The 101,975-nt window shown below is 45.1% G+C and overlaps 3 protein-coding genes across 3 annotated transcripts; 2 read left to right on the plus strand and 1 right to left on the minus strand.

Annotated features, from left to right (window-relative positions):
- Window positions 1–13,162: 13,162 nt before the first annotated feature.
- On the minus strand, window positions 13,163–56,127 carry LOC115395455 (replication protein A 70 kDa DNA-binding subunit-like). The gene is made up of 17 exons (XM_030101017.1): window positions 55,946–56,127; window positions 55,514–55,561; window positions 53,652–53,730; window positions 53,398–53,506; window positions 53,213–53,304; window positions 53,060–53,143; window positions 45,078–45,405; window positions 42,586–42,688; window positions 42,432–42,500; window positions 38,077–38,269; window positions 34,660–34,796; window positions 33,301–33,449; window positions 31,424–31,553; window positions 22,561–22,737; window positions 22,352–22,459; window positions 22,165–22,251; window positions 13,163–13,883 (listed from the first exon to the last, which is right to left on the minus strand). Exons 1-17 carry the CDS (start codon window positions 55,976–55,978, stop codon window positions 13,782–13,784), a joined length of 2,028 nt encoding a protein of 675 aa, XP_029956877.1. The 5' UTR covers window positions 55,979–56,127; the 3' UTR covers window positions 13,163–13,781.
- A 1,600-nt stretch (window positions 56,128–57,727) lies between these two features.
- smyd4 (SET and MYND domain containing 4) lies at window positions 57,728–65,268 on the plus strand. Its single transcript, XM_030101016.1, is given in 11 exon segments — window positions 57,728–57,941; window positions 58,135–58,279; window positions 59,381–59,470; window positions 61,526–62,302; window positions 62,304–62,412; window positions 62,501–62,767; window positions 62,957–63,135; window positions 63,641–63,788; window positions 63,879–63,995; window positions 64,520–64,643; window positions 64,884–65,268. Coding segments are annotated over 11 exon segments (2,214 nt in total). The 5' UTR covers window positions 57,728–57,807; the 3' UTR covers window positions 65,008–65,268.
- An 18,713-nt stretch (window positions 65,269–83,981) lies between these two features.
- tpbgl (trophoblast glycoprotein like) lies at window positions 83,982–85,078 on the plus strand. Its single transcript, XM_030101106.1, has one exon. The coding sequence runs from the start codon at window positions 83,982–83,984 to the stop codon at window positions 85,044–85,046; it is 1,065 nt and encodes a 354-aa protein (XP_029956966.1). The 3' UTR covers window positions 85,047–85,078.
- The last annotated feature ends 16,897 nt before the right edge of the window (window positions 85,079–101,975 follow it).

Raw genomic sequence — 101,975 nt, forward strand, 5'->3', positions numbered from 1 at the left:
GCAACCCCTCCTAAATAAATCAGAGACAGTAGTTACTCAAAAATGAGAAATGATGGTATGTTGTATGTTACACAGTTCTGATTCAAATGTTTTTAGGCTTTGCTGTGTTCGTATTTCAGTCTAAAGTCAACTTTTTCTTCTTTTTTTATCCCGGAAGCTGAAGACGACATTATTCCCACATGAGAATTCACCGTTCCTCAAATCAGCTGCTCTATGGACTGTTTATTTCAGTCCGAACTCAGCTTATCCCTCAGCATCTTTTTTTCTCTTTTTCTGAAACTCTCCTGAAACAAAAATTCAAAAACGATGTGTTTTGACGGGCCAGGTTGTCGTGTAAACAGAGTCTTACTATGGATTTTTTGAGACCAAACACTGTCCAATAAAGTTTTTACGTTGTGTTGACATGAAGTGGGACGCCTTCCTGTTCAGTCAGGGATTCATATTTGCCACATCCGGGTGTAGGAAGTTATGCGAAATGTCCTCCGCTCTCTGCTTCTCTGCACCTGGCATTGGAAAAGCAGAATCCGCAGCGCGACCACAGTGGGTGGATCTAATCCTGCAGATAAGCAAAACAAACAAGAGGGATCAGCGTCGTATCTCTGCCATCAGATCTGAGGTTATGGAGATAGAGGCTGACGACACGGATCTACTGCCTCGTCCTGAAACACGACAGGAGCACACAGACGGTATCAATCAGGCTGACTGAACAACACTGAGCTCCTGGGTGGGTACAGCTTGACAAATTAATACAAAAAATGATTACTTTATAATTTTTATTTTTCTTTATTGGGACAGAAATGTAAAAATCCAAAGTGAAAGTGACAGAAAACAGGTAGGAGGCCAAAAAACAGACAGGACAGCCCGGGCAATGACAAAAGCCAGCGGCCAGAATGTGAGACAGATATGTAGTGTTTCTACACAGAGAGCTAATTATGAGAGGAGGAGGCAGGAGGAGGCAGGAGGAGGGCACACAGGGTGACGAACAGAGCGGAGACAGATGGCAGAGGTGAGAACAGACGGAGGGAGAGTGGTGGACAGGTAAGGAATGACACCGGGACCTGACTAAGACTTCCACAATGTTTACTTTCACCTCAGTACGCCTCAGGTAGTTTTGTAGTCCACAGTACGTATTTGTTCTTTACAGAATGAGAAATGACACTCTTGACAGCGTCTTTCTGCTGTAACCTCACGATAGTTGGAAGAATGAGTCACTAACTGATGATTACTAATGTCCTTCTCTGTGTCAGAGATTATTTTTTGTTAAATGTATTGTTTTTACGTCTTTATTTCAGAAAGGTTTTGCATTCAGACAGCAACGTTACACAGAAACAGCAGATTTGATGAATATGGTGTAGTTTGCTTTGTTTTTTTTAAAGGGAATACTGTTTTAGTAGTTAAATTAACTGGGGCTTTGTACAGAATATGGTGATGATAATATTATTTAACTTTGTGTGTAATGGATGACATTGATTCTTTGCTTCTAAACCAAACACAAAATAATGAAAAAATTCCCCGTGTACCATTCCAGTGTGTGGAAAAACGGACCATGTGTCTCAGTGTTTATTAAAGTCTACTTAATTAGACGGTGAAAGTTTAGACAAAGAGTCCTTATTTTGTTGTTGCATTTGATTTTCTCCACATAAAAGGCTTTATTTCTTTTCAGGGATTTTTTTTATTATCTCCGATTGTAGAACAGAAATCTTTTCAGGCAGAATAAAGTGTGTTGAACCTCTGAGAATGACTTAGGGTTTTTGGTTATAGAGAGATATTATTTTGTGAAAATGTTCTTTTCGCACAGAGGAATGACTGGAACCATCTTTGAGGAAATTCCAAACATTTAAATCTCTCAAGGCCTCTCTTTTGAAAGTCCAAATATGTTCACCTGAGCTTTAGCCTTCTCCAAAGCTGTTGATTTTATAGTTACTATTTTACTAAAGTAGCTTTTTTATATTGAAGGAGGAACAAACTTCATTCATCCTGATGACAGCATGAAAGACGTTTGACTGGGCGTGCTGTGGGCGCTGGCCTGTGTCTGTGGCCGTGCAATGCCTGCATCCTGTGGTGGTTTAGTAAAAACGTCTGTTTCAAGAGGACCTTTGTGGTTTCATTGCTTTTACTGCTTCTTTTCAATTTTGCAACTAAACTCATCAAGTGAATCAGTCATTCGTCCTTTACAAAGACTTGCAGATTTGGTTTTTCATGATATTTTCTCCATTAGACACCAGCGTGTTTCTATTGTATTTGCATGTCAGCGTATTGACATCTGCCTTTCGCTCAAAGCAACAATGTGCCCAAAAAGACACGCAGCAGCCCAGAGTCTCAAACATTTATCTTCACATTTAGTGAAGATAAATGTCTCTATGCAGTCTCTGTAGAGAGTAATACCTCAGATTTAGTCATTTTTATCAAACTAATGAAGGCTTTCGTCTTCATTGTTGTGATTTTGATTAATATTACTCGAGAAAAATTGATCAAGTGACAAAAAAAAGATTAATTTCAAGCCATTGACTTCTTTCTGATCCACTGATATCGAATGATTACCATTAAATTTATAGCTATGGCTTCATTTGACAAAAGGATTAGAATTTTTTTCTATCTTTGAAATTTAAGTAAACTTCTCGTGTTCTCTGAATGTTTTTTTTTTTAAGTCCATTCTTCTTGTAAATATATGTTGGAGTTAAGATCTTTTCACTTATTTCGTGTCAGTCAAGTGACTTTCTTCTCTCAGCTGTTCCCAGGTTGTTTTTTCCCACCCACTGGTGTTTCTGATGAATTACTTTGAACTTAATGTAGCTTAAGCGGGGAGAGGTGGATGAATAGCTGTGGCAGCAGCAATCATTTGGCTGCGCAATTTGGAAGCCTTGTGTTGTGGGTTTTAGTACTTATGCCACCCACATGTCAGTCTAAGGTAGCCCGTGTTGTGAACACAGCGTGCAGTTGTGTGTGTGTGTGTGTGTCTGTGTGTGAGATCGTTTTTCAGGGTGGATTTCTGATTTTTACCAAGTAATATATACAGCGGGATAACAAATTAAAGGAGCATTTTAAGGGGAGAACGGAACACAACCGCGGCGACGTGCTGCAGGTCTTTCAAGTCCCCAGAGAGATGTTTTCTCTGCGGAGGCAGGAGCAAAGATCTGCGATTTAATTGCAGCAATTACAGAGAAGGTGATGTAAAAGGCAAAGGGAAATTTAAGAATAATGACCGAGACTCTGACCTGACAGTGTGAGTCTGCTGCTAAACAGAAACTCAGCAACGATTTCAATCCAAAGTGGCTCAGAGTAGAATAACGGTTTGTTACATTGCCTCTCAGCAGGAAGGGTCCTGCTTTAAAACGGTTGGCTGAGGGGATTTTCACGTCATGAGCCTGCCAGAGGTCTCTGTGTCGGCACTGTGGATTAAAAAGTTGTAAAGTGATGATCGTCCCGTGACCCTAAACTCAATGAAGAGTACAAAGAAAATGGACAGAAGTCCCTTTAAAGAAACGTAAAGAAATGAATGCAACCCACAAAAATGAGGGATAAATGGCTGCTTTGGTGAAGTCCTTAGAATGAAAAATTAGGGGTATTGAAGTAGAAGCATGCGATGGTGATTTCCTCGTCCCACAGTTTATTGGAATAATGTGACGTGACTCTTGATGGTCTTCGGCGTGGGGTGTGGACAAAGGACAAATTCCACTTTCTGCATCTCTGCTCCGTCTGTGAACATCCAGTCTGAAGCTCGACTGGCGAGACGCTGTTAAGCAACAGTCTCGGTCTCATGAGGTCGAAATGTGACCGACATGGCGGGGAGGATGGTTTAAATACCACTTCTAATTGAACCAGGACGTTTCTTGTTCCATTCATCGATCAAACACCTGTTGTGAATTTTGCCATTAAGCTCCTTGTTAGAGAACAGCGAGTTGTGCCAAAAGTACTGAAACATTGAACGGTCGGACATTTAAAAGTTTCGAGAAGGTCACGTTCAGTTCAACTGGAAAGGCTTTGGTGCGTTTTAGAGGTTCCTCCTGAAAGTTGAGTACCTCTAACTTTCTGTCAGTCCTTCTCAGTATGGGTGCTCCATGCTGCTCTCCTCCCGTCCATGTGCCCGGGTGTCCTTGAGCAAGACGCTGAGCCCCATGTTGTTCCCCGTGGTGAACAGTCACCTCGTAGGACCTTGCAACACCGCTGGTGTGTGGGTGGGTGTGTGAACGTGTGAGTGTGACTGCCTGTGTAAAGTGCTTTGAGACTCCTGAGGCACTTAGGAAACATGTTTAAGAGGAAAAGCTTATTTAGCTCCAAGAAGTGAAGTCAGGCAAGTAGTTTTGGCGTTTTATTCTCATCGAATTAATCAATAACTGTGTCACGGCGCCGATCGATACCTGATCCATACCGTCAAAGTGACTAACGGGTCTGAAGGTGGTCATTTAATCAGGCAGATAGAATTTCACACTGGTAATCAGGTTTTTCCCAGGCGACACAGCAGCAGTCAGCGACAGATGTCCGATCTATTAGCAGAATGAAGGAGAGACGGATGAAGAGCCACTCTCTCTGATGAGCGTCTATCCAGCAAACAAACGATCTCTTTTCAAATGGAGGAGCCGACGAAATTAAAACAAAGACGATCCGGGAACCTGTGAAGCGACGGTGCTAACCACTGCAGTACTGCGCCGCAGTGGCTCATCTATACTGGACACAGTTTGGCACATGAAGACTGCTTTTCTGTAAATAAACATATGAAATAGTTTAAGAAGGAAAAAAGTATTTAAAAGTAGAACTGATAAAAAGTGAATGTGTCCTTTAGTTAAATGATCCTTTTGTCATGTATTTGAAGGTGCATTCAGTCAGAACATAGCTGGTTAAACGGCCAGTTTTCCCACGATTCTGTTTGCTGAGATATCATCAGCTGGTTTTACATGTTGAATAACAACTTTCCCAGATTAGAACATGTAAATATTATCTAAGGTAATTCAATTTGAGAAGCGACAGATCCACTCACAGCGGTTCTGCAGCCTCCTACACAGGCCCATCAGTTTCCTCTGGAGAGAAGCTTTTTCGCAGTAAATCCACTCTTGGCTGTTCTCTGTATCACAGAGCGAGCTCAGCCGAGCGCAAACCGACCCACTCCAAACAAAAGAAAACAAATTTGATTGATGATGACTGACGCCGGCCCCTTTCTACATCCTCATGGTATTTTTCTTATAATCTCTCCAGTTTCAGCTGCACTTCAGTGGCGTCACAAGCCTCCAGCGATGAAACATCCAAAATGCAGCCGGCTGCCGTGGCGCGAGCGCGGCACTCTGCGCCACTGATTCTTTAAGACGCAGCCCAGAGACACCAATTTGTCCACCGACGGAAGTCACCACGGACCAAAATATGAGGCGGGGTTTTGAGTAATGCATGCCAGTCACACAGCCTTCCCGTGGTATTGCACGCACATTTCTAATGCTCATTCAACAAGTTCTCTTTCTGTCACTGACAAGTTAGGAAATCTGTGTATTTTCTTGCATATTTTGCATATTTTCTTGTTATAATCACATGAGGACATGCAAATAAATTCAGTACAATTCAATTTTATTTCTGTAGTCCCAAACACTTTTCAAGACACTTTTACAGAGGAGAAAACACCCAACAGTTCCACACGAGCACGACGGAAAGCAATGAATAAATTAACACCAAATAGAGACAAATAGATTCAAGCGTCCGTCCATCCAGCCCTCTCTTTAACCAGGTTAAGGCTGCGTGGGGCTTGAACCAATCACAGGTCAGGAGCAGGACACACAGGATGATGAGCGTTTGAGCCTCCGGGCTTTTCTGCAGGATGCACGTTGGCTGTGAGCAGGTGGAACAGTAGACCATCCCACAATATCGGAATCAGATTTCATTTAAACATGTGACGTTATCTGTATTTACATCCGTTCCCATGCCTCTTCCACTTTCGGCATTCTAGATTTCAGAGTCCGCCTCATTTCCCGACGCACGCCACGCAAACGTGCCGGCGTCATTTCAGTCTGTCGATGGCTAATAATAGACACGCGAAATTCTATTTCAATACTGCAGCTTCTTATTCAAGTTACAATCCATCATGTGCCTGAATTCATGGCAATCACAGATGTAGGAAATGGGCCGCACTGGCAATTTCACATTTCCCCATCTCTAAGAAGTTATCGTGCATAAGTATGGCCGCCTAGCAACGGCGGAGCATGCTGGCCTTGGTGTTGGCATGGCCTCTGGCTCCTCGCGAGGAGCAGAAAAAAAAACCAAAAATGCCTCCAGGCGAGATCTGATGGAGAGAGAGAGAGACAGAGAGAGAGAGAGAGAGAGAGAGAGGGCAATAGGGAAGGTTTACTTAACTTGTGGGTAGGAGAGAAACAAAGACAGGAGTAGATGAGAGGCAGTGCAGGGTGGAAACAGAAATCGATGAGGAGCTCAGAGAGAAATGATGATGATTCTGTGGAGAGAGAGAGAGAGAGAGAGAGAGAGAGAGAGAGAGAGGGTAAAACAGTTGATCCTGTAGGTGGTCAGGAAGGCAGAGGAAAAGACAAAGGAGGAGAAGAAGGGAATGAGTGAGGCGTTGTGGAGGGAGAATGGGTAATTTATGTAAAGAGCTGGAGGAGGCACGAAGGGAGGGCTGAACAGGAGCGATGGCCTCCAACAACAGTGGAAAGTTAGTGGAGCTTCCTGCAGAGAACGGTGAACATGAAAGACAAGAGAGGACCGGAGCTGCTCCCGCTGCCTCTGGAACTCTCCAGTTTTTTTTTTTTTTTCTGACTTGGATAACAGAGATCATGCATACATTCATGCACAGGGAGAAAACAGAGCCTATAAATACCCTCGTGAGCATCAAGTGTCCTTGATAACTCTGCGAAATCCTCAAACAGAAACATTCAGTCAAACGGTCTATTAAAATGTTCCCTGCGATCTGCAGAGACCGAGCTGGCAAAACATTTCCTCTTCCTGCCAGCGGACGCATGTCGTGGATTAGATCTATTTGCTTATCCATTTTTATTTGTGCCCATCAAAACGCAACATGCAGCTGGTGGATGGGATGCTGTGCACTGGCTGGTTTCAACCTTTCTTTCTCAGCAGAGTGGAATGTGACCCCCTGCAGCACTTTCATGTTCACATATTTGTTCCTTTCAGACATAAAAACACAAAACAAAGAGATGAAGAGCGAGTGAGATCTGATGTTTGCACCCTGTACTTGTGGTTCAGACAAAGGAACAATCCCCCAAGCTCAACTTCAGACTTTGCTTGTGTAGCGCTGTACTTTCCCACCGCTTCTTTCTGCCCAGTCGATGAGCGGTTAAACATACTTATTGTCGACTCGGGAGTGTCTTTTTTTGTTTGTTTGAGGACGGGGAGGTTTTGCATCACTAAAGCGGTGCACGTTTTGCACCAGATGACAGTGATTAGCAGGCGAATCTGCAGCTCTGCCGGCAGCTATTTGTTCTAAAACATCATAAACGTTGGCGCGTCTGAAAACGCGCGGCCACGAGTCAATCTCCCCAGATGCTGAAAAGGTGCGAATGCATTTGTCTCTCCAAGTAGCGCACTTCTTCCCTAACACCTGTAAAATTGCTCACTGCGTCAGTAAATGGTCTGTAGAAACAGCCGGCTCCTCTGGCTGCAGCAGCTCCCGTTACGTTCAAAGGTTACACATTTTACTCCCCTATAAATCGTCCGTAGAGCTACTTCTGGGTGCGGCCGCCAAAAACACTGTATATTCTGATGGGATCGTTGATACTCAGCTGTGCCTCTCGTCCAGAAAATGCACGTTTTGTTTCAACGGTAAGAGATTGATTAACAAGCACCGTTCATCTTCAACAAAACACACATTTCCCTTTTCTTTTGTTTAGTTTACATGCAGAATGATATATAGATGAATTTCTTGAATTGTATATGACTATCCAAATGTTTTATATGTACATTGATACTAATATGAAGTTGACATGGTCTCTATAAATGCTGTTTATTAGAATTATAGTATTCATCACCAACACATGATATTGCATATAGAATAATAATATCCTGTGTAAATTATACATATCTGAACGCCCATGCTGTTAACATGTACATTACTATTAATTTAAACTGGATTTAATGCATATAGCAACAATGAGACAGTTATCTCAGAGCATTCACCATTCAGATGAATACAAAGGAGAGGAAAATAACACTCCCACACAAGCAGGGCACATTGAATGGCGGATAGGAAAAACTCCCTTTCAACACGATAAAGCCTGCAAGAGTCTCCCTCAGCCGATAATAAGTGAGCAGTGAATAGCAAAATAATCAATGTACAGCAAAATAATTGGATCAGGAGGCAGAGATGAGGGGGTTTCAGCTCCGAGAACAGAGAAACATGACAGGAGAGAGGCACACAAATGTAATCACGTGTAATAGTCAGATATTAACGTATGGAGACGGCTCGGCGCGCTGAATGAAGCCTCCTTCATCTAAGAAATGACAAACTGCAGCCCGCAAACGTGCACCGGTGCCTTTAGTGGTGAAAACACAAAGAAAAATGCTTAGTTTTGACATTAACCTTCAACTTAAGCAGCTGTTTTCTGTCAGTCGGTCTCAGTGTAGACTGTTGGAGAGATTTCTTCTTCTTCCTGGCTTCACAGAGGGCCGAGCACCAAGTAAGGAGACACCATTGTTGTTTAGTGTTTCTCACTGGCTGCGGTCTTGATGCACATTGACTCGATCGTCGTCTCGTTGTGCAGGGAGGAGCGTGCAGGCGGCACGCGGCGCTTTTGTGGTGCGCGGGCATTATCCGTTCACACGCCTGTGTGGGTTTATGGATGTGCTTCAGTCAGATAACCGTCGCTCTCTGCAGGTCTCTCTGCACGTTTCCCATCTCCAGCTGCAGGCCAGCCGCCCTGCTGAGCACTTAACGCTGCTCCGACTGTCGCTAATGTACCTGTAAGTATTCTGATTATTTTTCATTACAATAACAACCACTCCGGCAGCCGTTGTACGTCTACATTTTAATGACTATTGCGTTTTATCTGCTGTTTCTTGCCTCACCCCAAACTTTTCCTGGTTTTTGTTACTCCCACTAAAACAGGGTTTATCCTCTCCACCGTTACAGCCGTGCACAGAGGGACACTTGCTCAGCTCCTTGCTTCACACCGGACGGTCTCGATCTAACTAAAATCCATTAAGATTATATATGTGGTGCTTTATAAATACGACGCTGCAGAATAAGCTGCAGCACTGGTGGTTTGTTTTCTATTTTCGGCAGGGATGAAACAGTCTCAGGAACATCAGAAACACGCATGAAAGGAGGAGTGTGAATGAGACCAGGGAGAGCCAGAGTAAACGTGGAACCGCAAATAAAAACTGACATTACAGTACCTCTCCCTGCAACTCTTAAAATCAGCTGAAATAGACCTGCCACTGAAAGCAAATACAATCTGAGTGTCACATGTACACAGCAAGCCTTTATTGTTTTTTTTAATATATACCCCAAGTATCTGTAATCCATCAAAAACACACACCTCTAACTGAGGAGCTCAGGGTGGAAATGAGAGCTGATTGGTGGAAAGAAGCCTGCAGTAGGGTGAACTCTTCGTCTTGGTTCATGTTCGGTCTGGACCAAAGCTTAAAACATATTTCACCTCTCTCTCTGTTTTTTCCAGGATATTGTCAGCATTGCTGGATAAAGGAACTTTTTTGTTTATTAGTCTTGGAGATGATAAAGTTGACACTTAAAGGACGTAAAGGGGTATTCTATGAAAATGTGCAGCTTTCAGTGAGTATATATGTGTGTCTGTGTGTGGATTGCTGACCTGACTGGTGGTTTGGATCAATGTGATTAAATCGGATCAAAGGTCTTTAGTCGAGGGGCCGCATACAGATGTTGGACTATATCGCGGTGAATATATATCTCCTATGTCTCGATATCGTAGATGCTGCACAGGAAAACATGGTTAATCTTCTAGATTAACGAACATCAAAGCAACTTTTCACCTCTGATCCACTGAAGATCAACTTTTTACAGTCGAACTTACTGTTGAATCGTCACACTGTTCTGTGTCACAGGGAGCTGGAGCCAATATGGGGGGAAAAAAGATAATAAAAATACCGATCTTTAACCTTGATTACTTTTTTTTATTGCAGTGGGTAATAAAAACCCTCATTCCACCAATGAATCACCCTGTTTGTTGCTGCTGTAACGGGCCTACATGTAGCCGTTGCATGCTGTGGTTTTACTGAACTCCGCTTCCTTGCTCAGTATCTGTCTCCCTCCACACTCCGGCTCGCAGACGGGCCGGCTGGACCGAAGCACCGCGCCGCTTTAACGCAGGCCTGGGGACAGATAGACTGTGATCGGGACTGCGACCTCTGTGATAAACCGCAGCTCATTTCCATCCGCTGTCCTTGTAGCCTTCGCGCACGTTTCTTGCAGATAGAGACAAACTGCTTATTCACCAAGACCGACTCTCCCACGTTCCCAGAGAGGAGATACGGCAGCCTCACCCGCAGTTCACTCCACTACTGCTTCACACGTCACGCTCAGATAAAAGTTCTCGAAGGATAGTAATAATAAAATTTTCGAGAAAGAGAATTTCTGCTAATCTCCGCCCCGTGTCCTCCTCTGTCCCCGGGCGCCTCGGGCCTCGCTGCAGCTGCACGGTGACGTGTCTCCATCTTAAGTCTCAATCACCAGCAAAGGCTTTACGTTGGAAATAGCTTTCTGATCTCGTGGACTCAATGTAGATTTACTGAGCAGAAGAGAGAATAACGCTGCCTGCACCGGCTTGTTTCAAAGAAAAGAGTCAAACGGCGTTTCGAAGAAAAATCAACCTATTGGCTTGATCATCATAAAACACATCAAATTAACGCCAAATCTGATCTCCTGAAGCCTCCTGGGCAGAGACCGCTGCCTCGGAGTGCGGAACAAACACAAGAACAGACAGGTGGAGATAAGAGGGACGGGTGGAGGAAAAGGTGACGCCGGGATAAAATATCAGTGTGTGCATGTTTAATCTCCCGAGCCGCAGAGCACAGCGGCGCAGGCAGCGGGCAGGAGACGGTACTGCTGGGGCCCAGAGTCGGAGGGGCAGCCAGCTCACTGCCAGCATAAATCAGTGTCGTGCCCTTGAGCCACACCTCGGCGGAGACATGCCACCGAGGCGTTTTCCCTGGTTTTTTTTTTTTTTTTTTTTTTGGTGTTCGTGTGCAAACTTACAGGAAACAAAGCGCCGTCTGCCTTATTGAGAGAGACGTTTAATTTCGGAGGTTCGTGTTGAGCACAGTGGAACGTGCCTCTGAAATCAGATTTCTGCAGGACACAAAAAGATGATGTTTTTTTCTTTTTACAAAAGATGAATTACTTGTTTATAATAAGCTGTTATGGGAAAATCTAATCCGATTGCAGTTAATATAATGTAGTCATAGTACTTTTAAAGGCACGATTTACAAAAGAAGAGATGGATGATGACTACAGCAGACAGTGGGAGTGGATGGTGCCGTCACAGACCCTGGTTTGAATGCCAGTCGGGGTCTGACTGCAGTTTGCATCGTCTCTGTCAGCTTTGAGGGCTCAAACACATTTTACTTCAGGGGCTACGTACAGCCCAGTTTCATCTTGAGCGGGTAAAATAGTAACACAGAACCTTTACATTTAAACTTTCAAGTCATTCTTTGTTGTGGTGCAAAGTATGTATGATGGAATTTTCACAAAAACAAAAAATTACTTCAGAAAATGACGACGTTGTCAACATGAAGCCAGTTCTAATGAAACCTTCTGGTGTGTAATACAGTGAAATGTCCAGGAATCTCCCCCTATAGCTGCGGCTTTCTGCATGTTTTTACAAACTCGCCCTGACAGCACGGCTTCCAGCTGCTTCGACAGCAGTGAAGTAAGTCATCTTGCACAGCAGCGTCCCTGATATCTCAGCTCGGGTCTCAGTGTCCTGTTGTGTCCTCTCATCTAAAGAAATTTTTGTTTTGTTTTGTTTTTAATTATTACCGTTTGCTTGTTGGCTTATTGGACTTCACTGGAAACTTGCAGGCTGGTATTGGCCCATGGGTCTCATGTTTGACATGAACAATGTATAAAAGATGCAAGCTACTCAAAAATATTCACAAACGTACCAAAAAAACAAACAAACAACACACTTACAGTAGAGCACTTTTGCAGGTGTGTATTAGTGTGTTTGATGGGAGAGGTGCCAGCTCGCTGCAGGCCCGGTCTGAAAACAGCAGGGAGGAATGAACGAGTGACTGAATGAAAGGATGGATGGACGCCACAACCGGGCAAGCTTTAATACGTTTAAATATGGAAGAAGACAGTAGTCTGATGAGGTTGGATGATCAAACAACACGTTTCCAGAGTGAAAATGAAAAATGATGCAGTCATGTATTCCTGTCGCCCGTCGTCGCCCTGGTCTGCAGCGGAACTGGCAACGCTCGAGCGCACAGTGCCAGAGGTCCTTGAAAAGCCCAGCGTGAGCCAGTTGTCTGCTCCTCTTCCGCCTGTTCAGACATCTGTTGGGTTTGGTTGTTGCTTCGTTCGTCTCGCGGAACCACAGCAGCCGGACACTTTCTCATGCGTGCGACTCGTCTGACGACAAACTGCACGACTGATTAAAGTTTCATCAGGTATTTGTTGACTTAATTATGAGTCATGTGTTAATTTACCTGAAGTGTTTCTCTTGTCGTGGACGTACAGCTCTATTTGTTTAGTCTTTGTCAAGTTAAGTCCTGTAAGTCACAGCTGAACAAAGCCACCTCCTGACGGCGGTAGGACTTACTTCCAGTTCATTTGAACGTAACTTAAAGGTCTAAAGGAGAACTGCTGCATGTGCGCTCGAGCAGCCAAGCCTTGAACTGAGTCCAAGAGAAATGGAAAAGAAAAAAAACCTGTGTTCAGATTAGTCACTGACGTCGTAGGTTTTAGTGTTGAAACTCTGAGTAACAAAAGAAAAGTATCATTTCTCTTTAAATGAATAATGTGCAGTGAAAAGCTGATGTGTCTCCAAGAAAGTTTCCAAACACTGCTGGTAGGCGTACGTGTGAAATGTCTCCCAACAGTCTACAATTAGACAACTCAAATGTGTTTAATGTCTCCTAAGGTCTCCTTTTACACCGCTTCCTTTCCAAAGTCTCTCCCCTGGTCCTCCAGGTATCTGTTAAAGCAACAATAAAGACAAACACTTTGCTTTTGTCTCCACGTCCTTTTAATCACCGTTTTCTTCTTTGACATTTTGTAGGAAAGGAGAACGGAAACCAAACACTGGAATTTGTACTCACACAATGTAAATCTTGTAAAAGCAGACGTCGTGAATACAGTTTAAACATGATTATCTCCCACACACGACCGCCACACCTTCACGTTTGAAAGGAGACAAAGGAATTTAAACAAATGTGACTCATGCGTGTCTCACTGAAACAAAGAACATCCCCAACAGAGAAAAGATGAATCACTTAAAGGAAAACAACAAAGAAAATGCTCTAATCTTAGTCTGACGCTTTATATAAGCATGAAAATGCAAAGCTCTAAAACAAAGCTGTGTCAATAAAAATCTAAACATCGTTCAAACTTTAAAAACATCAAAAGGTTGTTAAATTGAAGCTAAAAGAGACTTCAGTCGTCTTCAAAGGCGAGTCTGCGAACAACTAAATATCAGCCTTTTGTTTTGCTGCCATTTATCCAAATGAGTCACAGGCGACCCCTCTGCTGCCTTGCTCAGATACGCCGTTATCTCGCCGGCGGAGGAAAGTGGGACACCAGTCAGACACCAGCTGAAGGCGCGTTGAATCACCGGGCGGGCGGGCGGCCGGGACGGAGTTCAGCTCGCCAGAGCGCGGATGTTACGGAGGAGCCGCCTGCTGTAGTCCCTGTGGTCGACGGGAAGGACCTCCAGGACCGTCACCTTCAGCCGGGTCTCATCCTGAGGAGGGAGGAGAGCAAAGAGCGGAGCGCAGACATGTACGTTATGTTCCGTCCAGTTCCATCTCACAGTCGACTCCAGGTGCTTCTACAGAGAAACACGAACGACGGTGGAAAGAAAAAGTGTGACATCCTGCTTCGGGTGGGGATGTAGGAACACACGTCGTCTGCATACATCAGAATAACAGATTAGCATGGTGCTCCGTGAAAACCGCTTCTGACCCGTTATCTGACGCCGCATGACGAGTCAGCGCTCCTGACATCTTTTAACATTTAACGATCCTTCATAAATCCAAACAAACCCTTGTTTTTGTTTGATTCTGCGCTTGCACTAATCAAAGAAAGAAGAAAACATGTATTCAAACAGCTGTGAGTTTATTTGATTTCGCCGTTTCTTTGGTGAGTGTGAGGCTTTTCATTCGTTAGCGTTTTAGCATAATTAGGTAATTAACATGTTGATTTTGAATTGTGTTGCTTAGAATTCCTGTTTTTTTCTTTCTGCCTGGTGACATAAATTTGGTTAATGAAAGCAATGGCGGTTGTTTTGTGATGAAGAAATCTTGGAACAGATTTAGCTTTTTTTTTTTTTTTTATCAAGGCACAGTTTTGAATACAACTGTAACATGATGAAATAATTCAAACAGTCCAAGAAAATCCACTGGAGGACCGTCGCATTAATCACACTTGCGCACTGATGGGAGTAAATGTTTGAACCACTGTTATGAAAATGCACCTGTGATTCCTCCACCAAACTGGACTGATGAGGCCGTGACCCCTCTCAGGTCAAAGGTGGCCATCAACTCGTTGACTGTGAAGGCCTCTGTGACAGGTACTGTTTGTGGGGAGAACAGAGCGTGAAAGGAGAAGGTGACATTTTGAATCTCTAAATGTGAGCAAAGCCATGATGACAACTGCTGAAAAAACTGAACTCTGATAATAATGTGCTGGGAAGTGACTTTCTCTGCATTTTTCTTGGAAATTAGGAGAATAATTGAAGTTTCAGCATTGCGTTTGTTTTACTTCACTACTCTGCAAAGTCTGAACATGGCCAATGGGCCTCGAGGCAGGACAGTACCGTTGTGTACATAATGTGGTACAACTGGAATTTTTGCTTTGTGAACAATAATTTATTGTTGGTAGATTCTGTTCATCTTACTTTTTTTCTACAGTCCTTTTTGTACCCTCTCCCCATCACATTTGACTTTGCTGCTTCCCATATTTAATCATTTCCACAACCATTTGTGGGTCGTAACAGTACATGTTCGCAGAATGAACGGCCGCACATGCCATTGTCCCTCATTCTCGCCAATTTGTAGCAACGCTCGCCATCGGCGACATTTTTCACATTATATACCATCAAATAATGAAGTGGTTTCTCATGAAGACACAAAGCCAGGAAGCCATTTCCATTATAATCGCTGTCACAAGTATTAATCCAGACACAATTCATTAATCAATTAGGAATTCAGCCTGCATAACCGCCACCACTGGTTCCACACTCGCCCATTATCATACGCGATTCCACAGCTCTATTCTTATTTTCAATTTGCATCTACCTGAGGATTGGAGGCAAATTGAAGAATACGGGGAGCCGTTATGACACGAGCTTCCACTTGACAAAAGGTGACAACTTATTTAAAAATAATGGTCTTCGCGATGGTGCGGTACTGTGAGAGATGGCTTTTTAATTTAATGTGAGGTGACTAATATTCCACTCACATCTGAGAAAAACAATTACTCCGGGGCCTAACAGCCATCTATTATTCTCTGCATCTGTGCGGCGATGAAAGAAATAACACGACTTTCTAAGAAGAAACATGCAGGAACACGAGTGCAATAAAGGACGTTATACCAATGTTGAACTCTAAACAGTAAGATTCCACAAATAAAGTCAGTAAAAGTCATTTTAATTACATCAAAAAGACCTGAAGTCCAGACATGAGTCTCCTCAAGCCCAGACGAAAGGACGAAAGTTCTCTTTTTTGTAATTCTGGTTGTCAGTGGTCATTCAGATTATTACCGGAACATGATACTAACTTGTTCTGGACCAATGTAAACCAAGACTCAGTGCGGAGGATAGTGAAGCTATAAATAGTACTCCAGAGCCGGGGGGCGAGCTGTTGTTTGACTTGCCAAAAAACGTTGGATGTAAGTGACAGTGATGTTCACCAGATGATGAATACTTCTGACTCGTGGTATGGCGGCACACATCAAGTTTTATATTATCCTACAAAACGCGGTCAAAACGGGAGAAAATGCATTTCTCACTTCAAACGGGGTGACACGGTGGGGCAGTGGTTAGTACCTCTGCCTGATTCCAGTCCATTCTGGGGCCTTGTGTGCAGAATATGCGTGTTTTTAATGCTTTTTATGCAATACTACTCTCCTTATGAGAGGCCGAACTTGCTTCTGGGTCTCAATATTGGCAGATTGCTGTTTTGACAAGTATTTGTTCATTTGTTAACCTACTTACACCCTCACAAGTTCAAAATGTCATAGGTACATTAAAGAAATGAACAAGAGGGATATTTCCAGAAGTGTTACAAAAATATTCAGATTCTCTAAATTACAATATTTGTCAGCCTTTCCAGCTGTATAGAAGAAACAGGAAGATCAGTCCTGATTCAAGTAATTTTTATTTTTCCCCACACATTGCTGACCTGTGAATAGACTTGAGCAGAATGTTAACAGGGCCTACTGAGGGCGCAGTTAGCTGATGATGGAAAGTGACTCTGTTAAGTATTTTCTTGGCTCTCGATGGCCTGTCTGTTGATACGAGGCATTAAAAAGCCGGTCCCTTTGGACGCTGACGCATTCACCGAGACAAAATCAATTAATTCACTTCAATCATGCACTTGCACACGAGTGCACACGTTCGCGCTACTTTTACAGATGACATATGCACACGAACATGAGTCTATACATTTGTGATCCAGGCAAAAACATGCACGCACACAAACTTCTCTACTTTGGTGCATTTTTCTGCAACCGTCTGCCAAATATTTGTATGATTTCATATGTGCCATTGGTATAACTGCCATATGGTTTGTAGCACACTTGCCTGTCAAATTTGGTTGATCTCCTGTAACTTTGTGGGAGTTATTATTACAGAACTGTCAGATGCTATCAGTTTGTACCGCTTCATACACGACACCAGCAAAACAGCAGGGATTTAAGGTTTCCTCAACGAGCATTCACACTGGTGCAGCAGGACGCCGGTGCATGTTCTGCAGCCCTTCAGCATCACAGCAAACAGTAAAACCACATCTGATCTTACAGGATTCTGTCACTAACTCATGCAAGCTTTAGCTTAGCGAGTTTTTTTTTTGGTCACTTCATGTTTATTAATGATTTGCATAATAACACAAAATTGCTAGTTTTAGTAGTACTAATATAGTACGCTCCAGCTCACATCATGTAAACAGGGCCATAGACCTACAGGATGATTGGAAACAGCACCACATGCATGTTTTTAAACTGAGGGGGAAACCAACGTAGACACAGGGAGAACATGCAAACTCTGCATAGAGTCTCCTTTCACCCATCAGACAGGCGCCAGCTGTGCTTGCTCCATGACTGCGTGGCAATAAAATCAAATCAGCTCAATAAAAACATTCATCCAGTCTGTTGTAAACATCCGCAGATCTAGAAGGAAGCAAAAAAAGACAACTAAAGTCAGGCCGTCGCAGAGCCACGGCCCTGTGCTGTACTAAGAGCTGATGAAAGAACAAACTTTTAGCAATTTGCATGCGCTGCACTTGTTAAGTCTTGAAACTGGTAATTTGTCATCCCCGCTCTGCCCCAAAATGAGTCAAACTTTTAGTTTATATGCAAAAAAAAAACAACTTTAAAATATGATACAAGTATGGCTGTTCTCCCTCGGCGTGTCCCTGTTATGAAATATGACAAAGCACAAATTTTGCAACTTCATTAATCTGGCTAAGCTTTGACGTTTCATTACATCGTTCTATTTTTATGAAAACGCGGCGCTCCCGGTCTGATCTTTTCGTCTTGTGTCACGCTCAGATGTCTCCGGGAAGGAAGTGAGGCTGAGGTGGAAACATGAACCGAACAAGCGACTCACAGACTCTCTCTGTTCTCTGCTTGTCGTTTTGAATTGCAGGCTTTGAGAGAAATAACACAAAAGAAAAAAGACTTTGACAAACGCCCACTGAATATAAGGACTGAATGCAGGAACACGTCTGCTCTGAGTTCATTATCTCTATTTTGTTGAAAGCTGAAATGATCAATTTCACAATGTTCGTCTGGCTTTATGAAGCAACTCGGGCCTTTCGCTGCACAACAACAAACGTGATGATGAATCATTTATTTAAAACCTACAGTCGGTGCTTTGGTAGCCTTGGGTATGCTTGTGGTCTTGATATCAATGCCATAAAGTAACATCTGTGCCGGTTCTGCGGCTCTGTACACTGGAATATCATCAGCTTCCACGTGTCGATACCAGGTGAGAGTTTTCTTTATGTGGCATTACTGAACGGAAATAGACTCAACACGCTTTGATTTCGTCTGACAAGTGTAAGAGTAACTTCAGAGAACCTACAGAAGGTTTCCTTTTGGTTTTTCTTACAATTTCATCTAAACAGCAACACAATGGCATAATTAAGACCTCATTTAACAGATGACAGATGATGATGATGTGATAAAAGCTGCTGCATGTTCGGCTCTGATCAGACAGGACTGGTTCGAGCACTCTGGGACTCCAAGCTAGACGAAATAGTAGAGAAGATGAATAAATGGAAACATTTCAGCCTATATGCAAATTTCAAATATATAGAAGGTGTTCAAATTGAGGCCGAGGTTACATGATGTTTCAAGTGAAAATGCACAGTTTCACATTCACACGGCGACGTTTTGAAAATGAAAAGTGCAGAAAATGAAGTAGTTTGTGTGTTGCTATCTGATAGCCTGGAAAAACTTAATATTTCCGCTATATAGCAAATGAAAAGCAATAAATCCAGTGCACAGGATGAAAATATCAGGCAAGAAGACTTATTTTGTTGATTCCTGCAATAAATTATTATTTTCTCCTCTTCTTCTCTGCAGCACGGCACGGAGGTGATCACACTGTGGACCTGCTGAGCTGTTCGAACGCCTGGGTTTGCTTTGGCCGCAGTCTTTCTCTGGCGACTCTCATCTTCCTCTTGACGACAGCCCACGGATCGTCTGAAGGAGTCGGGTCAGGCCAGCTGGCCCGCCAGTCGAACGGAGTAATACCACGGTCAGTAAAGCAGTTCTGAGAAGTTTTGGCACGGTGGGCAGGTGGAGGAGAAAATCCTGCATCACCATAAAGCCTGTTAGGAGGCGGGAGCATGAAGTGCTTTCAAATCTCCTGGTGGCTGCTCCGTGGACTTTGGAGGGAAGAGGGTGGACCAACAGCAGAAGACGCCACGGCGCCCGGGAATCGGCCCACAGACAGCTTGGACTCTGATCCTCTCCACTCTTCCTTCACACTCTGGGACCTCAATTTCTAAAATTAAATGCAAAAGCTGACTTTCACTTGAAAAGAGCAGTGGTCCAGCTCTCCTCCTCCCCAGCTCAGGTAGAATGCTGGTGGCGGCTCTGGTTCAGGAGGGGACTGACACCGGGAGCTGGTTCCCGGGACACGCCGCTGTATGCGGTGGCTCTCCATGCTCCGGCTTCTTGTGAAGCTCTGCCAAACTCTGGACCGGCACCGCTTTCCTCCGGGCTGTGCTCGTCCCTGACGCCGGTGCACTTTGTCCTTTCAGTCAACTCTCCATGAGTCTGCTTTGATCCAGCGCTGGGAAGTGCCAGCCCGCGCCGCTGTTCTCCACCGTGGCTTCCTCTTGTTTGTGGCGACCGACATGACTGACTTCTTGACCCATTGCAGGACGAATATTAATTGTTTATATCAAATGAATGGTTATTTAATGAGACATACGCATTTCAACTTGAAAGTATGCAAACAAGAAATGTAAATTATTCCAACTACAATACACACAGTTTGAACGGCTCGTAACTCTACTATATCCCTTTTTTTCTTCCAAACTCGGCACAGCTTCTGGACAGAGATAGCTGATGGATGAGAGCTTCATTGTGCCCAGATTACCATGAAATGTAGACATTCTGAATCCTCTGATGATTATTTATAGGCACTTATGCTCCCGAGGTGATGACGTATTTGTCTTTAATGGCCATGACTCTTCCCATGGTGCAGCCCTGAGGCCGTCATTCTGATCTGCACCACTGATAAGCCGGTAATTAAAACAAAACCACCATAATGCTGTTTGCTCTGTCGTACATTCCTGTACTGTGGAACGTGATGGAAACGGCAGCCTCTGGCATCTGCTGGCGTCAATTCTGCTTGCTTTATTTTAGGTGTGGACGGCTCCACGCTCATTCGGGAGCGGTGAGAAACACCCCTCAGACGAGACTGCAGCTACAGGGAACGTGCACACCTGTGCGCCAAGGAGGAATGGCAGCAGAGAGACTTTGTGTAATTCCTCAGCGGGAAGGTCTCGCTTTAATTTCAAGAGTGTGAAGTGCGGTTTAAAAAAAGAAATCTGTACAGTTTCCCCGGTGGGTTTACTTGGGGTCAGGACACGACTGTTGAGCGCTCTTCCTACATCTCCATCATTCTCCTCAGACTCTTGGTATGTGGCCCTTGTAGCAAATTAGCCTCTGAATAATTAAGCTAATTAGGTTTAGACAGACAATAGCTAAATGCTAATTAGTGGCTAATTAAGAGAAATGAATCCACGGCTGTATTTGTTTGCTGTTATCGAAAGTACACTGGCTATATAACAATTCCCCCGCCACTGCGATACTAATTGAAATGATTCTGGATTCATGTTGTGTGACTGACAGCGTGTCGTGATCGGACTGGATTGGCTCGTCTTGTTTTGTGGCTTCGCACGCTCGGGGCCGCACTTCGGCGGGAGATGATAAGTGACAATGGCGTTACATATTCATAGCTGGCGTGCAACAACGCACGCCATTGTACCACGCCTTCACACCGGGGGGATGCTCGACTTCACACACACAGCCATGAAAGTCACGTTGTTGTCGCACTAAATTTGATTCCGTGTTTTCTTCTCTAATCAGTCGATCATTTTGCGCAATATGTCACTGACAACTTTGAAAAATATCCCTCCACCTGTAACAAACTCGTCCCAGAGATCTGCTCCGTTCGTACCGGATCTGCCTAACCTTCTCCGTGCTCTCCTGGTGTAGCCGCCATACTTTATGCATCGCTGCGAAACAGCGGTGAGCGAGTGCTGCATTAATGAAACATGGCTGTGAGGACGGCCAAGAGTAAACGCTGCAGCTTCGTTGTCTGTTTTTCAGGTGTGGAGGAGCGATGACAGCCTTTCTACAGATTTGAATCTGTAACCACCTGAACTGACCATTTTCCATGCACTTCAGAGAAACTTTGGCGAGCAGTTTCAGAACAATAACATTTGTGTTTTCTCCCGTTCAGACGGAGAAGGGGCATTTCCAAAACGTTGTGTTTTCAGTCGCCCCGGGGAAAACTCACTGGCCCATCTTAGAGTCTGTCTAGAACGCATGTCAGTGTGTTTTATGGAAGCTGTATATGATGCTTGGTTGAATAAATATCTCAGTATTTTCTGGGAGTCCGACTTGCAGGTTGTCCCAGTCGGTAAGTGAGCAACATTTTTTCCCCCTAAAGGCCGTGAATAAACGCGTCTTTCCCTTTATTTCCTCCTCCGCCTCCTCCGGTGGAAACTTCAGGAGTTTGTTGGATAATTAGTTGTTTCCTTTTTAACTGTTATGAATGAACAGTGGGGGGGAGGAAATACTTTCCAGTTCCAATTTCATAACTGAAATGTGGTCAGTGGTAAAGGAAAGAACTTCCCCTCGCATGCCCACACAGACACACACAATTGAGAAATATGTATTGTCGCAGGCTCTCATTTTTCGGTTTGATGGTGAAATTGACCCTAAATGAGACCATTTACTGTTTTTACAACGACGCCTCTTGTTTGCACCCCTGGTTATATTGAAAGCTTATTTTTCCAGAGCTATTACTGGCGTATGGGAGGAATAAAACGCCTGCTGGTGTATTTGTTCAGAACGGCGATAAGACAGCTGCTGGTGACAGACATGCAGCAGCCAAAGAGGGCTGAATACCCCCGCAAGATCAGAGGGAAAAGAAACGCTTGCAGGGCAATGATGAGCACCATTGTGTATCATTATAGTCTGCTCCTGGTTTTTTTTTTCCCTGACTAAGTAAATTGCATTGCATTGTATTGGATTCCTGTTTGCTCCCAATTATAACTTACGTTGTACGTCTCCAGCTTGACTCTGTTTTTAAAGACGTGAGTTTTGAAGCTGGCTTCCTGGAAGACTTCATCAAACGCCTCTTCGTCCTTCAGGAGACACGACGACAAGAGGAGGTCAACGCCAAGTCGAGGGGAAGCAGTTCACAGAAAGCACGGACAGTTCAAATGCGCCGTGAGCGGGTCTCACCCTGTCTCTGAGCTCCCCCAAGTCCTCCGCACTGCGGCCCAGCAGGGTTTCAGCCGTCTCCTGGAAGCACGTCACCCACTGGTTGTCCCCGAAGTCGGCCAAGTTGGCCTGAGAATCAGACAAAACTCAAATGAGAAGCATTTCACGCATCATTTATGGGCGTGTATCTTACAGCGGGTATGGATGCATGAATGCTGCGTGGCACTCACTGAGAGAATGAGTCTGTACTTGAAGTTGGGAAACTCCCTGTTGCATTTCTCGCAGCGGTACCGCCCGTTGTGTTGGTCTATGACCTTCTTGTTGCACTCTGCCGTCGGGCAGGCCTGGTACAGACAGTTCTCCTTCCGAATGTAGACGACAGTCGCCACGCAGCTGAAACAGTCCGCCTGAAACGGAGGAGGAGACGTCATTATGGGAACACAGCTTCATTAACAGAACTTCACAATCACGTCGGGCTGCTGCGATGTGGACGTAGCAGAGGCTGCAGTCAAGTCACAGTGCTGTGCTGATCCAACCTGCAAATGAAGTAACACACACACACACACACACACACATACACACACACACACACACACACACAGAATCATTCAAATCAAACCACTGGCATTATTTCATTATGAGGACGCACTCACACTGGATATTTCTCGCCTTGTCGCTGCTGCGTAGGGAATTTTTAAGTGGCAATTTGTCCCAGTGTCACATCACTTTGACTAAATCCTGACTGAACGTGTTTTAGGAGCGTCACATTAAAGCTTGGAATTTGGCAAAAGGTAAGTGCAGGAGAAAAAAAAACTGCTCCCGCTGGGGCTGGGAGTGAAGACAATGCAGCATTGATCCAGAGGCTAATTACCACTGGCCCGAAAAAGCTTAAATCCGGCCACTAAGAACACGGTCTATTGACAGAATTAGAGACAATTTCAGCAGGAGGGAAGGAAGAGAAGTAATCACAGCGCCACTATTATGGATCATGTAGTTTCCCTGTTTATCTGGCCGCGCTCGGCGTCGGAGGCGTCGGTGGCTTCTTGTCGCGCTGGCAGACGATAACACACGGAGATAATTGAAGCTGCCCTTGTGACTGCCTTATAGTTGCCTTGTTTCATTAAAATTTCACAGCATCATCTGATTCAGCGTTTCAGAGTCCTAATGAATGAAAGTGTGTTGCCAAGATAGTTCTAGCTGCATCCGAAGAGTGGAGAAAGTAAGTGGCATGGAAAATGCAAGCTTGCACCATTTTGGGCGAAGAACAGCTGATTTTAGTTTAAAGCTTGACGTGAAGTAATCAAATAAAATCAGGTAATCCATTACAAGAAGAAAGAAAGCAACCAATGACTATGGTATAATGGTGAAAGGTATAATCTGCACATTGTAAATCAATCAATGCTCATTTGAAACATTCATCAAAATATCAAAAAGTTGAGACAACTTCAGTCGTATGACAACTTTTTGACAAGTTGAGCCAAATTGAAAGAGGTGAGGGGAGCGCTGCAGGTTTTAACCCCGCCAGAGAAAAATGGTGCCCAAGCAAGCAGGAATGCAGCTCCGGATGATCAGCTGTAAGCAGCGGACTGAGGACGAGAGAATGAAGCAGACGGACGTCGACGTGAAACAAAGCAAAACACAGTCAAGCAGAGAGCCTGCAGGAAGGTTTCACACTCATTTCCATTTACATGTAAGGTTCATTAAACGTAAATTTCCCTGTGGGATGTCTGATATGAAGAATTCAACACTTTATGATCACTGTAAAGCAGTGGCGTCAAAGTCATTTTATTAGAACTCTTAATCTAAAATAAAATAACACAACAAATCTGAAATCTGAATAAAAGAACTGCAGTTTCAACAACGTCTAAACAGTTCAGAAATATATTAAACTCAGGTGTGTTGAATGTTGACAAGCAACACTCAACCCATTCTCAAATTAAATGCTGTCAACCAAAACTATGGTAGTGAGGGGTTTATTTCCCTTAAACAGTTTAATGATGCTACAGCAGCTTCTCAATTCTTTCCTAATGCCTGTCTGCTGCAGGGGATCAATTTATTCTGAAACTCATCCAAATATGTAATTTGCCCCATAACATGCTCAAACCAGCCGCTAATAGAGGAGGAGTGTGTAAACTCCACTCCAACTAAAAAGAAAAAACTGGAACTTCTCATTACACTTATGAAACTAATGCTCCTTCTCTGTTTCCGTTACAACCCTTTGGCATTTTTTTATTGACATCAAATGAAAACCAGGCACTTGAAAAAGTCTTTTCGGATTTAAAATCAACATGGAGTAAATGCCATCTTTGTTTGATATTGAGCCTGCCACCTCATCCAAAAACCGGATGAGCTCCTTTCATCAGTAAATGTCATCACAAGAACGGGATATAAACAAGCGAGATCTTAAAGACTTTAAAAAAAAAAAAAAAAGGCGGGTTTATGTGTTCCGCGAGAAGTCGGAGCTTTACAAACACCGATGGAAAAACTTTTCATGAGCTGCCATCCTGGAAGGTGTACGCACACTGGATCAGAACGAGATCTCTCATCAAAGCGTTTGTTATGTAGGAGGCGACATCTTGGGAGATGAAAAAGGGAGCCAGGTGGCAGGACGAAGGAGCACTGTGAGCAATCCCTCGTGCACAATACCAGAGTGGAAGACTGCAACAACAGGGCCACGACGCAATAACCGCCTTCAAAGGAGTCCATTCTTCAAACTCTCTCCTGTTGGTTCACAGCAGAAGGTGAACACGAAACTTGGGAGGACGTGAGGCTCAACGCAGGATTCTCTAAAACTGTAGCGGAAGGCGCTCACTGAGATGATCAGCAGGGCCTGGCTGGACTGGCTCTGGGAATATAAGGCCACGTTTTCACATTTAAAGTGAAAAACGCATCGTTTTAGAAAAGTTTTTCTTTTATGCAATGATATTTAAAAAAAAAATACATTGAAAAGCAGATAACCATGTAGTTTTCGCGTTGGGCCGCTAGTGGCTGCTGTTATTTGCTTTTATCGTGAAACCACACACACGTGTACAGAGAACAATACATTAGAACCACGTTAGGACAGGGGTATTTGTATGGACAGACAACCACACTGGATTGTTTTTAACGGTGACTGTTGACTCTAAAACCGTGGACTTGGAGACCAGACACGGGGCCGAAAGCTAACAGCAGTTCTGAAACGTCCTCATGCTACCAGCAGCTCATTTCGTTTTCTAATACAGATTTACTTACGCTTTCTATTAGTACTGCTGAATTCAGTTCAGGTCGAAAACCATAAGAGCAGACTTTGGCTTTTCAACAGTCTTCTAAAGATAAACTGCTGCTAATTTGAAGCTACAACTGAAACAGTCGCTGTCTGCAGAGGACAGCAGGCAGACACCAGAGGAGTCACAATGAAGGATCCACAAACCTCCTTCTTTGGCCTCCAGTGGCCTCCAAACACAGGAGTAAAATTTTGTGGGTGAGCAGAGACATGATGATGCGACTGTTATTCTTATTAAAAACCAGCTAAGAACCGAATCCACGACGGATCACAGATCCATCGCTGCTCATTAGCAGAGCCTTTTCCGGACTGCTTTTGAACTACTTCTCACCCCGTGGTTCGGCATCGTGACGCGACACTCTGAACAAGATAAAAACAGACCTGCAGGTCACCAAGTGTGCGTGAGTGGTTCTTGACGTCGCTGTGATTTCCGTTCCAAAAAAAAAAAAAAAACACAAACACAAAAAAAGGCTCTGATGTGAGGAGACACTCATCAGCGGCTGGCCTGAATAATTTCCTGTGAATGCTTTGTTGTCCTCCAAATGGTATGAGTATCTATCTGGCATTTACTGTAATGTCATTATTGGTATTTTTAAGTCGTAACTCAAATGCCATGACGCTGAAACAGCAAGTGAGAGAAACTAAAGTCAAATGAAGAGGAACAAAAGTGGTGCTTGGAGTCGCTGCAGTGTTGGAGATAAGCTGCTTAGGGCGAAAAGAGGAATATTAAATAAAATGAAAATAAAATCTGATCAAGCTTGGCATGATCTGTAAACAAAGCGTTGCCAACAAGTCAGTCCAGCTGGTGGATGCACTGTTTACACATCTCTATTTGACTTCCAAACAATCTTGGAACAGTTTGAAAAGAGAGCAGAGGGACTTTGAGAATTCTTTGCATAATAAATGCAAGACGAGACCAATTTCTCTCTCTCGCCTTCTCTTACACATAAATTGTGCTAACGCACGAAACACACAAACACACGTGTGTCAGACACACACACAGACACACACCAGACTAGAATGCAAGGTTATATGCAAAGATCTGAACTTGCACAGATACAATGAGTTAAACTTATTTCTGCCATGAATTTAAATTAAAGTGTACACAGTCAAGCAGCATCAAATTAAAATGCAGCGATGTTGCTGTAATTTAAACAGATATTAGCACCTTAGGCGGCAGAACTCACACTGGTAAAATCAACAGCTGAAAAGGAAAGAAATGCTAATTCTGGGGGGAAAAGGCTATTCTCTCATCCTGTGGAAAAGCACGGCATTCAATTTCCATAAATATAAATAAAAAGAACGTACACAGCAGATGAACTGTGTCTCACTGGGAAGGGGAACACACGTGGACGCGCTCGCATGCCAGCCGCTCCACGTTTAGCTACAATGTGATATATATGCATATGTTAAAAAAAAAAAACCTTTTCCCTGCGATTCACCAGAGGGTATTTCTTCCACCAGGAGAACAGGCCTAAAACAAGATGTTGGAATTACGGCCAGAATTCAAAATGAAATGCTTTAAAATGCATTCTAAACAACAACTACAAGCCAGAGCCGGGCCAGACTCATTACTAATGTTGGCCTAAATGAGTCTATCAAAGACTCTTTCTAGGACGCTGGCCAAATTCACACACACACACACACACACACACACACACACACTCTGAGTGAGCAGCGCTGTTCCTTCATTATACGGCCCACTCCTTCTGTAAAGCGTTTAGTAGGAGCGGTGGATGTGAAAAGGCCGTTGTGTTCTCGGGGAGGGCGCTGCTGCCCTGCGCCCCCCCCCCCCCCGACCTCCACCGATACTGTCAGTCAGACTTACCCCGACACCGTCCACCCCGCCAGCGACCCCCTGACTCACAGCCTCATAATCTGTCCACCCATCCATCTACCCAGTCACCACGCCACACGGCAAGGACCCTTCTGAAACACTTAGTAAGAGGGGAAGGGTTTTTTTTCTTTTTTTTAATTAGGAGAAATTTTCCCCGAAGCAACGGCGCTCTCCCCCCCTCAATGCTTCACTCCCATGTTTCCGTCTGCATGCCTGCCTCATCACATTTTGCAGACTTGGGCAGATTGGAGAGCTGGAAGGCTGTCGAGGTGGGAAGGCGAGGGGTGGGGAAGGTGGTGGGAGGCTGGACGACATGGCAGAGAGGAAAGAACAGGATGCTATTTTTTTTCTCTCTCTTTTTTTTTTGAAGCGGGGGCTTGTTGAGGGCTCTTGATGTTGGCAGACAATGTGAAAATAAAGGTCGACAGTATCTGAACCACAGCAATCCCATCAAACCTAGACCACTCTAAATAAAACCCACCTCATTCTCCATCATCTCTCCTTATATCACTCTGTGTGTTTTCTTTTGTTCTTCCTCGCTGGAAGAGAAACTTGGAGCACAATCTTAACCTTCATCACACTGAGGTGAACCAAGAAGAGCTGCACGACTAAGACTGCCCACAAAAACAGTCACTCGTTACCTAAAAACACATGAATAAATACATACACGCCATCCAGTAAACAGTCTTCATTCTCATCACGCCAAACCCCTGCGTCACCTTCTGGCTCCTGAACGCAATTAAAACGTGTCTGTGGAAGGGCGGCCAAGTGAAAATCTACTTCACAGAATTGACGTGGCGGCACGTGTCGACTTCACTGCTCGTCCCGAAACACCAACACACACATTAATCAGAAAATGGCTGATACACTTAACAGTCAGAGGCAAACGGGTACAAAAAAAAAAAACAGGTGTCAAATTAGATTCCTTCAAAATATGAATGAAAAGATCATATTCTGTCATTAGAACATGTGGCAGACTTCACTTCTGGAAAGTTTTGGCGATACACTGGGAAGAAAAGAAGAGCAAACGATGAGAAAGAAATGAAATTCTAAAGATTTGACATCTTTTGTCTGTAATTCACAGTCAGCTGTCCTGTCTATCATTTGTTCAACATCCGTCGCCACATCTCATCTCACCCTGTGCTGCTTGTTTCCTGGTCTGGCTCCCTCTGATTGCTTGACGCAGGTTTTGTTAAGTGGTACGGAGATTAAGCGGCTCTGTCGAGCTTTTCTATTTGTCTCTCACTCTCTAACACTGGCGGTTCTTCCCTTCTGGTGATGCTGTGCCCTATAAGCTTCCTCCACCTCCAACACATACAGTAATTAGAAATTTTTATTAGAAACGACATTGATCTTGAAGCTACCCGTAAGTGGCTTCCAATTAAACGAATGGAGGTCTGGAGACTAGCCTGAGATGAATCTAATTAATGAGATGAGAGTGGCACGTACCACTTCCATGCTCTGCTTTTGGTCACAACGACCTCGGTCGCTTTGCGCAACGGCACATCTTAAAACAGCACGGGGCTCCTGAAAGAAGCGTGCGGTGGCGCTGCTAATACGAGAGTCTCACTATCTCCCACCCACAGCTAAAACAAGAGAAGCATGACTCTAATCCATGAAGTCGTAGCAAGCCGCAGCCCAGAGCGGCTCTGTTTACAATGAATGGAAGACTGACTGTGGATTTGTGTTTGTCTAAATGCTTAAATTCAAATGAGACTGAGCAGCAGTCAGGTTAGAAAGAAAGAAAAAAAAAAATCACTAAATCCATGTCTGTTCACAGAAAATCTTCTTTGATAGTCTCTTATAAGAGGCTTTCCATCTTTGTGTGGCAAACACACTATGACCCCATGAGGGTTCGAGGCAGGTTGTTACCAGAGTACAGTTAAAATTTTAAAGACGGAATATTCAAAATGACAGATTCAGATAATGCAACTAAAAAGTTGTATGCCTTTGCACACAGAATTACAAAACAGTCACATAAATAGATGAGATTAATACTACCAATACTACACTGTGGGAGGAGTAAACTGCAGACGGCCCTACAGAGACTATTTCGAATTTTTGTTTAAACTCTTAAAAATTAGCGAGCAAATCAAAACAACAATACTTTTCACCCATTTATAGACCTTTTAAGACATGTGACATGTGCACTTTTACTCATCTTTTTAACTAAATATTGTTTCTTTAACACTTTAGACTGACTGGAATTTCCTATAATAAGGTAAAATTGTCCAATGTCAATTCCAAATAAGGTTCATATACATCTTAAAAACAAAGTCGTCATAACTATTCCTTTAGTTTCTCTTCATAAGTGAGAAACAATACAGAAAAGATATTAAGCCTATCTCCCGGTTTTTAAAAAAAAGGACATTTCTGTATTGCCAGCAGAATAAGTGCAATTATTTTGAAGAGCCTATTGTCACAAAGGAGGAGGACGAGACGCTGATAAAGAGCTTTGTGGCGAGAGGCAAAATCAAAGCCATCTTGAAAAACCCCCCTCACTTCGTGTCCAATCAACAGCATTAGATTGGCAGCTCGTTACACAGAGAGCAATGAAGTCGAAGACCAAAGCCACTCGGCAGAGCCCTCCTCGCTCTCTTGACGAGTTGCTTCAGATGGACAGCTCATTCAGCCACTACTTCATCCCTGAGTAAACCGCGGCGATAGCGCCAAATTTACAGAGTTCCCTTGACCCGTTTTGAATTAATAAGAGTGAGACAGATGGACGAAAACCGTGGGAACATAAATCATCCGGGCTCGTGGTGGTCACATGGAAATACTTTCTAGCTCGGATTAACTGAGCTCCCCTGAAACTCTTAGGTTGGATAAAGATGGATAATTGTCTCAAATGTTTATAGTATCATTTGACGAATATAGGATTGCATTGTCTGCGTAGCTGAAGAACCAACAACCAAGAGCAACAAGGCTGTGAGTGAAGAGGAAGCCGTAAAAATGCAAGAGTTGCACCCTTTGTGTCACAGTGATCACAAACACTGGTGCGTAACAGTCAAGCTTCAGCTCCCTGGTTTGGTGGGACTGACACCAAAGCCCCATGTTTACATCTTGTGTCTTACAACACCGAAATCATCTTATCAAGCCCTGTACTGTAGCGATGCTGATGTTACATCATCTGCGCGGGGTTTCTTTCATTCCTCTTCAAACAGTAGCCAGCTGCCCGAGCGAGAGGAGGATTTTCTGACTCACATATCAATCTGCTTCCCACCAAACTTTTCATTAAGAGCGGGCTCACAGACCCAAACTAAAACTGCACCGCAAATCAAAGATTTACTTTTTGTTGTTACACAATTCGTGCTTTCATTTCCATCTGATCTGCACTCGGAGATCCTGTTGTGATACTCAAAGGCAAGTAAACAAAACAGTCTTAAGACTCTAAGCCTAAGTTCTAATGTCTTTTCCTTTTTTTTCAGTTTTTAACGGAAATATGTGGTTCACGAAGTGCCTCCTGTGTCTCGTCTTAAAGCAAAGGTATGACTCAATGCAATGCAGTCCTCTCTCAATCAATCTTGGTATGTTCTCATGTGACTTGAAGGTCTTAATCAGTGAGTAAATAAAACAATAAGAGGAGAAGGCTCTGCAGACATGTGAATCTATTCAATACGCGTGTGAGGACGCACACGAGGACACACGGACGCACGCTCACACAAACTCAGTGAGAGAGCCAAGAAATGTAGCCGTACTCTTCAAGGCTCAATTAATATGAAGTGCAAATAACATTTTCTCATTCTGCTTCAATGGTGTCTAGACATGGACATCATTGAAATTCAGACACAGGCAACTGAGGCCTTGAGGGCTCCATGTGACACCCACAACCTCCGAGTGGCTCTGTGGCAACCACCCAGCGAAGCAGGAGCATCGTTTTACCCAAACTTCGGTTGAAAAACGAACGGATGCGTTCCTAATTTGGACGCAGTTAGCTAGGTTTTGACTTTTTGGAGCACAATATGAAATGTGCACGAACGTGTGTTAAAAGTACCTTTTCTCCATGTCCGAGCTGCTCGTTCTTGATGTCGCTCAGTGTTTTCCAGTTCATCGAGAGTCTGCTGCCTGCTGATCTGCTTTCCGTCAGCGATTGTCCGTCGAGTGCGTAACCTCCCTGGTCGTACCTGGAATGTGGAAATTAGGACACAACACAGACGTGTACACAAAGGTATATGCAAAACCTGCGAGCGCACAAGAAAACAAACATGCATTATTTAGAATGTGCGTGAGGAAGGAACTAATGAACCCGCGGCTCCTGAGGTGATTGGAGTTCAGAGGATGCACCATCAACATCAATCATCCCTCCAAGTCCGGACGAGCATCCCGAGGTGTGTTCGTGTGTGTGCGTGTCTTCATGTGTGAGGAAACGTTACATGATCAGACTTTGATTTTGTTTTCCTGAGAAGGAAACACTGTGATGCTCTGTATCAATTATTATCTAAGAGATCATCTTCCACCATGACGGAATTACTCCCCCGATCCCTTAACTGATTTGCAACCACTGCAAATCAGTTATCCTGCAGCCTCTTTGATCCGACGCACGGCCGTCCATCACAGACACACGCAGTCCGGGATCAATCAGTCGCCACTGTTTACATGCACCGATCGTTAAAAATCTCATGTTCCCCGGCTGAGGTCAGAACTGAAGTTACCGCTTTTATTGTCTATTCATCTCCCTATTTTAATATTCTGTCTAAAATCTTAATCTATCAGCATGAGTCCTGCTCTGTATTCTCGCCGAGCACAGCAATCTAATCAAGGCATCATCCAAATTCATCAGTTTTTTTTGTTTTTTTAAATTATCCGAGCAACTCCAGGTCTAAACAATCCCACGAAGCACAACATCGCCACAGGAACTGGAGTCAGACAGATACTCTTTGTCTTTAGTGAAGTATGAAGCTGTTTATTTTATTTTTTTTTTAAGGAGGGGAAAACGCTCTGCTCCTTCATTGTCATTCGCGCATCGCTGTCAGAATGTAAACTGGAGAGAGGACCAAACAGCCCGACGAGATCTGCGGGAAAATCCGGGGATTAGAGAAGAATGGATGGAGTGATGAAAGGAAGGCGGGTGCCATTTTTAAGTTATTTAGCCCTTTGAATGTCAGGATGAGATGGCGTATTGACCAGAGACTAATACAACCAAGATTAAAGCTGGAGCAATCGAGTGTGCTCCTCCTCTTTCTCCGGCACGCACACGAGCAACAGCTAAACCCCAGCGCATCCTCCAAAAGAACTGGCCGCGGCCGTCACCCACGGCGCAATTAGCAGCACGCACAAAGCAGGCAGATTGAGCTGATTACTGCACACAGACACCGACGAACACAACTTTTCATTTTCTGTATTCGCCCTCTGAGGCTGTGACGTACTTTCAGAGCTAATAATAACTTTTGCACGCACCGGGGACGGAATAAAAATAAAAAAATCAGGAAGTTTGCATTTATATTTCAAGCTGTGGACTTGGGAGCAGCCTTAATGAGTCATGATTCTCAAGCCCTCCACAGGAGCCGTTAATACAGGCAGCAGAGTCCCGTGTCTCCGAGCACGCAGTCAAGAGTTCACACACACACAGTGGGGAAAACCCGGAGTTTAGTTTCTTTCTTTTGTCATTCACTTCTTCCACTCAGAACTCCACTCCTGTCGTGTGTGATGAAGCACGCGGCACCGCTTTCCTGACATGTACTCGTGTTTTGTGCCCCGTTCTCCGATTAAACTGATTTTCCTATATTGCAACAGCAGTCTCCGCAGCAGAACAGAGATTTGTCTGTTTACACACATCCTGCATCCTGAGCTGCGTGTGTGATGAGCTGCCAGCGTGACGACAGTGTGCGCGCCCTGTTTACGGAGTGTGTGTCGAACACCAGCGTGACTCACCAGGCCCTCAGACTAAAGGCCTCCGGTATGTCTGGGTTGACCATGACTGTCGAGCTGAACAGAGCTGAGAGAGATCTGCCCCCAAAATCAGACAAGCGAGCTCCTTTGATGGCAACCACGGGCTCCCCGGAGCCGTCGAATTTCTCCGCCTGCAGGAAGAAAAAAAACAAAGACACGTACTTGAGGAGAGCGGAAATGAGACGGTAAACAAAGTTGTGCTGATGTCTCTGCTGGAGCTGGTGTCTGCAGCTCGGAGACGCGAGACAGTGATGGGTGGTACAGTCTGCTTTTATAATTGGACAACCTACAAGTTAATTTGAAAGTCATTTTTGGATTTTGGCAAAAGAGGACGGATTAGCTTCCGCAGATCGAATGAGCTTAGAGAAGAATGGCGCCATTTCATGCACATTGGAGAGTATTGAGCTTCCTGTCTCGTCAGAAACTCTGGTCCAGTTCTGAAGGTCATGGGAGTGATGAAGCCAAATTTTTCCAGCTCAGAAAGCTTAATGAAAGCGTTCTGCACGCCGAAGCACAGAGATTCAGGATGCAGCAGGAATCGTGCACGAGCAGCTTTCCAAAACACAAGATTATCAATAGTCTGCCAGACTACGATTTTAGGCTAAACTTCAAACCAGGAGACTGTGTTAGAAGTATGACACTGATTTCCAGATTCAGAATGAAAAGTAAACCATGAAACTTTGGTTTAGAAACTCTTTGTCATCCTGAATCTCGGTTTAAACACTCGTCACTCATGAGTAGATTCTGCGATTGCTTGTTGATTCTGTTCCCTTTTTTCAAACAGCTTTTAAACAACCTGATGATTCTAAAGGAAAATGATCTGCCACAGAGTTTCTCTGCAGACTACCTCTGGTAAACACCTTTGCAGTAAACAGCTGTTGGGATCCATAAACAAGACCAGCATGACTGGCTGCATGCTAGTTTCTACGAATAATAAAGGATGGGAGGCAGACAGTCCTGCATTTCTCTCCAATCACATCTCCCTCGTCCCACCAGGAAACCTTTAACCTTTATACCAAACGTTCTTATGCTAAATGACGTTTGTCTGCTGCAGAGCGCTGAATGCCTTCATGTTATTACTGAATTTTAACTTGTTCATTGCGTACAGCGACCTTGGTCCTGACAAATAGAATATACTTATTTTACCATCCATTTCTCTTCACTTTCATGAAATTTAATTTCATTTGGTCAACAATAATTAATACTAACCTGGACACACAGTTTCAGTTTTATAAGTTTTCATATTTGTGAATGTCCAAATAATAAAACCAACAACTTGTGTGGAATTCCAACTAAAAAAACCATCTCTGAGGAGAATGAGAGCGAGATGACAGTGATTACCTCCTCTCCCCACAGCGTGACAGTCACCGCTTTGCCAGTCGTGTCTATTAGGCTGAGGGCCCTCTTGGAGACTTCTCTGCTGTTCTTCGTCGTGATACGGGACACATCATCCGCACTCTTACACACTCCAATCACATCTGCGGGCGGACAAGATCGTCTTACAACACCGCGTGCAGATCGCGCACGAATACAGAGAGAAACAACAGACCGGGGGCTTGATGTGCGAGCCGACAGTCTTCACTGCAGACTGACAGGCCAGCCATGAGAGGCTGGATAACACCCAGACCCACGCCCCCAAATCACAGCCAGCACGCTGCGCTCCCCGTTCAGCTTTCCCCTCATGTCCGAGGCCTAAACTCTTCATTCAGGATTACTGCGCTGTGCTGAGGAGCAGCAGCCGCTGAGCTCCAAGAAGGTGGAGAGCCTGGTCTACCATGACTAATGTAAAAAAAACTAAATCAGCACAAGTCAAATTAATTTATAAAGCGCTTATTGTACGACAAACAGGAATGCCACAAGGTTAATGAAAACAAAGAAAGCCACACCAGAGCCGTGCATGCTAATGCTGCTGCAGCGGTACGACACACAATGCAATTTATACACTGACACAATGTGACGATATATGCAAATGTGGGCAACTGGTGGCCCGCAGGCCACATTTGGCACATTTGTCAGCTAAAAATGGTCATGCAAGGAAAAAGGTGAACAGTCCGCATTTAAACCCAGATCAACTACATGTACGGCACGGAGCTGCCAGCAGCGTGAACCCAGGACGGGCTGCAGATGCTATATTTGTTTTATTCTTTTACTGTTCACATTATAATATGATGTGACTCAGAATATACTTTTCGAATGCTGGACTTCTACAAGTAAACATGGATATCCCACAGGTCAGGGCAAGTGCTTCAATTTTCAGGAAAAAGTGAAAAGCAAAATCCAATTTGGGCCATTATGTATTCAAAAACCCCATGGGCAATTTAGAATGGCATTGTAAACCACAAGTCGGGCGTCTCTGTAACGGACACATTTTTAACTCTCAACATCTTAGATCATGTGTTCTGCAAAAACACGTTTAAAATGACAGCCTCCTATTTCCTGGACCGGACGGCTTTGTTAAAACTGTCGGAAACAGATGGCAGGCGCGTGCGCCGCATCGTGAGTCTCCTTGAATATTTCACCATGGGAAAGGAGAGAGTGATGTGTGCACACAATGCAGCAGCGCTCTCGGATGCGCTTTGTGCTCTGAGGTTGCATCATGGTTTGTGAACGTCTGCACTGGAAATGTGAGGGACGTTATCCGACTGCGGTGTAAAACCTGACAGCGAGCAGACTCTGATATGACGGGGGTTCAAGTGATGGGAGTCAACCTCACAGTTTAATCTGAATTTTCACAGACCACGCGCAAGTTGGTCAACTCCCCTTGTCGGGACGAGCGCCGTGCGAGGAACCCAACCACAGGACAGCGTTAAAACACCCATCTGCAAACCATTCGGCTTCTCTCGGTAACCCTTCTCTAAACTCTCCCCGCTCTCCGTCAGCGCTCTCTCGGTTCTCCTTAATTCCATTATGATTGAGACGGTGTCATCCACCTCTGAACTCCATTATCACCGCAGGAACAGGCTGACAGTTCTCATTACCGTGTTATAATCCACTATTTTACAAATTAGAGGCGTGAGAGGCGGTAGAGGGAGCGGGAGCTGGGAGAGTCAACAGATGCCACACGGGGCATGTTACACTGCCCCTCTGTGATCAACGTGCGTGCACGGACACACACACGCGAGCGCACGCCACTGCGGCTGAACAGCTCAGAGTGGCTCTGAAGCGTGGAGGGGGAAGCTGGGCTAGCTTGAATTGCTGTTTCCTAGCAGAATATAGGTCTAATCGTTTTCCGATCTCTGGAGTTATCAGGTTATTGAAGTGATCACGTGCACAGTGAGCTGTGCACGTGAGACGACAACATAAACACCATGTTGAAGGAAGGGTCGGCCATAAGGTGAGAGGGGAAAGATTCTTACGTCTCATGTGTACTCCTAAAGAAATCCAAAAATAGACCAAAACATGGAAACCAGGGTTTTTAATTATCACGTTTCCAAAGTGCGTGGAAAAGCGTCAGATTCCATAATTACTGATAACTCCGTATCTGATTTTCACAGTGTTAGGTGCATCAGCTTCCCCCTAAGTCAGTCCACGTTATTTGAATTTTATTAAACGATCAGTTTTTCCTCCCTCATGCTGCTGCTGCTGTCCTCTGACAGTTTTCTTTCATCGCCGCGCCGACGCCACGCAGCGCAGATCTGCGAGCGTGATCACGAGCGCGGATCTGCGACGAGGCCACGGCTGCGGTGAGAAATGCAACAGGCCTGTCAGAGGTCAGGATCACAATATGTTTCAGAGGAGCCAGATCCGCAGTGGAGCTGCTCGGATTGTCACTCACTCTCGGACTGCTCAAATCTGAGAGAAAAATAATCAAATGTCCATTTTTCACCGTTGAACAGACGAATCTGAAATCTATATCTCCATTACATCATTACATGCATCATCTCAGTTACTGAGCTCAGCTGAACAGTAATTTCAACTCCAATCTACAACAGGCCCTTCCCAATTTATCTGTCGCCCGGATAAGACTCTCCTGTGGAGAGCGGAGGACAAGAACCGCAACTAACCTCCCTGAAAACAGAGGAATGAGCATTATCCTCTTTCATAATCGCCTCTCTTTACCGTATGCCTGCATTAACCTTGCTTCCGACCCTGTCATAACGTATTCTTCCACGACATCTGGTTCACAAGTGACTGGAACGTGGCTGTCAGTCAGCGGAGGCTGAGCAGCTTCAGACATGACAGGCCGCGTATTCTCACACACACACACACACACACACACACACACACACGCACACGTGCACGCGCACACACGCACACACGCACGCACACAGGCTGCGGCTGACATGTCCTACAGTGACAAACATCCAACCTCCGTTGATCTGTTCATCTTCTGCACCCGCGTTATCCAGCTCATGAACTCTGCTGTTGGTGTGGTTCATCTTCTTGCACCTTTGTGGGAAAAGGCTACGGCCGTGCTGCTCGTGTGTTTCCGAAAAGCTGCGTTATCCCCCGTTTCCGAGTCGTTTCTACCGGCCTCCTCGTCTGTTTCTGCTTTTTCGCAGCAGGCGAGCGCAAAGCATCGGAGCTGCTGAATCACTGCTGCACACAAAGTTTGGAGAGGCGGTGAGTCACGCCGTCGCCGGAGCGCTCTCTCCACAGACTGCCAACTGGTTTGACACACACCTGTCTGGCTGGGATCGTTATCAATGAGTCGCCACTTTTGACGACAAACGGCCCCATTCAATTTGGAAAAACGAAAAAACTAAACAAAAAACAAAAACAATATTAAAACAAGTGACTGATTAGTTTGTCTCTCACCAAGGACTGCGTCTTTGTCTCTGTTCTCCAGCTCTGCGATGGGAACGAAGTCGCAGTGCAGCGTGGGAACGCCCTCGCTGTCGTCGCAGGGCACGATGGAGGAATTGGTGTGGAGGTTCATCTCGTAGTCGTTCTTCAGCGAGGTGTACTGCTTGTTGGCCACCTTCAGGGTAGCTTTGGAGATGTAGTACACCTAAAGGGGGGGGGGCATGGTAGGATTAAAAAAAAAAAAAAACTATCAGAAAAAACTGCCTTGACTAGTGAGCATTGATTTTCTTCCTGTACAAGTTTCTCTGTAACCGTAACCGCCACAGCTGGCGCTATTGAGACATTTCTTACCGGAGATCAAACGGCTCATTTGGTATCATTTACTTTCATCCTTTTCAGCCCGAGAAGATAATGGAGCTAATCACAAAAATGACCTTGCGGAGTCTTAATTAGTCTTCAGGAAGTTAATGGAATATGAAGGGAGCGAACACACCAAACCAGACACCAAAGAACAACCTGGAGGAGGGTGGAGTGTAGAAGCATTTGAACCAAACTGTCTCTTAAAACACAATGTTTGAGGTACTGTATTTAAATATCCATCTATAAATGTATGTCTATATATGTGTGTAGATTTTCAAGTGTTTTAATCTGCTGTGGTATAATTTTCAACATCAGTTTCATCATTTATTTCTCCTGTAAGATTTTAAAAAAAAATTTCAAGCTTGCGTTTTAAAACCGGAAATAAACATTTTCTCCCGTCCGATTCGTTCATCGTGTCAATCATCTGTGAAGCACTAACCTGCATGAAAGCGGCTGTGCAAATAAACCTGGACTGACGTCTCGACTAACTGATCCTTTAAAAGAACTAATGTTTCAATACAGCTGCTGTTCAACCAAAACCTCTTAATGAGAGTTAAAGAAAAAAAAACTAAAAACCCCATCAGGTCCAAACGGAGATGCGGCATCATATCAGCCCCATCACTCGTCTAATTCAGCAGAAAATAAGCAGTGGTCGAGAGCGAGCCTGCTAAACAGCATAATTTAAACTCAATCTGTGAGACACACTTCTTCATTTACTCCAATATCCTCCTGCCCGCCCCCCCTCCTTTATTTCCTCCGTCCCTGCTTCACCCCACAGTGAGATAGGAGCATGAAGCTAACGCGATAAGCATTCCGGCTGCTCACAGTCGGTCACACCCACTCGCTGTTCTGTCAATACCCAGATCACGGAGGGAGGACACATTCATTCCTTTATTTATCTTTGGAGGGTAAGAGGGCACAAATTGGATCTGGGCCTGCGCTGGGAGCCGCCGCTGGTGGCTGATACCTGAGCCAGTGCGACTAGCAAAATGACGGCCGGGGTTAATTGAGTTATTAGGCTCTGCGGGCGAGGCTAAGTTGAGTAAGAGCTTTAACATGTGTCCCGCCTGTCTGTGATTGCAGGGACATGCAAAGGGCATGTTCAGCCTGTTCCAAGCACCGAAAACATCCAATGAAACAGGCTTTTTGTTTTTCCACTCGGGATAACAATGCGTCTGTCACGCTGCATCCCTCCACACCGTCTGACATTTCACTTCAGACTTCTCTTCATGAATGGAGCTTTTATGACTTCAAGTAATTGCAGGCAGAATGAACTGATTCTAGTAAGAAATGAATACTGCGTATGAAGAAAATGTGCTATTATTGTTGTAAGGATACCATTAAAGTTCAGTTGAGTGCTTGGATAAATAATTTTGCCTGATTTTCAGCTGAAGGGTCAGCCTCCCTGACGGTTATGTAACAGGAGCCGGCGCTGGCAGGCATTACCACCGTGCTACTTTGGTTTTTTTTTTTTTTTTTTTTTAAACAATCTGGGATAAAAGCTCGCAGAAGATTTTGTGAGGTGACTAAACAGCACACCTTCAGAACAGCACCATACTTCATTAATGCAGAAATCAAGAAAACGTTTTAATTCTGCTGCTCATCCTACAAATGCATGTCAATCGAGGATACGGCACCATGAAAAATGTAAATAAAGAGGATTTCCAACCAGGCAGCACTGCTACGACAAAGACATAACCCCAGTACTTTTCTTCTGCATAATTAGAACTGTTTTACAATATACTTATGGGGGAGATTACCTGCCGCTGGCATTATTCCCCGTCTGTAACCTTAAGTGAAGACGTTTTCTTTAATGCAGACGTACTCAGACCTCATCTTCCACCCGAGGGGAGAGCAAATGTCTGCTACTTTCAGACCGACGGTCTCGTCTTTCGCCCTTCCTGCACCACGTTGTTTAAATATCAAATATACTTGTGCCCATCTGAGCCCCCACGGGCATGTCCGTCTGGAAAGGAGATATTGTCAGACGGACCGGGGGTGAATTACTATCTCGGAGCGGCGCGAAGCGATTGCTCGATTAACCAGTTAAATCTTAAAAGGTCAGCGGTGCTGGATTTTACCATTATTTCAGAAGCACATCATTTAGACGGTTATACGCTCCTGCGTAAGGTGTTGTATGCACTCTACTTGTTAGACACACAAGGACACACAAGGGCAGAGCACAGCCGGGCAATATAATACAAATCTGACATTACAATTGCAATCCGAAGAGGTGCAGTTCCTTACAGACCGTCTCTGTGACTGCACCGCTTCAAGGAGAAACGTCTATCAGAGCGCCCTGTTATTCTCCCTACATTTATGTGCGCATGTAAGGATTGAATGGCAATGAATAAACATTAAATTATTTGATCTACATGAATGATTCCAAAGTACTGATGAATGAATCGCCCTGCAGCTGGAAACACCAGGACACACATTCACTTCACACGAGAAGGCAGACAGCCGAAAGATGTGAAATCAACTACAACTGCACAAAGAAAACGACGCTGATATGGGACTGCGATAAAGTTCAAACTGATTATGACAAGAAATGTATGTTTTATTCTTGAATATCATGACAGCAGGGCGCAGTCATGAGCAGAAAAGCCTCGGAGGTTGGAGAAGGCGGATGTGAGAGGGAACGTTTCATCTGTTCCAGCTGTAACGTGGCAACAGTCTTAAAAACAACCAAAACTGGTAGTTCATTGATGAAGTCTGTGCAGTTAACCCGTCCTATTAACCGTTAGCCTGGACTACACACAGCAGCAGGGGCATAGACGAAGCTGGAGCCATTAGCCAAACGCGACATCGTTTTGGGTCGATTTCGAATAAACTTTTACGGCTGCCTGATTTATTTTTTGCGGCGTTTCTTGAAACAATAGAAAGCCGGAAGCTAATTAACCAAGTGAGCTACGACTGCCGTGAAAACGGTCCTGTGACTTCACGTGCTCGCCGCATGCCGTGTACGAAACACACCCGTCAGTCACCGCTGCATCAGACACACCCAGAAACAATCAGCTCATCTCGCTGTTTATCGCCAACGTGAACGAGCTGAGATGGCCTCACTCCGACTCCAGCGTCTCTTCATCAAATCTAAAACTGTTTTTATAAACTTAATAACTAGTTGGGTTTGCGCTGTGCCTGGAGATGACAGCGCTTTTACTGGAGCAGCATAAATGAAATGCAGTTGAAATTAAACAAGAAGAAAACAAATGTCCATTTCAACGGTTTGGACAATAAACGGTGTCTTTGGTGGGGTTTAGCTTTTTTCTTTCAAAACATTTAAATGTGTTTTTAAAAAAAGCACACCCCATGCTGAAACAGATGTCACGTGCATCCTTCATAAGCCAGAGTTTCTATAAAACTAAGAATAGATACTGTTTACTCTGCACAACCTTCAAACAAACAATACAAAAATATCACAACTAAAACTTTCTTAAACTGCACTCAGCTCCGTATTCCCAGTCTAATCTCTGCACCCAAATGCTCGCAATGTCCCAAACAAACTATTTGTTTTTCTGTCAAGAAATAAATTGATGAGTTTTCCCTCACAAAATCCACTGGTGCTGCCTCTAATTCACTGTCTGGCCAGACGTCCTGAAGGCACAGGAGGATTTACAGCAGGGTATTTCGTTCCAGGATATATTGTATGCGCATATAAAAACGATACTTGAGATTCAAACGCACTTTGAAAGCACTTTGAATGTTAAGCGATTAAATGTCATCGCGTTTCACTGAAATAAAACACCACGGCAGAATTATTTGGGCTCTCCTGCGAGAGAGAGAGAGAGAGAGAGAGAGAGAGAGAGAGAGAGAGAGAGAGAGAGAGGGAGAGAGAAAGCAAGTAAAAACATCTTTCGAGCTTTTCAGCCATTGTTGGTAATGTGCAGCACATGCAGAGGGTTTAGGTTTATTTATTTATTTATTTATTTTTCTGCGAATGCAAACATTTCCAGGAGGCTCTTATCTTAAGTGCAGACGGACATGCATGAGGAGGACCGACTCACCTTTCCTTGCTCCACTAGAGAGAAAAACTTGTCCGCCTCCTTGTTGAAGGCGGTGATCTTGATTTCTCCCTGTGGACACGCACATTTCCACTTCTCAAAGCAGGGATACAGGTGAAGAGCAGTCGTGTCGAACACATGTTGCGCTGCTACTTACGCTTTCATCCACCACGTCGAAGGAGAAGAGCTTGCCCTCTCCTCTGGAATTGCTCCAGGTGCGAACGCCGGACTTGTTGGTAACTCTGGCTTTGATAGTCCACCTGGAAACACATTTGTAAAAGTAAGTCAATGATACATATACATATATATATATATATATATATATATATAGTTGTTTTCTTATTAAAGATTATTTATAAAACGCAGTATGGCATCAGACCGGTGCTTGACGCTGAGGTAGTGACTCACAGCATGAATGTCTCTGGATCAGTGTGGTTGGGAGCTTTTCTGTTCGGTTTCAGTTAAAAACAGGGCAATAGTTCAGAAGGGAATGTACAATGAGAGATGAAAAATTGTCTCTCGGAAGCAACTCAGACTGGAACTACTGTGATGACTGCTTAAAGTTTGGATTTCCAGTGCCGCCTATTCACAGGATGAATGCAGACTCACCGAAATCTGATGCTATTTTTGGAAAGAAACCCGCTGCGTCCACACTCACTGAATAAAATAACATTTAGCAGCATGAAAGCTGCGTCAGCTGAAGCATTTGTGTCCTTACACACTTCAAAAACAGGTAAACCCCGTGAAATTCACAGCCGACGGTTGACGGCTTCCACACAATGCATGTAGGAGATGTGGAAAGCAGAATACATACAACGGGCACAGATTTGGTTTTTCAACCCACTGATTTTTCTGCTGCCAGACAATTCCACTTCATGAAAAATCAAATATAACCCGTACAACGAATGATTCTGCTGGTATGTTGGGAAAAACACAGACGCACAATATTTATTTGAAATGAATCTTATTTGGAGGAGCAGTGGTTGTGACGCCCAGATGAAACCTGACTTCACATTCCCTGCATTTTTCCCCTCATGTCTTTGATGTGAACACACACACACACACACACACACACACAGGTTCAAATGTTTCCACTAATTAAAAACCATTACAAAAAAGTTTTCTCTGACCAAAACAGCATGTGTGCACGGAATTGAAGAAAAGGAGTCACAGTCTAAAGGTCAGCACAAACAGTAAAGAATGCTGCACAGACTTTCAGAAAATTCTTCCTTTTTTTGTTAATGAGCATCTCGAGGCAGCCGACATCAGTCACCAACGTGAGACACAACTGTGCAAAAAGAACAATTCCCATGGAAATTGCATGAGTGTATTTCCAGTCTTTTAAAAGTTCCACAAAAAAAAGAGGGGGGGGGGGGGGGGGGGTAAGAATCCAGCAACTTTCTTTTCAAAGAGTGAACTAGGTGTTGTACATCTGCCAAATCCTGACTGCATTTAAAATGTGCTTCTTGTTCTGTTTTTCCACAACAGCCAGCCGAGCTCGGCACTTCACGCAGCAGCGAGCTTTTTGACTGCGTTGATAATTGTGCGGCAGCAGAGGATATTCATACCATAACTTTGCCTGCAATTAAATCCCCTATCATGAGAGCAGCTGCTGGCCCAGAGTGAACTCCATTTCCTGCTCAGTATGGATAAGACTGCTACACCGAGGTTTATGGCAGTCAAAAGCCAATTACAGTCTGCTCTCGATGCTTTTACTTAACGCCAGCAGAATGGGGTGGGAAAGCCACGCGAGCGGGCATTAAAGGCCTCGTGCACATACAAGCATATTATCTCCGGCATGTGCCGCTTTGTGTCACACACACCTTCGCTTTGTATTTCAGCCATACGTTTCTGGGAGCGCCACGGCTGCTGAACTCATCTTTTCTTCACTCACTGTAGGTAACTCCCCAACTTCCAAGTTAGAGCAGTCATCAGTTTATTACAACTCCTGGAGGCACACTTATCTTTACCAGCCTGCAATTTCAAACGAGGCAACGTGATCACAGCCCGAGCATGGAGAGGGTTGACAAGCTACCTCTGCTCGCATCTGGACACCTGCATCTTTCTCTAGATGACTTATAGGTGAGGAACAGGAACTTAAGACTAATGAAATGATAATAGACGAGAGGGGGCAGTGAAGTGGTACCCTGCAGGAGGTAAAGAAATTGTACGAAGAGAGAGGGGGAAGAAAAAAATTAGGTTGGCCAAATCCCCACAGGGCCAAATAACAGAATCCAAACCTCAGCAGCAGAGCATAAAGACCCGGCGGTACCTGCCGTGAAAGTGTCCCTTTCCCCGGCGAGATCGGCCATTTCATTTCCATGCAAATGGGCTGACTAACATGCACACACAGACCCCCGCGCACATTCTTATAGGAATGAAAGAACGGTTAACACATTGCATGCACGTACGCACGCACGCACATTCGCAAACATGCCCCGGAATTCCGCCACCCAGAGATGACAGCGAGCAAGACGCTGCAGTCAGAACAGGAGAGAAAGCAGCGCTGATAATGAAGGTGCTGCGAGGAGAACACAGTCTATTAAATTAAAAATGTGTACAGTGATGGGAAATGAGGAAGACATGTGTCACTACATACGCCGCAGCAGAGAGAAGCAGGCAGACCAGGCCTCACGCGTGTCAACTTACTTGCTCTGGTAGGGATTGAGTTGGGCGATTGGAATTGGTTTCGGTGAAGCTTGTGGAGAAGAAGTGGAGGCCTTGGCGGGTGAAAACTTCATGGGGGACGCTTTCCATGGAGAAGCTGAGGGAGAAGCCTTCATGGGCGAAAACTTCATGGGTGACGCTGTTGATGGAGAAGCCTTCATGGGCGAAGCCTTCATGGGCGAAGCCTTCATGGGAGAATTCATGGGCGAAGCCTTCATGGGAGAAGTCTTCAAGGGAGAATTCATGGGGGAAGTCTTCATGGGTGATTTCCCCGTGAAACCCCGGCCACGGCCTTGAGGAGGAGAAAAGGCTGTGGGAAAAAAAAACGACATGAGACGCTTCAAAAAGTGCTCAAAACTCCTGAGGTGGCCATGTAGCTGTTAGTATTATCAGTTAATAGCAGGAGTTTCCATGTTCTCCCTGAGTCTGCGTGCCTTTCCTCCCTCGATCTCAGGGCAGACGTTACATTCAGCTGTGACGATTCAGTGTTTCCCCTAGGATTGGCCCCTTGCAGTGGGGGGGATTTGAGTCATAATATGTTCTTCTTTTTTCATTTCTAATTAGAGCTGGGCCCAAGCCCAAACGCCCAGCTGGCCGAAACGCTGCACCGACAAAACTCGCGATTTAAGTTTCACTTTCATTTTCTTCATATTTGCGCTTGTTATTTCAGTTTGTGCCTCATACCTGCATTTTCCTCCTGATTTTTCTGATAATTCGGCCGAGTTCAATATGGCAAATAATGAGGACTGGACCGTGTTTCCCCTCTAAAAGCGCATGTGTGTTTTTTTGTTTTTTTTTTGACGCTCAGCTGGAGCGCGGTGAGGCTCTCCTCCTCGGGGGCAGGACAGGTTCGGCTAGCGGCGCACGGCGCCCCCCTGCGCGTTGTGTGCGAGCAGTCAGAAATATGGGAGGCGATCAGAAACTCCGTGCGCGGCGCTTCCGCGTTCAGTACGTTCCCCCCGTACGGCACTTGCTGCAGCACTCCGCTGTGTCTACTCCCCCCGGGTCTTGTAAACAGTCACACTGCCCCCCCCCCCACACACACACACAGTCACCACACACACAAACACTCGTTTGCTGTGGCGCGCCTCGTGTGAGGACAGCATGTGGAGCGGCCTTTATGCAGGAAAACTAAAGTTTGTGTGTAAAAAAGTAACAATTATTTTAATTTTACTTGACCTTCTACGGGGGGGCGGGGGGCGCCCCCCTGATATAATGGTAGGGGAAACACTGCGATTCATTTGTTGTGAGTTCTGTACGAACTGTCAGGCACCATCACAGACTTCTACACCATCCAACGCAGGAAAAAGGCTCCATGCATTATGAAAAGCCCCCGTCCACACACACAGGAGGGGCCGACCTCCCATCAGGCTGGAGGCCGCGGGGCATCAGCGGCAAGACAGACTCAAGAGCAGCTTCTGAAGCTCCTGAAGCTAAAGGCGGTGGTCCTCTTTACAGACCACCTTCCCCTGCTGGTCCCTCGCCACAGGCTAAATGGTCAGCCGGGCTGGCTCAAGCAAAGGCTGCAAAGAACAAGGATTCAGATCTGAATGAAGGGATGTTTGCATTTCCTCAAAATGGATTAACTTCAAGTTTTGAGCGGTTGGTTCCAGAATGGAAATACTGAAATGAAGCAGTAAATTATATGCAAGTACATTGGAATATTACTTCCAAAATTCCTTCCATTGCAAAGCTTGTCATTTAAACACCTTTCGCCATTGAATTATCACAAATTGAGAGACAAAATATTCCCTTATCTGTCCTACCAGAAGAGCTACCGGAATGCCATTGGGCAAAACAATCTCAAAATACCCTGACAAAAAATATTTCAGCTGCTATAAAACATTAACGGTGCTACAGTTATCTGATCATGAACAGCTGCCAAAACGATAAAATGCCTGAGAAAGTTAAGACTCTCCCCACAGATCCCCCCAACAGTCTTGCTTAATTCTCTGTTAAACATCAGTTTGCGCCAATTACTAAAACAGTTTTCCTTTCTCCAGGTAAGACTGCCAATCAATTATTAATTTCATAATTACTGTACTTGTGCCTTTCAGTCATCGGAGGAAGAGTAATTAGCATTAGTTATCAGAATATCAGTTTTGTGGCCAAGACACCAAACATCAGAGTCTTAATTACAGTTATGAAGCAGGTCTTTATATTTAGACTGAGTGGAGACAAAGTGAGTCACTTTTAATAGGTAGACCAAAGTAAAAGCATGAATATTGCATCTTACCTACATTATATGTAGACTGTAAAGATGAAAAAGAAGTTTGACACTGAATTACTGCATTAGTATTCCGAAGGAGCCTTTGTGGGACGAGCAGAACACAAGAGAACGTGTCAAATCTTCTTGACCGATGTCAAACATCTTTCCTTTACTGCTTTCGGCTCCTCTTTAGAGCTTCTGGTTCGTACAGTCAGGTGTCTAATGGACAACTCTCAGATCACGCAACAGTGTTTCGAGGGAAAACGTATCGTCTTTGCATTTTAGTTTCAGTAAAGTTTCACGGAAAGTTGTTTTTTTAGTGGAACTGAGCACCGTTGTTGTCGTAAATCGCCATTCAAATGGAGGACGCAGAGTTCCCACTATACTGAGAACGCACTGTGAAGAAACACCGTTACAACAAAGCAAACGCAAATGTTCTGACTCAGACTACATCCCTCCCGTACACAGTCATCAACACCACTGATAAAAGTTGAGATGAAGTCAGCTTGTTTACCAAACAATTGGCCGGCTTCTTTTGTTCAGCCTCACAAACGAAATGCCAGAAGTCTTGAACAGTTTGGAGCGGCCCACAGACTCCCAAGGTGCCATCTCACTTCCCACAATCCAGTAGCATCAGTTCATATCAGCATGACTCAGAATGAATAGTAAGCTGTCGTCAAAATATTGTTTATGCAATGCCTTGTTTTGGCGTGAATCGCCTGCCGTATTGAGCATTTCGGGGATGAGGGGGATCTTGAGGGATAAAACAAGGTAATTCCCCAGAGACCACTCCTCTGGTTTAAGCACCTGCTTAGGCGCACAACAGATATTTACCACTATGATCCCCTCCTTTGTACATGTGTGCCTCTGTGTGCATGTGTGTGTGTGTGTGTGTGTGTGTGAGAGAGAGAGAGAGAGAGACAGAGAGAGAGTCAAGAACAAACTCCTGGGGGAAATCACAGATTGAACAGCTATTTTCAGGCGAGGGGTAATTAACATCAATATTCATGCACACGCTGTTCGGATGGAGTGTGAGAGCGGTAGATGTAAGCAAAAAAGAAGAAACGGGAAGATGATGGGTGGGGGGTGGGGGGGGGGGACGAGGGGTGGGCAGGGGAACACAGCAAAGAGAGGGGGCACGCCGCTTTGTCAAGATCCTAATTTTTTGTGATTAGGATCATTGCGAGCTTCTACTATGTATTCAACGGCGTATCCCACGCCATCTTTTGTTGGGCTGGAGTGGGAATACGGACAGGAGGAGCCGACCAGTGAATACATACAGAGAGAAAAGAAAGCAAAACAAACGACAAAGGAAGAAGAAAAACAGTATGTGATGAATCTTAATATTGTATTTGATAATTGGTCTTTTTTTTTTTTAGCTGAGCTTGGGAACCAGTTGCTCATGGGCCACATGGGGAAAGCTCAATTTAACTATTAAAAACAATCAGGAGCGCCCGCTAGTGGCCCAACATGAAAGCTTAACTGTTATCAAACCGTTGCCATGAAACACAAAAGTTTTCTGAAATTGTTTGCTACATGCATGAGCGTCTATATAAGGGGACAAAGAGGGAACAGCACCGTTTTTGTTTTGTTTTCATCCCCTGAAGCACTCTGCGCTGCGTTCTGTTGTACAAAAAGTGTAAATAAAGATAAAGTTTGATCGATTTTAACGTTTTATACAAGTTGATTTAATAAATCAGTGAGGATGAAGTGTATGAGGGTTTTACAACATCCCGATGCTAAGAAATTTCAATTAAGAACACACAAAAAGGCACAACACCACAGGTGTGTGTGTGTGTGTGTGTGTGTGTGTGTGTGTGTGTGTGTGTGTGTGTGCATACATATAGTCATAGTTTTGTGGGGACTTCTATCTTTTCATTCTCTATAATTTGGGAACTTGTTTGATAAAGTGGGCGCAGATGACAGATGGATGTATGAATTGAGACTGTATCTGCACGAAATAAATCTAAGAAAATGAGATATCCTCAAAACACACTGTGCTGGTGGGGTCCAGAAATGACGGACCACCCATCATGCATCTGGAGTTGAGCATGTGGCATTCGGGTTGAGCTCGGTTTGATAAAGGTTAGTGTTGAGGTCAGGGTTGGTGTGAGCCGCTTCTTCTGATGATTAAAGTTTGGATAAAGGACTGATGTTCTCCATGAGTGGGCCCCACAAGTCATGCTTTACAAACGTGTGGGAGTAAAAAGAGAGAAAGGAGAGCAAAAGAAATGCAAGGACAAAGGAAACCTGCAGAGAATAGTTAGAGATGAATAATGAATAGTTTTTTTTTTTTTTTATCGTATTTCAGCGAGTGCCGATTTCTTTTTTGGAATTTGAATATCATCTGCAAAGCAGTGTGAAAGTAGTCCATTTCAAGTGATAGCTGCTGATGAATATTTAAGCGAGAACACATAGTCGTCTGCGACTGCTGTGTCACGACCTCTGACTTTACACCTACTGCTGAAAGACTTCACAGAATATTAATACGGAGGCCGGGAGATCGCTTTTCTTAATTTAAAAAGCTACGATGCCAAGTTGTGACTGGCAGCGCTCAAAATCATTTGACACATTTCCTTCAAAAGCTTCATGAGGGATAATCTGCAGGAGCACATCTTGCCACGGCGGGAAGGTCAGAGGTCGGAGCTGCCTACAGAGCTGAAGCCTTACAGCCGACGGTAGCGAGTGTTTCCTCTCATCCCCGCCGCTGTGATTCTGAAACTCATTTCAGGTATGCCATCAAAGGCGTTCTGATCCCCGAATACATCTACCTCTACGTCCAATTTGTGTATTTGGCTTATTCAGTATGTTCGGCTGCACAGTCAGTTATTTTCACAGCTTGTAAAATCCGGCGTGAGCTTAAATGAGACAGACCCAGTGTACCTGCACCCTTTTATAAACAAATTGCTTTGCAGTTTACTGCTCCCTCTTGCCTGTTCTGTGCTTTGAGGAATAAATGTGTTGATTTGTCCGTGGTATTTCTAACGGAGTCTGATACAGCCAGAAATCTGAAGCAGCTACAGGAGCAGTAGCTCTCAGACCAAAGGTGATTTCTTTAAAACGCGTATCTGCTCAGTGTTTTCACGCCGAGTCTGCAGTACGAGGTGAATCGGTTCAGGTGATCAGGATTAGACACACATGCAGAAATACATGTACATTACAGATCATTTCTAGAAAACGACAAGTTGTTTTGATCATAATATGTATATTTTTGAGTTCCATCTACATGTGGCCAAAAGTTTCATGCCTTTAATGATATAAGTAGTACAACTTTCTCTAAACCAGATAAAACGTCATGTGTGACGGTTATAACTCATCAACAGCACAACTCAAAACTCGTGAGCGTCCAGTCACCAGCTGACCTCCGCATTAAGAAGCCAGAGCCGCTCAAACAGCACGTCTTACACGAGTGCGGCGCTCGCTCGTGTCTCGGCGCTCGCTCACAGCGCTGCCGGTCTCACGCTCACAAGTGGAAGAAGCAATGAGCCGGTTCGCCCAAATGGACGTACCCAAGGACTCGGTGTGCCGTTTGTGGACCGTGATGTCTTAAACCCAGACCCTTGAACACAACAGCGGCCTCCCCAGTCGTTTACGACGCCCACAGCTCGTCGGAAACTATTCATTTGTGGCATTTGGTAATTTTGTTAAAGCACACAAAGTTATTGACTTGGTGAAAATGCAATTTACGAAAATATTGGAAAGTAATCAAATGCTTAGCCGCATGCAGGGGGAAGGAAAACGACAACACAGAGGCTTTGTGCACGCTGCTTGTTTTTGGCTGGAAAAAGAAATGCAGGGATATTTCATCAACAGAACAATTAAAGGGAGCAGCAGGTTTTCTCTGCTGATATCTCCGAGGTAACACGGATCAAAGGACGGAAGGAGGAATCAGTGTGATGAACTACTTAATGCAGAGCCACTTCTCCGCTCCAGTCAAATTAGTCGAGTCTCTCCATCTGTGGATCGCTACGAGGGGGATTCAGTCCACAACGCAATATTCATGAAGCCACGATCTGGAGGAGCCACCGGCCCGCACAGGCCTCCTCAGTCACAACACACACACACACACACAATATACCAAACACTCGTTATCCGCCCACATGCCCACATCCTCCACTGAGGAGGACGGCCGGGTGTGTTTTGGCCACATAACAAAACCAAAGTCAGAGCTGAGAGCAGTTGGCGGCACAAAACAAGCGAGTGGAACACAAAGCTACGCTAATAAAAGTAGATCCAATAAAACACGGCCTACTTCAGGCGTGATGCATGGGACCGGCCCCGGTGGCGGGAAACCAGCGCGAGCTGCTGCTCCGTGGTAAAAGTCTGGCCGGTCGGCGGCGAAACAGTGGAGTGGGAGAGTGATGAACACCCACAGCGACCAGTGGGCTCTGCTCTCATGTCTGAGCTGTAAATATGATTAAAGTGTACGATGTGATAGAGTGAAAAAAAAAAAAAAAAAAAAAAAAAAAAGGCCACTGGAGATGAAGAAACCGCGGTCTTCCATTCATTTAATATTTCCTGTGGCTACTTCCAGACGCGGCGTGCCGTCTGACGCTGCCTCATCCAGCTCTTACCCCACGCTCGCACTGCTGCCTTTGATCACTCCAGAGCTATGAATATCAAAGATGCTGAAAACCAGGATTTACCTTTTGGTCTGCGGTGCTGGTGAGAGTGTGGCGGGGTAATCGAGAAAGAGAAGGGAAAAAGACTAAGTGTTTGCTGGTCCCAGATTATGACTGCAAAACAACAACAACGACAACAACAACAATAGCAGCAGCAGCACTGAGGAGGAAAAACTGAGGAGGGGACTGCAAATCATTTGTCAGCACTCTTCACCCCGAGGATCCACGGCTCCCTCTGCTGGCCAAAAACATTTTCATTCTCTCTGAAGTCACTGGGCCAAATCTCACAGCAACCGAGCCAAGCTCAACCGCTGAGAAACACAGCAACTCCAACGTGGAATTTCATCTTCGTGACATTAACCGTCACATCTGAAGAGACTTGAAAATGCCACGATGAGAAGGTTTAGTTGCTGCTTCTGCTGAGGCATTAAATTACCGGGATGTGCTGAGCGTGGAGGTTCTATCCGTCCGTCTGACATGGAACACCATGAAGGGAGCGCTCTCCGCTCCGGGGGCTGCTGGCTGACCACATGTTTGGTCGAGTTTAGAATAATTAAGTCGGACATCTCGGTCATGCACGCAATGTCTCAGGGAAACAGTCAAGTCTAGTTTTGGTGTTGCTATTAATAATTAATGATGATGAGTTTTTTTTTTCTCTCGAGTGCAGAATGACTCAGACAGACACGGTGGTCAATATAAAGGGCAGCATGAGGAAAGGCAAAGGTTTTACACTTGCTACATCTTAAACATGAAGGCATACTAACTAAATGTCTTTCTTGAAATATGAACTCATAAACCGGCTTGTAAAAAACACTCCATTGTAAAGTTTCCTCAGCTGTCTCTGTGCTGTCGTGGCTGTGCACGTGCAGCTCCTCGCTTCATGTAAAGCTTAAGATTCTGTTGCTTCTGTATCGTTTTAAGCAAAAATTCTTAAAACAATTTCCCGGTCAACACAGAGGTGAAGGCCACATGTGGCCTCAAGGCCTTAAAAATCACAAGATGAAATAAAACCTACTTGAATTAACACCTGTGTTAATTGTGACTAATTGTCCGAGTCATTACTGTGGTACATTTAAGCAAACTAATGGTCAGAATTCAAGCTAAGATATCATAGTTTTCAATGTGCCACTCACTGCTGTTGCTCCGATAGGAGGGTCCCGGGACTGGAGTCTCTTCCGAGCTGCTCGAGGACACGTTCTGCGGCGAAGCCGTCATATCTGAGTTAACAGAACACCGTAAACATCCTGCTTAAACGCTCATCCCAGCATGTTTAACTCGGTTCGTACCGTCTGTGTTATATTTGACGGGATCTCCAATCTTCCCCCCGCTTTCCTCTGCTGACATCAATATTTCCATGTCCAACACGATTACTACCGGCCTGGAAATCACACGGTTAGAGGAAAACATGAAAATACAATGATGCACAGCCATAGAAGCTGAGGAGGAATGGGAGGGGAGGAGGAGCACGTACTTTCCACCTTTCACCGTGCTGGTGATGGTCTTCTTCAATCGACACACACAGTTTGGTACCAGGATGTTCTCTTCAGGCAGATGGTTCAGCTGGGTGGCCAGCAGGAAGGCTACCATCACAAACACATCGGAGAAGGTTTTCTTTAGCACTGCAGCTCAGATTCAGCTTCAGTAAACAACCGTTTCAATTTTGTTATTTCTTTAGTTAGTCTCCCAACAGGCTGAAGAGTTTTCAAGCTGCCGTAAGATACTCACAAGTGGAAGAGTGCTGACCGTCACTCATGGCGAGCCTGAACCGGGAAGGGCCTGAGGCCGTCTCCAGCTGACGGATGTTCTGACAACAACAGGGACAGACAATCGCACAGCTCAGAATTTCAAGATCATCCGTGTGACACGACAATCCATCAGCACAACGGCGATTTAGTCATACTACCTTCATTACTGAAGCCTTTTCTGATCAAGTTCACAATGAAGATTCCAGAAAAAGGCACGAAAACACATTTTATTACCTTCAACTAATATCTATATGCACTTTATCCATGTTGGGGTCGTGGAGGCTGGACAACATCTGAGCTGACATTTGATGAGGCCACAGGCCGAGTCGTACAGACAATCACACACACCCACACCCACACACACACAGTCTCGTATTTCTATCCTTGTGGGGACCGTCCATTGACTCCCATTCATGTCTAGCCCCTAACCCTGACCCTTACCCTAACCCTAACCCACACCACAACAAAGCCTAACCCTAAAGAAATGTTTTTGCACTTTTACTTTTTTCAGTAACAACAACATGGTCAAGAAAACACTGTTTCTCCTACTTAGGACCGGAAAAAGGTCCCCACAAGGCACGTCGTTCCACGTTTTGCTATCCTTGTGGGGACATTTGGCCCCGACAAGGATAGAAATACAAGAACACACACACACACACACACACACACACACACGCACACACACACACACACGCCTTCGGGAAATTTTAAGTCACCAATTACCCAGATTAGCATGTGTTTGCCCTGTGTGGAGAAGCTGAAGTGGGGAAATCACAGAGACAGCCTCACACACTCACATTTACACCGACAGGTAAGTCTGCAGTCACAGCAGAACATTAAAAGAGTGTTTTAGTCTGTGGGAGGAAACCAGAATGTCCTGGACAAATCCAAATCCACATCTTAACCCCAAAATAACATATTCTCACCATGACAGGAGAGTGGAAATCACTTTACAAAATGATTTTAAAACCACCAAAAATGACATTTGACTATGAAAATGACATTTTTTATATAGTTTTTATTGAAATATTTCCCCAAAGAACACAAGGAAGGTGCAGCACACAGACAAAAGCAGACTCTTACATCGACATCCAAATTCAGGCTTTAACAAACAAAATGAATTAATATATAAAAAACAAAGCTACATCCAGCATTGAAATCGTGGTTGACTGTGATGAATAGGAAGACTTCAACCACTTCTTTATTCTGATGAATATTCTATCCAATCAAAACGGTCTTCATTTGTAAATTGCATTTTCATACTATTACGTTTTATCATTCTATAAATGATCTGCCTGTCGTACAGTTTGCACAGAGACAGCAAACATACAGAGCTAACAATCCTTCACGTATTTTATGGGCAGCAGTAATAGCTGACTGTTGCTGTCATTATCTTGCAATAATTTGTCACTGATTTAACTCACTGGATTAACCACAGAGACTTCAATCTGTAATATGTATATTGACTCCCACAGTTAGGATTTAGAGATTAAAAATACACCAACACATTAAGAATCAAAATTTAATCAAAAAGAGCTGATAGAGAAGGGTCTCTCTCAGATCTGACAGTGAAACTGAGGCTCCTGTTGCCAGGCTGTCTGCAGTAAATGGATTTATGACTCTGTTATGACAATCTGTTTGTTGGTGTTTGCATTGCTCACCCTTTAAATTGCTCCCAACAATCTGTCGGCCCTATCTTTTTCTCTCTGTCTATCCCTTCCTTTCTGGTTCTGCAGTTTCTGCCTGTTAAAAGGACTTTTTCCTTTACACTTAAGTTTGATCACGTGGAATGGTTTTTCTTGATTTATGTTATGTTATCTATGGTCATGTTTGGTCTCTTACCACCAGCTGCAGCACGGGGTTGTCCAACGCTAAGCCGTTGTGCAGAGCCTAAAAAAACAAAAACAAAAACCACCACACATGCATTAGTGACTGCCTAACGCCTGACCTCAGCCTGTCCCATCACATCAACACGCTGCTAACACAGAGCTACAGTACAAACATCTACTGGACGTTAATGAGGAGGCGTTGATTCTGCACGAGCCCGGCGGGAAGACACTGCTGCTTCCGCACGGGTCCAGACTCCTCAGAAGATATTCAGGGAATATTTAGGGAATAGAGGTTACATGATGCACCTCTGGGATGTTCACTCTCATTAGCTCACTGTGCTAACAGCTGACTGGTTTCCACAGCGTCAGGTCTTCACATAGTAACTATTTCACGTGGAAATTAACGCAAAGACAGAAACTCAAACGCAGTAATAACGAGGCTTACACTGATCGCTCCCTTTGTGAGTACTGTACTCATTTCTTCTGGGTGAACTTCTTAAATTCTGCAGACTTTGGGCTTTTAAATATATTCTTGGCAAGCAAGCAGCTCGTCTCGCGAGAAGTGAGGAGTAACGCAGGAGTGCGACACAGGAAGTCAGATGTTTGGCTTCAAAATAAGAGAAGAAGGTTTTAATCGACCACTTAAAGCGACACTAAGGAACTTTTCAACCTTAATAAAACATTATAATACCTTTTGTGATGATACATTGACTTACAACTAGTTGAATGACCCCTCTGTCACAGGCTGAGGGCGTCAGTATTGCTTCACTTGGACTGAGCAGCTGCGAGGAGGGTGGTAGGAACCCTGCACACTAAAACACTCCAGATGTGCGGACTGCTTTACGGCATGCGTCACATCATGATATAACATTGTTTAGCCACCATTAGATTCATTACTTCTTCGTTATCCGTCCTTCACACAGCCACTGGAAACAACTGAAGGTGAGTTCAGTCCGACAGCACGCCACCGGGAGCAGCATTTTACCACGGCACGCGCTAGGCCTCATGGGAACTGTAGTATTCCTGCAGGCAAAACACTACCGCTTTTGTCCACTGGTGCCGCCAAAATCAACGAAAACTGAAAGTTCCTTAGTGTTGCTTTAAGTAGCGCAACTACAATTTAATTGAACATTTATATGCGCCATATTTGATGTAAAACAATATGATATAAGTGCTACATTAGTTTTCACTGCAGGATTTTATTAAAGATGTAACATCAGTGGTAAGTTTGGGAACAGTGATACTGTATGGAGCTTGCATGTTCTCCCTGTGCATGTGTGCTTTAACTACTGGTACTCTGGTTATTTTGCAGTCTGAGAGCATGCAAGTGAGGTTAACTGGTGACTCTACGTTGCCACTAGGCACTGTGAATGTGTGTGGCTGTCTGTCTGTGTATTTGCACTGTTTTTAACTGGCGACCTGTCCAGAGTGTGTCCTCACCCGATGGAGCTCGCTCACAAACGAATGCTGGTGACCCATCAGCTGTGGGATTTCAAACTTGAAAACTCCTAAGTCCGCTTCTTTATTCTCTCGGTCACCACTGTCCCTGAACATGTTGTTAAGTGAAAATGTCAATATACAAGACTATCAAAATTTAAAGGTGCTCTACTTATCAATAGCTTAATAACATGTATTGTGAAATCACACATCGTAGCTCATATTAAAACCAAGCCTATTAACACACTGAATTACAGAAGCAGCTTTAAAGAGGTGAGTTTTTGAAACACAACCTACCTGGAACTTGTCACTATGAGTGGGAGTATGGATTCAAAATGAATTACATTTATTAAATCAATGTGTTTGCATCCCCTCTATCCACTATCAGCCTGAAGATTTAACCTTTAGTGTGGTGTGGATGCTCTTTGGAGGCCATCGTTTTTTATTTTGAAAGTTCAGAACGGAAATGCAGTGTTGATCTGCACTCTCTTCACAGCGTGGTCCGACGCCTGTATACTGGTGTTTCGGATTAACTGGTTTCCTTGTTAATTGGTGACCCACGTCCTTTACGTCCTGTGTAACAGCAGATATTATAACAAGACTCACAAGAGATACGACGCTCCCAAATCGTCTCGTAAAAGCGGTTAAAAGGGCGCCCGTCGGGGCAGATTATGAATTTCTGTTTGGTTTTAAACATCTGCTTTTACCAGCGGCAACGGCGGAAGCGACAGGAAATCGGCCACCATTTAACAGGGGAACCAGTGAATCCGAAACACCGGCACGGTTTCGTTTTGCCCGAACTTGTCCCGCGGCCCCCCTCCTCCGGTCCGCCTACCCCTCCAGTCCTCCGGATGAACCGAAAGCTTCATCATGGATCTCCCGTGCCTCCCGTGGCAGGATCACGTGGCGCAGAAATGGATCGGACTGGATCCCGAGCTAAAAGAGAGATTCATAACCATGGAGGAAATAGATGACATCTTTAAATGTGCCCTAAGTCTGACAACGTGAGTAGCTCGTTAGCTACTAGTCTGATACCATTCAAAATAGGAACATAAACTATTTATACACATTGAAATCCACGGTGATAAACTCAAACTCTCAATAACTTTCCATCATCTGTGACCACGTGTCCCTCGACGAAGCCTGTATTAGATATACACGAGTTTGCATGACTGAACGGGTTTCTGTGTTTTTCAGCCAAACTGATGTAGACTTCATGCAGTCGATCTCTGCAGCTTCCTCCGTGCAGAAAGACTCAGACCGAGCAGCTGAATGCAGGGAGAATGGAAACCTCAGCTTCAAGAGGAGAGACTACCCTGCAGCTGCTCTGCACTATTCACAGGTACAGCCCACCTGCTCAAGGAGCAAAACTGCAACTTTCAGATGCAAAACTCCAATAATGGTGCTGAATCAGTATTTAAAGGGATACTTCAACATTTTGGCGAATTGGCCCATTTAGCGCAATTCCTCAGTCATTTTGAACAGCATACTTACATTTTTTGTGAGGGCGAGCTGTTGTTTATTCAGAGGTGAGTCGGGGAAGGTTTTCAGGACAGACACAATGGAAGTGGGTGGTATTTTTGTTCCCCCTCGTCAAACTCATCAAATACAAAATCCAACAACCCCAAAACACTTTGGTGGACACGTTATAATCCGCACATTCACTACGCTGTGGAACACCAACAAATAATATTGTAGCGTTACGACACTGAAGCAAATACTGGGAACTACTTTTTCTTTTGAAATCACTACGCCCAGACGCCATGTTTAGTAAGTAGTTCCGTCTTAGCAATCTTCGCATAAACAACTCAATCTGGTAATTTTTCATTAATATTTCTTTATAATGTGTCCACCAAAGTGTTTTGGGGTTGTTGGATTGTGTATTTGATGAGTTTGACGGGGGGAACCAAAAATACCATCCACTTCCATTGTGTTCGTCTCGAAAACCTTCCCCGACTCACCTCTGAATAAACAACAGCTCGCCCTCACAAAAAAAGTAAGTATGCTGTTCGAAATGACTGAGGAATTGCGCTAAATGGGCCAATTCGCCAAAATGTTGAAGTATCCCTTTAAGGAGTGAAGATATTTTAATCTGAATGCGATCGATTGCTCCGCTGTGAAGGCCATGTCATTTCAAGTTATATTAACCGCAGTGACTGCAAATACCGGCACACAAATACCAAGTTTTTCACTAGTAATGCTGGAAACTAAAAATGCTTCTTTTGAATGTATTCTGCAGGGACAAATCAAACAATACATTGATTAAGGTTTAGTTAACCATGTCACCCATAGCTGTTAAAAGCCTGGTTGCATTCCAAGTGTTGATCTGCAAAGTATCCATTAGCATATTACTGATTTTATTCTGAAATATGCAAAAAAGCCTCATACATGTCTCCCGCTCTTGACTGATTTGCATTAAATTCCATTTCTCTTGCTGTGACAGGGAATATGTCTGGCTCCCCAAAGTTCAGAGCAGCTGTCTCTCTGCTACGCCAACAGATCTGCGTCACTCTACCATCTGCAGCTCTACCAGGTGAGACCGAACGCCGTTGACACGTTAGTCTGCAAACACGTCGATTTCAAACATTTTAGCTCACTTCTGCAAAGTGATGAGTTCTCTAGATGTGTGACATGTCCTCACTGTGTGATCAGTGTGAAACTGCATCTGGCTGCAAGTATTGTTGTTCATCCGATCATAGTTTGTACTTCTGTTTGGCATAAGTCTTTGTGGAAACACTCATCAGCTGTTAGTAATATAGCAGCAAGTCTTAAAAAAATGAAACCTATCCATCAATCTACATTAACAGAATACTTTTCAGACAGTCAGTGCTTTAAAGGTTATTAAAAAATACTTAAAATGTGAACTAAATTTGTGTTGGCCTCAGCATTAATTCCCTCTGTTTGCCCACGATGACGATTTAACAGAGGACACATTTGCATGTATTCAGGAGTTTTCCTCTCCCAGATGATTCCTTTCCACTTCAGGAACTTTTTTCAGAAGGCAGTAAAACATCGATTGCTTCAGCTTCCCAGGTGCTTTTTCCAATCAGATGCTCATCTTTTGCAATGGCTCGTTTAATTGAAGTTTAATGCTCCCAAGATTGGCGAGGCGGCGCTGCCTTGTTTCACTAATTTGCTTTGTCTCCCAATAAAGCAAGTCAGACAGGGCGTTCTCGATGCTCTGCTGCTGCAGCCCGTACTGGACACAATGACTCGGCAGATGAAATCTGAAATGTGCAGGATAATCGCTCATTCAGTGGCCTTTTGAAGTTTTAATAGCCTTGTGAGTTGGCTGCCTCTCGCTGCTAATGCCACAGTGTTCGCTCCTGGCTCGTCAGGTGTAAATTTCAAAGCAGCGGCAGCTGAGCGAACGATCACACTCCACCTGATTTAAATAGTCGGAGCATGAGAAGCCTTCATGTGTCCCCCGGTGCCTCGTTGGCTTAAGACTTGACCTTGAATATGAGCGGCTCGATTTAAATCCTGGTTGCTGAAGGACTGTTTACTGTGCAAATTGCAATGAAACCACTGTTTAAAAATACAATAACAGACAAACACACCATCATCATCATCATCATCATCATCATCAGAAGAAGAAGCCTTAAAGCTGATTGATTCCACAGATCTGTATCTTGCAGCAGTCTCTGAGCTCTGCAGGCAGTTTGATTGTTTTCACACTGACAGCTGCGAGGTCTTTTCAGGAGTGATGTACCTTTCCAAATCATGTGCTATTCATTTATTTTTAAAAAGTGGCCACCGTTGAAGTGTAGAACTCTGCCAAGTTTATTCAGCTGTTTACTTTTTCCAAGGTGTTTCCACAGTCAGTCAGGAGGGAGGGAGGGAGGGACTATATCTCATCTCTGGATCCTCCAAGCTGCACAGAGCTGCACTGCTGAGCAAAGCAAGAAAGTTCTGGGTAAAATCCAGATGCAGCAGAGTTTGCATGTTCTCCCTGTGGAAGCTTTTTTTTTTGTGTTTTTTTTCTCTGGTACTTCAGTTTTTTCCCGCAGTTCAAAAGCCATGCGTGCACTGTGACGGAGGGGTGCGGCTCAGTTTGCGAAGCCGCACCAGGGTCAGAGTTGATTCAAGCTGCAAATCTCACACAAGTGGTTCCCTCATTTCACACTCAGCTGCAGAGTCCCAGAAAGTGATTATTCAACCCTTAGTGGTTGATACAATGGTGCAATCTTCTAATCCTGAGAATGGGAGGAATGACTCTTATCTGCACTTTCACTCCTAATAGACTTCAGAATTTCCTTTTTCCCCATCAGCCACACATTTAATCTTTATCCATACAGTAAAACTGAAGGTGCTCAACGTTTTGAAATGTATCATATTATTTATTAAAATAAATGTGAATCTAAAGCAACTTCCATAAATTGAGTTTGAAAGTTATTTAATTTGTCAAAACACAAAAAATATCCAAGATTCTGGATTTAATGGTACAACATTCTTGATCAAAATATTACAAGGATCCAACATGTATTGCTGTGTTCAGAATCCAGAGCTCTGTTTAGTGCAGCGCAGGGGTTTTTTATCGTGGAATTAATATTTTGATTGAAGTCGGTCAACTTTCTGTTTTCCCCAGGACTGCCTCCATGACATCCACGGAGCTCTGAGGAGCGGCTACCCCTCCCATCTGATGCACAAGCTGGAGGAGCGCCGCTCGGCGTGTCTGAAGAGGCTCCCCGCCGGCGAGGAGGCGGGAGAGGAGGAGGAGTGCCGTCCCGGCCCGAGGAGTGAAGGTCCAGACACGGAGCCATCTGTTCACATTTGTCCCCGAGCTGCCGTCTCCTCCAGCGTGGAAAAAGGCCGCCACCTGGTGGCCGTGGGCAGAATCTCGGCCGGGGAGGTGATCCTCCGGGAGAGGCCGTTCAGCTGCGTCCTCCTCCCTGGGCTCCAGGAGGTGAAGGGGGGCGGGGCGGGGAGGGGGGCGTTTGGGACGGAGAGCAGGCGCTGCCACCGCTGTCTGGCCGAGACGCTGCGTCCCGTCCCGTGCGGCGGCTGCAGCTACAGCCGCTACTGCTCTCCGGGCTGTCGGACGGACGCCTGGGAGGAGCACCACCGCTGGGAGTGTCCGCTGGGAGCCCATCTGACGGCGGCCGGCGCCATGCTGCAGCTCGCTCTGAGAGTCGCGCTGAAGGCGGGGGTAGCAGCCGTGGAGGAGGCCAGAGGCCACAGCGAGCCCGGGCCCAACTGTCCCAGCAGCCCGCAGCCGTCATCCTACCTGAGCGTGTTTAACTTGCTGCACCACGTGAAGCGGCACAGCCCCGCCCTGCGCTTCCTGTGTGCAGTCAGTGTGGCAACCCTGTATCTGAGGCTCCGAGAGGCAGGACCCCCCCCCTGCGTCATGGACACCCACCGTGGGTGAAGCGGCCTGGAGCTCCGAGCTGTGGCTTCTGGGAAGCACAGTCCTGAGGCACATGCTGCAGCTGCGGTGCAACGCCCAGGCGGTCGTGGCTCTGCAGGAGACAGGTGACTCCTCCTCCATCTCTAAGTGATGAGAGAACAGGTGCAACATGTCGATGTGTATATCAGAAGTTTATTCTGCTGCGTTTGTCAGGAGCTGTGAACTCTTCCGTGCGGTCCAGTCGGGAAGTCCGCCTCGCCTCAGCGATGTTCCCGACCCTCAGCCTCCTCAATCACTCCTGCCGCCCCAACACCAGCCTGGCCTTCGACCCGGGGACCCGTGCAGGCGCGATTGACTCGGAGACGTCTGCAGACCGCCCTGCGAGCGGAGCCGGGGACCGAGGCCTGGCCCGGGGAGTCGCTGTGACCGTCAGAGCAGCACAAGTCATCAGTCCTGAACAGGAGATCCTTCACTGCTACGGTGAGGGATTCTGTGGTTTGGCGATATAGCGGCATATGTCATATTTTAAACACCATTAGATATCTTTACGTACATGACATTAACAGTGAGCGCTTCTTCATGATGTGAAATACACGTTTCTATCACACAACATTCTAAAATGCCAAGGAATGATACTGCTGTCGTCAACCGTCAGGTTGTTTCCTTCAGGTCCTCACAGCAGCCGGATGGTGACCCGAGAACGCCGGCGTCTCCTGCATGAGCAGTACTTCTTCCTGTGTCAGTGTGAGGCCTGCAGCCCGGAGGAGGAGGAGGAGTGTGAAGAGCAGAGGCCAGGCTCTCCACGGGGGGCCGCTCTCCTGTGCTGCCGGTGTCAAGGCTCTCTGAAAGTCTGTCGTCTCGTCTTTATTTCTAACTATCATGCAGAAAATGTTACTTACCTTTTTGCTCGCTTTGTTGGTTCTTTCTTGAGTGCTGCCGAAGTGCGAAAGAGCCAGAGGAGGAATGAAATAATAGAATCCAATCGAGACAAACGGGGACGTACAACTCTGTTATTCAGTGTTTCCCGATACAATGGTTCCAAACTGTGGAGTCATTTGAACTGTAATGTCGTTATATAGTGAATCCATTTCTTCAGCATCTGATGAAACGCTTCTTTTTTGGTCCTTTGAGAAGAAGTAGTCGTCCCGCTGTATTCTTCATCTGCAGTAGATGAAGCTGATTTCAGCCTTTTTCCTCATGATTGTATTTGTTGTTGCTGCATCTTTATATCACTCTTCTGTTTAAGAGTCACATCACGACACAAAAGCGTTGAAGCTCGGAGACGTTTGGATTTTAGATCTTTCTAGATTCAGAGGTACACATCAGTATTTAGGCTTTTTGTGTGACTTTCAGAGAAGCCGTGACGACGGAGGATCGGGGTTCATCTGCTCTCTGCCGTCGTGTGGCCGCCGTATGTCCGCTGCAGAAGCGAGAGCCCGGCTGGAGGAGGTCCGCCTGGGCCTGGAGCGAGCCGTGGAGCTGCTGGAGAGAGACCAACCAGGTGCTTGTAGACGAAAACTCAGCCGTAAACGGCGATTAAAGGATGCAGACCTGGTGATTACAGGATGTGTCCCTGCCATGTGTGACGCAGGTGAAGCCCTGAAGCTGCTGGAGACGACTCGGACTCGCTCCGGCCTCATCCTCACTGAGACACACCCTCTCCGGGGAGAGCTGGCTGATGCCACAGCCAGAGCGTTCGCTACGATGGGTGAGACTTCCAGTCGTGTGCATGTGAGCTGAATGGTGATAAAAACCCCGCTGAGCATCTGTTTAGGTACGTTTACGGCCATCGGCACCAACCAGCACCGCCTGAAGGTAAACATTCAGCAGCATCAAACTGCAGGGATCTCTTTATAGAGCTGGGTAGGCGTGATAAAACCTGCGCTGTAAATCTGTTTATGGTCAGGAGCGTATATCCGCGTCCGTCTGTGACGTTCCGAGTGCTCTGAAAGAAATGGATATGCTATTAATGGATTAACTCATTAACTTCAAAGTGTTTGTTTGCTGTAGCACAGAGAGCATAGGTGATGAGAGTTTCCATGTTTTCACAAAACCAGATCATTTCCACCAAAAAATTACTACAACCTCAACATAAAGCCGACTTTAATGAAACCTTGTGGTGAAAAACACAGTGAAATGTCCAGAAAACCTCTCCTAAAGCGGATGAGACATTAGAGTGTCACCCTCATGTGTTCATTAGTGGAAATGTGAATCTCCTCACTGCTCCTGCAGGCGACTGGAAGAACGCAGCGTCCCATCTGGAGCGCAGCGTCGCGGCCGTCGGCTCCCAGTACGGAGAGGACAGCATCGAACTGGCTCAGCAGCTCTTCAAACTGGCTCAGCTGCACTTCAATAGGTAAAGAAGCTCCACACACTGATGAAAAACTCCAGGTGGCGCCATTTTCCAGCGTCTGGCGTTAACTTTTGTCACGACCGTCAGAATAATTGGCCAAACTTAAGACGCTACGTTCGATAACCGGAAAGGCCACGCCTGGCTCCTAAAGCTTTACGGCCTCGTAACCCCCCCTGCTTTATTGTTTGGACTGTCATTAAAGGGCGGAGTAATGAGTGTGTGTTGTGGCTCTCCGTCTCGCAGCGCTGCCAGGGGCCCGGCCCTGTCCGTCATTCCCAAGGTCAGACGGCTGCTCCGCCTCCACCGGGGCCCGCGCTGCCCGGAGCTGCAGGAGCTGGAGGACATGGAGGACTGTTTACGAGGATAGTCCCTCAGGAGCCCGGGCCGACGCTCGCACAATACAAACACAGCGCTGCACGCGGTGGAACACAGTGAAGAAACTGTGATTCTGGAGAGTTTGTACTTTATACCGTTGGTGTCAAACATAAAACCCGTGGACCAAGAGCAGCCCGCACGAGGCTCCGATCTGCCGCTGCTGTGAAAGACAGAAAGCTATATGAGAAGTTTTCATTGGACATTTCACTGGATTTTGCACTTGAATGCTTCATTAAAATTTGCTTTATGTTGAGATTGTCGTCATTTTCTACAGTAATCGTTTGACTTTTGCAAAAATTAATTTTAATCACATCTACCTTTTGTCACAACAAAGAAAACTTTAAAGTTTGAATTTAAAGGTGATTATGGGGCCAATTCGACCCACTCGAGATGAATGAGGTCTGAACTAAAATGTGTGTGACACATCTCTGTTGGTCATCCCATTAGTGGAGTTGATATACTGTTTTTTCTTTTGTTTTTTTTTTTTATAAACCAATCTTATAATCATTAGTGTAGATGTGGCCAAAAGAGAAGACATGGTGGAGCAGTGGCGCTGTGATTGCAGTGACTCGGTTCATGAAGCTTATAATCGTCTAATGGCAGTGTTGGTCCTAATTTTTCTCTAAATAGAGGCACTGATGTGTGTGTGAGTGAGTAAATGTGACTAGCTGTGTACAAGAGCTGAAAATGATCACTAACTAAGAGGACTGAGGTTTGTGTGTGTGTGTGTGTGTGTGTGTGTGTGTGTGTGTGTGTGTGTGTGTGTGTGTGTGTGTGTGGTTCCCCTCCATTTCCTCCCACAATCCAATCCTGACTCATTATGATGTGATCAAGGGTGAAAAATGTGTGGCTGTGCAGACTTCGTGCACTGCTTCAGCGCTAATGGTGTGTGTGAAAGATAAACAAAGCCCGTGTTCACTTCAAGCCATGTTAGATTTCCTGTTCAAGAGTTCAGTGATTCATTGAGGCAATAGTAGAGAGACACTAAAAAAACCGTTTCCCTCTGGGGATGCCGCTTTCTCTTACACACATCAGTTGGTTTGTGGCGAAGGTAAAGTCGAGATTCGGTTCTGTTTGTTCAGTCGGTGCATTTATTTTGCCGGTCAGACATTTTAAATTCTCCAGAAATCCATTTTCGTTGTGCGTCCTGACAAATCCATTCCTCAGCCTCCGCTGCAGGACAGGTCTTTCATAAATCGCTTCAGTCGGCACATGTGGATGAATTACAAGCCCTGAATTTGACTTAAGATTCCAATTTGCCCAGATTCACCAGAACTATTGAAAGACAGATTGGATGTTTCTGTGTGGGCCCAGCGCATCCGTCAGGCCGGGGATGGTGGCCTCATCGTTTCAGCAGCCCGGCCTCCGTCAGCACCGCTGCTTGACCAAATCAACTCTGGGTTTTTGTGCTGATTTACTGACGCCGTGCGTGAACGGTGTTTTAATACGACCCGTGATGACGGGTAGGAGGGAGGCTGGCCGTGGCTGCGGCCTCGTGCTGTCAGGACGTATCCGTCAAAACGTTTTATTTCATGGTTCAGTGGAGTTTTAGAAGGCGAGCGAGCAGACTCCTCACAGTTACATATACTTTTTTAAAAAAAAATGATTTCACAAAATTCATTCTTTTAAATATTTGGTGCAAAGATCATCACTCCACAGAAGGTGCTGCAGAGGGATGTGTCAGCCTCTGACCTTTAGATGGCAGTAGTTCCCCACTGACTAATTCAATTTAGGCTCCACTGTAATGTCTTTCCAGACTTTGAACAAATCCTTTACAGCCTCTATAAGCTTGTGATCGCATCTTAAGTTGGTGTTTTTGTGGTACAAAGAGAAAAATACTGGGTCAGATGTGAGATTTGGTGAAACGACAACCGTTCTGAGTGAGGAGGGAGATCTCAGGTTGAGCCAAGACGCAAAAGTGAGCACAGCTGGAAGTCCTGAGGCGTCTGCCAGTCAGACATCACCGGAGCCTGGAGGGGGGCCCAAACCAACAGACGTGGATCTGTGCGTAAAAGTCAAGGTCGGGATGAAGAACGGAGCCGCTCAGGCAGCTGGTGGCAGCAGCTGAGGAGCGGCTTAAAACGTGGAGTCAAAAGCCTCCAAGGGGAAGATTTTCTGCTGATTATTGTTGTGGCAAGGTTGTTTCAGGAGAGCCTGCAAGGAAAACCATCCATTCATTCCACTGGCAGAGGCACACTGGGGTCAGTTTAGGGTCAAAGGAGGAATGTCAGACACAATCACAGAGATTCAAGCTTCAGAAACCTGAGATTCTCTTCACTTTCTTAACTAATTATTTCTTTGACTTGAAAATGATCAATTAACTACATTACATTCAATCCCTGACTGGATGTGAAAGCGTGTGTGTGTTGTGCCAGGCCGAACACAGCACACTTCAGGATCCTGTCCGATCCAAGTACCCTGACATTGTGTCCTCTGCAGAGGTGGGACCAAGTCCTTGTTTTGCAAGTCAAAGTCGAGTCTCAAGTCGTTGCACTCGAGTCCCGAGTCGAGTCCCGAGTCCTGACAGTCAAGTCCTGAGTCGAGTCCCAAGTCAAGACAGTCGAGTCCCGAGTCGAGTCCAAGTCCTAAACTTTTTTCCTCGAGTCCTAAACAAGTCATTAAAAAAAAAAAAAACTGGGGAGGCACTGTTAAGGAAATTTTGGACTGAGATATCGATACTCTTTTTGAGAAGCGAGCTTGTAGATTGGGTGTTTTCACCATATCTGTCAAACACAGCATAAAGGTGCTGTGCTCCACCTGCGCCTAATGACCAGTCACCACTGCTTTTGAGAAGTGCTTGAGATGATGACTATAACTGATTTTACTTTTGGTGTGGCTGCCTTCAGATGCTTAGAGAATTATTTCACATTGTAGGTGATTGTCATGTTTTTAACAAAATCCTCTGGCCTCAAACTTTTATGAGTTACAAACCCAACAATGCTGAACTTCATGTTGAAATCAGCTACATGTCAGATACATCAGCTACTTGTCAACTGGATTTACAGCTCAGAGACAACACAGAAACAAACCACTGAACTCTATTCATCACAAATAGGAAGGAGGTTAAAGCATTTCCAGAATAAAAGAATAAACCTCAGGTCACTGGAGGATAGTTGGAGTTACATTAGAACACATGCTGTTACCAGAACATTATATCTGTGACTGGACCAATCTTGGCTTCAAGCCTAACTATCCCGTTTCCTCTCAAATCGAACATTTTACACAAAGCAACTCCAGGAGTAAATGGAACATTTACAAAAACACAGTCAGGCAGCCCACAACAGAAACACCAATGATCAGTCTGTCTGATGACTCTGTCAACTTTGTCACAAAATCCTGGTGAATCAGCAGAGGAACAACATGAAGCCTTATTGTCTTACCTTTGTTGCTGGGAGGTTGGAACCATTTATTGTCATCATTATTATTATTATTATTAGCTTTAATTATTGGAGCAAAACTCTGCCATGAGTGGATATTCCAGGTTATGGTATGACTTCTTCCTCTTCTGCTCTCTGCTGTTACATGGAAGGTTTGATTCTGCTGTGCTGCGTTCACTGCCTCCTGCACAACCTGCGTACGGCCAGTCATTCTGTTTCCTTCTTTCATTTATAAAATCTGAGGAAAGACCTAATCACAAATCAACATTTCAAAAAGAAAAGCAACCGACATCAGAGGAGGCGGTCTGTTAATCCACAGAATCACCATCAGACGTCCTCAGATAGCTTTAGACTGATCAAGCTAATGAACCAGATCTACACATACTGACATGTCTCTGCCCTGGTAAATATGCTCTGCCACCATTAAAGAAATATATTAAAATACTAACTGCACCATCGACACAACAACAAACATTACTGAACATCCAAGGTGTGTTAGACACAGAGAACCATCAGTCTCAGGAGTGTTTTCCATTATTTTATTTGTCCAGGAGCAGAGATCAACAGAAATGAACAAAGCTGACAGAACTGGTGACTGAAGAGGTGACGTCTGCACAAAGAAAGAAAGAAACAAACAAACAATAAAATAATAGTCCGGTTATCTCCCAGGTTACAGATTACTAGTTACAATGGAAGTGCAAAGTTTACTTATTTGATCAGGAGACCCTGGTTCTTGCTGGAGGTCCCAGTGGAGACCCTGGTCAGACCCTGGCTCGGTTCCTGCTGGTGGTTCAGTGTCGTCTAGAGAAGCAGAGAGCAGCCTCAGTTCTCTACGGCGTCTGAAAACGAGGCTCTGCTCCACGATGTCCCAGGAGAGGCTCAGCAGTCGGCCTGGTCACAATCTTCCTGTGAAATGTATTGTGTGTGTTGTTATTGTCTTCCAATGTGGTGTAGGCTAGTGTTTGAATGCATTTGAGAGTGTGTTTGGACAGCCAATGGCTTACTGAAATAACAACATGCATTTATTTCTGCATGTTTCATTGATCATCTTTGCCAAGACGATTTGATGTAAGGTTTTTTGTAGGAAAAAGGGCGTTATATCTGGTCAAAACAAGATTGTTTGAATTTTAGGAGCTTCATTTTCAAAGGAAATCAGAAATATATTGAAATACTGTGATGTTTTTTGATAATGGATGTGATTACTTTTATTTTGCAGGTTGTTTCGTGCAAATTCGAGCTGTGGGGGCCGAGCTGTGTTCCGCGAAGCTGGAAGCTCAACTCGTTATATATTTCTCTATTTCAGCTGATTTTTGACTTAATGGAGACTTATTTTTTTAAATAAGCACAATATAAGCCAAGGCCATGTCTAAAATATATCTATTATGGTATTGGATCAGTTTCTGACCAAAAATAGCATCAGCAATATACTATCTATGAAGTTACAAAGGCTGAACTAATACAGTATCTCGATGTCCAGAATTTCCGGTAGTGTCCGTACCCCTATCCAGTTCCTCATTCCTACTATGTATTTGGCTTGAGCTGAATGTTCTATTTTATATACCTGGGTAGCACTATTTGAATGATGATATGTTGTGGATATAGTGCACACAATTAATATTACAACAGTTGCAAATGGGATCTGTTGTTTGCAGTTGTAGTGTCCGTACCCCATGTAGTGTCCATACCCTCGCATTTTGTTATTCCACTTAGAAGTTGAAATTCTTGATATTATTGGAACATGTGAGCATGTTGAAAAGGGGTGTATTTATCTACAACTCTCAAGACAACATATTTGCCTAAAAGTACATCTTTTACCCACAGAAAACTAACGCAGAGAATCGAAGCAAGGACTTTGAATTCCAAAATTCCTCTTTTTGAATAACTCGCATAATGCTACGGGAACATTCTCATTTGGTAAATTTGGTAATGGTAATTGCCAGATAATTTAAACAACAATTTCAGTGACTTTATGTTATTTCACTGCACTACCAGTTAGAGGTCGACCGATTCATCGGATTGGCCGATTCATCGGCCCGATAGGACGTTTTACAAACTTCTGAGTGTCAAGATTTCAGAAATAATGCAGTTGTTGTTGTTCATTTGATACAAATCAGTTAAGAAACATAAATTACAGCAATCCAGCAATGTGCAAATTGTATGTGCAGACATTTATATTAAGTTTGCAGAAAAGATAATTTATTTTCCACATATTTCATCACATTTGCACGTTATAGAGTCTTTTGTGGTCATTTGATGGGCAATAAAGCAGAGTTCTGTTCATATATTTTACTAAATTAAACAAACAACTGAGTTTATTAAGTTGTAGTGATGCTCTTCATCTGTTTTAAGTCTTGTTATGCTATCCAAGTCATGATAATGTAGAGTCCATACCCCATTTTACCTCAACATCTTTAACTGATCACCATTTTACTACCAAATAAGATTACTGGATGAATTTTTTTGCATCTGATTGCTCGAAAACTGTAGTATAGTGAAAATAAAAATTGGCACAGTTTGTTGAGGCTGAATTTTTTAGTCTGCTGTCCACCTGGAGTCAATGTTGATTGTGACCAGGCCGAGTGTGACTGTCTGCCATGTCCATAGAGACAAGCTGGGAGGACGGACAAGGAGGACAGATGTCATGTCTTCATTAGTGCTTCAGAACGGCAGGACAATGTTTTTGGGCACTTTTAAAAATGATGATGTTACCTTGTAGCCTACATATCTGGACCTGTAGGACTTCCAGTCCTCACAGCTGCAGTTCTGTTGGGGACAAAAGACAGTGTCTGAGTATGTTCAGCTCTGTTTTCTATGTTCAGTGTTAAATGTCCAGTGAGATTTGAACCAAGGGTCAGATTAAAAAAAAAAGAAGTGTGCACATTTAAACCTATCTTAAAATAAATTGTTTCCTTAATGAAATAAAGCATCTTTGATGCATTCTTCTTCATTACAGTTCAAATATAAAAATATGAAATTCATCCCTATTCACATCTTTCAACAAAACTCGCATTTCTTTTTAATCAAAAGCAACAGGTCCCCCAGGGACGAAAAGTATATTGATGATGAACATTAGCTGAGACTAGAATGAGGCCAAACAGCCTCAAAATGTTGCTGTTAGCATGTTGACAGTAAAGTTCTTCAGGGCATATCCACATTTCAAAACAGACTACCGCCTCTTGCATAAAGTCTATAACCTGGGATAATCACAGGGTTAAATTAGCAACCAAGTTTTCAAACTCACCACAGGTGCTGCAGAAGACAGAGCTGCTCTGTGTGGAGCTTCCACTGGAACAGACGCACATTTAGAACAGCCGCACTTTTTGTTTTGTTTTTTTAATCCTCTGAACGTCTGTTTGCGTCTCTGACGCTACCGGACGATGCGTTCAGGAGCATCGGAATGTTATATAGTACTGAAAATAATCAGGGTTAAAATGGCTTCACGTGAAGGACTTGTTTGTGGTGGAGAAAAAAACATCCCTGGCAAAAGTCTCCCCTAAACTGACGCCTATGCGCGCATTCCAGGCGGGCAGTGTTGAAACCAGTTTATTATAAACAATCGTGGCCGACCTGTTGTGTTGTTTGGAATGCGCCTGGAATGCGCGGGTGCTGAAAACGAGCGCTCCCGTCAATGCGGAAGTGAACGAACTCCGCCCGTTCCACGTGGTCTAGGGGGCACGAAACAAGCGCTCCCGCTGCAGGCGCACCTCGCCACTGCGATCCCATGAAATGAAGCGATAAAAAATAAAAATGATTCATACATCGCACTTTTAAAATGACTATTATGACTTGACGTGACTCGTCGAGTCAAAGGATTCGAGTCAAGTCCAAGTCTAGAGTCACTGAGCTTAGAGTCCAAGCAAGTCCAAGTCTTTTTTTGATTTTATCAAGTCGAGTCAAAAAGTCATAAAATCGTGACTCGAGTCCGAGTCGAGTCCGAGTCTCGAGTCCAAGTATCCCATCTCTGGTCCTCTGTAACTTGAAGCTTTATCAAAGCATGAATCACACGACTGATGGATGGAATAACTCTGCCCAGCGCTCTGCAGCCACTCCACCAACAATTAATTTTTCATTTTCAAAAGAAATTGATACAGCTATCTGACTCCCCGGTCAAATGTCGTCCAGCAGACCTCTCAACACTTTCCTTTTTGCACACTGTGTAGAGATAGCGAGGCCTGTACACACACAGAGTGGCTGATGCAGGTTTTTATCTGATCGTTTATCCCAGTGAAACACATCAGAATGAGATAGCTTTAGAAAAATTCAGCTTCATTCATCCCATAACAAATGGTATTACAATCTTGGTGTTTCTGAATGTAGTAGAGCCGATAAAGTAATAACTTGAAAAGATTTTTTGGGGGTGTTTCATCGTATACATCCTCAATGAATCACTTTGTCTTCTTCTTCTCTCTAAGCCTTTTTCCAGAAGCTGCATAAAACCTCCGAAAAAGCTTTTAATTTCCATGAAGTGCAGTCCATTTTACTGTGTATAATATTACATCACTGGCTGCAGTTATTACAGTTTGAAAGCATTTATTACTGCTTCATTAACCAAGTAATAACTTATTACAATCTGCACATTCATTAGGGCTGTATTACTTTGAAAATGGCAAAAATTACTGCATTATTGGCAGAATATTACATTAGTATTATTGCACGTCCATCTTCTGTTGGCCCTGGAGCTGATTTGAGCTCCTCAAAGCAGGATGAACACAGAGAAACAGACATTCACAAAAGTTTTCAGAGTGCCCAATATGTAAGTATCCTACCAGAATGAAAGGTTTAAAGACTAAATTTTGATGTCAAGATATGTTATCATTTCTGTTTACATCCCCACAATGCTGACAAAGCATGAACATCAGCTTATGTCAAGTCCTCTGGGTTTGTTTGTTTGCTTCGTCTCCCGATATTTGAGAGATTTATTTATTTATCTCCTTATCAGGCAGGAGCTGAGGCAGCAACGTGTTCACAAGAAATCACGCGAGCAAGCCAAACACTGCCAGGCGGGGAGGGAGGAGAGAGGGAGAAACATGAATAAGAGTGTGGACGGCTCCTCGCTGCTCCAGTGTCAGATCACAGATTCCTCATTGGACTGTCCGGTGCCACTTGAGGCCGTTTGCGCTGGCTGTGATCTGGGGCTTATCAGATGTCCTGCTATACATAATGCAATCAAAAATGGCCAGACCGCAAACACAAAGCTGCGAATGGGTGTGTATTCCGTAACGAAGCCGGCGGAGGCCCGAGCCGGTCCCGACTGAACCCGGTTCCCGTCAAGCCAACAGCATCACACCACCGCAGCATGAATTATACACAGCTGTAACCATGGCGATGAACTCTGACCTCCAGTCTGAAGGTGTGGCAGGTACGGTGAGGTGAAAGAACTCACATGCAGACCGGGAAATCAGACTACTGGCACAATTTAAATATTCAGTCATTCAGAATCTTTCTGATTGTTGTGATTCTCTGTTGAGCAGCGATGCTTTAAATTGGAGTTTGCAGTTTGAAAACCACCCTGATTGTGTTTTTCTTGTTTTCTGTGTTTCTTCTGTGGAGTTTGAATATTTGGCAGCCTTGTTTTTCTGTTTTTCGTGTGGGACATGTTGTTTACTGAAGCAGTTTTTTTTTGCAGTTCAAAGGATCTCTGGGGTCGATGACCTGCTGTGTGGCTTCCCCGTGACTTCCTCTGTCTTTTCTATTCTTTCTTAAGACCTTCAGACTGTCATTCTTTTGGTAAGTTTTTATGAAAGCCAAACTTGTCATGCTATTCCTTCGTTATCTCTCTGTTACGGTAGAGTGCTGGATTTGTCACAATTCTCAGCATCCATTCATCCATTCAACCGATCCAAGCTGCCTACGGCCAAGGGACACCATGGACGCTCTGCCTCCGTCGCAGGGCAAACACAGCAAGTCACCACAACCACTCACACAAAACACACCACGAATCCAGTCACTCACACGTTTATACTGGGAGAACATGCAAACTCCACTACCGTGGACATCCCCCCTATGAGGCCAGAAATATAAAAAAAAAAGCTTTCTCAGGTATTAATTGTTATTCCTGTCCTTACTTTAGGTTCCTGTTGTTGCTATTTTCCTCATCAACCTTCCTTTCACCGCTCATCTGTCAGCCTGCAGTTTGAATTCTCCCCTCATGACCCCTTCGGAGGGTCTCAGGTTCACCTTTTTGTGTCAAAATATCCCCTCTTGCTCCCTTCCTCTTATGCCGATAGTCACATGAGCCCCTCACTCCAGTGTCTTCATTCGGCCTTAAGTGGATTTGTTCCTCCGGTCAGTCTCCTGGACGCTCCATCTTTCAGCCCCTCTCCCTACAGCGGAGGAAACCGGATACATGATGCAGACCATGGTAATGTGGCTCATGCAAAAATAAAATCCCTATCACTCCCGTTGCACAGACAAGGTTATTACCAACTATTATAAAAATGACCCGCCGTAAATCATCGTCTGAGTCAAGACTCAATGCTGAGTGCAGCGGCGGCGACGTCTGATGAGCAGATATGGATTTTCGGTGGGATGAAAATAGAAGTGCCCATTTGTTTCTGCTTGCATTTTTAAGGGTGTTGAAATCACGGTTAGAAATGAGGGGAGGAGAACGAGAGAGGACTCGTGAGCTGAATGAGAATTGCTGTCGGTGCGGTGTGAGGACCGCGGAGGGACGGGGGCTAAATTCGGCACATGTTGGTGAGGCGCGATCAGAGGTGTGCACACGGCCGGACAAGGTGAGGGTGAGCCGGGTCGACGGGCCCACCGGCAATCACTCCCCGAAACGCCGTGTTCGCTTCGCCGGAACGCAGTCGGACAGCCATGAGTAAGCAGCCAGAAACATGCAAGGTTATACGCTGATTCGCACTTCAATCAGACCACGGCAGGACTCCGGGGACGGCGGCGGCGGCGGCGGCGTTTCGGCAATGCCTGGCACCAGTTTCTGTGTGCTCAAAGCAAGGCTAGGTTGCAATTTTAAACACGAGCTAAAGAAGCACGCAAGTTTTACAGACACTGTGCAACATGACATGATTAATTGCTCTAATGAAAGGCAGCAGGACAGAGGAAGCCAGAGAGTTTCTAAATGTTATGCTGTGGTTTTCAGGGCAGAAAGCAGGTTTGATCTGAGAGCTACTCGTAGCTAGATGGGACATAACAGTAGTAAATGTACATTTTGGGTCTGAACCATCGTGTTTGAATTCAGAGAGTGACAGGACTCCTGAGAACTGAAACATCTGCAGCTGTCTGATGGATTTTTTTGTAAGAAGTCCAGTAAAGACTGTTACAGTAGTTCAGTCAGCTGAAGATGATCATAAGGCGAAGTTTCTCCACTGCAGCAGTGTCACACATACCACTTCCAGGCCAAATTGTTGGACTCAGCTCACAGGATGATCCCACAAACTGAACCATAAAGGACACACTGAATGCAAATTTTAAATAAAATAAAGCACTGTGTTAGTAATTCCAACAAACCTTCATTGTAGCGATGCTGATCGATCAGAAATAATGAAGATAACGTCTTATTTTTAACACATGTCTTTACAACTTTAGAACTGGAGTACCAGATGCGTGTTGTCAGGGGGAGTTTGGAAAAACATGCATAATGCAACAGCAGTAGGATTGTTTGTTGTTGTCTTTTTTTTTTTTTTTTTTTTTGCTAAAAAAGAAAATTGCTTTGGAGTCGAGGAGTCATGTTCCAGGTTTGACTGACATTTTTTTATGGAAATGGCTCAGTGTGCATTACATCCTCCCTGCAGTTTGAGACATTATCTAAAACAAGTGCTGCAGAACCCAAACATCTGTTTCAAAAGAAGACTTTAGAGACCATTTCTCAGGGGATTCTTCAATGTGAAAATGCTGCTGTACTGTTTCCCCTGCGTTCCAGACAAATACTGCAGAAAGAGGTTTGTTTGGGTTCCTTCTTCTTCTCTTAATTAGATCTTTGCAGCGCCGCTGCTCAGGCTCACGAGGCCTGGCGGAGACGCCTGACTGATCGGAGACTGAAGCTCCACGTTCCAGCGGCGGCTTGTCACTTAAATCCTCATCCGTTTTTATAAGTTTTACATTTGAGCGAGTGCAGATTTGAATCTGGCTGCACTTTGGTTTCACTGTCATCACATTACCTTAATGAGAGGAAGCGTTGTTGACAAGCTGTGTGGAGACACGCTGCCTTGCTGTCTGCTCGCTTGTTATGACGTCTCCAGATATGAAAGCTGAATATTGCTGACATTACTCATCCAACTCCGGGGAACAATAACCCAGGTGACATACTTCAAACCTCAAAAACCAAATAGGAATTATTGAAGAGTATGGTGCCCTTGGGGAAATTTATTTATTTACTTAGTTTATATTCTGTGTTGTCAGCATACTCCTCTGCCGCCCGGGGTACTAAATATGTTAACTGCAAAATAAAGGGCCTTCAAATCTTTTTTTTTTTCTTTCTTTTTCTTTTTTACAACTCCCATAACTGTGTATTTATCTGACAAACCACTAATAAGATCAAAGGAAGGCTGTGTTTGTGTCTCTTCAGTAGTTCGGAGGAGTCGAGCGGGATCTAAAACTTTCTCACATGGAACTGTAAATCTATCTTGTCGTGGGGCTAAAAGCTAAGAATAGGAGCCTTTCTCTCTGCTCTCCAGATAAAAATAATGACCTCTCCGTTTTAATTTGCGGCACCATAATAAATGTAAGATCATCTCCTCCCTCCTCCTCCCTGTCCATCTCCTCCTTTCCTCTGCAGATGTCCCGCTTTGTTCTCCACTGTAATGGCTCGAGTATTTTCAGCTCAGGGGCGGATGATGAAGTCCTTTTACCCCCAAATGACTGCTCGTGCTTCACGTCCGTCGTTCGTCTTCTTGCCCTCTAATGTAACCCGATCCCTCATCGCTCTTCGTAGGAAAACTTCTTTTTCACTCGGCCGCTCTGCGAGAAGAGCGTGGGATTAGCCGCGGCGGAGGCCAGAGCCTCGGTGTCGAGTTCAAGGACACTTGACTTAAGCAGGGATAACAGGGACAACCCAACTCTTCACTTGAATTATTTGTATGAACTCTGCATGTCAACATCAGCTGTACTCACTGCAGCGAAGAAGAAACACGGGGACGAGGACGAGCACGGAAACTAAAATGTAACAGCCATCCATCCATCAAGCAGAATTAAATGTTTTTCAATGGAAAATGACTGAATCAACAAAAGACAATCCATTTCAGAATGGCTCCATCCAGCCAGTGTAAATGTACAACCACACATTGGCTGTCAGAATTGTTTTTTGATCCCCAAGAGGGAAATGGCTCATGGGAGCAATGTGAAATATTCTTTACAGCTACAGATTACAGTGTTGTGGTTTCCAACCTGAGGGGTCACATGATCAGGAATGTGATATTTGAGGTTTCAAGAGTTTAAACAAAGCATTTTTTTGTACATTTGATCAAAGCAACTGTAATAACTGCAGCCAGTAATGTAGTAATGCTGAAAGGTAACCACACACTGGAGTTGAGTAAATGCACTCAGTTACTTTCCACGGCTGTTTCGTAACAACTAACTTTTTCCTAAGTACTTTCTTTCACAGTCCGGGAGAGCTCACATCACACGTCTCGGTAGAAAACACCCGCATTAATTATTAAAAAAACGTGAGGCGAGCTCACTGGCCTGACTGAAGCCGTTGGGCTGCACATCGATCTCCCAGCATCCCGCTGTCCGCAGAGCCGAGCCGAGCAGCCAAGCTTCTCCCAGGAATGTTCCCCCTGACTGTGTGTGGAGGTGATAAGCCGTCCGGCTGCTGATGGATGGTGTGAAGGGTGAGTGTGTGTCTGACAGGCCAGCCCGCCTTGCCTGTGCGGGACAGAGATGCTAACTCACTGATACCGAGCACATGGATATGAAAATGTGCTCAATATGTCACTTCTGAAAACACTGTTTCTCAGTTTGGCTGTTTAAATACTGCCGAGCCAAAGAATGAACATGTTGTCACCTGGTAATCTGACGACTTCAGGAAAGTCAGACCTCAAACTCTGACCCTGACCCCGTGTTAATCCTGACCCAAGTCTCAAACGTTATCCAGACCTTAAACACCAACCTTGTCATAGTGGTACATCAGGTCAAAGCACAAACCCTTTCTACCTCTTCAGCTGTAAAAGTATCAGGAGTGTGCTTACAGAATGTAACTAGGAACATAACGAAGAACAGTAGAAAATACACACACGGCAGCCTGGCCTTGCTCTGAAACAGGATCGTCCAGCACTCTGACTGATTAACCCCTTCTAACAGGACTGGCGGCGTTCCAACGCCTTGCCCTGACTCGACCAGCTGATTCACTTTCCAAGGTGTCACCGATACACTTCATCCTCCGGCGTCGTCAGTCAGCGACGGGCTGAAGGACAAACAGCGGTCACACCAACATCAGATATCAACCGTTTTGTAATTCAATCTAAACTTAGACATTGCAAGGCAGGTGTCCATATCGTCACTTAGTTATGTGATCGTTATAAACCGGGAAGGAGAGCACAGGGAAGATTGTAAAACTGTTTAAAACTTGATTGAAAAGTTCATGAAATAAATAACTAGTCATAGTGATTGTACAGAAACTCTATTATTATCATTTTTGAACCAGAGCATCATTATAATAACTAAGAGAATCCTTGGATCTTTCCACTGTTTGTAATCCGACCCTAATATCTCCTCCTGAGGTCAAGTGTCTGCATCAATTGATTGTTACTGGATCGTTCTAAAATCAGCCCTCTTGATCTTGAAAGAATTTGAGCTCCAGCTCTCACCTGAACTGTTGTTTTCCAGATCATATTGCACTCAGAGTCTCGTCTGTTGGACACTTAGTACCAAATTAAATGTAAAAAATATGTATCTGCTACAACAAAGCAACCACAAGGTGCTGACTTTAGGTCACAGACACTTTCAATAATAATACCATTATTGTAGATTTTATATAAATTGTCTAATAATGAGTGATAATATTCATAATGTATGCACTTCACTGAATAGTGCCTCTTTATAGCTCTGATATGTTACCACTAGTTGTGTTGATCTGAATATTTTAAGCGGTTTTTAGATTTGATTTACCCACAAGTTACTATACTAATAGTTTCCGCTCTCTTTTCAGTGTGTGTGTGTGTGTGTGTGTGTGTGTGTGTGTGTGTATCTAATGCTTTCCATGAATATGAAGTGACTCCAGTTCTGCCCTTCGGGCACGCAGAGTGACCAGCAGCCACTGCTGACTCCTCTGACTGAGTGATTTGGCTTTGTTTGGCTGCTTGTGTCTGTCTGGCTACGGCTCACTCCATTACAACTCTAAATGACTAATTAATGGTCCAAGGACAGGTGACACCCGCACCTCCAGATCCATTTACAGCCCCATCCCCGCAGGGTTCTGACTCCGCTTCTTCACATCTCCCTCACCTCCAGCTTCTCCTCTCCCCCTCCCTCCCCCCCTGCCTCATCTCTAATTCATCTGATGGTGGAGTTCTGTTTAAGGAGCAGGTCTGCGGATAGACAGATGGACAGATTGAGAGACAGGTGGAGCAGACGAATGGATGTGCAGATTGCATTTGGGATGGGAGGGTGGAAGAGGAGCGATAAAAACACCGAGGTAGAGGATGTGTTACTATCTTTGCTGGATGGGAGATAGATTAGCTTTATCTCACACAAGCACCACAGATTGCCACCCCCCCCCCCCCCATTTTTTTTTTTTTTTTAATAATTCCATGTTGTGTCAGATCGATAACATTAAAGTCCTCCAGATTCTTACCCTGGACGCTTCTGTCAGGGATAGACAGTATCAAACTCCAGCACTGCAGTGCACGGAGGACGGCGGAGGAAAATATTAGATAAAACTGCTGTTACTCACGATCACCCTGCTGCACTACAGTACATCTGATGCCGCTCATCACAGGGAACTGCAGCGCGAGAGTGTCTGTGTTTCCGTAAAGTAATGATCCCCCACAGTAGATTCTGCCTGTACAGTATGTCTAAAGTTTCTTTTCCCTCTTCCACAAAAGTTTCCAAACAAAATTTAACTACAAATTTCTATGACAGATGTACAGAGTCAAGAAGAAACAAGTAAATGTGCAATAAAGTGGAAACAGTCTGACAATTTAGTTAAAGAGAGCGATCAGTCTCTCCGAGGCTGTAATTTTCAGGAAATGTTTTGCTGCATGCAGTATGAAAATAGGACTAGCTGTGAAATGGAGCAACAAAATGGATGTTTGGTGCAGTACGAAATAATAAAAAACTGTACATTAAGTGGCAGTCCCCCCAACTGCAGTGACAAATGTTTATTTCAATAATCTGAGTCTGGCTCTCATATCGTCCCAGCAGAGGCCTCTTTTAAATGTTGGATATTCAAAATGCAGCAGATGCTGCGGATGAGCTGGAATATTATGTTAAAGGAAAACTTCAAAGTTCCTCCACGTGTCTATAGGTGGTGTATGCTTGTGTCTTTCGCTCAGCTTATTTGTGATTCTTGCTAATTACGTCTGAGTTCAGCGTGTGTCAGTCATGTACCGGCTGCAGGGAGGTTTACTGGAAAGAGCAGATTGGTCATTAAAACAAGGTTAATGAATGACGACGGGAATGAGAGCGAAAAAACAAAATGTGCGAGTGGAATGCAAAAGCAGTTTTCTGTAGATTCATATATATGTAAATCCATGGAGATCGTTCATGTGGATGCAATCATGCGCGCATGTAATCGGATGTAATCACAGCATTCACACTGTACCCCTGCTAATTTAGCATTAAGACCACACGGGTGTAAGTAATGACACACCTGAGGAAAAGGAAGGCAAACTCCACCGCCAAGGTCACTGGCAATGCACACACACACACACACACACACACACACACACAGCAGACACGAGATAGGGATGAGTAGCCTTGTGTAAATCAATTACGAGGTTCAGTGTCAAACTGAAGGCCATGAGCAGGGCACCATAACAATATCCCCACCGCAGCCCCTGAATAGCAGCCACCACTAAATCAGCTCTGTGCAGCAGCAGATAGCGCGGCCGCCCGCCCAGCAGGCCGGCCGGCCGGTCCTCGGAGGAGGAGTACGGTACTGAACAAATGCACTTGTTTGTTCGGAGGAAGAAATACTATCCCACAGGCTTTAATAGGCAAAACCACCTGACGTTAATATGGCCTCTCATGCTTATCGGGAGCAGCAGCAGCAGGGCCACTTTCCATCATTCGCTATCTCTCTCCGTCTTGCTGACTCTCTGTCTCAGTTCCTCGTTTTCTCCTGCTCCCTGTGTCTATATTTACATCCCCACCGTAGCTGCTTGTGTCCATTTTCTCCTGATGGAGTGCTCTTGAGCATGACTTCGAACTGCAATAACCAGCAGACTCCCCGCTGCTATTGCTCATGTGACAAACAGAAACACTCGTCCTAAGTGTCTTTTATGGGTCCTTTTTTTTTTCTTTGAACGAACAGCTTATGATATTTGACAAATGTGGCTATTTCCCCGTTGATAAGATGACTGTCACGGCCTTTTATAGGCACCGATACTGAGTCAGTTGTGGGGCATGCAGCAAGAGTTACAATACAAAGGTGTGTGTATGTGTGTGTAATTTTGCTCAGAAAAATGTGAACCCCCTTCTTCATTTGGTATTGTTTTCATGGCAGTGGACGCTCCGTGCTGAGGTAAAGGTTCACAAAGGAAAGGTTTTCCCGGATTGATGTGAAAATAATGGACTGCCCTGCAAGAACCCCCCTGACCTTCACCTCATTCCATTGTTCAGGATGAATTTAGACCAACGCTTTACAGGTCAGCACCACTCTGCAGACCTGACCGCCGCCGCTGCTCCTTAAAGGCTCAAATCTCTGCAACTGGCCTGGGGAGCTGAAAAAGGCTTAAACTGAAACAAGGCAAGAGGAAGGAACATGCACACACAATCAATCCTCTAATGCTTTCTGTCCTTGCACACACAGAAATAGAAGGAAAAAAAACAGGAACTATAAAAATGTATTGATTTCAGTTTGTTTTCTTGATATGCTGTTTTGGTGAGCTTACCACTGAGGCTATTTTTGAACTGAATGCCTATTAAAAGCTGGACCAGACATTCATCTGTTTCCTATTTCTTTATCCACAAGAGCGTCACGCAGACTTTGCTTATCCCGGCTAACATTGGCGAGAGGTAAACGGCCAGTTCATCCCAGAGTGACACACAATCACAATCACTCCTCAGCAAACTGACGACTGAAGGAAATACAGGCTGCCAGTTAAACTGGGAGACTTCTGGGCTCATTTCTTCCCTTCTTTTCCACAGTTCTGACCCTTATGATGTTTCTGACTGCACCTGAGTTTTATGAGCTTTCTTGTCCTGAAGCTCAAGTCGTATTTCCTCCCAGCTGAAATAAACCAAATCTTATTTTTCCTTTCCCTCTTTTCTATTCAAGCCCTTCCTCCACCTTGTTTTTCCTGCTTGCTTCTTTCAAATGAAGCCCAACAGGAGTTCCTTCAAAGACTGTTTCTCTGCAGAGCTGTCCGTGGTGCTGAACCTTCAGCACATTTTCTCTCCTTCCAGCTACCTTCTCTTTTTCACTTTTACTTTTCTTTCTTGCAGCTACCCCTTCAGCAACTGTTAGAAAAAATTTCCACCATTTACATTAAGAATTTCAGATGTATCATGTACTTTAAAGCCACTTTGAAGTTATTTAAATGAAACTTTCTTGAGGAGAATGAATGACAGATGAGTCCCACGTGCAGGATGAGCATATAACTTAGATTCAAAGCTTATTTATTTGTTTGCTGACCCCATGCTGCAGATGTGAGAGGGTGACCAGCTGTCCAGGCCCGAGTTTTCTTTATTTGGAAAATGGATCAATTGAAAAGGACCGGCCAAGGTCTCATTACCAGACTTCACTGCCTGCACATAATTACAGTAACAAATGTGCAATGAAGGCAAGAAGTTGTAAATTAAAGCTGCAATAGCCTTTTAGAAACATGAGGAGGAAAAGGAAAACAGCCTGGTTGTTAAATGATTGCAAGCTTTTGCAGAAACAATCAATAATGGCCATTTGCCGCTCAGATTAGCTCCTGAAATTACATTAAGACAATGGCAAACGTTTTTACTTGTCAAAAATGGCTTGATGAGGGTTTGGGGGGGTTTGGGGCAACATACAGGAGTTACAGTCACAAGTTTCATGGATTTCTTTAGACGCATCTTCCTGCAATCCCCTTTTCAAATAATCAAATAATAAGCCATGAATTATGAATGGCAATGTCCATCTCTCTCTCTCTCTCTCTCTCTCTCTCTCTCTCTCTCTCTCTCTCTCTCTCTCTCTCTCTCTCTCAGTGACAGACGTCAAACTCCCAGCGGGCAGCGCAGCGCAGACCAGCGGCTGTCTCCCCGCAGCCACACGGCTGATGTCCACCTCTCCGATGCGTAACCGTCTCCGGGAAAACTTCTCGCTCCTCCGGGCGGAGACTCGTGAACGGAGGTGACGATGGGCCCCGCGTGCTTTTCTCTTTTTTCCCTCCGTGTTCTGACTGAGAAGTACTGAGCAATGCCGGACTGATCCCACTTTTTCTGTGAGAGGACTCGCGCGCATACTTTGCTCTGCTGTGCAGACCCGCCCAAGGGGAAGATGTGGATGTTTCACGGTGCCGAAGACTCAAAGTGCGTGTTCTCCAACTGGAGCGTGTGGCGCGCGTGCCACGCGGCCGCGGTGATGTGTCTGTTGTGTTCGCCCGTCAGGACAGACGGCGTCTGCCCGCCGTCCTGCGTCTGCGCCACGGACTCGGGCACGGTGACCTGCCGCGACGGGGAGGAAACCGAGGTGCCGGGCGACATCCCGGAGTGGACCTCCACCCTGGTCCTCCAGGGCAGAAACATCTCCACCCTGAGGCGCGGCGCGTTCATGACCAACGGCACCGAGCTGGACGTGGCCACGCTGTCGCTGTCCGATAACGGGATACGAGAAATCGAGCCTTACGCCTTCCTGGGGCTTCCCCGGCTGCACCTGCTGGACCTGAGCCACAACCGGCTGGAGTCTGTCTCGTCCAGAGCTTTCCACGGACTGCCGGAGCTGCGCTCTCTCCTCCTGAACTGCTGCCTGTCGCCCGCGGCCACGGCGCAGCTCCCACACGCGCTCAGCGCGCAAAGTTTGCGCAACCTGCACAGACTGGAGTTGGCCGGAAACCAGTTGATCTCCATACCTTTGGAGAGGTTAGATATATACAACCTGCACGCGCTGGTGCTGGTGAATAACTCGATCGAGAGCATCGGGAGGGAGAACGTCAGCAGTCTGTACCAGCAGAGGCGCCTGCGCGTCTATTTGTCTTTAAATCCATTTAGATGCACGTGCGAACTGGAGGCGTTTTACTACTGGTTGAAGAACTCGTCCCAGTGTCCGGACGCAGGGCGCCTCGTGTGCAGCGAGCCGGAGGCCAGGAGGGGGGTCTCGGTGGAGAAGCTCCGGGGGGAGGACGTGGACTGCATGAATGAGAACCTGGAGGCGGTCTCCTACGTCTTCCTGGGTATCGTGCTGGCTCTGATCGGCGTGGTGTTTCTCATGGTGCTCTATCTCAATCGAGGGGGCATCAAAAAGTGGCTCAACAACATCAGGGAGGCCTGCAGGGACCAGATGGAGGTCTACCACTACCGGTACGAGCAGGATTCAGACCCCAGACTGGCCAACGTGGCTGTGTGAGCAGTCACAGACTTTTGGCCTGAGAGCTGCACAGTGACACAAAAGAGGGGAAGGAGACCTGAATTCATCATAGAAACAGCAGCAGCATCATTTCCAACAGCTGACCTTTGAACTGCATAACTTTTTCTGGAATATCCACAGAGCCAAAGACAGTCCATCGACTGTAAGAGACTATAAAGTGTTAATATTGCACAATGTTCTTAATACCTTTGAAGCAGTATTGTATATATTGTATATAAGTATCTCCTCAGTGCAGAGATACTTTTGATGCATCATGTGAACCTAAGCAGCTTTGCAGATTATTGTTATTTACCTTATGAAACAAACAATATACAGCATTTTTTGGAAAAGCTGGAGTGAAACATTACCTCAGTGGTATTATTGGAAGCTTGCAGGACTCTTGGAAGATATTTCACAGGGAGATTAAAACTAGTCTGCCTTTTAATCTGCTGAGGTGCTGCAAAGTGCAAATATCGAAGGCAAATGGTGGTGTAGAGGGATACTTTGCACATGAGGCGAGTAAAGCTGTCAGAGTGCCATGTTTGTGCAGGCGAAGGTGCTGCAAAGCTGTTGTGTTTCATCAAAAACCTCATCAGATAAGTTACCACTGTCGAATCTCGCCGACTACCATTTGACAATTTATCAGTGAAGCGGTCAAAAGAGACAGCACAGGTTCTAACCATGCATGTGATTGTTGTAGGCATATAGAAAACCAAGAAAAACCTGAATAAAAAGGTCAAATAAAACTGTTGAGTTAGCAGTGTTCTTTACGTCTGTACGTTTTATCGTCACTGTCAGGGAATATTGACTTCATGCCGCACGGCGACACACTTTCAACAGAGTAAATGTGTCCCTGTTGTGTTTGTCGATTCGCTCAAATCTTGCGGGAGTCTGTGAATCAGCTGCTTGTGGAATTTTGGATGAAGAGTTACATCCTCATCAGCGCCGAGGTTCAACAGAGAAGTGTCTGGATCATCACGTCAGCTACTTTTGAAGGCACCGGTGAGTCAAGGAGCAGCAGGAGTTCTACACTGGAGAGACGGCGCAGAAAGGCACAGCAGCGCTAATCTCATCAGCGGCGTGACCGACGAACCGTGAAGAATGAAGAACGATCCGAGAGGCTGGAGCCTCATCAAGCCCGTGAAGCTAAAGGTCTGCAAGAGAATCACAGGGTCTCTGAATGGAAGGTCAACATGAAACGCTGGGGGGAAATGAGCAGGCTCACACACGGTCTGGTAGTGAGTGTAATGGGTTGACTGAAGACAATTTGACTTATAGGACGAAAGGACAAAAAAGACAAAACCGTGCTGATAAAATGCAAATTTTCCCGATTTTTCTCTCCATCCTTCTTCCATACCACTTTATCCAGTTCAGGGTCACATTGCCCAGCTGACGGTGGGTGAAGGCAGGGTAAACCCTTCACACACACTCTCACAGAGAGGCCCCTTCAGCCCCACATAAACATGAACTGCCACTTCAACACTTGGCAGCCTACAGATTTGCCAGGTTTTTCTTTGCCAAATATTAAAAAAGAAGAAGAAGTAGATAGATAGATAGATAGATAGATAGATAGATAGATAGATAGATATGCACTTTTTGGAGGACACTCTTTTACATAACAACAAACATCAAAATGTGACACGCTGCTACTTGTTGAGATGCCAGCATACGGCATGCTGTCATGTTGCACGCGAAGGCTGAGGAGATAAAGCTAATCATCAGGACAGCAGTGTCCAGACATAAAAGCATTTGTGTGCTCCGCATGCGTGCGCGGAGGTAACGAGTCCACAGCCGAGCCAGCAGCCGTGGCTGTGCTGTAAACACAGTGGTACTCTGCTCCAAACGGACCCTCATTATCCAGACGGTGACGGTGCGAACACGGGGGTGTCGGGCAGGTTTTATGTTGTATCCTCTCTGAAAATAAACTGAACCCGGGGCTGTTGGAAAATGCCTTTTCTTTCTGCAATGCCCGTGTGTTCCCCCCAGTACCTGAATGCAGCGGAGAGAGCAGAGAGCAAAGAGGAGGCCGAGCTGGCAGACTGACGTCCTGTGAGTCACATTGCTGCTGCGCCTGAATCATGGAAACCCTGCCATGCATGCTTTTTTTTTTAAGTGCATCACTAATGTGCAATCACAGAGAAGTGGCAGCAACAGACTTTTTCTCTGCTTGAAAATAAAAATGAAGGCTGGACGGTGGCGTAGCAGTCGGAGCTCTCACCTCGGAAAATATTCCCAGCAACTTACAGGTAGCTAAGTTTCACGAATGTGAGGTTAATTGCTGACTCTAAAATTCCCCGTATGTGTGAATAGAATTGTTTGTGGTTTTCTGGGATGATTCCTGTCTTTACCACAGTCAGCTGAGATCGATACCAGAGTCACACGTCCCTGAATTGGATGAAGCAGAACAGAGAATTGTTACACAGAAATATTGTCAGGAAAAAATCCACAAGAGGTGAGAGAGACAGTAATGACTTGGCACAGACAACCTCAATTTACGTGCATAAATATGCTTTTCTATCAGTCATTTTGTGACCAAACTCTGGTCTATAGCCTATATGTCCATTTTTTTTATCAAGATACGTGCCTTGAAAAAAAATCAAGAAACACAGTCAGCAAACCCACAATTGCTTTCGTGTTCACTTGCTTTCTTATAATCTCTTTCTAGACTATTCAGTCTTCTTTATCAGCCGAATACTTTCAAAAATGAGTAAATTCCTTAAATTCAAAGAATTCAAGCTTTTCAAGCTCTCCCTTTTTCTTTCATTTTGCTGACAAATATGGCGTCCATCAAACATTTCCTCTCATCACCCCCCCCCCCCCCCCACCGCCCTCCCCCTCCCCCGTCCCTCTCTCCTCCTCATCCAGGTAAATGACTTTATCCAGTTGAGTGACTTTGTAAGGACGCAGGGACAGGGTTTAAGCTGAGCCCAGCATAAAGCAGGAACAGAAAGGGGAAGATAAAGGAAAGGGGGAGTTGAAAAAAGATTCATTAGAGTTCTTTAGTCCAGGCACCAAATGTCCTCGCCTTATGCAAAGCGGTGAGTCATCGCCTCGCTCTTTATGTGGATGTCTGGGAGGCCAAAGCCCCGCTGCAAATTGGGAGGAGAAGTCTGTAATGGACATGAGAAATACCTTAAGAGCTCAACAGCTGCTGCTTACGGAAAGTGTTCTCATATCTGTCAGCTGAACTTTAAAAGCGACCTCGATCGCTCGTCTCTCGATACGACGAGCGGCGCGCAGAGTGCTTCTGATGCATCGCCGTCCGTCAGCCGCTGGGTCAGCGGGCATTACGCGTGCACGGCTCGCAGCAGGCTCAACTTTCGGCGACACGTACATAAATTTAAGCAAATGTTTTCCCAGCGTTCGGGTGAAATTAGCTCTCTGCTGAGAAATCCATGAAGTGAAGTGAGTGAGGCCGACCCAGCGCTGCTTTGCCAGTGCAGGGTCTCTGTCTGATACCATCAGGTGATTTGCATTCTGGGAGAGGCAACGCTTCAGTGTTGGTTTAATTTGAAGGAAACCTGGAATTAAACAGAGTAGAAGAAGCTTCAGAACAAGAAGCATCCTACACCTGTGTGAAGTGCAAATGCAACAAGACCAAACTGCTGATTTCTCAGTTTGACCTGAAAAGAACTCACCGACTCAGTTAAATTTAAACATCAACTTTGCATTCTTAACGTATTATTTTACTGAGAGGGAGGGTTTTTAATCAATTTTGCACTGCTGTGGACAGTCAACTTGTCCAGGATGTACTCAAGCCCCCACTGACCTTATGCTGAACACAACAGTTGTTGAAGATGGAAAAAATTAGTTAACAAGAGCTTTTTCACTTAATTGTTGTGCTTGCTCATTTTTTTCATTCTTGCAATGCAATTGTGTCAAATATAAGGCATGTGGGCCAAAACTGGCCCATAAAAGGCTGCAATCTTGGCCACCAAGCCACCAAGAAAAATGTTAAAACTTGAGATTTTTTTTATGCATTTCTTGAAGAGTAGCAGACACAAAAACCCTGACAGCTGAGCTGAGATATCAGAGATGCTGCCATGAAAGCTAACTATGTACCTCATTACTGTCAAACTAGCCTCAAAGTCATACTGTCAGGGCGAGTTTGTGAGTTTTCTCAATATTTCACTGTATTTATCACCAGAAGGCTTCATTGAAATTGGATCTATGCTGAGATTGTTGTCATTTTTAGCAGTGATTGTTTGGCTTTCTCAAAATTCATCACGTACACTCTGTACCACAACAAATAAGAGCTTTGAAGTTTAAATTTAAAGGTTATTGCAGCATTGCTTTCCTGGTGCAGACCACTCACGGTGAAATTGGGCTGTATGTGTCTGTTTGACGCCTCTGCTCTGACGCAGCAGCGTTAAGGGAAAAATGTTCAGTTTCTGCCTGAAGTATCGGACCTAAGAGGTGCTGAACGGACTTAGTGAAGAAGACCCGCTGTGCTTAACATTGTGTTGAACTATGACCGGAATCAAACCATTCATTCATTCATTCTCTTATCTTATCAGCTTATTTTTTTTAACTCCGTACAGAAAGGCCCCTGCAATTAGACCCATTTTCCTTGCTGTGAGACTGAAGTGCAAAACCACTGCACAACCACGCCATCTCATCCCATATCCAGTCAACATTATGTAATATAAGCTGCGGCTATATTGTAAAATGTCAAAGGAATAATCAAAGTTCACAATGCGTCCTGCAAAATACAGTTGTTTCAGTATTTACTCTCCGTCTCTCGCTTTCAGAATCTCGTCTTTCAAAAGCACCATGATCTTATCTGAGATTAAAGATGGTCAAAAAGCGAAGGGGAACCCCAATAAGATCAGCAGAGGGTTTGTTTTTGAACTCTGAATATGTGTCAGAGACAATTACTGTGTTTACCACACTATGAAGAGCACGCTGTTTACTGTAGATTAAACGGCGGCTTTCCAGACCGGCCTTAATGACAGATCATTAGTGGGCGCCCAAAACATTTCCTTCCAGTTTTCATTGTTGGAGTGCAGGCTGGGGACTCCTAACATGTTCTTAAGAGATTAATTAAGCTTAAATTTGAAGAGTAAAAGGTTTGTTTGTTGCGTAGTAAGGTCATTAACTGGCATTCAGTGGTAAAGTCATTACAAATAGAGCTCATTAGAAAGACTCCCAGGAGTCAAACAGGCTGAGTGAATCTTTTGTCCGGGGTCACGGCGTCCTGTTTCCCTTTAAATGGGGAATTCTCTCCATTCAATGCAATATACTGTTAACAGCTTCATGCATCCAAAACTCACGCATACACTGAAATTAGGGCACAGTCTATTATTTGTGAATAAAGTAACATCAGTTTACAGGGAATAATTAAACACCTCTGAGGTTATCTTTAATGACTAACAAGTGTTTTCACAACAAAAGATGGGAAACGCTTACATAGTTTATATTTCATGTGGGTTTAAAACTTGTGTTTTAATATTAATGACTTAAAAGGCACCGCAGTGCAGCTGTTAGAAGATTCTGTTTTTCGGTCTGCATGTTCTCTCTGTGTTTATATGAAACTCCCCCGTTACTCTGGCACAGTTCCACAGATTAACAGAGATTAAAATGTCGATATTTTCATGAACCCAAACAACTGCTACCAAAAATGACTCCAATGTCAACATAAAGAAATTTTTGCCCAACGATATCTCAGCTCAGATCTCAGGTGTTACAAGAAATTTGTTTTTTTAAAAAAAGTCTCTTGAAACATCTGTGTCTTCTTTGAACTGTTTCTAATTTGCTGAGTGGTTTGGCAGGCCGGATTGAAGCCTCTTGTGGGCCAGCTTTGGCCCGCGGGCCTTATGTTTGACACCCCTGCTTTCGCGAAACAGTGCCGCTGACCTTCACAGGAAGAAGATTCTAGATTGAAACACACTGGTTATTTCAAAAGCAAAGCATCACGGGCTCCTTGTTCTGGGCTGGATGTTCTACGACAGTCTGAAAATGTCTGTTTCAGATCATCCGGTGCCTCCGAACTGACAGTAGCTGTGACGGACTCTCTCTCATCTGATGGACTGGCAGCCTGTCCAAGGTGTCCTCTTCCTGTTACACCTTTCGGCTGGTGATGAATGGCCGGGATGGGCTCCAGCTCCACCTGACTCCGCTCAGAGCGGCGTAGATGGATGGACAGGTCATTCATGCAGCACTTCAGAAAAACACAGCTCGCGAGTCGATTGTCCTTTGACCTCCCCCTTTGAACAGATTCTCTCGTAACAAGCTGTACAGGTGTCTCAGATCTATACACTAATTGCGGCTACAGACTTAGGTGTCAATACCGAAGAAGAAAGCGTCGGCGATGTGTGGAGCGACTGATGAGAAAGACCTCTGACTTTAATCTTTTGCAGTAGGGCAAACATTAATTTCTGAGATTTCACACATTAATTCCAGGCACATCCTCTCCAGCAAGGGCACAGGTGCTGCTTTTGGATTACATCGTTTGGTTAGGCAGAGTCAAAAATACCCTTCACATCCCCGGAGTGATTGGAAATGGGGATGCTGATTAACAAGCTCATTTTCACACACCAAGAAACTCGCATTAAATGAGCCCAAAAACTAAAACCAAAGCTTGCTTTTGCACGTTGTTACAGTACTATCTGCTCCTGAGCAAGCCTCCATTCATGTATTTTCCTCTCAAAAGGAGGAAATGATATATGCCAAGATTCATTGAATGAAATATTTTCCAGTATCAATATATTATTACATGAAAGATGTTTATATAATAATGATAAAAAGAGACCCCAGGCTGTAAAGGCTGGTTTGAATAAAACTTAAATTTAAAACACATATTCACATTTAGATTAATCTTTTTAATTGCCTGGATTATTATGCATTTTATATACATGAGGGGGTTTCAGTGTTTTGAATAATAAATCTATTAAGTGAATTTTTGACTTCAGGGAAGCACAAATTTTGTAATTTTAGCCATAAGACAGTCTTACTTTCCAAGATGTGAATAAAATATAAAGCAGTAGCAAACTTAATTCAGTGTATTAAGCACACTGTGACCCTGTGTTTAACCTCGTCAGTGAGAGGACGAGCCAGTGACTGATGGAGTATTGAGGATATCCTCTAAAGAATTCTCAACAGATAAAAAGTTGGACGTCAGGACCTCCAATGCATTTTCCCAGCTGGTTGTTAGTTTATGGTGTTGACTCCTGCAGCTGCTTCTGCGGCTCAGTTCACACTGCAGGAAATGCAACCAAGTTCTGATTTTCTGCACTCAAGTGACCCACATCCGGTCGGTTTTCTGACTGTGTGAACATTGCAGATTGTTTCACTGCAGACCCAGGCCTTGTTCATATGTGGTAGCAGATCGAATGAGAATCTGACGTCTGTCGTATCACTGATCACTGATCACACAAAAAAAATCAGATCAAACCAAGAAATGAGAACTGAGCATCGAGACTTGCAGTGGGAATGTAGCCTTTGAGTGACTCAATACATCATCTTGTGGCTTAAACTTGAATAAATAAATGGTTTAATAAAGTAGGACTGGCTTAGTTAGTTATTCAAGTTACTTAAAGAATACTGGTATCACACATAAAACTTGATATTCCTCTTCTTCTGTTACAATTTGCCATTGATTTGACCTCAACACAAAGTAATGGTGGGATAAAATGTATTTTCTGAATCACTGAAGGACTTTTACCAACAGAGAAATCCATTAACTACAATACCTTCTAATTAACGTCAGAACTGCTCGTTGAATCACATTCCTATTAATCATACCACCATCTATTGAGGGTCTTCTAATTAACTGTCGGTGAGTCAGTTTGGTGTGTGTGTGTGTGTGTGTGTGTGTGTGTGTGTGTGTGTGTGTGTGTGTGTGGTGTGAGTAGACAGCTTCTCATTCAAACGGCTGCAAGAAAACAAAAATGCTGCCTCAGCATTATGAATATTTCATGCCGTCCTTCAGTCAAGAGGAGCTGCTGATCCTCTGACGGGTCAGAACACGTCGGCCCGTTACGGCGGAGAGAGAAACGGCATCTGCACCGACAACCTGTCCGTCATTTCCAGGGGTTTCAAACAGCCGTCTCCATTCTCGGAGCAGACGACTTCTACAACCTGTATTTCAAACACGCAAGCTCAGCACAGGCCGTCACAAATACACATTTGTGTGAGAAAATCGCCGAAATAAAACCAACAAAAGGATGAGAGAGCCCCAGCAGATAAGCCTGCTCTGTCAAAAATGTCACAGAGCATCCAATAACGTGCATCAGAGCGAAGTCGGGCACAAACTTTGCATGTGAGGCGAAGTTACTATCGTGGTCACAACCACTGAGTCACACAGCGAACGTGATGCACGCAGCTTGGCATGACACACTGAGGGCTGTAGGTCACTCTGCTGACAACAGATCAACCTGATTATATCAGTCAGTGTGCACAGCAGCTGGGATTTCCAAGCTATGAAACTGTTAATTACTGCCCCCTTGTGGTTATTTATCTTTCATGCAGCTGCACAGAGAGGCAACCAGAAAATGTTAAGTTCATATATCAGCTTTAAGATCTGTTGATATGAATGAATTCAGTTTTATAAATGCAAAATATTGAGACGAGGACTCAAATGAACCATCAACACCTCCTCCTTCAGACATGATCACCGCTTCCTCATGTGAGTTTGGCAGGCAGAGACTTTAAACTTTGAGAAGTGGAGAGCACCGTCTCTTTCAGTGAGAACTTTTATCATTCGAACCATAACCCACAGTGGAAGTTCATCATACACGTCTCTCTTACTGAAGGCTTCTGGGAAAAATGATCAACCAACCTCTAATTACTCACAGTCTGTCTTTTCCTGACACTTTGTCCCCTAATGGCTGATCTTGAAATTTGAATCCACCTGATTCCTCCATTACCTGAACACAGACAGCGCCCGGGGCATGTCCAGCGGCGCGGCGATATCTCACCTATAATTGGTCGTTACAGAGCGTCACACAAAACTATGAAGAAGTTCTTAAAGTTCAGGTGAATGGCAGAAATGATAAAATGCTGATTTATTAGACTGACACCCCTAAAGGTTCTGCCAAACCTGCTGACAGCACATTATTGAAGGGAAGAGTTAGTAGTTTGGGAATAAAAATGAGAGGGAGGCATTTAATCCCAAATCACAGTTTGATTTTTTTCCGCATACTTGAGACAAATAGGAAAACACCAGAAGCCCTAATATTACTGCAGCACCCAGAACCACTGTAGCTTCAGACAATCGACCATGGGGAACGGGTTCATCCTGCGGCTTTCTGTCTTGTCCAGGTACTCCATCTGTACATTAAATACAGAAATATGCCCCAGAAATCAGTCTCAATATACAGCAGAAAACGGTTGTGCAGCACAGTCCTCATCGAGGTACCAGTGGAAAACTGTGTGGACTTTACAGCAATAAAAATCCCACATGCATATCTGGAAACAGTTTTTCTTTTTGTGTTTTTTTTTTTTTTTGTGATGATTGAGGATGAAGTCTAATCTACATCCACTTCCTGGCCTTTCTGTTTTGTCTGAATACCATCGAGCCTTCCAACAAATAAGTAAAACCCCAGTATGCGAGAAGGATATGCAAAGAAACAAGGCTTCAATCCCTGTCTATAGCCAAATTAAGTTCATTTGTCACAGGTCTTTGTTAAGCTGAATTGACCACAGGATATGACTTACTCCGTGACTCGCACATCATCTGTGGTTGTTTTGTAACTTGGAGAACTTTAAAGCAACGTTATCATTAAAAAGTGACCCTTGTCATTTAAATCGCTGACTTTGCTTCGCAGCCTTCCTTTAATCGATCGTTGTGTCATTTACTTCAAAAATGCATTAGGTAACTTCTGAGCCAGAAGAAAATGACCCATGCAAAGCAGCCGCCCTGTAAAGAAGGCAGTAAATATTCTCATAATCACAGTCCCTCTATGCATAGCATGCATGAAGAGAAACAGAGCTGAGGACTGCTCAAGACTATGAAGTAGATTAAACATCTGGACGTGCGCAGATAGATGGCACACTTCGGAGGCCCCATGTGCTTTTTGTTATTCGCTTCAATCATCAAGTACAGAAACATGACTCACTTGAGAGTCTAATTGGGAGATTTAATTGAGTGCTCTCCTTTTTAATAGAGGCAAATGAGATTACTTAGGCTGGAGTCTCAACAGTAAAAGAAGTTGTTTATTGCAGGAGAGGTCATTAAGCGGCACGCTCCGGAGTTGACACAAATGAGACTCATTAGAGAGGCGCCGGGAGTCACAGAGGCAGTGGAGAGTTGACCTCAGCCTGAAATATCATGTGCAAAGTGTTGCAAGCGTTTCTTCAAAGATGATGACAGAGTAATTTAGTTTAAGTGTGTACAGGTCAAAAAGCGCTATGTGCGGTAAAAGCAAGATGCAGAAACTGAGTGCTTTCACTGACATAAATGTCACCTCCATTACAGTTGCTTATAATGGAAACTTAACATCAAATGTGTTTTCTCTCTGGACCAGTGTGCCAATCACATTTTGAGCTCAAGGGCCACGAACAGCCATATTTCATCTTCAGTGGGCTAGACCAGTAAAGTAGTGTCATAATTACCTTTCAATCTAAAGTTTTAAGTTTCTCTTTGAAATGGCACAGGGTATGGGAGATGAAAATGTGTATATTTCTACAAAAACAATTACTATCAGAAAAGACGACAACGTCAACACAAAGCCAAATTTATTGATACCTTCTGGTGCAAACAACTAAAATATCCTCCTATAGCGGTTGTGCTATGCAGGTTTTTACAAATTCATCTTGATAGTATGACTTTCAGGCTGATGCTAGTCAGCTAGCTTTTACAGCAGCATCACTGTTATCGCCCAACCCAGAGAAACAGTCACACACGAGCTTCAAACCTCCGGAACACCAATTAACCTCAAATGCAGGGAAAACATGCAAACTCTGCACAGAAAGGCCCTGAAGAAATCACAGATCGTAACTTTCTCCACAGTGTGCACAAAGTATTTAATAATCCACCCATCAAGTCACGATTCCCAGGTCTGGAAGAACCACCATCACTGCTCAACGCCTTCACACGCGCTCAAGGAGGATTCCTCAATCTTCCAGGAGGACGCTGCCGTACAGGCGCAATCTATTTCTGCCCGCTAACCTACATAAATCAAAGTAGAGCCCAGCCTCTGGAGTTTCCTCCTACTGCGAATCATTAAAAGTTTTTCATGGGTTTATTGCATTACGAATTAGCCAAGGTTAATGTACTCCTGAAACATGGACTGACTCACACACAAGGAGCATTAAAAATACATTTAAGCCACGACGCTTAAATCATTTTTACGACCACGTCTTGGATGCTCTTAATCTTTGTGTTGCCAATCAGTGTGACACTTTGATGAGATTGAACCTACAGTTTGGGTGTATTTAATCATCAATAACATGATGACACAAGGCAAAAAGACACTTTTTAACTCTTGAGAGTGGCTCTAATGAGCCCCAGGTGGGCTGCTTTCACCAGGGAATGATGCTTTACGATCCTGCCTGTAAACAAACAGTCCTAATTAATCTCTTCTGTTGTTCATTATTAGTGAAGAGGACCATGGGAATGCAAATTTTGTGGTTCTGTCCTATCAAGCACAATTTGAAGTGCTGTTACAGTCAGACTTCTGCAATTTACACATATTTTCTGCATGGATTAAAGACTATGGGCAATTTAGAGGCACGATTAACCTCAGCATAATGTCGACTTCTTCTGGAAATCGAAGAAGAAATCTGAGCAGGCACAGAGAAAAATCTTTACAAACTAAAGCTACTGAGCCCACATCAAATCAAACCAGATGAAACCATTAAATCACCTGTAAAAAAATATTCTATTTTGACCAAACGTTGATTGATGTTGAGGTTTGAAATGAACAACAGTCACAGTAAAGGGACAGTTCAGATTTCACTTAAATAGTGCATTTCTACCCCGTGAGCGTTGGTACTTTTTCCATGAATGACATTAAATGAACTCACTCATATGCCCAATGCAAGCACAGCTGTGAACACATTCTAAAGTTCAGCACCTTTGTCACACTTTGGCTTCTAATTGGGAGAAACTGCTTCAAAGAGGACGCCCGTGGCTGCAGCAGCAGCTTCAGGTTGGCAGGACGATGCTTCTCTTCAGAGAGGAGGTGACGATCAGACCATCGGGGGTTTACTCCAGCTTTTCAGAAACACTAACAACTCATTAATATCACTATACATTGCTTCCTATTACAGCAGTTTTAATTGCAAGAGTGCGAGACCTTCTAATGGACGCAGATGAGATTAATTAGGCTTAAGCTTGAGGAGTAAAAGCTTTGTTTGTTACGGGCAAGGTCATTAACCAACATCCTTTGGTCCTGACAACACAAATAAGACTAATGAGCAAAGCTCCCAAGAGTCAAAGAAGCAGGAGAGGCTCATTTTGTTTGGGGTCACAGAGTCCCGTTTGGTGACGAAGGGCCCCAGCAGGGAACGATATTTTTCATGAATGTCAACACATTGTGCTGTCAAGCTGAAAACATCGTCAAAGTTCAAGGAAATGTAAAGCCTGTCTGTGCAGAGTTTACTTCTTTATCCGGCGTCGGGTATTTGTAGGCGCTGTTTTAACCTGTGGGATGATGGGAAATGTATGCCAGTAAAGTGTTCATTCATTAAAGCCACAATCCGGACCCTTATTGTGGACCTAATATTGGCGCCAATCCCTTGGCCCCGATGGTACGGCAAGGAAGTACCAGGACTGCGTTGCCTTACTGACTGGACACTTCGCGGCTCCACAGAGTGTTATTATCCAGCGGATCGCCTTCCGTCAGCGCAGGCAGAGACCAGGTGAGCCAGTTCACCAGTACGTGACGGACCTCCGGTGTTTGGCTAGCCTCTGCAAATTTGGTCACCTTGAAGATGAGTTTATTTGTGATCAGTTGGCGGAACATACAGCGGATCCGAGACTGCGTGAAAAACTGCTTATGGCACCGGATGATCTGCCTTTGTCTAAGGCGGTGGAGATGGCGTTTCAGCTGGAGTCGGTTGCGCAGTTAGCATCACAGCTGATGTGTGCGAACCCAACTTCACCGCACTTGGCTTCGCTGGCACAGACAGTGGCCCCGGTGACGCAGCTTGCCGGCCCCACTCACCCTCCTGATGACTTTGAGGTTAACGTTGCGGGTTACCGGGATCCCTCAGCGCGCCGCTTCTGCAGAAACTGCAGCTCGTTGTCTCATCCCACACACACACCGGTCTGCCCAGCTATAGGACAGAGGTGTCAACACTGTGGGAAACTCAATCACTTTGCCAAAGTGTGCCGCTCAGTTCCCGCAGCTGCGAGACCCCAGCGCCGCTCATCTCGCCCGTCCAGCCCGACCACCATCCACACCGTGGGCTCAGCCTCCAGGTCTTTCACCTGGTGCACAGTGGAGCTGGGTGGGGTGTGTTTGCCCCTTCTCCTGGACACAGCTGCCTCCAGGTCTCTCCTCAGTGAGTTCACAGTCCGCCAGCTCTTTCCAAAACACACCATTAAGGCAGGAGCGGATGAACTGTATGGGTATGGACATTCTAAAATCAACATGATCGGCACAGCCACCTTCTCTGTGAGTTATGGCTCAAGAGTCCTCCCAGCCTTCACATTCCAGGTGTCCTGTCATGGCGCCAACCTCCTGGGGTTCAATCTCTTCTGTGCCCTGGGGTTCTCCATCACTGACAACCTGGGTGCCACCATCCTGACTGTGATGACACCGTGGCAGCAGCGTTGGCCATCGCTTTTCACCAGGCTTGGTTGCCTTACCGCCTTCAACTATCAACCGCTCATCGACCCCACGGTGCGCCCCGTCATCCAGCCTCTGCGCCGGCTACCCCTCAGCCTGCGTGATGATGTCACTGCCGAGCTGCAGAAACTGCTGGATGCTGGCATCATCGAACGGATCGACGCGTCACCCTGGATCTCTAATCTGGTGGTGGCTAAGAAGAAGACGGGTGGTCTGCGCCCCTGCGTTGATCTCAGGTAGGTGAACAAAGCTGTGGTCCCCGATAAATACCCGCTGCCCACAGTAGAGGAGCTCTCTGCGCAGTTCTACGGCTCAACAGTTTTCTCAAAGTTGGACCTTCGCCAGGGCTACCTGCAGGTTCCTCTACACCCAGACAGCAGCAACCTCACCGCGTTTGTGACCCAGATGGGGGTTTTCTGCTACACCAGCATGCCCTTCGGACTCAGCTCTGCGCCCAGCTGCTTCCAGAAAACTATGGTCACCATCTTCGCGGGCATTCCGGGTGTGGTCGTTTACTGGACAACATCGTCGTGCACGGGCCAACGTCTGCCCTGCTTGATGACTGTCTCTCCAGGGTACTGGACGTGCTCGCGGGTCACAGCCTCACACTCAACAGTGAAAAGTGCATTTTTTCAGACGCTGCCATCGAGTTCGTGGGGTTCCGCCTGACTGCCGAGGGTCTCAGTCCACTACATTCGAACATTGATGCCATCCTGCGCCTGCCTGACGGCCCAAACGCACTGGATGCGGAAGCGCCGTGCACGGCGCTTCTGATCGCCTCCCATGTTAACCAATCTGACTGGCCGCACACAACGCGCAGGGGGGCGCCGCAGCTCGCGCTCTGCAGCGTGCCCGCACCGCTTCGTTCTATTTTTCACACGAGCCGCGAGCAGCGAGAGCGCCAATTGTCAAGTTGGATCAAGCAGATCGGACCAGACAGGAAGTCGGAAACAGAAACGGCAAGAGAATCCGGTCAATTTTCAAAATAAAATAAATTAAATGACGATTAGTTACGATGTTGCTCGTCCATCTGTCACTTTGGTCTAATCACAAGAGAGATGGACACACACACACAAACAGACATATGCACGTACGCACCCAATCAAACACACACACACACACACACACACACACACACTCACACACACACATTCGCGTGATGCAGAAAAAAAGAGGACAGGAGGAGAAAAAGTCTCTCCACAGGTCACCAAAACACACACATCCATCCTGGCAGAGCGAGACAGAGGGAACAAATGTGAAAACCGAGAGCAGACGAATCCAGCCGAGTACAGTCGATGTGTGACCAGTGCGGAGAGCGCAGGCAGCACATACGCCTCCAATACGAACAACCAAGCGCCGGCACGGAGACGTTCGCGGCGCGCGCGGCGCCTCCACTACGCTTCCGCGTCCAGTGCGTTCCCAGCGTGAGCCATCCTGTCCTGCGCAGCTGTCCTCATTCCTAGGGATGACTGCCTACTCCCTGCGTTTCCTTCCCCTCTACTCTGAAACCACTGCACCACTACGCGCCCTCCTTAAACAAGGCGTCCCCTGGGCCTGGTCTGCTGCATGCTCCGCAGCAGTCCGCCAGCTCAAGTCACAACTGACCTTGCCACCTGTGCTCGCTCACTTTGACCTGGAGAGCCCCACGTTCGTCACCTGTGATGCCTCCAACACCGCAGTTGGCGCAGTCCTGTCGCAGAGCCACCAGGGGGTGGAACGCCCGGTGGTGTTCGCTTCACGAGCACTCGCCCACACTGAGCAGAGGTATTCCGTGGGGGAAAGGGAGGCGCTGGCCTGTGTCTGGGCATGTGAACGGTGGCACATGTACCTCTACGGCAGGCACGTTACACTGCGGACTGACCACCAGGCTCTCACAGCTCTCCTGGCCACCACTGGATCAGGTCACAAACCGTTGCGCCTTTATGGCTGGTCTGAGAGGCTGCAGGCGTACAACTTTTCCACACAGTTTACGCCGGGCAGAGAAAATGTGGTGGCAGATCTCCTTTCTAGAACGGCACCCACTCCCACCACAGACACCGCCCAGGACTCTGCAGAACCAGAACTGGTCCTCATGCTGCACACACCCCTTCAGGCAGCTGTTTCCCTCTCAGATCTGCAGGCAGCCTCTGCACAGGACCCTGTGCTCTGGCAGCTGTGCATCTATATTCGTAATGGCTGGCCGGCCAGGGTCCCCGAGGAACTGGCACCCTTTCACCGGGTCAGGAATGACCTTTCCTGCTGGAATGATGTCTGTGTGGCTAGGGGGCTGTGCACAGTGGTCCCCAGCGCTCTGAGGGAACGCGTCTTGGCCATGGTCAACGATGGCCATCTGGGCATTGTGAAGGTGAAGCAGAGATGCAGAGGTCTGTTCTGGTGGCCAGGCATCGACAGAGACATTGAGGGTCTAGTCCGGGACTGTGCAGCCTTCCTCACAAGTGGTGAAACTAGCCCACCTCCTTCCCCGCCTCTGCAGCCCGTGCCGTGGCCGCAGACACCGTGGACTCACATCCAGGTGGACATCTGTGGCGAACTCCACGGCACTCCGCATCGTCAGCGCTTCCTGCTGGTGGCCTATGATCTCCACTCCAAATGGCCAGAAGTGCTGCCTGCTGGCTCCGTCACCACTCCAGTGGTCATCGGCTTTCTGTCCTCCCTGTTCGCCCGCTGGGATGTCCCTGACACGATCACCACAGATAATGGGCCCCAGTTCATTTTGGCTGACTTTGCAGCCTTCATGGAGGGGAGAGGGATTAAGTACATCAGGACTGCCCTGTACCACCCACAGGCCAATGGCGGCGTGGAGAGGTTCAATCAGACGTTGAAGAATGGGCTCAGAGCGCACATGGCAGACGGCCTCCCATTTTCAGATTCTCTGCAGAGCACATTGCTTCACTACAGAGCAACACCCCCCACTCCACAACTGGCAGCTCACCGGCTCTCCTGATGATGGGGTGTGAGCTACAGCTCCCTCTGGATCGCCTGCGCCGCCCTGCTGATGACGTCCCAGCAGCGACAACCTTCACTGGGAGCAGAGTGAAGCAGCACCAGCGGCGCATGAAGCAGCACCAGCGGCGCATGAAGCAGCGATTCGATAAGGAACATCGTGTGAAACATCCAGCACTGGCCGTGTCGGACTGGGTCTGAGTCCGGCGACCTACTCGCTCCCACAAGCTGCTCTCCTTTTGGTCGGCAC

The sequence above is a fragment of the Salarias fasciatus genome, chromosome 10 (genome assembly GCF_902148845.1).
Source record: "Salarias fasciatus chromosome 10, fSalaFa1.1, whole genome shotgun sequence".
Lineage (NCBI taxonomy): Eukaryota > Metazoa > Chordata > Actinopteri > Blenniiformes > Blenniidae > Salarias > Salarias fasciatus.

Bases quoted from the DNA above. Each gene is read 5' to 3' on its own strand.
- LOC115395455 (XM_030101017.1), bottom strand. From the start codon at position 55,978: ATGAGTACAGTACTCACAAAGGGAGCGATCAGT. The intron at 53,144-53,212 runs GTACGAACCGAG...CTGTTAACTCAG, and splicing joins CGTCAAATATAACACAGACG to ATATGACGGCTTCGCCGCAG. The intron at 33,450-34,659 runs GTAATCACTGTC...TTCTTCCTGCAG, and splicing joins TCACGCTGTGGGGAGAGGAG to GCGGAGAAATTCGACGGCTC.
- tpbgl (XM_030101106.1), top strand. From the start codon at position 83,982: ATGTGGATGTTTCACGGTGCCGAAGACTCAAAGTGCGTGTTCTCCAAC.